This window comes from Mustela lutreola, chromosome 16, assembly GCF_030435805.1.
Source record: "Mustela lutreola isolate mMusLut2 chromosome 16, mMusLut2.pri, whole genome shotgun sequence".
Lineage (NCBI taxonomy): Eukaryota > Metazoa > Chordata > Mammalia > Carnivora > Mustelidae > Mustela > Mustela lutreola.
In genome coordinates, this window is record NC_081305.1 from 37,643,976 (window position 1) to 37,786,474 (window position 142,499).

Consider the following 142,499-nt stretch of genomic DNA (forward strand, 5'->3'; position numbering starts at 1 on the left):
GAAAATTGGAAAGCCACATGCAGAAAAATGAAAATGGACCATTTCCTTACACCACACACAAAAATAGACTCAAAATGGATGAAGGACCTCAATGTACGAAAGGAATCCATCAAAATCCTTGAGGAGAACACGGGCAGCAACCTCTTCGACCTCTGCCGCAGCAACATCTTCCTAGGAACAACGCAAAAGGCAAGGGAAGCAAGGGAAAAAATGAACTATTGGGATTTCATCAAGATCAAAAGCTTTTGCACAGCAAAGGAAACAGTGAACAAAACCAAAATACAACTGACATAATGGGAGAAGAAATTTGCAAATGACATATCAGATAAAGGGCTAGGATCCAAAATCTATAAAAAGCTTAGCAAACTCAACACCCAAAGAACACATAATCCAATCAAGAAATGGGCAGAAGACATGAACAGATATTTCTGCAAAGAAGACATCCAGATGGCCAACAGACACATGAAAAAATGCTCCATATCACTCGCCCTCAGGGAAATACAAATCAAAACAATGAGATACCACCTCACACCAGTCAGAATGGCTAAAATTAACAAGTAAGGAAATGACAGATGCTGGCGAGGATGCAGAGAAAGGGGAACCCTCCTACACTGTTGGTAGGAATGCAAGCTGGTGCAACCACTCTGGAAATCAGCATGGAGGTTCCTCAAAAAGCTGAAAATAGAACTACCCTATGACCTAGCAATTGCACTACTGGGTATTTACCCTAAGGATACAAACACAGTGACTCAAAGAGGCACATGCACCCAAATGTTTCTACCAGCAATGTCCACAATAGTCAAACTATGGAAAGAACCTAGATGTCCATCAACAGATGAATGGATAAAGAAGAGGTGGTATATATATACAATGGAATACTATGCAGCCATCCAAAGAAATGAAATCTTGCCATTTGCGATGACATGGATGGAACTAGAGGGTATTATGCTTAGTGAAATAAGTCAGTCAGAGAAAGACAACTATCATATGATCTCCCTGATATGAGGAAGTGGAGATGCAACGTGGGGGGTTGGGGTGGGAAAGGATAAATGAAACAAGATGGGATCAGGAGGGAGACAAACCGTAATAGACTTTTAATATCACAAAACAAACTGAGGGTTGCTGGGAGGAGGGGAGTCAGGAGAGGGTGGTGGGGTTATGGACATTGGGGAGAGTGTGTGCTATGGTGAGTGCTGTGAAGTGTGTAAACCTGGCGATTCACAGACCTGTAACACTGGGGATAAAAATACATGTTTATAAAAAAATAAAAAATTAAAAAAAAATTATCTAGCAAAAGCCCACATTGAATATCATTCTCAGTAGGGAAAATTGAGGGCTCTCGCCTTAAGATCAAGAACATGGCAGGGAGGCCAACTCTCACCACTGTTCTTCAACACAGTGCTAGAAGTCCTAAAATCAGCAGACAACAAAAAAATAAAAGACATTCAAATTGGCAAAGAAGTCAAACTCTGTCTCTTCACAGACAACATGATACTTTATATGGAAAACCCAAAAGACTCCACTCCAAAATTGCTATAACTCATACAACAATTCAGCAACATGACAGGATATGGAATCACTGCACAGAAACCAGCTGCATTTCTATACACTAACGATGTGACTGAAGAAAGGGAAATTAAGGAATCTATCCCATTTACAATAGCACCAAGAACCATAAGATACCTTGGAATAAACACAACCAAGGACGTAAAGGGTCTGTACTCTAGAAACTATAGAACACTTATGAAATAAATTGAGGAAGGCACAAAGAGGTGGAAAAACATTCCATGCTCATGGATTGGAAGAATAAACATTGTTAAAATATTCGTTCCACCACTGAATGGATATAGAAGATGTGGTGCACATATGTATAATGGAATATTATTCAGTCATCAGAAAGAATGAATACATGCCATTTATACCAACATGGTTGGAACTGGAGGGTATTATGCTAAGTGAAATAAATCATTCAGAGAAATATAATTATCATATGGTTTCACTTATATATAGAATATAAGGAATAGCAAAAAGGATCATAGGGGAAGGGAGGGAAAACTGAAGGGGAAAAAATCAGAGCTGGAGACAAACCATGACACACTCCTGACTCTGGGAAATAAACTGAGGGTTGTGGAAAGGGAGATTGGTGTGTGTGTGTGGGGGGGTGTAACTGGGTGATAGGCATTAAGGTGGGCAGCGATATGATGAGAACTGTGTGTTCAGGTGTTCTTATGCAACTAAGAAATCATTGAACACTACATCAAAAACTAATGATGTACTATATCTTGACTATTGAATTTAAATTTTAAAATAATGTTTAAAAAGTGTACTAGCCAATAGGATTCAACAGTACATTATAAAGATTATTCACCACGACCAAGTGGGATTTATTCCAGGGCTGCAAGGTTGGTTCAACATCCGCAAATCAGTCAATGTGATACAACACATCAATAAAAGAAAGAACAAGAACCATATGATACTCTCAGTAGATGCTGAAAAAGCATTTGACAAAGTACAGCATCCCTTCCTGATCAAAACTCTTCAAAGTGTAGGGATAGAGGGCACATACCTCAATATCATCAAAGCCATCTATGAAAAACCCACCGCAAATATCATTCTCAATGGAGAAAAACTGAAAGCTTTTCCGCTAAGGTCAGGAACACGGCAGGGATGTCCATTATCACCACTGCTATTCAACATAGTACTAGAGGTCCTAGCCTCAGCAATTAGACAACAAAAGGAAATTAAAGGCATCCAAATCGGCAAAGAAGAAGTCAAATTATCACTCTTCGCAGATGATATGATACTATATGTGGAAAACCCAAAAGACTCCACTCCAAAACTGCTAGAACTTATACAGGAATTCAGTAAAGTGTCAGGATATAAAATCAATGCACAGAAATCAGTTGCATTTCTCTACACCAACAGCAAGACAGAAGAAAGAGATATTAAGGAGTCAATCCCATTTACAATTGCATCCAAAACCATAAGATACCTAGGAATAAACCTAACCAAAGAGACACAGAATCTATACTCAGAAAACTATAAAGTACTCATGAAAGAAATTGAGGAAGACACAAAGAAATGGAAAAATGTTCCATGCTCCTGGATTGGAAGAATAAATATTGTGAAAATGTCTATGCTACCTAAAGCAATCTACACATTTAATGCAATTCCTATCAAAGTACCATCCATCTTTTTCAAAGAAATGGAACAAATAATGCTAAAATTTATATGGAACCATAAAAGACCTCGAATAGCCAAAGGGATATTGAAAAAGAAAGCCAACGTTGGTGGCATCACAATTCCGGACTTCAAGCTCTATTACAAAGCTGTCATCATCAAGACAGCATGGTACTGGCACAAAAACAGACACATAGATCAATGGAACAGAATAGAGAGCCCAGAAATAGACCCTCAAATCTATGATCAACTAATCTTCGACAAAGCAGGAAAGAATGTCCAATGGAAAAAAAGACAGCCTCTTCAATAAATGGTGCTGGGAAAATTGGACAGCCACATGCAGAAAAATGAAATTGGACCATTTCCTTACACCACACACAAAAATAGACTCAAAATGGATGAAGGACCTCAATGTACGAAAGGAATCCATCAAAATCCTTGAGGAGAACACGGGCAGCAACCTCTTCGACCTCTGCCGCAGCAACATCTTCCTAGGAACAACGCAAAAGGCAAGGGAAGCAAGGGAAAAAATGAACTATTGGGATTTCATCAAGATCAAAAGCTTTTGCACAGCAAAGGAAACAGTTAACAAAATCAAAAGACAACTGACAGAATGAGAGAAGATATTTGCAAACGACATATCAGATAAAGGACTAGTGTCCAGAATCTATAAAGAACTTAGCAAACTCAACACCCAAAGAACAAATAATCCAATCAAGAAATGGGCAGAGGACATGAACAGACATTTCTGCAAAGAAGACATCCAGATGGCCAACAGACACATGAAAAAGTGCTCCATATCACTCGGCATCAGGGAAATACAAATCAAAACCACAATGAGATACCACCTCACACCAGTCAGAATGGCTAAAATCAACAAGTCAGGAAATGACAGATGCTGGCGAGGATGCGGAGAAAGGGGAACCCTCCTACACTGTTGGTGGGAATGCAAGCTGGTGCAGCCACTCTGGAAAACAGCATGGAGGTTCCTCAAAATGTTGAAAATAGAACTGCCCTATGACCCAGCAATTGCACTATTGGGTATTTATCCTAAAGATACAAATGTAGTGATCCAAAGGGGCACATGCACCCGAATGTTTATAGCAGCAATGTCCACAATAGCCAAACTATGGAAAGAACCTAGATGTCCATCAACAGATGAATGGATCAAGAAGATGTGGTATATATACACAATGGAATACTATGCAGCCATCAAAAGAAATGAAATCTTGCCATTTGCAACAACATGGATGGAACTAGAGCGTATCATGCTTAGCGAAATAAGTCAAGCAGAGAAAGACAACTATCATATGATCTCCCTGATATGAGGAAGTGGTGATGCAACATGGAGGCTTAAGTGGGTAGAAGAAGAATAAATGAAACAAGATGGGATTGGGAGGGAGACAAACCATAAGTGACTCTTAATCTCACAAAACAAACTGAGGATTGCTGGGGGGAGGGGGTTTGGGAGAAGGGGGTGGGATTATGGACATTGGGGAGGGTATGTGATTTGGTGAGTGCTGTGAAGTGTGTAAACCTGGTGATTCACAGACCTGTACCCCTGGGGATAAAAATATATGTTTATAAAAAATTAAAAATTAAAAAAATAAAAATAAAAATAAAATAAAAAGTGTACTATATTTTGTCAAATGCTTTTTCTATGTCAATTGAGAGGATCATATGGTTCTAGTCTTTTTTAAAAATTTATTTATTTTCAGCATAACAGTATTCATTGTTTTTGCACCACACCCAGTGCTCCATGCAATCCGTGCCCTCTCAAATACCCACCCCCTGGATCCCCCAACCACTACCCCCCGCCGCTTCAAACCCCTCAGATTGTTTTACAGAGTCCATAGCTTCTCATGGTTCACTTCCCCTTCCAATTTCCCCCAACTCCCTTCTCCTCTCTAACTCCCCCTTGTCCTTTTGTTAATGTGATGTATCTTGTTGATTGACTTGTGAATGTTGAAGCACACTTACAGCCCAGGAGTAAATCCCACCCAAGGTCATGGTGAATAATCTTTTTAATGTACTGTTGGATCCTATTCAGTGGTATCTTGGCGAATACTTTGGCGTCTGTGTTCATCAAGGATATTGGTTTGTAATTCTCCTTTTTGAGTGAGTCTTTGTCTGGTTTGGGGATCAACATAATCCTGGCCTCATAGAATGAGTTTGGGAGTTTTATTTTATGTTTTGTCGGATCCAATTTGCTAAAATCTTGTTAAGAATATTCATATTTCTATGTTTATGAGAAATCTTAATTTGAAGTCCTCTTTTCTTATAATGTCCTTATCTGTTTGAAGTTAATGGCAATTCTGCCTTCATAGAATAAGTTAGGATGTCTTCCTTCATCTTCAATTTTCTAAAACACTTTGGATTGAAGTGGCACTATTCTTCCTTAAATGATTGGTAGAATTCTATACTAAAGCCACCAGAGCATGGAGGATTTTTTATGGAAAGTTTGTCATGGTTGTTGTGTTGGTTGTTTTTTTGTGTTTTGTTTTTAATAGGTTCCACACCCATCGTAGAGCTTGAAGTCATGACCCCAGGATCAAGAGTAGCACGCTCTACTGACTGAACCAGCCAGATCCCCCTGTGGGAAGGTTTTTGACTATATGTTTAATTTCTTTAATAGATATTGGACTATTTGAGTTATCTACTTTTTTCATGAGTAAGGTTTAGTAATTTGTGTCTTCCAATAAATTTTTACATTTTATCTAAAACTGTGGAGTAATTATTATTTTTCCTGATGTTCTGTGTATTGCAAGACTTTTCCACTTTTGGTGTTGGGAACAAAACTTATTCCAGCCCTGTATGAGTTCTGGACACATTGATCTACTTGCTTATTTCCAGTGGTTCCTTCAGTTTCCTCAAGTAGTTTCCTCACATTCATGCACTGACTGGCAATCAGCTGAAGACTTGAGTGGAAACTGAAGGAGTCCAGAGTGTTTTCTCTCTTTCTCTTCTCCCTCTTTTCCTATCTTTTCACTCCACCCCTCTCTCTCTCTCTCTCTCCTCCATCACTTCATACAGTTCTCTCTTCACCCTGTTCTGGTAGTCTACCTGGAAACGCTAGCTACTTTGCCCCCCCCCCCCCCCGAATCTTCCAGTCTCCTCATCATGGGAAAACCACTGGGCCCTGTTTGGACTTTCCTTTCCTGAAACTCACTCACCTTATGGGACAGGTTGGGGCCAGAGATAATTATTTGGGAGCAAGCGCATACAGCTAGTAAATAAGACCATAAGTGCAACTGGAGAGCACTTGTAGTGGAGGAAGGATAGTATCTTAAATACAAAACCCACAGGGGCGGGGTAGGCACAAAAGAGACTATGATGTAGGAGTAGAAGAAAGATATAAGTGGAAAGAAGTTCAGCAAAGAATGAAGTTTTGGAACTCAGGGCTTGAAGAGTTTCAAGAAACTGAAGGGGTCCAAGTGTCCTTGCTCCAGTGGCCCAGAGCATCAATGTCAGAAGGGCTTACACAGGCAAAATGCCACCCATGCAATGAACACGTCCTGTGCTGTGACTTTGTATATGCTTGTTTCATTGGTTTTGCCAATATGGAAAACTGATCCAGACTTCAGAGAAGACTGAAGTGCAGATGAGTGAATGAGGTAGGCAGAAGTGGTACAGGCCATGCTTTCAAGAAGATTGGCTGAAAAGGGAAGAATACTAGTTGCTAGTGGAAGGCAGGAACAAGGTGTTAAGAGGGGAGGGGACACTTTCTGTTCAGTATCTAAGTCTTCAATCTGTGCAGAGTCTGAGGAAGAAAATGAAGTGGACAGGTAGAGCCCGAGATATGGAAGGAGGAGGATAATTGATGGAGCAAGATCCCCAGAGATGGGAAGCAGGAAGGGTTTGGCTCTGTGCAAAGAGAATGAGTGCCAAAGCAGGAAAATAGCAGATTAGAGAGAGCAAGTCTGAAATCTAGGTACTGGTCTCCCTCTTCACCAAGAGAGGTTGACAACACATGGGCAGGTTACATGTCAGCCTATGATAGCCTGAAAAGAAACCTTAAATTTGTTTCTAGCAGCCCAAGATGGCAACTCTGAGACCTATCCTCTGCAGTAGTGGCAGTAAGTCCTATCAATGCAGAAATAGTGGACATCAGAACGTGGTGCTCAAGGCCACAGTTCAGGACTGCCTTGGATCACCCAAATGGTGTGACACAGACAATATACTAATGAAATCCACCTTCCATAGCATCTGCACTGAAGCATTAAGTTTCACATAGAAGAGGTACAACCACCTGATTTCTACATTTCAGAAGTGTATCATATTGATAGAATATTTGGCAATCTAAATTGGTTAAAACCAAAAGAGAATTTATAGGGCTGGCTTTGGCTGCATCTCATTCCAGAGTCCTCCCAGGTTACCTGGTGGACAGGTTACCTGTGGTAAGTTAATGGCAGCAAGTTCACAAGCTGAACAAAAGTTCTGGAGTTGACTCCTGGTTCTATGTGATCTGGCCTGAATCATAGGCTCATTTGGAACCAATCGCCAGGTCCAGGGGGACTCACTATGCTGACTGTGTGAGCCAGGATGGCCTCACCTTCACAGAATGCAAATGGGCTAGAAGTGAAGAACAGTCACCTTATTCCTGGGAGGGAGGGGGGAGATAAATGCATGCTGGGAGGGACCAACAATTAGTGTTCCCTACATAAATCTCTCAGGGCATCAGTTCTGGGAGGGTCTGCTCCAGAAATGGAACACAGACACAAAGAGCCATGGCCTGTGTGTGCATCTGTGTGTGATGGAAGGTAGTCCTACATAGTATGTGTGAGAAGGAGAGAGACAGTGAGCTGCAAGCTTGGAAAATGAAACTGTCATTCTAGAAGCTGCGTCTTTTAGATGGTGCAACATCTGCTTAGAAAACAGGGTTCATTTACTTCTGCTTGACCTTTGATCTTACTGCCTCTTCAGTTTTGCTTCAAATGAACCCATAATTCCATCTCAAGAACTTGACTGGAACTAACTCCTTTATTAAATAAACTTCATTTAAGGGCTGACTGTCTTGTGTCATGGAGGAAAACACATCTTACTTTTGCTGAGAACAATCCAGGTCAGCAGTGCAAAAGCTTCCTTTTGAGAGAGGTGAACCACCATCCCTTGGATGAAGGGCTGAGGAAGCTTTTGTACTGAAGGTGCAAAGTGGAGAAAAGAGAGCCATCACAAAAAAGCCAGTTCAGAGGGTGAACAGAGTGCACAGCCACCTGCTGCTTCTCTCATTGCCCAGCCAGGAAAATTCTTTGGAACAGAAGCATCTCTGTGATCACAAGCAGACATAAGCAATATCTCCAGAGCAGACTCCGAGCTCCCACTGCTGCCTGCAGCCTGAGGCAGAAGTTCCAGTAGTCTCCAAAGAAGTTGTCAGTTTGTTCAGGAGTGAGAACAGACACAGGGACATTTGTGACTCCTGGGTCCCTTTGCTAGCAGGAGATAACCCTGATAGCCAGCCTCCAAAATGGCCCCCAATGATCTCTGTCTTCTGGTGTTGTCTCTCCCACATTGAGGAGGACTGACCTGTGCGACCAAAAAGAGGGCACGGATTGCGTGGAGCACTGGGTGTGGTGAAAAAATAATGAATACTCTTATGCTGAAAATAAATAAAAAAATAAATTTAAAAAAAAGACCCAATCTATACATAATTATAAACTGCAACATTTCGACTTCCTTTTCTTATTACTGATATTTAATCTTATTACATGTACTGTTTTAGTTTTTTCTTCTTATGATGGGAAATCATGCCTTTTTAGAAAATTTGAAAAATTTTGAAAATGGAATAAAATAGCTTGGGTATATTTAAAAAATAGCATATTGCAGACATGATAATGTCTCTGGTGGGTATATCATAAAAGATACTGTAGCTTCTCATTTGCTTTCTCACTGACTCTGGGAGAATGCAGCTGATATTTTGTGAAAGATAGTGAAATAGTCCCATGGAAGGACACACACAGCAAGGAACCAAAATCCCCTGACCATATCCATGTGGACAAGCCATTCTTGGGAGCAGACCCTCCAGCCCAAGGCAATCCTTCAATTGACTAAAGCTGTGACTGGTGTCTGGGCTACAAGATGATGGACCCAGAGCCAGAATTCCTCAGTTAACCGACTCCCAAATTCCTGAGTCACAAAAACTGAGATAATAAATATTCTCTTAAAAGACAGTTTTGGAGTCATCTGTTATGCAGTAAAATAAATAATATAGCTCCACTTCCAGATGCAGGCAAACAAGACTTATTTCCTGGTTATCCAGTATTTGCAGGACTTGTTCTCAGTGCCATAATCCATCCTGTCGGATAGAAGCTTTCAGGTGTCAGGGACCAGATTGTCATTAACACCCACTTCCTACCTCCTAATTTCCCCACATACTATAAATGCTCAATAAACATTTGCCAGATGAACTTGAATTTCTGTCCTCCATAGAGCAGATGATCTATGAACACCTGTTGTTTCCTTCTCCCAAAAATTACCTTCCATAATTCAAAATGAGAAAATGCAGCTTTTTAATTAATAGAAAACATCTAAACCCAGATATCAACAAATTTGGTGTATTGTAGGGGCTGCTTATTGCAGAGATTATAGCTACTTGCAAGAGTCCACAGGCCAATACAATTTCAGAGAATTGTGTCCAACAGGCAACCTCAATGTCTGAGAAAGGACCTCACTGCAGCACAGATCAGCAGCATGTCTGCTCCACCAGCAGTGTCCCTGCCAAGTCACAGCATCGAACAGCCCACCCATCATGGAGAACTAACCTGTTCCCAGTACCTGCTGGCTATTCTGCCAAGGTGCCCAACACAGAGCTCCATCCTCAGGGAGCTTGCAGTTGGCTAGGGCAGGGTTCCTGCCCTAGGAAGGATGAGCCACACTTCCATCTGAATTTGCCTTCAATCCTTTAGAGTGGCAATGATGGTAAACCAAGGAAAGGCTCTAAACTCTGGAAAAGTGTGCCACACCCTATATTCCTCGTCAAGGAATTCATGGTCTTCCATAGAAAGCTTTCCAGGGAGGGTTTCTAACTCAGTGCATAGACAATGCACTCATGCTGAACCCTAAAGCATGAGCAAGAAGTATCTGGGGTGGAAGAGAGCATCTCAAACTAGCAGCCCCATGAGGCAGGGAGACAAGCAGCTTGTCATGACTGAGCGTGCAGTGTAAGATAAATTGGGACATGGGTTGTGGAGATGTTGGGAGACAGTTTTTCATTCATATGTTGCTTCAACATATGAATCTTGGGTGGGAGAGACAAAATTTAGTCTGGGGTCTTGACCTCCAAATTCCCAGTACACACAACACCTACTAATTTATCATACAACACTCATGGACAACTCAAGTCCTCAAGGCAAGAGAACCTTGAACACCAACTAGTTCAGCCTCTTGCCCCTGGGTGGGGAATACCAACATCATCTAGAGTAGGTAGCTGGCTACTTCATTTATAAAATCTCAAGGAAGCAGGTACCCTCCTTACTCCTCTTAAAAACCGAATGTACCCTGATGGTCAAATTGGTCAAATCATCTGACTATATTCCCTTTGAATTACTTTTAAACCTAATTTCTTGACCATTTGGTTCCATTAAATGACACTTGGTTATCATAACAATAATTTGTGCTGAAAACCACCTGAATTGTTTTAAAGTCAAATAGACAGTTGGAAAAAGGAAATGTTAAGGTGCCCCAAGCCCAATAATAAAACATTCTGCCATTACAATTCAATATCAGGCAAGTGCTATAAAGAGGTCACAGGTAAGGAATCTCTCCTGTTCAGTGCCTGAGAATCCAGACCAGACTTGAGTCTATGACCCAATTGGGCCTTCTACTTGTGTTGGTTCCTTCTCCTCTGCATCACTTCATCCATCACAGGTCAAGGCAGCAACTGCAGCCCCAGCTCTTACACTCCAGATTCCCAGAATCTAGGAGCCAAATCTTCTCTGATCCACGTCCTGGTCAGCTGTCCAAAAACTACACGCAAAAAAGTCACTAAAAAAGACCATATGTTATACTCTGACCCTGAAAGCCTTTGCTGGTAGATGATTTCTGGCTTTCTCTGCAATTGACACAGCTAATTGTCATTTCTCAACTTAAAGTTTTCCCCTGCAAGCTAAAGACCACCTTGCTTAAGAATGCTTGGATCAACCAGGAGATCAAAGAAGAACTTAAACAATTCATGGAAACCAATGAGAATGAAGACACTTCAGTCCAAAACCTATGATATATAGCAAAGGCAGTCCTAAGGGGGAAATACATAGCCATCCAAGCCCCCCTCAAAAAATTGAAAAATCCAGAACACACCAGCTGTCTCTACACCTGAAAGAACTGGAGAATCAGGGCACCTGGGTGGCTCAGTGGGCTAAGCCGCTGCCTTCAGCTCAGGTCATAATCTCGGGGTCCTAGGATTGAGTCCCACATTGGGCTCTCTACTCAGCAAGGGGCCTGCTTCCCTCTCTCTCTCTCTCTGCCTGCCTCTCTGCCTACTTGTGATCTCTGTCTGTCAAATGAACAAATAAAATCTTAAAAAAAAAAAAAGTTAAAAAAAAAAAGAACTGGAGAATCAACATCAAATCAAACCAACTCCACACATAAAAAGGGAAATAATCAAGATTAGAGCAGACATCAATGAGGTAGAAACCAGAGATACAGTAGAATGTATCAATGAAACTAGAAGCTGGTTTTTTGAAAGAATCAATAAGATCAATAAACCATTGGCCACACTAATCCAAAAGAAAAGAGAAAAAAGGCCAAATTCATAAAATTATGAATGAAAAGGGAGAGGTCACAACTAACACAAAGGAAGTAGAAACAATCTTCAGAAATTATTATCAACAGTTATATGCCAATAAGCTTAGCAACCTAGATGAAATGGATGCATTCCTGGAAAACTATAAACTCCCAAAATTGAACCAGGAAGAAATCAACAACCTGAATAGACCAAGATTTCTAGTAACAAGATTGAAGCAGTGATCAAAAACCTCCCAAAAAACAAGAGCCCAGGACCTGACGGATTCCCTGGGGAATTCTACCAAACTTTCAAAGAAGAAATAACATCTATTCTCCTGACTCTTTCAAAAAATTGAAGCCAAAGGAAAACTTCCAGACAGTTTCTATGAAGCCAGCATTACCCTGATCCCCAAACAAAACAAAGACCCTACCAAAAAGGAGAATTTCAGACCAATATCACTGATGAATATGGATGCTAAGATTCTCAACAAGATCCTAGCAAACAGGATCCAACAGCAAACTAAAAATATTATCCACCATGACCAGGTGGGATTCATCCCTGGGCTACAAGGATGGTTCAACATTCTCAAATCAATCAATGTGATAGAACAAATCAATTAGAGAAGAGAGAAGAATCACTTGGTCCTCTCAATTGATGCAGGAAAAGGATTTGACAAAATCCAGCATCCGTTCCTGATTAAAACGCTTCAAAGTATACGGATAGAAGGAACATTCTTGAACTTCATAAATCTATCTATGAAAGACCCACAGCAATTATCATCCTCAATGGGAAAAAGCTTGCATCCTTCCCGTTGAGATCAGGAACACGACAAGGATGCCCACTCTCACCACTTTTGTTCAACATAGTATTAGAAGTCCTAGCAACAGCAATCAGACAACAAGGAGAAATAAAAGGTATCCAAATTGGCAATGAAGAAGTCAAACTCTCTCTCTCTCTTCACAGATGACATGATTCTTTATATGGAAAACTCCATATAAGACTCCACCCCCAAACTACTAGAACTCATACAGCAATTCAGCAACATGGCAGGATACAAAGTCAATATACATAAATATGTGGCTTTCTTAAACACTAACAATGAAAATACAGAAAGGGAAATTAGAAAATCGATTCTGTTTACTATAACACCAAGAACCATAAGATACCTGGGAATAAACCTAACAAAAGAGGTAAAGGAACTGTACTTGAGGAACTACAGAACACTCATGAAAGAAATTGAAGAAGACACAAAAAGATGGAAGACTATTCTATGTTCTTGGATTGGAAGAATAAATATTGTTCAAATGTCTATACTGCCTAGAGTAATCTATACTTTTAATGCCATTCCGATCAAAATTCCACCTGTATTCTTCAAAGAGCTGGAGCAAATAATCCTAAAATTTGCATGGAATCAGAAGAGACCCTGAATCACTAAGGAAATGTTGAAAAACAAAAATAAAACTGGGGGCATCACATTACCTGATTTCAAGCTTTACTACAAAGCTGTGATCACCAAGACAGCATAGACTGGCATAAAAACAGACACATAGACCACTGGAACAGAGTAGAGAGCCCAGATATGGACCCTCAACTCTACGGGCAAATAATCCTCGACAAAACAGGAAAAAATATACAGTGGAAAAAAAGACAGTCTCTTCAATAAATGGTGCTGGGAAAACTGGACAGCTATATGTAGAAGAATGAAACTCGACCATTCTCTTATACCATACACAAAGATAAACTCAAAATGGATAAAAGACCTCAACGTGAGACAGGAATCCATCAGAATCCTAGAGGAGAACATAGGCAGTAATCTCTTCGATATCAGCCATAGTAACTTCTTTCAAGATATGTCTCCAAAGGCAAAGGAAACAAAAGTGAAAATAAACTTTTGGGACTTCATCATGATCAAAAGCTTCTGCACAGCAAAGGAAACAGTCGAAAAAACAAAAAGGCAAGACACGGATTGGGAGAAGATATTTGCAAATGAAAGTACAGACAAAAGGTTGATATCCAGAATCTATAAAGAACTCCTCAAGCTCAACACACACAAAACAGACAATCCTATAAAAAAAAAAAAATGGGCAGAAGATATGAACAGACACTTCTCCAATGAATACATACAAATGGCTATCAGACACATGAAAAAATGTTCATCATCAGTAGCTCTCAGGGAGATTCAAATTAAAACCACACTGAAATACCACCTTATACCAGTTAGAATGGCCAAAATTAGCAAGACAGGAAAAAACATGTGTTGGAGAGGATGTGGGAAAAGGGGAACCCTCTTCCACTGTTGCTGGGAATGCAAGTTGGTGCAGCCACTTCGGAGAACAGTGTGGAGATTCCTCAAGAAATTAAAAATAGAGCTTCCCTATGACCCTGCAATTGCACTATTATTTACCCCAAGGATACAGATGTAGTGACAGGAAGGGCCATCTGTACCACAATGTTTATAGCAGCAATGGCCATGGTCGCCAAACTGTGGAAAGAACCAAGATACCCTTCAACGGACAAATGGATAAGGAAAATGTGGTCCATATACACTATGGAGTATTATGCTTCCATCAGAAAGGATGAATACCCAACTTTTGTAGCAACATGGACGGGACTGGAAGAGATTATGCTGAGTAAAATAAGTCAAGCAGAGAGAGTCAATTATCATATGGTTTCACTTATTTGTGGAGCATAACAAATAGCATGGAGGACAAGGGGAGATGGGAGAGGAGAAGGGAGTTTAGGGAAATTGGAAGGGAAGGTGAACCATGAGAGACTATGGACTCTGAAAAAACAATCTGAGGGTTTTGAAGGGGTGGGGGTGGGAGGTTGGGGGAACTAGGTGGTGGGTATTAGAGAGGGCATGGATTGCATGGAGCACTGGGTGTGGTGCAAAAACAATGAATACTGTTACACTGAAAAGAAATAAAAATTTAAAAAAAATAAAGTTTTCCCCCAATGATGACAAGATATGGGGTTTAGAAAAGAAAATGTATGCTGGAGGGGATGGTAGGGGAGGCTCGTATCTACAACACAAGGAGAAGGGGTTGCCCCCAGCTCTGTCATTTTTCCTTCTCAGAAAGGATGCCTAGGGAACATCAATTAGAATTCATGTAAAGGACTGGAACAGTTTTAAACCTCGATCCACCAGGTACAATTTCCGTTTTATTATAAGTTGATAAAATCAAATTTCCTGGTAACTTTTTGAAGGTGTGGCTCTCCCAGGTCTCATCCAGTAACACATTGCACAGCTTTATCCCTTCCAATTAGTGCCTGATGCAGGTATTGATGTACTAAGAATAAGTGATCTTCATCTGAGAATATAACTAACAAGGCATAATTTTCCTGATCAATTCTATTGGTCAATTACCTAATGAAAGAAAAATAAAAGAAGGGCCTCAGCATTTGTATGAACTTATATACCTCCAATGCAGCACACCTATACCCCAGGACTGGTTCTCTGTTCAGGACTCTGCATAAGAACAGATAACTTTCATGCACAATGAGAAATTTGTGCTCTGTTCTTTCAAGGAAATCATGTGTGTCTCCAAGAGGGAGGGGAAATCACCTCCTAAAGCAGTCAGCCTTGGGGCACACAGAACTTAGTGCCTGGAATAGATAGGTGAAGCAAGGTGGCCCACTTTACAAGAAGAGGCAGGCATAGGAGGGCTACCCACACCTCCACCTGTAGTGGTTTTGCATACAGTTTTATCAAGATCCTCAGTGGAAGCAAGGCCAGGAAATAATAAAGAAGGAAAACATTTTATTTCTCCCCAGTTACAGTCAACCAAGATAAGTCAAGCTCTAAGGACTGTGCTCCATCAGATGAAAATTCTAAGTACGTTTTCACTGTGAAGGCAAAAGGGTGAAATGAGCCAACTCACTTTTTATCTCCTCCCTTGTCCCCACCCCCATCCCATTCTGACTCCTTAGACCAGACTCAGCTGCCAGGTGAGGGCTCACTTGTAACATGGCAGAGTTTCTTTACTACCCTCAATTAGTGTTTACATTTCAAAATAAAACTCTGGAGAAAGCAATGCTCCCCTGAAGGAATGACTCCCCACTGGAATTCCAAGCAGGAATATTCCTGTTACTATATGAGTGGGGGTACCCACAGGGACATTTTATGGTACCCCTGGATTCCCACTGCTCAGGAAGTAACCTCTTCTGTCTAAGCATGAAGCAGCCCCTCTCTGTGCCTCTCAGTGGATTGCAGACACACAGTCATTCATGCATCTCTTCAAAGACACTCTCTGCATGTCCTTGGGATTCCCACACTGTGGATCCCGCAATTCCCACAGGCAGCCTGCAATAACAAGGGGTAGCATCCCATTCCACTGCCCTCACCACCTTCTGCCTCCCCTCCATAAACACTTGATGTCCCTTGATGAGGAGAGAAAACTACAATCAAATTCTTCCTAACCCAGATGTCATGAACAAATGTCACCAGATAGTCCAACATCAAAAAAATTATAAAAATAATAAAACTTAATTGGTAGCAATTTTGCTAAGTAGCTTGAGCTCCCTTTGTCTTAATGAACACAGAAAAGGACAATTGTCGGGGCACCTGGGTGGCTCAGTGGATTAAGCCGCTGCCTTCGGCTCAGGTCATGATCTCAGGGTCCTGGGATCAAGCCCTGCATTGGGCTCTCTGCTCGGCAGGGAGCCTGCTTCCCCCCTCCGCCTCTCTCTGCCTGACTCTCTGCCTACTTGTGATCTCTCTCTCTGTCAAATAAATAAATAAAATCTTTAAAAAAAAATAAGAAAAGGACAATTATCACATGAAATTCATGAGCCCATATCTAAACATCACTACCCCATATTGTATCACTTACTCTGTGGGTAGGAGTGTTTCTCTCTATGGTAACAACAAGGACACTGGACAGAAAATCATTCCACAGTAAAAGAAAAAAAGGCACTTCCCCAAAAAAACAAACCCCACTGCACCTTCCTCTAAGCAGCCCCACCTAGAACTCGCTGCAATCTACCCGAAATCCAGCGAGCAGAGTTGCTCCTCACCTGCTGTGCCATCAATTTCTGAATGTCAGCCATAATCACGTCTCTTCCCCAGGATCTCATCATTCTTCTCTCCTTTTAATCTCTATCTTGTTTAAACCACTTAACTCGGTCACCATCCGTTCTGGCAGGGAAAGTGTTGATCAGAATCAAGCTACATTGTTTAGAGAGAAATAACGCCATCTCCTGGATGGTCGTGGTTTTTAGTACCCAGGCTGCAATTCTTTGAAGTGGATGGTAAACCGGGTTTTTGACAGGCTAGGAGGAAAAGGACTCCAAGACTCTGGAGGAGGCCGCCAGCCACTGACTCAATCCTTGCGTTAGGCTGCCATCTCGTGACACACTGGGGTATGCAGCTGAGGACCCAAGGTAGCATGTTATATTCGTGTTCTATCTAACATTCTAAAACCTTCCTCCTCCCCAAAATGCAAACCAATAAATAACAGATGCCAATATAACCTGTCTAAATGGTTGATTTAAAATCAGTTCTTCTTCAGGCATCAAAGAACCTCATTATATAGGAAAAGAGATTTCACAGCTGACTCAATGTTTGTCAAGAATCTGAAGTGAGTCCTGTCATTGGCACCTCAGACCACCCAACCCTGTGTCAAAAGGGCTGGGCTCTGCTCTTGGCCATGAGCCAGGTGTGGGGGTCTCCCTCACAGCCATCAGTGCACCAAAAGCAAAGACCAGCAGGCCTCCAGGAGTGCTAGAGATGAATCTACCATCAATACCCTCACAGCTCCCTGGTGTCTCCACTGGGTCCAGAGGACTGTGATAAATGGAGGAGCCCCTTCAAGCTCCCAAAGAAGGCTGCTGTCCCCTTTCAGGTCCTGACTGCTCTGCAGGCCAGCACCGGGGATAAAGTGGAGCTGGTCCTCCTATTACTTCATGGACAAACACGAACGACCCTCAGTAATGAGGTCAGACTTGGCTACTGAGAAGACAGAAAATGACTCAGAGTCCAGCCTGGCCCTGGAGCTCTTCTCCAGCTGGCAAGCTCCACATCCCAGCTCTGCAGATGCCTGAGGCTCTGGGACACAGTTCTCAGGACCCAGAGCTCACAGAGACCATTTCCTGGGAGATGACTTCTCTCCAGTACGGCAGTAGGGGCTTCAGGGGGGCTGGTAAGTGTCCCCAGGGCACCTTTCATTTAACAAGCAAGACACAGGGGCCCAGAGAGCACTCAACAGACAAATATCTATTTATCAAATGATTAAAAAGGAAAGTGTGTGTGGTCTAGGGATATAGCCTGAATAGTTATGAAAAGGTTAAGTTTGCACAAGTAGACCCTGCCATCACAGGAAATGCTGAAAATATTTTTCAGCTATGGAAATTTTCTGCTGAAACTCCTCCTCTTTTTACCCACTTTGTCCCTCTTTTCCTCTAAGTTATTCAATGTACTTACAATCGTATTTTTTATGAAGTATAGTTGACCTACAAGATACTAGTTTCAGGTGTACAACATGGTGATTCATCAATCACTACAAAATGCTCACCATGGGAAGTATAGCCATCATATGTAACCATACAAAATTGTTACATTATTGGCTATATTTCCTACTCTGTAGTTTCCATCCTGTAACTGGAAGTCTGTAACTCTTAATTCCTTCACCTATTTGGCCCATTTCTCCACATTCCCTCCCCTCTGAGAACCACTGTTTTGTTCTCTATATTTAATAGTCCAGGTTTTTTCTGTGCCTTTTTTTAGATTCCACATATAAATGAAATCATATGGTATTTGTCTTTTCCTGTTCGATTATTTCAGTTACCCTTGTACCCTCTAGATCCATCCATCTTGTTGAGAATCATGAGTTTTCATCCTTTTTTATAACTGAATAATATTCCATTGTATATCATGGTTGATTCTTGAACAACACAGATTTGAACTATATAGGTTTATTTATACATTGATTTTTTCAATAAATACAATGAAGTACTTTAAATGTATTTTGTACTCCTTAATTTTTAAGTAATTTGCTTTCCTCTGGCTTACTTTATTGTAAGAATACTGTATATAATATACATAACTTACAAAATATGTTTATTGACTTTATGTTATCAGTAAGGCTCCTGGGAAACAGGAGACTTCAGTAATTAAGTTCTGGGGTTGCAAAGAGTACAGGTGCACATTTTCTACAGTGCAGAGATTTAGCATCTCTAACCTCTGCATTGTTCAAAATTCAACTTGAACATACTCTTTATCCATTCATGGACTGATGGACATTTGAGTTGCTTCCATATCTTAGCTATTGTAAATAATGCTGCAATATTCAACACTAATTTTCAATTACTGTTTTTGTTTTCTTTAGGTAAACACCCAGAAATGGAAAACTGGGTCCTATGATATTTCTTTTTATTATTATTTGTTATTATTATGTTCAATTAGCCAATGTATTGTACATTAGTTTTTGATGTAGTGTTCAACAATTCATTAGCTGCGTATAACACCCAGTGCTCATTGCAGGATCTTCCCTCCTTAATAGCCATCACCCAATTAATCCATCCCTACCTTTCTCTCCCTTCTGTAACTTTCAGTTTGTATTCCAGAGTCGAGAGTCTCATGGTTCATCTCCCTCTCTGATTTCTTCCCATTCCGTTTTCCCTCCCTTCCCACATTATTCCTTATGTTCCACATATGAGTAAAACCACATGACAATTGTCTGCCTCTGCTTGACTTATTTCACTTGGCATAATCCCCTCCAGTTCCATCCATACAGATGCAATGTGGGTATTCATCCTTTCTGATGGACAAGTAACATTCCATTGTATATATGGACCACATCTTCTTTATCCTTTCATCTGTGGAAGGATAACTCAGCTCCTTCCACAGTTTGGCTATTGTGCACATTGCTGCTATTAACATTGAGGTGAACATATCCCTTCTTTCCACTACATCTGTATCTTTTATGTAAATACCTATCAGTGCAATTGCTGGGTCTTAGGGTACCTCTATTTTTAACACCTTGGAGAACCTCCATACTGTTTTCTAGAGTGCCTGTACCAGCCTGGATTCCCACCAACAGTGTAGGGGGATTCCCATGTTTCCACATCCTTGCCAATTTTTGTTGTTTCTTACATTGTTAATTTTTGCCTTTCTTTCTTTTTTATTTTTCTTTATTTTTTTAATTTAATTCAGGATAACAGTATTCATTATTTTTTCACCACACCCAGTGCTCCATGCAATCCGTGCCCTCTATAATACCTACCACCTGTTTCCCCAACCTCCCACCCCCCCGCCACTTCAAACCCCTCACATTGTTTTTCAGAGTCCATAGTCTCTCATGATTCACCTCCCCTTCCAATTTCCCCCAACTCCCTTCTCCTTTCTAACTCCCCACGTCCTCCATGCTATTTCTTATGCTCCACAAATAAGTGAAACCATATGATAATGGACTCTCTCTGCTTGACTTATTTCACTCAGTATAATCTCTTCCAGTCCCGTCCATGTTGCTACAAAAGTTGAGTATTCGTCTTTTCTGATGGAGGCATAATACTCCATAGTGTATATGGACCACATCTTCCTTATCCATTCGTCCGTTGAAGGGCATCTTGGTTCTTTCCACAGTTTGGCAACTGTGGCCATTGCTGCTATAAACATTGTGGTACAGATGGCCCTTCTTTTCACGACATCTGTATAATTGGGGTAAATACCCAGGAGTGCAATTGCAGGGTCATAGGGAAGTTCTACTTTTAATTTCTTGAGGAATCTCCACACTGTTCTCCAAAGAGGCTGCACCAGCTTTCATTACCACCAACAGTGGAAAAGGGTTCCCCCTTTCTCCACATCCCCTCCAACACATGTTGTTTCCTGTCTTGCTAATTTTGGCCATTTGAACTGGTGTAAGGTGATATCTCAATGTGATTTTAATTTGAATCTCCCTGAGAGCTACTGATGATGAACATTTTTTCATGTGTCTGATAGCCATTTGTATGTATTCATTGGAGAAGTGTCTGTTCATATATTCTGCCCATTTTTTGATATGATTGTCTGTTTTGTGTGTGTTGAGTTTGAGGAATTCATTATAGATCCTGGATATCAACCTTTTGTCTGTACTGTCATTTGCAAATATCTTCTCCCATTCCGTGGGTTGCCTCTTTGTTTTCTTGACTGTTTCCTTTGCTGTGCAGAAGCTTTTGATTTTGATGAAGACCCAAAAGTTCATTTTCACTTTTGTTTCCTTTGCCTTTGGAGACATATCTTGAAAGAAGTTGCTGTGGCTGATATCGAAGAGATTACTGCCTATGTTCTCCTCTAGGATTCTGATGGATTCCTGTCTCACGTTGAGGTCTTTTATCCATTTTGAGTTTATATTTGTGTATTGTGTAAGAGAATGGTCGAGTTTCATTCTTCTGCATATAGCTGTCCAGTTTTCCCAGCACCATTTATTGAAGAGACTGTCTTTTTTCCACTGTATATTTTTTCCTGTTTTGTTGAAGATTATTTGACCATAGAGTTGAGGGTCCATATCTGGGCTCTCTACTCAGTTCCACTGCTGGTCTATGTGTCCACCATAACCAGGTGGTAATCATCCCTGGGATACAAGGATGGTTCAAAATTCACAAATCAATCAATGTGATACAACAAATTAATATGAGAAGAGAGAAGAACCACATGGTCCTTTCATTTGATGCAGTAAAAGCATTTGACAAAATCCAGCATCCGTTCCTGATTAAAATGCTTCAAAGTATAGGGATAGAGGGAACATTCCTGAACTTCATCAAATCTATCTATGAAAGACCCACAGCAAATATCATCCTCAATAGGAAAAAGCTTGCATCCTTCCCATTGAGATCAGGAACAAGACAAGGATGCCCACTCTCACCACTCTTGTTCAATATAGTATTAGAAGTCCTAGCAACAGCAATCAGACAACAAAGAAAAATAAAAGGTATCCAAATTGCCAATGAAGAAGTCAAACTCTCTCTCTTCACAGATGACATGATTCTTTATATGGAAAACCCAAAATACTCCACCCCCAAACTACTAGAACTCATACAGCAATTCAGCAATGTGACAGGATACAAAGTCAATGTACAGAAATCAGTGGCTTTCTTATACACTAACAATGAAAATATAGAAAGGGAAATTAGAGAATCGATTCCATTTACTATAGCACCAAGAACCATAAGATACCTGGGAATAAACCTAACCAAAGAGGTAAAGGATCTGTACTCGAGGAACTACAGAACACTCATGAAAGAAATTGAAGAAGACACAAAAAGATGGAAGACCATTCCATGCTCTTGGATTGGAAGAATAAACATTGTTAAAATGTCTATACTGCCTAGAGCAATCTAGACTTTTAATGCCATTCCGATCAAAATTCCACCTGTATTCTTCAAAGAGCTGGAGCAAATAATCCTAAAATTTGTATGGAATCAGAAGAGACCCCGAATCACTAAGGGAATGTTGAAAAACAAAAATAAAACTGGGGGCATCACGTTACCTGATTTCAAGCTTTATTACAAAGCTGTGATCACCAAGACAGCATGATACTGGCATAATTTTTGCCTTTCTAACTGGTGTAAGCTGGTATCGCTGTGTGGTTTTGATTTGTATTTGCCTGAAGGCTAGTAATGTTGAACATTTTTTCACGTGTCTGTTGGACACTTGTATGTCTTCTTTGGAGAACTGTCTGTTCATGTCTTCTGCCCATTTCTTGACTGTGTTATGTGTTTTTTGGATGTTGGGTTTGTGAAGTTCTTTATCAATCTTGGATCCCAGCCCTTTATCTGCAATGTCATTTGCAAATATCTTCTCCTATTCTGTGGGTTGCCTCTTAGTTTTATACTGTTTCCTTTGCTGTGCAGAAGCTTCTCAAAATGGATAAGACAGAAATCCATCAAAATCCTTAGAGGAGAACTTAGGCAGTTTTTTGTTGTTGTTGTTGTTGTTACCTGTATATCTTGTTGGGAAGATGCCTATTCAGGAACTCTGTACATTTTTTTAATTGAATTATTTGTATTTTTGGTGTTGACTTGTATGAGTTCTTTGTATATTTTGGAAATCAAGCCCTTAGGAGATAGATCATTTGCAAACATCTTCCATTCAGTAGATTGCTTTTCCATTTTACTGATAGTTTACTTTTTTATGCAAAGGCTTTTTAGTTTGATGTAGTCCCAATAGTTTATTTTTGCTTTTGTTTCCCTTGGCTGAGGAGACAGACCCAGAAAAATACTGCTATGACTGATATATAAGAGATTACTGCCTATGTCTTCTTATAGGATTTTTAAGGTTTCAGGACTTACATTTCCATCTGGAATCCACTTTGAATCTATTTTTGTTTATGGTGTACATATGCAAATATGTATCATTTTCCCAGCACTGTTATTGAAAAGAGGCTCTTTCCCCATTGTATATTCTTATCCCTCTTCTTGTGGATTAATTGACCATATAAGTGTGGATTTATTTCTGGGCTCTCTATTCTGTTCCATTGATCTATGTGTTTATTTGTGCCACTATCATATTGTTTTGATTACTGTAAATTTATAATATAGTTTGAATCTGGGATTGTGATACCTCCAGCTTTGTCTTCATTCACAAGATTACTTTGGCTATTGTCTTTCATGGCTCCATACAAACTTTAGGATTATTTGTTTTCGTTCTGTGAAAAATAACTATTTTATTGTATAGGAATTGCATTGAATTTTTAGGTTGTTTTCAGTAGTATGGACATTTGGAGAATATTGATTCTTCCAATCCATGGCATAGATATCTTTCCATTTGTCTGTCACCTTCAGTTTCTTTCATGAAAGGCTAATAGTTTTCAGAGTAAATGTCTTACAATTTCTTAAATTTATTCTTAGGTATTTTATTCTTCTTTGTGTGATTATAAATAAGATTTTTTAAATTTCTTTTTGCTAGTTTCTTAGTGTGTCAAAGTGCAACAGATTTCTGTGTATTAATTTTGCATCCTGCAACTTTACTGAAAACATTATCTCTAATATTTTTGTGGAGTTTTTAGAGTTTCTTTTTTTTTATCTTTTTTTTTAAAGATTTTATTTATTTACTTGACAGAGAGAGATGACAAGCAGGCAGAGAGGCAGGCAGAGAGAGGAGGAAGCAGGCTCCCCGCTGAGCAGAGAGCCCAATGCGGGGCTCAATCCCAGGTCCCTGAGACCATGACCTGAGCCGAAGGCAGTGGCCTAACCCACTGAGCCACCCAGGCGCCCCTTTAGAGTTTCTTATACATAGTTTTATGTCATCTGTAAATAGTAACAGTTTTACTTCTTTCTTATCAAATTGGATTCCTTTTATTTTTGTCTTGTCTGATTGCTATGGCTAAGACTCCCAGTACTCTGTTGGATGAAAGTGGCAAGAGTGGACACTGTTGTCTTATTCCTGATCTTAAAGGAAAATCTTTCAGTTTTTCACCATTGAGTATGTTAGCTGTTGCTTTGTCATATATGGCTTTTATTATGTTGAGGTATGTTCCTTTTAAGTTATTTCTAATATTGTGTTCTTCGATTCTGATTGATGTTTATTTTAATACTATCTATCCCTTTCTTCTGTTGAAGTCCTCACTGAGTTCATCCACTCTTCTCTAAAGTCTGGTAAACATCATCATGACCATTATATTGAACTCTGTATCAGGTAGATTGCCTATCTCTATATCATTTAGTTCATTTTTTTTAAGTTTTGCCTTATTCTTTCATTTGAAGCATATTCCTATCTCCTCATTTTGTTTGTGTTTATTTCTGTGAATTAAGCAGAACAGCTAACTCTACCAGTGTTGAAGGAGTAGCCTTGTGTAGGAATGTCCTCTGTGTAGATTACATGTGCCTGGCAACATTGGCTGGCTGGCTAGAGCTGGAATAGGCAGAGGTTGGTGGTTTCTGGGCACTTTGTCCAGGGTCACCCTGCTGAGATGGTTGGAGCTGTAGTAGGTATGAGCCAAAAGGTTCCAGGGGTTCTAACTCAGAGCCACCCTGGCAGGACAGATGAAAACGGGAGTAAAGACAGGCCAGGTACTCCTGTGATGCTCCATAGGGCCATGGTGACAGAACATCTGGAGCTAGTATGGGGGCTAGTATGAGTTCCAAGGTACTCCATACTGGGGCCACTTTGGCAAAACAGCTGAAAGTGGAACAAGCATGGCCCAGGTGGTCCTGGAATGCTCCAGGTTGGTGCCACCCTGGCAGTATAGATAAAGCTGAGGTGGATACAGGCTGGGTCCCTCCATGTAGGGGGTGCACTTGTGGGACCACTGCAGCTGAAGTGGGCATGGGCCAGTGGGCCTCAGGGTGTTCTATGCCACAGGCATAGTGGGATGCTGGTGGGATGGCTGAAGCTGGGGAGAGCATGGGCAGGCAGGCCTCTTAGGGGAAATGGCTAGAGCCAGTGTGGGCTAGGAGCCAAGGTTCACTGAGGTGGTGGGCCAGCCAGAATGTCTGGGTGCTGCTCCCATCTGTGCTATCAACAGAGAGGAAACATAAGTGGTGCTCGCCAGTGCTGCCAAGCGCAGAGACAGTTCCAGAGGTTGCTCCCCAACATAGGTGGACCCTCTCGTACTAGTAAATGTGTTTCCTTACTTATAGTCTAATTGCCCTTGAAACCACTGGTTTTTGTTGTTGTTGTTGTTTGTTTTTTTGTTTTTTGTTTTTTGTTTTTTTGAGAGGAGGGGAGATGTTGCTTTGCCACAGATCTGGCAATCTGGGTCCCTCAGTGCTGTCCCTATCATAGTTCATGGCATCATGAGTGGGGTCCCCAACATTACTGTGTCTCCATTTCTCCTGCCATTATCTATGTGGTCCCTCTATCCTTCATTGTGCAGCAGCTGTTCCAGCTGCCCTTGGTTGCTTCTTCAGCAAGAATTCTTCTGCATGTAGGTATAGATTCAGGGTGTCCATGGGAACAGGTGAGTTCAGGATTGTCCTATGCTGACACCTAAGACTCCTCCTCCTGTAACAGCATTGTAAAGGTGACATTTCTGGCATATTCTGGTGACATTTCTTCTTTTGATTTTGGGGGACAGTTCCTGCCTCTTTGCAGATATACTGCTTTTCAAATTTTAAGCTATATGTTGTGTATTAAAGAACAGAGACTGAAGGAAATTAAAAGGTAGACCCATCTCTCATACCTTTTCCCATCAGGCAGCTATGCTGAGGGCCTGACCTCTTCACTAAATCAGATATTTAAACAATTTCAGGTCCCCTTCTTGCTTCAAATATCTTGAAAGGGAAGTCTGTCCCCTACCTCCAGCAGGTCTTTGGGACTCAAATAGCAGAAAACCCAGGTTTCTAGCCTTGTCCTAATTCCAGTTTGGGTGACTTTATATCAGCTCCTTTCTCCCACCCACTTTCCCATATTTTGGCCTAGAATGGACTCAGACATGTTAACACACAGCTCTTAGGCCTGGAGTCCATGGCTGCTTCCCCAACATTGAGCACAGGTCAGAACAAGGGAGGGGGAGTGTGAGCTGCATGGATACATGCTGTATGAAGCCTGCAGAGGTTTCCCTGCAAATCCTTCAAATGACTCAGCAACTACCCCTTGAGTCCAGTGAAGGAGATCTCTTAGGTCCCAAAAAGCCTCCTCTTCAGACACTCTACCATGAAAAGCAAAAACGAGCTTTCCTCAGTGGATTCAGCTGAGAAGGAAACTTCTTCAGGGAACTGGAAGAATCTATACTTTGCATTTTAGACATCTGGGATCAAAGTGGCCTTGAAGAGTGACTTTGGATTTTGAAAGACTGACAAACCTGGGTTTCAGAAACTGATATTTGGCCATACATGCTAAGCATTGTAGTCCCTGCTGTCTGGAATTGTAAATGGTTGGCTTTAAATCGACTTAGAGCTCAGTGCTGTCTCTTGACCAGAGGGGCTGGTATGTCATCTTCCTAGGAGCATCAGCTCTTTGATTCTTTTAGCCAAAACACCCAATCACCTAGCTGGAAAGGGCTTCTCTGGCAGGAATGTCCAGCGTTAGAACTGGAACCTTACTGCCTACTCTCCTCACTCTCTGTCACACAGAGAATCTCCTACAGCACTATGAAGCCTGAGGAATGACTGCTGGTGCCACTGTGTCCAGGTCCCCTCCCACCACCACCACCACCACTTGTCAATCAATATGCCACATCTGGACCAACAGACAGACCAAGGGGTGAGAGACATTCTTAATCTTGAGCCTCAGGGACTATGCCAGTTTTATGAGACTACAGATAATGATGGCTGTCCTGTCCAACTGTGTTGTCGCAGGCTCTCCTGTAACATAGGCATCATCTCACTCTATGCCATATTTGTGTTTTTATTTATAAGGCAGGTCCTAAATATTTTTTTCTTTAAAGATTTTATTCCTTTATTTGACAGAAAGAGACACAAAGAAAGAGGGAACACAGCAGGGGGGGATGGGAGAGGAAGAAGCAGGCTTTCCACAAAGCAGGGAGCCGGATGCAGGGATCATCTCCAGGACCGCAGGATCATGACCTGAGCCCAAGGCAGAAACCTAATGACTGAGCCACCCAAGTGCCCCAGACCCCAACTTTCCTAGATATGCACTTATTTAATAGTAGTTGAGGGTTAATCTTTTGAGCTTAAATATGAAAATTTTTGAGTATTCAATCTAACAGCCTGACTGTCTTAAAGCAGCAATCAAAAGAAACCTGTCAAATGAGAGCAAAATATAAAACTATAGAACTTAAAAGCATATGGGTGCTCACTGTAGAATTCTTGCCATTTTTTCTGCACTTTTGAAATCTTTCACAAGTTGTTCGAGGGGAAGGCGATGATCATTTCAATACTGCTCTTGAACTTTGACTTCCTATGGAAGTTTCACAGAGCCACTAGTGGGAAAACACATGTGTAACCATGTATGAAAGTTTAGCATTCATAGATATAAAAAGAAAAAAATAACAAAGCCTTATTTTCTCTGAATAAAATTTAGAAAATAGATAAAAGAAAAATCTCTTATAAGCTCACTAAAGCAGCCATTAAAAACTTCCTCTATATTGTCTTTTCAATCCTGTTTGTGTATATTTAGTTTTGTGTTAATATGTTGTAAACCTTTTAAAACTTGTAACTTGTTTAATGGCTATGTGGTGTTCTACCATATTAAGTTTTATAAATGTACCATACAATAGTTCCCAAAACTAAATCACCTGGGAAAATTTTTTTTTTTTAAATACAGATTCTTAGAACCCACATACTAAATAAGAATTTCCAGGGATGTTAAGGAATCTGAATTTTTGAGGCTTACCCTGTGATTGCAATGCATTTAATTAACCTTCTTAATTAATTAGCACATACTTCATTTATTTAATTCACTCTTGTTGCATATGGAGTGATTTCCAAGCTTTTTACTATTGTAAACAATAATCACAATAATACCAATATCTGTAAGGACAGGTACCAATCTTCATACACAGACATTTATTTCCCCAGGATACTAGAGTGGTTTGTTTGTTTTTTTAAAAAAACCATTTAGTGATCATGGAATCGTAAATTAACTGCAGTTTTCAGTGCTCACCCCACCACAAGCAGGGAACTCCATGGAAGACTGGCAGTCCTCCCAGCTGACTTGACTACTTCAGAAGGGGTCCACTGGGAGATAAAAAGTCCTAATAACCCTTAAAAAAGCAGCTCTCAAGAAGGGAGAGGTCTGCCTCCCTCTGCTCACAATAATTACAAAGTTTCTCTCAAAAGGGCCCCCTTGAGACTACAGCACTGAAGTTGGCTCTTACTATCTTCTGCTGTCTCATGCTGCTCTTTTAAAGTTCATATTTGGTAGTTCACATGGTATGGGTCCCCAAGAGCAGTTTTTCAAGCTTACTCCCATAGACTCCTAACTATTCTCATGCATCTACAAGCGCAATACATTTAAATGTAATTCTATTTTGACGTTAATATACATACAAGGTTCACGTTCACCACGACAAGGCACATGATAGCCACTGAATTCCAGAGCCTGCAGTCCTATGTTGATGATCAAAATGGCTCAAGGTCACCACCCAAAAACAATTAAATCAATGTTTCCCAAACTAGGATCTGTGGACATAAAACCTCAGGGTTCCTAGACAATTCCTGCTCCCTTAAAAGGAGTTTATACCTTACTGGAAGTTTGACCCACTGTCTTAAAGTGGAGGGGCTATACTGCTCTCCTGACCCGCACTCCGCAGAAATGAAGGCTGCACCGTGCTGCACACCAGGTCACTTCGGAGACGTCTGCACTGGCCTCCCAGCCGCAATTCTTAACCTTTCCCCAGAACAATGGGCATCAGATCCTTGCCTTTTGACTTCCTGACAGAAACTAACATTCTGGGTCTCAAGAAAACGTTCAGACTATCAGACCCAACTCACAGTGATGGGAAAAGGGACGCTGGATATGGGAAGTGCCTTAAGCGAGGTCACACAGCTAGTTTAGCAGAAGGACAAAACTAGAGCCTAAGCCGTCCATGCCAACTTCAGGGCCTCGGCTACTCTGCAGACACGGCTGATGAGTGACCCCATGGACCTCATTCCCACCATCTTTGTCCCACTTCCGTAGTCCCCCCGATACCCAAAGTCCCCGGAGTCCTCTTCGGGTCAACTGGCCCCGCTCTGCTCCAGCTCTTCACAAGCAGTCCACACGCCCGAACCACAACCCCGAGGTTTCTGGCCTTCCCGCGCCTACAGTACACGGGAGCTGAGAACGTCCCACGAAGCATAGACACCTCCCAGTCTAGCCGTGCCCAAGGTGCAGCGGAGCCGCCACCCGGCGCATGCGCCACCTAGATCGGCGCGCGTCAGTGACGTCACAGAAGACGCCACCGCGCGCATGCGACTCCAGGTGAGAGTTGCAGCGTGTCAGTCTGGCGACTTAGCGTGGCGCGCGAGCTCGGGCACAATACCTCCCTCCAGCCCAAACTTTAACGAGAGTTTTGATGGCCGAGGGCTGCTGAGAAAAGTGAAGAGAGGTAAAGAGAGGGGCGCCTGCAGGAAACGTCATCAGAACGCACCGGAAGCGGCTGGAGGATGAAGAGTAAGCGAGGTTGATGGCCTGTGAGCCGGGGAGGGGTGGGATGTAAAGGGTCGGGAACTTGGTGCTGGTAGGTGGACCGGTTCGCAGCGGAGACCGACTGAAACTGCTAGGGGAATTGTCCCGCCTTGCATAAGGGAAACCGAGGCCCGGAGTCCCGTTGGCCTGGCGCAGTCTCTGCGCTGAAGATTGATGTCAGAGCTGGCGGCAGGTCCCCTGGGGCCCGCTCAGTGTGCTAAAGGAGGGCCGAGGGCCTTGGGCCGACTTGGCCGCTGCCTGCCACCTGCTGACGGTGGTTAAGGCTCCGATCCTCTCTGCGACCTGGTTTCCCCTTTTGTGAGGTGCTGATGGTGGTTCCTGCCCCGCCGGCTGTTCTGTGAACGTCCCTTGTCTGGTGGAAAGCGCTGGGAGCCTGCGGAGGAATGGTATTCCTCCCCGGACTTTGGGAGTTGAGAGGAGAAGAGTCGTGCCTAGGGAGGGAGCAAGCGCCCAGGGCAGTTATAAGCAGGGGAGTGTAGACACCGTTAAAATTGGTCTTTGGACCAGTATGTTCCTTTCCACCACTGCCACTTCCTATCTCTGTAATCAAGTTATGGGTCTCAGCAAATCTGAGCTTCAGTTTTCTCATGTGCATTATAGGAATAAAGATTGTTCAGAGAATATAATGAGATAAAATGTGTAGCCAGGTGCATGTCAAGTAATGAGTGCTCAGTAACTGTTAGATGTGGATTGTTCCAGAAAAGACTTCCAAGTCTAATTGGAGCACCCGTGACAGGTGAAGCAAAGTCATTCCTGGGGTTGCTCTTTAGAAACAGATTTTAATGCCACTCTTGCATTTGAAGGAGAATCAGACTCTGTATATAATATAATATGATATGTATATAATATAATATACTGTGTATATTATATAATATAAACACTTTGGTTTGCTTGTTCAGATGTACTCAAGGAAGCACAAGGGAGCTGGGATGGAATTTACAGAGTGTCATGTGAACCAAATTTCTAGTCTTTGACCCTTAAACTAGGCCTTTGTCTTAAACTTACTACATTTACACCTGTACTCTATCCCCAGAACCATGTTTTTCTTAACACACATGAAGTAAGAAACAGACATGTGGAGTTTTTAGAGGTCGAAAGCACATTGATCTATATATATTTTGAGCTTGAAGAAAGACCTACTGTGTTTTATCAGTGTAGGACACCATCTATTGTATGATACACCCCAATTTCATAGATATTGCAATGTGAAACGTCTTTTTTTTTTTTTTTTAAACATTTACAGCCAACAAAATGTAATATTTGCAACCATCTGCGTCCTGGGAAGCTCTGTGATACAACGTTATTATGAGTTACTCAGACTTACAGAGCGACTGTTCAAGGCCCTAACCTGCGGTAGATTAAACCAGTCGGCTCCTCGTGTGGTCTGTTGACCTGCAGGAGCATCTGAAACTTGTTAGAGATGCAGGGTCTGAGGGCGCCTGGGTAGCTCAGCAGGTTAACCCTATGCCTTCAGCTTAGGTCATGGTCCCAGGTTCCTGGGACGGAGCCCTGCATCAGATGCCCTGCTCAGTGGGGAGTTTCTCAGAAGCCCTACTCTGTGTGTATGTTGGGGGGGGGGGGGTCTGCTTCTCTTTCTCTCTCTGACTCTCACCTTTGCTTGTGTAGGCTTTCTCTTCTCTTTCTCTCAAGTGAATGAAATTTTTAAAAAGTCTTAAGAAAAAGAAAGAGGTGCCGGATCTGGGAGTAGAACCCAAGTATCTACATATAATAAGAACCAGAGTTTCCTACATAAATTAATATTTGAGAAGCATTGTTTTATATTTCTTTCTAAAGATTTATTTATTTAATTGAGAGAGAGAGTGAGAGTACTCACAGGGGTGGGGAAGAAGGAGAGAGAGATTCTCAAGCAGACTCGCCTGGAATGCAGAACCAGGCACAGGGCTCAATCCCAGGACCCTGAGATCATGACTTGAGTTGAAATAAAGGGTTGGACACTCAACTAACTAAGCCACACAGGCATCCTGAGAAACACTGTTTGAAAGCACATTCTTGAAACTTAGGGTGGGTGACAAGAGGGTAGAATAAGAGGCATCCAGGAAAGCTTAGAAGTCTGTGCTCTCTGTAGCATTCCTGTCTTCTCCTACCTCTAAATAACCATAGTTAGTTTCATAGTTAGAAAAGTCATGAGTCTTCTAGTCCTGCCAAACCTGAATTGGTCATATCTTGTTTATTTGAATCCCCCAGGTGTGATCTACCATGCCTTTTCTCAGAAAGAGGCCAAAGAGCTCGACGTTCAGGTACAATACATGGCAGGAAGTCTGGGAGCAGCAGAGGTGATGACAAGGATGGCTCGATCCCCTCACACTGCTTTAGATGTCCTTCCCATGTCTTACTCCTCATCCTTCCAGTAGATGTGTTGGGCTCCATTGAGATCTGCTGTTCTGATGGCCTGTTTCCAGATGCTGGCCTCTTTTTCCCTTATTTGGTTAACTGGGACCTCTTGATCCTGTGTCCTCTCCCACTGTGTAGGGGATACTGGCTATGCCCACCTAATGAGCACTGTTATTTGGCTTTGTCACTGTGCCCCCTTCACTCTTGAAGAGGGCAGGCGATCACATTTCCTAAGTGGCATTTCTGTTATATCTGGATGCTGCCAACATGCTTTGTCAGTTTGGCAGAAGCTCCACTGGGGACTGAAAGACTGATACACTTTCATTTGGTTTCTTCATGAAGAAGGCCACTTAGGTACTTAAAAAAAGTAAGTAATTGCCATGTCATGGTAATAATAATGGCGATAATGAATCTTTAGTTAGTATCTAAGGTGCAAAGTCGAAGCTGACTGCCCTCCTGACTGTGAGCTGCCTTGAAGGTCGAGTGTATCACATCATCCCTTCACTGCCCGCTTCTCCATAAGGGAGAGCGTGATTATTGACACATTAGCTTCCCAGGATATACAGCCTGCTTAGCATAGCAGGGGGTCAGGAAATCCCCAGCCAAGAGGCAGGACCTGCATAGACAGTGCTGCCTGGGCTGTGGCCGACCTAGGACATGGGCAGCTGAATGAGGAGTAGACCAGTGGAACTCCCCACATGAGAGGCAGTGACATTTGGAGTTCTCTCAGGAATTTCACACTATTAGGGCAGTTCTTTTGCCCACATGTGCTAGGAGTCTGTGCTGAGTCACGGTCAAGTGCTGTTGTGCTCTTGGGAGAAAGTGAACCCAGGAGGCTGAGATGCACTGGTACTTCTTCCCCAAGTGCTGCGGGAACAGACTTAGCGAGTAGCCATGACACATCCATGAGGTCAAACCCAAGTAAAGGGGATTGCCACTTGGGCACCATGTCATTCCTGCTCCCCAAGGTGTGGCCCACCCTGGGGCATTAGGTGGTACTGTTTCACCAAGTGTTAGGATAATCCCTTCGAGGCCATACGTTGCCTTCATCTGGTCGTGACTGAATAAGTATTGTTAGCATACATTTCTCAAGCTTTCCACCCTGCCAAAGATCAGAGAAGCCTGTTCTTCCTAATGTGAAGGGTTTGGGGCTTTTTTCTTTGTAATCCCTTCACAATAACCTCAGAGATGTATAGTAGGAAGTTGAATTTTGATGTGGCTGTTTTGTGCAAATTGGTGTCCGAACTGGTATTTGAGGGTGCCTTTCACATCTGGACAGCTGCGGGGAGCTCATCTTCAACAGATGAGAAGCTGTGTGGGGCTCAGTCAGGAGACAGATGGGTCAGGGAAGGCATCTCATCTGCGGTGTTTAGGAGGACCTGGGGTCTGGGGCTGCCCCCACCAGAACAGTGGGCGCTGTGCCGCCCTGTCCCCATGCAGCTTCTGGGAGCCCAGCAGGCCGAGGCCTTCGTGAGGGCCTTCCTGAAGCGCAGCACACCCCACATGAGCCAGCAAGCCCGAGAGGACCAGCTGCAACGCAAGGCTGTGGTCCTGGAGTACGCCACTCGCCGGAAGCGCAAGGAGAAGAGGAAGAAATCCAAGGGCCTCTCTGCTAGGCAGAGGAGGGAGCTGCACCTCTTCGACATTAAGCCAGAGCAGCAGAGGTATGCCAGGGCCTTTCTCCCAAAGGCAGCTTCCTTCTCCTGGAGTGGGTGTAGCTTTGGGAGACCCAGTTCCCCTGAAGCTAAGAGAGCTTCTCCCACTGCCGCCACAAGGGGGCAGCCTCCCTTTACCAACTCAAGCTGGGTTTGCACTTGGCTTTCACAGCAAGGCACGGCCAGGCTCTTGCTCTTTGACTGTCTGGCTCCTGTCCTAGCCTTAACTAATGAGCCCCCACCGGAAGTGAGTCTGTTACCCATGGCAACAGGCTGTTTGTCTTTCGGCTTTCCCAGAGAGAGAGGAACTGATGGATCTTAGTATATACTCTTTATAGCTTTTACTAGCACTAGGCAGAATCATCCCCTGGCTTTATTGCCAAAGAACGTGCTGCCCGCATGCCCGCATGCCCGCATGCCCTCTACTCTGGGAGGACGTGCTCTTCCCTCCAGCTGACACTGCATCCCTCCTTGGTCACACTTCTGCACATGCTCGTCATCGGCCGGTTTGTAGATCTCGCTCCAAGAACTGCAGCCAAATAGCCTCCCACAAACACGGTCAGTCACTGTGTCTGGGACCCCGCTTGCAAAGAGAGCTGTGCTGCAGGTGGAGGAAGGGGCCACTGCCTGCCCAGGTTTCCCTCGCTGGTGTCTACACAGGTAGAACCCACTTTGAGTTTGAGCCTGAGGTTTCCCAACAGTTTCCTATAACAGGTTCCCCATGAGGCACCAGGACCCATAATAATGACCCCAGAGGAAAGCCTCTGAGATCCTCTCACCTGGTCCCTCCCTGGCATCCCACCACTGGCCTACCTTTCAGACACACCTGGTCCCTTACGTGGGGATGTGTATGGCAGCCTGCAGCTCCTGTCTGCTCCCCTCAGGGTTGGCTCCTGTAGCAGATGATCTCAGAGAGCAATGGTGAAGCAAGATATAAGTTTAGTTCGTGAAAAGCTGTCCAGATGAGCACATCCTGCCCCCTGGGCTGGTGTGGCAGAGACTTGGGCAGTGCTGCCCTGGGAGCACCCGGCTGCTCCCATCTGTGCAGGGTGCCTTGTGGTGTGAGGGGTCTGCTGGAGTGCTGGCCATCCAGGCTGCATGTAGCCAGCAGGAAGGATGTAGGGGCACCAGGAGGGTTCTAGCAGCGGAAACAGGTTCAGGAGAGGGACGAAGTTGTCTGTCAGGCTATCTGCTGTGGAACTAGGATCTGCACTAGTTCCCCATGACCCAGGCAGGGGTCCTTGGCATCAGGCTGAGCTCTGTGCCCTATTGAGCCCACAATCCCAAGCTCAGGTCGCCTAACTCTTTACTTCTTTCTACCTTTGCCACAGATACAGTCTTTTTCTCCCTCTACATGAACTCTGGAAGCAGTATATCCGGGACCTGTGCGGTGGTCTCAAGCCAGACACGTGAGTTGCATGTCTGCAGCCCTGCCCTTTGGGGCAGAACCCAAGGCTTACGATGACTGTGAATGCAACCTTCAGAGCCAGCTGGCTGCAGAAGTTTGTAGACCTGTGTGCCCCTTCAGAACTCTCGCTCATGGTCAACTCTGAGGCCTTCTGCTTACCTTCTAGGCAGCCGCACATGATTCAGACCAAGCTGTTGAAGGCAGATCTTCACGGGGCTCTCGTTTCAGGTACCTCGCCTATGAGCCCATGGTCCCCCAAACACCCACAGCATCACTCAGCAGCGTGGCTCTGTGCCACAGGGCTAGACACACTGCTTGTCACGTGGACGTTTCCAGATCACCAGCGTTGAGGGTGGGAGAGGACTAGCTACCTGAGCCAGTTCTGGCCACTTTCTGGATACATTCTAAATGGCTTGTGTGCCTTTCCACACGGGGACCCCTGCTGCTCTCCCACGGGGCACAGCAGCTACTGACACCTGTCCCCAGCCCTGAGCAGAGAGTCCCTTTCACCCATTCCCCCCGCTTTCAGTCTCAGCTATGGACTCCCAGCTCCCATTGTCATGTCCAGAGCAGACCTTCTCCTGAGCATCGTCATTCATCCAACCGCCCTGCACACAGCTGGCCCCCTGTCCAGCAGGCATCACGACCTGTCCATACCCAGAACAACTCCGGCCTCCTCACATCAGCCCCTGCCCTGGTGTTCCCAGCTCCGTTCATGGTACCAGTGTTTACCCTGGTTGTTCACCCAAAACCTGGGCGGTAACACCTTTCTTCTTCCCTGATTCCTCAGCACCATCCATCAGCACATCCTAGCTCCCAAATCCAAGCCACCACCACCGCCCCTGAATTCCGGTAGAATGGCACAATGCTTCTTCCCAACCAGGCAGCCCGAGGGAAGGTTTTAGACCAAAACTCGGGCCATGTTTGTCTTCTGATTCCTTACCTAGGTCTAAAAGGACCCTCTGGCTCTACTGAGCACCAGGTCTAACCACATCGGCCTGCTTTCTGCTTCTCACACACTAGGCTTGGCCCCTCATTGGGCCTTTGTTGTTGTTCCTTCCCTCTGCCCAGAGCTCTGTGTGTCACAGACTGACTGCTTCTCAGTATTCAGGCCCCTACTCACACGTCACTTCCCCCCAGGGCCTACCATCACGAACAGTGAACCTTCTCTCCATGACCTTGTGTATTTCTTCATAACAGTTATCATGATCAGAAAATGCAGTTGTCTGGTGTGGCACATATTCCCTCCAACCTTTAGAACATCAGCTTCTTGAGAACAGAGCCGAGAAGAGTCTTAATCACTCTCACACCCAGCACTGATCTCGGACGGTGCCAGGCACATGGCAGGTGCTTGGTGACTTGTCTAGAGGCTACATGGGGACATGGGTCAAGAGAGCCAAGGGGCCGGCTGCCTGTGGTGGCAGTTTGCCTCAGTCACTGCTTCACCGCCTGTAGCAAGATCCCATTCTGGCCAGAGTTTGGTGGGTCATGGGAAGGATGTGATGCGCTGGTGTTCCTTCAGATCCCATCACTGAGACGTGACCCCATTCCAGCAACCTGTGGATCTTGGTAGTGCTGGACACACATGTGACTTCTTAGCTCCAGAGTCCTTCCCAAGACCCCTGTGGCTGCAGACCCCCCAAAGGACATCTTATCAGAACAGCCCAGAGGCTCCAGAGCCATAGGCAAGGGATTGGGACCCCAGACTCATTCAGCTTGGTCCCTGTCCAGCTGAGGAGCCCCCCACTCCCCACCACCCCCACCTAGCTGATTGTGGCTGCCCAGCACCCCCGAGGCTGAGGCCTTGAATGTGCTTTTCCTTTGCAGTCACAAAGTCCAAATGCCCGTCCTATGTGGGTGTTACAGGAATTCTCCTACAGGAAACAAAGCACGTTTTCAAAATCCTCACCAAAGAAGACCACCTGAAAGGTACGGAACTGTCTCAGGGTGTGTGGCCTGTGGCCTCCCCGGCTTCATCGGCCCTTTCCTCGTGGCTTCAGTGGGTCCATTTGGCCTCTCTGGTCAGCACAGGTTGCAGATCCCTGCTGACCCTGCATCCCATGCCTGCTGAGAGCGCCCCTGCCCTCACGGCTCTCCCCAGGGCATCTGGAGCCCAGCCAGCAGCCGCAGCCAGATGGGACTGGAGAGAGGGCTGCTGGGCTGCACTTCCAGATATGAGGGTCTGTTTCCATGACTGAGACCCTCCCCTGCCCCAACCTGCTGCCCTGCGCCAAGGAGTGGAGCTATGCAGACCCTGAGGGAAGCTAGCTTAGTGCTTGTCCCTGGGGTTCCAGGATCTGGCCCTTTCTGGTAACTCTGGGTTCCAGGAAAGCAAGTGCAGCCTCCTTTGCTGGGTGTGCCAGAGCTCCTTGTTCTGGCAAAGAAGAGCATAAGCACCTGGGCTCTTGAGATTCTGAGATTGCAAAACCACAATGGGAGTTTTTTGTTCCTTTATTTTGGAGGTATTTTTGTGGTTTTTTTGTTGTTGTTTTCTCTCTCTCTGCTTCAGTTTCCTTGTATGTTCTTGTCTCATTTTAAACCTCAGAAAGTGGTGTCTGGGTGCCCTCACGCACGGCATAAAGCCATGAGTTAGTCTGAAAACCATGCTGGGAGACCTGTTTCTTGCACTTTTTCTGGGAGTTTGGCTTAGAGCCTTTGACCCTAAAAATTAGTGTTGAGTTTTATTTAAAATCTGAATAAATCGGTCTTATGGCAGAAAAATGCCCTTTCGTCCTGTGCTGCTGAGCTTTGCAGACTCTCCGTTCCTTACTAGCTTATGTTCTAATGCAGAGATTTTAGGAAGGTCTTGTGCTTTAGTGTGAGCTTAACCGTCAGGATTTTTTTTTTGCTTTGTCCTTTTTCTCCTGTTTTATTTTTCAGTTATCCCCAAGCTAAACTGTGTGTTTGCAGTGGAAATCGATGGCTTCATCTCCTACATTTATGGAAGCAAATTCCAGCTTCGGTCAAGTGAGCGATCTGCCAAGAAATTCAAAGCAAAGGGAACAGCTGACCTGTAGCTCTCTGCTGCGGAGACGGCTGTTTGGGACCCCAAAGACCGGGAAGACCTGTGTGCCCGCCTTTCAGCAGAGACACAGCTGAGCTGGTTTTGGTTCTAGATCACCCCCAGCCCGTTAACACCGGAGTTAATAATAGTTCATCATCCAGGAAGAAATGCGCCTAACTGAGCAAAGTCAGGGAACGGAGGAGTGTCTGTTTCTAGGTGATGACGGGTATGCATTGCTCCCACTGAGGAAGTCGCTGCCTTCCCCGTGAAGTGGCTCATTCTTCCGCCCATCCGAATGTGCCACGCCAGGCACAGCCTGATGCTACGGTTCCCTAATCCACCTGCTCCTGCCCACCCCCCTTTAGGGAAATGGTGGCCAACGTGTAAATATACAACTGCTTCCAGAACCATTGGTGCCACTTGGCTTGTGAAATGTTTTTCATGGCTTAGACTCAAGTTTCTCTGTAAATGGCAGTTTCATTAGTAGCCTTCTCTCCCCACTTACCCGAGGACACTTGACAAGAACACTCACCTGTCATGAAGCTGCCACTGCCCGCCTGTTTCCAGGATGCCCTGTTGTCCCCACAGCCCACCTGGGGTCACTGGGTCCTGTGCCCTGAGGACTGTGCCCCTGAGGGCCCAGGCCAGATGGGATACTGGCTCTTGGTGAACGTCCTAATAAGGCCACACCAGCTGCTCCCCAGAACAAGGCTGAGGCCTCCGGCGGTGGACCAGGGCTGGCCACGTCCCCACAGCTGTGGCACAGGGCTGGTTGTGGAGGGTGCTTGGTAGCCTGCAGTCCGGGCTCCTACCTCCACTGCCCCAGTAGAGCTGTAGCCTTGGAGGTGTAGGCCTGTGGGAGACAGCTACGTCAGCCTCACTTGTTGGTCTCACGCACTGGAGGAACCAGAGAGGCCCACGGAGCAGCAGAATGGTGACCACCTGGGGATGGGACTCAGGAGCCGCAAGGCCAGGACACATCAGCCCAGGCATCCACTGTTCTCCAAAAAGTGAGTGGGCCCGTGGGCCCTTTACGTTCCCCGGTACCGATTCCGTGTGGGGGACCGGGCCTTCCTGCAGGGACAGGACAGGCCAGAACCCCTCCAGGGGAAGAAAAGGACGAAGCACTTGGAGGGGGAAGCGTTAGCTACATTAGCTGGGGCTGCCCTAACCACACTGCAGACGGGCAGTGTAAACAGAACATCCTTCCCCACCGCTGCAGAGGCTGCAAGTCCGAGTTTAAGGTGCCCTCCTGGCTGGGGTCTGGTGAGAGCCTTCTCCTTGGCCCCTTCTTGCTGTGTCCTCATGTGGCCTTCCTCAGTGCACACCTGCAGGGAAGGATAGCCATCTGGTGTCTCTTCCTCCTCTGATTGGGACACCCGTCCTGTAGGTTAGGGTTCCACTGTATGACTCATTTCACTGTAATTGTCCCCTTAAAGGTTCTGTTTCTCAGTGCAGTTACACTGGGGATGAGGGCTTTGACAGAATTTGTGGGGACATGATTCAGTCCAGAACAGTGGTGGAGCTGCCCACCCAGAACAGGAGCCCCTAGCAGAGCCCCTGAGAAAGGCTGCAGTAGCCAGCCTGGCTCCCGTCCTCAGACACTGGCCTGGCCGGCCTGCAGCCCTGACTAGATTGCTGGCACCACTAGCCGGTTCAGCTGGTCCAGGGGCTGGGCCCTGAGCCCTCAACACTGGGTCCCATGACTGGCTCAGCCAGGAGCTTAGGTCCAGCGGCCTCTCCACTGCCGGCTTCCCTCGCTTCTGCAAACCACTGAGCTCCTCCGTCTCCCTCCCTTCAGGCACAGGGACAGTGGTGGGGGAGGAGACGCACACACGGGGCAGGGTGGACAGGGAGGCTCCCTGGAGGAGGGGGCTCGATCCAGGCTGCCGTGGGATGTGAAGAGGTCCTGAGGCTCAGGACCAGGCTGGCAGAGCAGTCATGGAGGCCCCAGGACAGCGCCTGCCCATGAGAGTCAGGGCCAGCAGGAAGGAAGGTGGGAGCGGGTGGCAGAGCTCTGGCTACCGATCCCAAACCCACAGGAGGTGCTTCAGGTCCTGCCTGGCTCCGTGGGAGGGGAGAGGTGCTAGAGAAGTTGTAAGCCCCTGGGACGGGGCAAGGTGGGGAATCCTGCTGACCCGTTCGCCCAGTCCTGACATGCTTGGGGGCCTCCGTGTCACCAATTGGCAAGTGGGGCCATGAGACCAGATGAGGGTTTCCTGAAGGGGGATCCTGGGACTTCCAGCACATGCATCAGTGTCACCAGGACACCCGTTCGAAGCAGCCAGCTCCTGGGCTGCTGTCAGACTCCAGGGGCCTAGACGACTTCGTGGGTCTGTCAGACCCCAGCTGGCTCCTCCGGTCACTGAAGTGTGAGGATCGTGGATCCCAGATGGTGGCGCAAGTGTCTTCCAGCTCTGACACCTGGACTGTGACTTGAGATTTGGGACTCTCGGGATGGGGTTTTCCGGATGCTGGAAAAGATTTTCAGTGACAGATCTCTCAGGTTCTGAAGAGTAAACATGAACATTCCCCCAAAAACCCATAAATTATGGTAAAAAGCTGTCTTTCTGGACAATGGCTTTCATTTTAATTTAGTTTGCATTTCTTAGCTATAATGTCTAATTAAGACATCTGTTAAATGTCTATAATATTAATTTGATGGGGGGTTCTAATAGAACTGTATTGGAATTGTCCATTTAATTAACCTCGTGGGCCTTTAATGGATGTCTTAAATAGACATCATTAACAAGAGTGCTAGACAAATTAAAATTAGAGTCAATAACATTCTTGGTAATTTTTCTTGAGCTGTGAAGGACGAGTGTTGCTAAGTAGACAGACGCAAAGATGGGCTGCACAGAGGAGTGTGGGGGCTGGTGTCCCCAGCAGGGCTGCAGCACGGACAAGGCCCCAGGTCGGGCTCAGCCGTTCTGTGTCCTGGCCTCCCCTTCGTGCACCTCCCACACACGGCGCTTGCTGAGCTGTCAGATCGAGCTCTGATGAGGAGAAGGTAGCGAGGGAGGAAGAGGGACCCAAACCCCGGGTCTCCGCATGGCTCGCATTGAGATGGAACAGACATGAGACAGGACAGACCAGGATGGGGCAGGCAGGGCTGGGCTGGGGGGTGGAGTGCGGTAAGAGGGGAGGAAGTGGCCCATTTTCCCCACCACTCTGCGGAGCAGTCTCCCTCGGGTGAACTACACTCCCAAACCCAGGGCTGGGTTCCCCATCTCCACATCCCAGGTGGCCTCTCAGGGCGGCTGACCGTTAACCACTGCCTCCCTCCTGAGGCACCTGTGTCCCCACACTCCCTGACAGTCCCCCCCTCCTGGCCACTCCCTCTCTGTCCTTTATGGAACCTCCTCCTCCTCCTCCGAGCTTCTAAATGTTGGAACGCCCTGATCTCCGTCCTTGGACTCCTCACCTTTCCCCTCAGCTGGTCCCACCCACAACCCCCACACACCTGACTCAGAAGATCGTGTTGGCAGCCCTGCTTCTCCCCCACCCCACTGCCGAATCTGGAGCTTTGTCGTCGGCCTCCCCTAATTCCAGTGGGAGCTCCTTTGAGCTCACGGTGGCTCTGTTTTGATGGCTGATGTGTCCCCAGTGATCTAGAAGCACTCGCTGACCTGGAATGGGTGCTCAGTGAACATTCACCGGGGAGTGGAAACCTCGGCTGGTTGACCAAACCCCTGGGAGTGTAACGGGCTCCTGACCTGAAGAGGCTGGGCGAGAATCGAGGACGCTCCCCCACGAGGACGCTCCGCTTCGACCCCATCTCCGTGAACAGCCTCTGTCTCTCCATTTAGGTCAGAAACGCAGGAGGCCTCCTACCCCTGCCTGGTGTTGGCGCCTGCCCCCAGCCGGTCTCTCACGAAGTGCTGGTGGCTCTCCCTTGTCTCCCCTGCGCCGGCTCTCACCCACCCTCCCACCACCCCTCGTGCCTCCCTGCCTCCACATGTGGCCCCACCACAGCTCAGGTGACCGTTGTGAAGCAGGACTCAGATCGTGTCACTCTTCTCCTCAAAACCTACAAGTGACTTCCCAGTACACTTAGAACTAAACCCAGTGTCTGACCAGGGTCATCAAGGGCCCCCCAGGACCTAAGCCCAGCCTGCCTCTCCCAGCTCCCCAGTGTCCTGCCCCCGTGCCTTCTCCACAGCACTGTCCCTCTCAGACCACTCCCACCTTCCCGGGACCTGTGAGCACAAGGCAAGAGGGTGCGGTATTAATGGATGGTATTTAATGGATGTCTGCACTCAGACATCTGCTCTGCACTCAGCTCTGCACCGCTGGCCGGCCTCCCTCTCAGCGGTCCCCCAGCGGTCCCTTAGCATGTGACCTCACTTCACACTGGACACAGCGCCTGTCAGTAACCTTCCCTGCTGGGTCATTGTTTTCTTCCAGCAGAACATACGCATCATGAACTCCAAGACTTGGCCTGGCTCGTCCACCCCTGCAACCCTTGTCCCTCAGTGCCCTTTAGAGCACTGCCCTCCATGTACTAAGTGTTCCGTTAAATACTTCTAGTCTGACAGCGAGCCGAGGGTGTGGCCCTAATGGTAGCTAAGGGTGGCCACACCCAGCCATGGTGACCCCCATCTGGCCCCTACAGAAGCCTTCCCCCACTGTGGCTTTCCACAGCAGAACAGCACCGTGTCCTGTGACCCCCAGGCCACCCCAGCCTTTCAGGCAGGCAGGTGCCCCAGACAGCAGCAGTGCCTGGACACCGTGTGGGTTCTTCTCGCATCCCAGCCAGGTGAGAGCTTACACACTGCGGGCAGCTGTGACCTGCAGCAGGCGTGGCAAAGCCCCTCTGTCATCTCCAACTTTACCCACTGGACCCAAGGTGCAGGGGGAGGCAGGCGGGGCTGGTGCTGGGCAACCCAGCCTGGAGTCTCTGAGTTCAATCAGGAACCTGGCACTCAGGAAACCCAAGTTCAAAGTCAAATTACTCTTGACTTTCATTTTCAACCACAAGGGACAAGGCTGAGTGTGGTGTTTACGGTAGATTTATTGAATCTGCAGGAATTAAACTGCAGCCCCTGTCAGGAGAGAGGGAGGGAGCTACAGGTGCCTGCCCCTCTGTTCCGGGGACATCCGCCTTGTGGTGGCTGTCCCCACAAGAGAAGGAGGAGGAGAAGCACTCCTGGTTGCTCTTCATCTCCCTGGAAGGGGTGTGAGCAGAACGCAGTTCCTAGTTATACCGCCGCTAACCAGTGGTGTGCTGGTCCGGGGCTGGGGGCTGGGAGCACAAGCACCTCACTGGTGGATACCTCATCGGGCTGTAGTTTAGGGTTCGTGACCTTGCTGTGTGTGTTACACTTGGATTAAAACTGTGCTTGTCAATGACCCGCTGAGTCCGCGGTGTGGCTGCTTCCTCGCATCCGAAAGGGAAGCGTCTCTCTGTGCTGGTGTCTTGCTTCCGATGGCCATGCCCGTTACCCTCATGGCTCTTGCCTGAGAATCAGGGGTTTCTAGCAAGGAAACCCAAAGTGCTCACGGGGGCGTTATGCCCTGAAATTCACCCTCTTAACATCTCCCACCTCTCTGCCCTGGACCTCCAGGGACTATGACGTCAGCAATCCCGTCACAAAGGAGTGGTTGCCACAGACCTGGTCTGCATGAGGCTCTCAATGAGTGCTGGTAACGGCGGCCATGAGGGGTGTGGGCTGGGCTGGGGAGGGACACAGTGCCCATGCCAAGGGAACCTGATGGGTCTGGAGGTAGAGTAGGCTTCCCTTGGGAAGTGACTTTAAGATGAGGCCAGAGAGCTGAATGGGCTTCAGGCAGGAAAGGGACCCCCTGCAGAGGAACCTGAGGTGGGAAGTAGGGCCTGGAGTGGACAGCAGGGACTGGCAGCTAGTGCCTGGGGCACTGGGCAGGGTGACAGAAGCCAGGGAAGGGAGGGGCCAGAGTGAGGGCTGGAGACCAGTAAAGAGGCTGAGGGTTGTGAGGACCATCTGTGGCCTGACCCACGGTGTCGGCTTCAGGGATACACAGAAACAGGTTTAAGGGGTGCATATACCACCCCACGAATAAGATCTTAGGTTCACATGCCTCCCCCTAGGTCTGCACCTGACCATCCACTCACAGCCACGTGGCCTGTGAGGTTGGAGTCCAGCTGGGTGAGCAGAGGTCGACCCCAGCCTGCCAGGCTGATACACAGAGGGGGTGAGAGCAAGACCAGCAGGGCCTAGGAGGTAGGGGAAGCCACTGAGGTCTTCTCCGAGAAAAGAAGAGGGGACAGGTGGGCGGATCGGCAGGTAAGGAAGGAAGAAGGAGTCCAGGGTCAGAAATGAGGAAGATGGCAGAGCTGGGCCAGGGATGGGGAGTGGTGTGGGCACATCCCCGGGATGTCCTTAACTGGCTTGGCTCTGTGACCTTAGGCAAGCACCTCCCAGTGCCTCAGTGTCCTCATCTGTTAAGTTTAAGTCTCCTGAATAAAGCAAAAGGAACAAGGTTTACCACGTGGTCTCATCTGAAGACTCGGAGTTCAACAGTGTCCCGTCTCCTCTTCCAAACACATGGGACCTGTCGCTTGTCAAAGCTGTCCCCTCCAAGCCCACACTCTTGGTGGAGCCTTGGAATATCCCCCAAGAAGTCAGCCTTACTGGCCTATGTGCTGACCAAGATCCCCCGTTCCAGGATCACCCAGCCAAGGTGTGGCTAGGCCCCCTCCCCAAATCAGAACCCATAGGGCTCCCTTTCCCTCTGAATTTCAAGCCCCACTATCTTCCAGGGTGAGGACAGGTCTCTGGTTTGCAAGACAGGACCCCTGCCAGCTGCTGGCTCCTAGCGGTGCTTGCTGCGGAATTTAAAGACCGCAATAACTATTGAACATTCTATTACGTGGCTGCCTAATTAATGCAAATGAGAGTTACTGTCCGCTCACAGAGGCTGATGCTTCTCTGAGGAGGCCCTGCCAGCCTCCCAGGCCCCATTCCAGGGCCATTTATGGGGGCAGCCCCATTCTGGCTTGGTTGAGTTACAGGTAAGTTCCGGCCCTAAATAATGAAGACAGAGTGCTCATGGGCCCCGGGAGTTAGGCGGCTCGGGCTCCAGTCCCCGAACCAGAGACACTCCCTCCCAGCTGCTTTCCTCAGACCCAAAAGTTCAGCTGAGCCCTGAAGCCCAAGGGGCAAGAGACACTCGGGCTTCTGGCAGGGAGGCCCAGGAGCCTGTGCCCTAGTCTCTGCACTTAATACAGTCCTCTGAGGCCTGTAGGGCCAGACCTCCTTCCTTCAGACTGCCCCCCGCCCCCATCCTGGAGCTGCAGGCCAGGTTTGCTAGGACCAGTCAGGTTTAGCACAGTCCCAGGCAAATTGGGACCATTGGCCATCCTACTCCAGCCCTGCTAGGATGCTCTCTCTGGATCAATATCCAGCTCCTTTTAGCCCCTGGGGGGACAAGGATCACACTGAAGGCCACCTTCTCTGAGAGGCCTTTCCAGGCAGTCTGTCTTAGTCAGTCCCCTCCCTGCTACTCACCCCTGGCCACATAGTAGAACCCTGTAGCGAGTTTTTCAAATAGTACCAAAGCTCAGAGCTCATCCCCTAAAATTACACCAGAATCCCTGGGTGCGGGACCCAGGTATCTGTAGGTTTTTACTCAGTGGTAGAAATATCTGTGTTCAATTCCCAGCTCAAACACCGCATGGGCCTGGGCAAGTCACTTGGCCTCTGGGAGTCCGGGGTTCCTTGTTGAAAAAAGGAATATCTATCCCATGTAGAAAGAAGCCAAGAGGGCCAGGCACAGAGTAAGTCTCATTAGGTTATGCTCTGTCCTGGCTCTTTCTGTTGCTGAATGGTTGGTTCCTGAGCTCCGAGAGCCAGCCTGAGAGCTTGAGCTTTGCCATCTGTGGTGCCTTGTCATGGCAGAAATGTGGCCCCAATATTCAAGGCCTCTCCGCCCAGAGCCCAGATACCAGGTACCCACATTTGCCATACCCCTTTGCACTATGCAGTAAACACATGGCTGTCTCCCCACCAGGAGTCTGAGAAATCCACCCTGGAGTCCTGGGCTCAGCACGAAGGCGGGCTCAATGTCAGCATTTAGAGAATGAGCAAGTGAATCAGCGAGCGTGCCCACGGCTGGTGTGGTCATTTCAGGGCCACTTCTGTGGCAGGACTGTGCTTCTGAGAGGTGTCTCTTGACACCCTTACCAATTGGCCCATCCACAGGCTGGAGCCCTTCCCAGAATGCCTTGTACAGGGTGCATGGGGCTGTTTCCTAAAAGTCATTTCCAAACAACCCGAATGAGTCTTGTAATCAATATAGCCCATGATGATCAGGGCTCTCTCTCTCTCTTCACGAAGTAGAAGAGCCTGTAGGATAAAGTACCAAAGCGAATCACACATACATCTGGTCATTTTATTGCCTTACGTTTTCCTTCAGCTCTCTGTAGAAATGAGCGTCTCTGGACACAAGGAGTACCAGATTGGGTCTAAGCTAGGGAGCTCTGCACCAGCCACTGGCATAAAGATGATGACAGGTGTGTGCATAAGGAAACGGTGCTGGGAGGAGGGAAGGGGCCATCCAAGGTGTCATGGATCGTCAGGCGCAGAGCAGGACGCCAGCCTGGGCTTCTTCCTCCATTACCCGCTCCTGATTTGTCCCCCCTCTCTGCAGAAGCCCATGATCTTCTCTAGCTCAGGAGCACTGTGGTGCATATTTCTTCTCCAGTATGGTCCCATGAAATCAGAGCTGTCCCAGAGCTGTCACACCAAGAGACACTGATTTTGTCTATGGCCATTAAGTGCATCCATTGGAACTACTTTGGTTGCAAGTAACATAAATCCCAGTGTAAATTAGTGAAGGGGAGCACTTATTGGTCCCCCATAATTGAAAAGTCAGAGTAGAACTGCCTTCAGGAATGGCTTGATCTAGAGGATGAATGTCTTTAGGACCTCTTCTCTCTGGCTGTATCTTTGCTCTGTGCTGCCTCCTTGGTCAGACAGGCTCTCCCTTCACAGCAGCAAGGTGCGTGTTCAACGCTCACACTCTCTCAGTCTAGCTGAAATCTTGTTGGAAGGAAGGACATGTTTCTTCCTGGTACCCTTCCTCCCCTCCTAGAATTCCTTCACCCTCATTTGACCATCTGATCAGACTCTGGCTCAGACATCCGAGGGGCAGATTGGCCAGGCCTGGATCACATGCTCCCGCCCTGACAACATGTGGATTAACTGGGGGAAAGAGATTGCTCCTCCAAAGGCACCAAGGTGCTGTCTTTAAAAGAAGGGAGGATGGATAATGCTGGCGGTAATAATAGTAATACACGTCCACTGCACTGAGCTCTCAAAGGAGGGAACAGGTGCCATGTAGCAGAGGGTTCATGGGACGGACTGATGTCATGGCAACTCACCCCAGCTGGACCCATACTTCCCAGCACTCTCTCCCAAGCCCTGTTCCCAGTTAGCCTGGGTGGGCCCTTAGGGAACCTTGCCCTGATTTGGGAGGCGGAAGTGTGCCGGCAGCGGGTCCTTCTCAGGGTCCTAGAGGTCGGTGCAGGGTTCCAGGTGCTGATGCTGCTCACATTCAGCAGATCTGCTGGGTCATGGGACGGATGCGGGCAGCAGCCTGGCCCACAACACCTCCAGCTGAGGCTGTGACCTCCTTCAGCTTCTCTGGCCCTGGGCCATGAAGAAGAGCGCCAGCACCTCCTGGAGGACACCCTCATGGGTGAAATGGGAGGCTGGGAGCCCAGGAGGGGCTGATGCGGAGCCAGCCTCTCAGGTCCCCGCTGTCCTTGTGTCCTCCACTTCCCCTCCCTCCTTCCTTCCCTCCCTATCTCCTGCCCCTCAGGCTGTGGGTTCCAGGCCCTGGCAGAGAAGCAGAGTCTGCATGTATGCTCTTTAACCAGCTCCCACATGTGGTAAGGTCAAATCTCTATAACGAATCCTTAAGGACACAAAATCTCCTAGTGGCTCTGCTCGTCTGACGGAATCCTGACGGAAACAGTCGCTGAGCTGCCTGCTCTGAAACGTCCTGGTGAGCACAGGCAGGACACACAGACCAATGGCAGGAGCAGCCTTGCTCCCCCTGCTGTGGGGACTCCCATGGTCACCCCGGGTGCCGTCAGGGGGTCGACGTCAGCCAAGCTCCCATGTGCATTTTGAAACTAGCTTTCACCCTCTTCAGGACACAGATGATGTGGGCTAAGACCATCTTCCCCACAGCTCCCTCTCTGGCTTCTTCTGACAATACCCTCACCATGTGTATCTCACTAGTGACAGGTGCACTCACAGGCCGCCGGGGCCTCCGGGTTGCCTGGCCAGCCTCCGTGCCCCATCCCAACAACTGCTCTGGGCCCAGCACAGTCATCCTGCTCGCCTGGCCGGACACTGGTGTAGAGAGGGGCATGGGGCTCCATGCCAGACCATGAGAGCTGTTGTTCTGATTGTCTGTGCTATCTGTCCAGTGTTTCCAGTTCTCCCCCACTTTGGGCAGTGAAATATTTATTTCCTGGTCTCCTTGTAGTCAGGTGAGGCCATAAAACTAACCCAAGTCAATGAGTCATAAGCGGAAGCCATGTGTGTCATTCTAAGCCAGAGTGTTTGACTGTGAGTACGAGACCCTCCAACCTTCTTCCCTTGGGCACAATCACCAACAGCGTTCAAGACAGCAGCCGATGCCTCAGCCTGGGTTCCTGAGAGGGTTTGGAAACAGAGCCCCTTACTGACCTGCTATGGCCTGTAGCGTCAGTGAAAAGTAAAGCTTTGATGTTTAAAGTCCCTGAGATGTTGGGATTTTCTTGTTACAGCTGTATAACCTCATTTATCCGGTTACAAAGTTTTACTGGTGGTAAGGGAGCAGTTTGTTCGTAGGAATGAAGCATAGAAAGACAGCCAGTCAGTCCCTTTTCCTCCTCTAGATGGTGCTGCACAGGGGAGGGGAGCCTGGAAATCAGCTGCAACCTTGAAACCAGGCCAGTCTGAGGGAAAGCTCGCACCCTGGGGACCCCAGGCAGAGGAACGGGGAGAAACAGGATGCTGGGCAACAAGGCCAAACCCCTGAGTCAACAACCCAGAAGACTCTTCTACTTCTTAGCTTGCTGGGATGTGAAATAAAACTCCTTCTTGTCTAAGCCGACGTAGGTTCGAGTTTCTGCTACTTGTAGCTGAAAACATCTTAACCGATCAATGTAATGGACACATTTCTTCCTCAGGCAACTCCTGGAGGGTTTTAAAGCAACTTTGCCCATGAGGAACCTACACCCCAGAGACACAGAGACAGATTCTGTCCTCCCAGTCAGAAAGTGAAGCAGGATTGAATTATGCATGATTCACCCTTGATCAACATGGGTTTAACTGCACAGGTCCACTTACATGTGTTTTATCCCCATAAATATGGAATGGTACTGTAGATGTATTTTCTCTTCCTTACATCTTCATAATAACAATTTCTCTTCCCCTGCTTCCTTTATTATGGGGCTATGGTATACTATACATATAACATACAAAATATGTGCTACTCAACTGTTTATGTTATATAAGAATTCCGGTCAGCAAGAGATTATCAGTAGCTAAGTCTGGAGGAATCAAAATTATACACAAATTTTCAGCGGCACAGGTAGCTGGCACCCCTAGTCCCCACATTGCTCAAGGGTCAACTGCATTTGCCAGTTGAAGTACAGAAACCAAACTCAAAATTGGCTTATGAAGAAATGGTGGTGGGGGAGGGGTGGATAATGGTTCCTGCAACTGGAAAGGGTGGGGCAATTGTAACTTCAGACAGGGCTGGTCTCAGGGACCCAACGGTGTTGTCCAGAGTCTCCCTTTCTCCTCCTCAGTTATATTTTCTTCCACGTCTACTTACTCTCACTCAGCATCCTGCCAACGGATGGCGGGAAGTATCTGGTTCCTGTGTGAGCAGCCTGAACTTCCCAGTGCAAGGATATGTATTTCCACTTGCAAGCCAAGGGCCTGTGTTGGGTTCTCGTTGGCCTAGACTGGATCATGTGTATGTCCCCAAACCACCATTAATTGAAGTGTCAGAAGAGAACGGCCTTCAGGAATGGCTTGATCCAGAGGATGAACCATCTATAGGACTGCTTCTCTCTTGCTGTGTCTTTGCTCTATGCTGCTAGAGAATGTGGGGCTCTGGTCGTCCAGACTCATGTCTATCTCTGGGCTGACACTTCGGTCCGTCTTCCTTGAATCAAAGGACCGGAGAGAGAGAAAGGTGGAGTTCCCCAAAGATAATAGGAATTTCTTCCAGAAAGGAGAAAGGTTACCAGGCTTACAAAAGTAGTAGATAAAGCTGTGTAAGCATAGGCAGGCCTGCGGCCTGCGGTGCCTGGTTTCAATGAGGAGGCTGGGCATGAGGATGGCAATATCACTGTTGTGTCAAGTCCTCACCAACCCCACAGCCAGGAGGGGAGGGATACATCCAGGGGGAAGAAGAGTGGGGCAGGGATTTGGACCCCAGAAGCCTGGCTCGGACTCCTTGCTTTCTCCACCAACCCCCACAAATCCCACAGGGTATTGTAGTCCACCTGAGGCTTCCCAGAGAAGGAAACTAAGCAATCACTTCAGTGACCCTCCAGCGGCCCGCCTTTGCTGATGGTCACTCTGTGGGGTCTCCCCCGTCTTGGGTCCCTGGGGTGCCCCCTGTGATCAGCAGGCAGGCCTTCCCTTCTGAGACCTCAGATTCATGCAGACTTTCTTCTCAGGCATGTTTTTCTGCAGATGCTAATGAACGAACCTGACGTTTCCCAGAAAGGCTCCCCCTTTCTGAAGTGGCTTAAGATCTCCGCTCCTGATTGCAATCTTCCCAGAACTGATTTTGGCCACTTGGCTCTTATTTCTGAAGTGTTGATGGACGTGGGAGGAGAGGAGAGTGAGAAGGGGCACACTCGGGGCTCCGCTCTCCTGTAGAAGACGCGATTCCAGGGGTTCGGCTCTCAGAATTGCAGTAGGCAAAAGAACTCTGTTTTCTTTTCAGTTCTAAGCACAATTGATCCCTGGTTTGAACCTGATATGAGGCACTCATTCTGCGTAAATACTGACTTGTTTTGTGAAGATCAGCCCCTATTTCTTGGCAATTTTGGTTTATCATAGGGACAAAATTCTTCTAGAAGTCTCGTCCCTAATTTTTGAAATGAAGGTCTATGGGAAAATGTGAATTGAGTTGGAGAGGTTTCTCTATACGTAATTTTTAAGAAGTCACCTGCACATGCTCACAGGTGTACGAACACTTAGGAAGCACTTGCCAGGCACTATTTTGAGTGTTGTGCACATATTAACTCCTTTCATCCTTGCAGCAACCTGGTAAGGTCAATGCTATCATTATTCCCATTTAACAGATAAGAAAATTGAGGCCCAGAGAGGTTGTCACTTGCCCAAGTGGAGCTGAGATTTGAACCCCTGAAGCTTGGCCCCAGATTATGTGGCACAGGGACATCTGGGCCTGTGCAAACACACACTGACACCCACCCACACACATGCACACCTGCCCCAGCACTCCTACAGGCATGAGTGCACACAGCCCTGTTTGCTGGCTCTCCCCAAGGCTGTGCACCCTGGTGCGTCCTGGTACAAAGAAGTAAGAGAATACCTCCCTTCTCGCAGCCCCTCTGGGGAAGCTGGGACTCTCGTCTTCTGTTTAAAACCAAAACTCCTCTGAAACGGTCTTCCTCATCTTCTCTGAGTAGGAGGGAACCCCAGCTTCTCTGGCACCTCTGTCCATCTGGATCCCCCTATGACCTTGGAACACAAGTGGAATCTGTCCCTCCTGTCCCAGGGAGGGACTCGAGACCAGAGCCACCTCACGTGTGGTGGGCAGGTCTGCCTGGGGTGCAGATTACACCTCTGGAGGGCCCAAAGCAGGGGCCAGGCCCCACTACTGGCTTCTCCAACAGCCCAAGACAGGCAGATTAAAGCCCAATTAGCTGGTGGCATTTTGGAGGGTCTGGCACAGCCCAGAGCAATAATACCAACACCCCGAGGTCAGGGGCTGAGGGATGGTATCAGGTAGTCACCGCAGGTGTCCCGCCCACAGGCCTGCCTCCTTGCTCTTTGCTCCCTAAGACCCTAGAGGCCCAGCCTCCCAGGAAGGCTTTTCATTTAATGGTTTAATGTCAAGCCCGAGTGAGAGCCAAGGTGGCTAACTCAGCAGCCAGAGCTGTAAATCTCAGCTTCCTTTCCCAACTCCCGGGCTTCTCCCTCATCCTTTGTGTGGCTGGCGGCTTTATGGGAAGACAAAAAATAAAAAAATAATAAAAAACAGAAAAATAAATTACTCAGGAATTTGTTTTTAATTAAGCAATAAGGCTCGATGGGGCCTGGCTGCTGCCTCATAAAGCCGCTCCCGGGGTGTTGGGGAGGCATTTGGTCCAGATGAGTGCCTCAAATCAGCCCAGAACGTGATTAGATGATGACTCCCCGGAGTTCCCACAAGATGATCTTCCCCAGAGTTGTCTTATTGCGATTATAAAAAGTCTGCAGGCGGGAGGGGAGCTTGGCTGCTTTGAGAAGATGTAAACGCTGTCAGGGCAGCCATGGGGCCTGAGCGCCCCACCCCCGCCACACCTGCTCCCGGCGGAACCCAGGGGTGGCCTGCCAGGCTGGGTGGGTGCTGGCAGCTTTCCAAATAAGTGGGTCCTGTGCACAGGGAATAGGACATCTCAACAGAGAAGCAAAGGGGACGGATGCAAGGAAATCTGACTTGGAGACATTTTCTCCTCTCCTGCAAGGAGCGACAAGCCATCAGCCTCATTCTCAGGCCAGCTCAGAACTCACTGGTGCCCCAGAGATGAAAAGTATTCCACCTTCCTCAATCAATCTCTCTCTCTCTCCCAGGGCAAGGAGTCTCACTTTCTGAGTCAGACAATGACCTACCGTTTGACATGCTGGATCTGGGCAGTAGACAAAGGAAAAGAGAAAACTGAAGACACCTGAGAGGGGAGGTTGGTCGCAGGATAAAGAGCTGCGATGGGAAAAGATGAGGAAGAAAAGGAACAGCAGCGTCTGGCTGAGTGTCAGGGAGAATCTGGAGGGCCAGGAGACGGGAGTGGGGGAGAAAGGGAGTCTTGGGGAGCTGTCACTGTGTTAGGAGGCACAAGGAGTGGTGATGGAGAGGAGGAGTGTTGAACCTTTGCTGGACTGTGAGATCGTGCTTTCTCCTGTAACATTTCCTCCAGCATCTGAGCCTGGATTTGGAAGTTCTCTGAAGTACTTTGTGACTGTGGTTCCATGTTTCTGTGACTGCCACATGCACACACAAACGGAGCCACGTGGGACCCCACTTACCTTTGAGCTACACTAACGAGATGAAGGCAATATTGGAAGACCTAGAGATGGCAGGGTCAGACAGCAATCCCTAGGACAAGCGTTAGGACCATCCATACAATATACGAGTGGGAAATCAGAAGCAGCCGGAAAGAAGCCGAGGCCAACCCAGGGAAGGTAAGGGCTCCTTCGTACATGTAAACAGCCAGGAGCAAGAGCTTTGGGTCAGACAGCCCTGGATGAGAGCCCCCGTTCTGCCACTCTCTAGAGGATGGCTTTGCAAAGTCCTGTAAACTCTCTGAGCCTCCCTTTTCCCAGTGCAAAATGAGATGAAATACAGGGCTGATCATGGGTCTGTCCTTGTTGGGATGTTGCCAGGCTCGAGTGAACTATCAGCCAGAGCACTTGGCACATGGCCTAGAGCACAGAAAGGCCCAGCAGGTGCTCCATGGTGTTATTATTGTTAATGTAGAGCTGCCTGAACCTTAAGATGATTCTGCTCAAACACATGTTTAAGGGGCCCCAATTCCGACCTGCAAGTCGGAGGTCATGCTTGTGGGGCTTGTGGGACCATAAGGTCTGTTTGGGACTCCCCTGAGGATGGATGGACTAGGAAGAGCCTTGGTGCTGTGCCCTGTGGTACCGAGGTAGAGAATGGGGATGAAGAAGGTGGTTTTTAGATGAGAAATTCACTATCTTTTCATGCTAGAAAAAAAATGTAAGTTAAAACAACAGAAAAGATTGTTTGGGCAATATTTGTGTGCCTAAAAGCTGTTTAGCAAACACTAAGAATGGGAAGGGTAGAGTATAATGTTATTAGCTTTAAAAAATAGAATTCAAGGTAAAATCCTTTTTAAAAGACTGTCTCACTTTGATAAAATGAACAATTCATTAAAAAAAAAAAATAGACCAGATAACAGTTGAAGAACATCATTTAGGTTAATAATATGACAAGTGCTTCAAAAGAGAATGATCTCAATTTCAATGGGTTCAGAAAATTGATAAAATAAGGACACCTGGGTGGCTCAGTCAGTTGGGCCTCTATCTTTGGCTCAGGTCATGATCTCTGGGGTCGCGGGGTCGAGCCCCACACCTCTCCCCCTCTTCCCCACCTATGTTCTCTCTATATAACTCTCTCAGATAAATAAAATCTTTTTTTAAAAAAAGAAAATTGATAAAATAATTAAATGTGTTTGCAAAACTTGACTCTTATGACGAAGAAAGAAGAGTCACACATTAAGCGAAGGATATCACATTGAGCAATCACAGATTGTGTCCAGAAACGTATGCCTTCACCAAAGCAACGTGACTCAAGCTTTGATCATTCTAAGAACATTGGGCAGTTGCAAGCGTGACCTATGTTTTGTTAAATGGAAGATAAACACTTTGAGAATTTTATCTCATTTTTGAAGTTGCAGTTAATTTTTCCTTTTCTTATTTTTCTGTGATTGTGAGTTGACCCTCATTAAGGGATTGTTCTCTGAGAACTTTTGTCCTCAGATAAGCAGGAAACTCTGCATGTACCATGAGCTGAGGTGTGGACATGAGGTTTCTTTCTCCAGTAGAAGACCTCAGAGGGAAACAAGTCCCATAAATAGCAGACAGACGCCAGTGCTTTTAAAGAAGGTTTGAACTCTAGATAGTCAAGAGTCAAAAGGATACTTCTTAGAGAAAACAGCTTCTATATTTATGGAGTGTGGTTGAGGGAGGCAGTTGGCCTCAGAACATTTCTATTGTGTTCTCTGACTCTAGCTGTGCTTCTAAGGGGAAATTCAAATCAACGGAAACAATTACTGTGGGTGTGCATATGGGGACTGGGCCCCAGGCCCTTGTCCTCAGGGCCTATGTCTCCAGTGAGGCCAAGTCACAGAAAGACTCAGGACTCTGAGCCACAAAGCAGGACCGGGGACCACCAGGGATGCTGTGGGTGGAAAAGGAGAGTGTGACTAACGACAAAGAACCACTCCAAAATCCAGTATTGGGCTTTTGGGCTTCCAAGCCTCTGAGGGCTCAGGAAGGAGCAGCTTGAGGGGCTACAGGTGTGCGTGGAAACCGCAGCTCTCCCCAATGGTCCAACTCTGGAGATGCAAGGTGGGTGCAGGGTGAGGAGACCAGCATGGTGGAGGCAGCTGAGCCTTCCTGCCCCTGTCCCCCCACTCACCTTCCCCTGGGGGGCTTCACTGTCTCCTGCAGCCCTTTCTGAAGGCAATGGAAATAAGGAAGGGCTCTGGTCACTCCCTGCACTCTGACCCGAGATAGGACACAGGCCAAGGCTCCAACACGGAGGTGAGACCTTCCTAAGAGCTGGGCAGCAGCAGCAGCAGAAGGGGAAATAAGCGTAGACATAGGCATGGGGACAGCTGCCATCGTGGTTGCAGTTGGCAATGAGCCAGGAACCTAGAATGGCAACAGGACAATCTGCTTTAGTTGATGATTCTGTTATGTTCATTTTGGATGGAGTTCCTCAACAGCAGCACTGTTGACATTGGGGCTGTACAATTTGTTGTTATGGGGCCGTCCTGTGAATTGTAGGATATTTAGCAGCATCCCTGGCCTCTATCCACTGAAGACAGGAATACCCCAACTTGTGATCACCAAAAATGTCTCCAGACATTGGGTAATGTCCCTGGGGACAGAAATTGTCCCCAGTCAAGATCCATTGATTCTAAGGATGAATTTCATGAAGACCATCTCCAGGCTGCTCTCCAAGAGACCCAGGAGAATGACCTGCCCACAAAAGCATCAAGGGTTGCTTTATCTAACGTCAAAGCCTACAATAATTGGAAGGGGGTTTTATTGTGGGTAGTGGATAGAAAAAGAATCTCCATCCTCTGCAAATTCCCTTTCTAGACTAACAACTTAAAAAGGGCACCCCCTCTGGGCCGGTGCAGCCTATAGGACACAGCTTATAAAGTGCAGTGAAGGTTGGATGTTGGCTCTCTCTCATCGCTGCTGAGCCTCTTTGTGCAGTGAACAACCTACCCAACTGTATGCTATGACCTTGAAAAGGAAACTGCCTTCTGGGCTCAGAACTGGGAAATAGTCCAAACCTAAAGGCAAATAAATAAATTCCAGGTTTTAGTTAGATGCAGCACTACCCATTGGGAAAATCTGTTCTATGCTTTAAAGGATGAATTCAGGACAGAATGTAAAACTAGCAAGGAGGTTTGAACTCTAGATAGTCAAACCCCCTTTGGCCAGGTGAAACCCTGTGTCTAATCCACCACAACTGCAGCCAGAGCCCCATGTGGCCAGTGCTCCTGTCACGAAGGGTGGGGACAAGGGGACAAGGAGTTGAGGGCAGTTTAGCACAAGAGAATGAAAACCAAAAGGGACCCATGTTCTTAAACAGGACATAGATATTCCAAAATCACTCCTGGTCACAATGCAGGACAGAAACAACGCTTCTGGTTCACTAGTCCACATGCTCTGAGGGGTTGCTGATCTCTTCTTCGAAAACACTGCAAATTCAGTCTTTAACTTCATGCCCAGTCCCGTGGGATTGAGGGACTCAGAACATGCAGGTCTGGCTGAGACTGACGGCAAGGCTTTAACAAGCCTGCATGGTGCTTACAAACCAGCCAAAAAAAAGCCAAGTGGCTGGCTGGGGGAGGACAGGAGATGAGGGAGGGACTGCAAGGTAAGCCTCTGCGTGCTGCACTGTTTGGTTTTTTAAACCTTGCAATTTTTTTTAATTTTTAATTTTTTATAAACATATAATATATTTTTATCCCCAGGGGTACAGGTCTGTGCATCGCCAGGTTTACACACTTCACAGCACTCACCATAGCACATACCCTCCCCAATGTCCATAATCCCACCCCCTTCTTCCAACCCCCCCCCAGCAATCCTCAGTTTGTTTTGTGAGATTAAGAGTCACTTATGGTTTGTCTCCCTCCCAATCCCATCTTGTTTCATTGATTCTTCTCTTGCCCCCTTAAGCCCCCATGTTGCATCACCACTTCCTCATATCAGGGAGATCATATGACAGTTATCTTTCTCCACTTGACTTATTTTGCTAAGCATGATACGCTCTAGTTCCATACACGTTGTCGCAAATGGCAAGATTTCATTTCTTTTGATGGCTGCATAGTATTCCATTGTGTATATATACCACATCTTCTTTATCCACTCATCTGTTGATGGACATTTAGGTTCTTTCCATACTTTTAAACCTTGCAATTTAAATTTATGAGGCATTTGGGGGATTTTGTTGTTGTTGTTGCCTTTTTTTTTTTTTTGGTCTATTTTACAGTATTTTAAAGTTTTGTTAACACACACCCACAAATACACACACACACACACACACACACACACACTCACAGACACTTTGTAAAGGGCCCTTATGTAGTGCAAAGGTGTTTTAAGTTCTCTGTACTTTCTTCTCTTAATACCATAACGTCAGGCAACCCTGTGAGCTGGCAGGGGGGCTTCAGCGATGGGTTAATGTCTCTCCCTTTGGTGGACTTTTGGATCCCCTATAGTTCCTGCAGGGACCTGGCCAGAGTCTCTAAGCAAAGCCCCTGGATACCAAATAGGCAATGCCTGCTCTGGATGGCAAAGCAGCTGGGATGGTGAGTTCCCACCATCAACAGGTGGACAAGGGCAAGTAGGTCCTGGGTACAGCTCAGGGCTGACTTTGGTGGGAAATAGGAGCAGTTTTGCCTCTGGGGTCTAGAATTCTTTTTTTTTTTTCATTATCATCAAAGGAAATCAAAGTACAGGGCAGCTCTAGGTGGGAAGACATTCTGAGGTTTGGTCAGACCCAGAGGCAGCCATCCGTTTCTGAGTCCCTGAGGAATGTGTGGCTGGAGAAAATTAAAGTGATATGACATGATTGTTCTGTCTTCCATCTCTAGCTGTGCTTCCCAGCCAGGAAAAATCAACGCAAGGCCAGGTGGTCCGATCTGCCTCCATAAGTCCCTGGAGACTGTGGGGGCGTGGAGGCCGCTAATAATTGCTGCATCTCTTCCCTGAGCCACTCAGGGCCTCAGTCTTTCTGTCTTTGATTGGATGGTATCACTGTCCCAGCAGGCTCCTACTCTCCCTTTCTTCCCCATTACAGCTTTGGGGGTTGGGGAGAGAGGTCAGGGCAGTGTTAAGAACGAGGCTCATTTCTGAATCTTGTTTCTCATAACTCCAGTTCCCCCTTTAGGAGGATTTTGGCGTGCTACTTTGCCCAGGCCTTCGTAAGGCTGTTTCTATGCCTGGGTTGGTTTTTGTATTGTTTGGTCTTGTTGTTTCTTCCTAGTTGTATTTTATTTCATTTGGTGTGTGAGGTTTTGCTTGTTGTCGTTGTAGTTGTCTTTGATTTTACGGACTGATTTTGATTTATTCTGCCTTCTGCTTCTCAGGGTTTGGAGGAGGGAGACTGTGAGGCTCTACTTGGGAAATTCCCTCTGGGGGCTTAAGGAAGGGGAGTGAAGTTCCTATCCTGGCCTCCCAGTCAGGAAATAGCTGAAGAATTCCCCCTGAATGTAAGAAGCTCCTGAAAACAGAAGACTGAGCTGGACTTTTTTTTCATCCTCTCTAACAATAGGCAACTTGGAAGTTTTCCAGCATGATTTCCTTTAATACCTAGATGGCTGCCAAACCCCAACTCCCAGACTTTGCCTTTTTTAAAAAAAAAAATGTAATACATTAAACTTTTGAAACACACGCACACACAAATTCCAGTGTAATTGGCAACCATCTGAAGAACCAATGTGGGAAATGTTCTACGTGCTAGGAGAATCGAAATTACAGATTACACAACTGTGTATTTTACTAATACTTGTTTTTATTTTTTAAATTACACTAAATGTCATTCTGCTAGTTTACAGTGTCATGTGTTCTGGTAAAGGTAGACATTGCAACCACTACCACAATGAGAATCTGAAAGCACATCCAAAATTCCCAAAGTTACCCTCATATTGGTCCTTTGCAGTCAGTCCACACCTAACTAGAAACAACGCTGTCAGGTCTTTGTCTTATAGTTTTGCCTTTCAGGATGTCCTATCCATGGAAACATGCAGGATGGAACTTCTGAGTCTTGGATTCTTCTTCTAGCACAACCCCCTTGTGATGCAGCCTTATTGCTGGGTCCGTGAAAGTTTGTGCCTTAGGAGGACTGAGCTCCCTTTCATTCCACTGTATGGATATACCATAGTTTGTTCATCTACTCACCACCTGAAGGCCATTGGGCCATTTCCAATTGGCCCAATGAATAAAGCTGTTACATGCTTTTGTTAAGGGGTTTGGTGTGAATGAAAGTCTTTATTTCTCCTGAGTAAGCATGATTGAGATTGCTGGGCCATACGGTGAGAGTATGTTTAAGTTCTCCAGATATTGTCATACTGTCTCTCAAATGGTTGTACCATTTTGCAATCCTAGTAGCAAAGTATGAAAGTGTCAGCTGATCCACATCCTCATCGGTACCTGGTATTGTCATTGTTTGTTTTGGGTGTTTTTTTTTTTAAGATTTTATTTATTTATTTCGTTCGTTAGTTAGCTAGTTATTATTTTTTAAGATTTTAATTTTTTTTAAGTTTTTATTTGTTTAACAGAGAGAGACACAGCGAGAGAGGGAACACAAGCAGGGGAAGTGGGAGAGGGAGAAGGAGTCTTCCTGCCAAACAGGGAGTCTGATGCGGGGCTCAATCCCAGGACGCTAGGATCACAACCTGAGCTGAAAGCAGATGCTTAATGACTGAGCCACCCAAGCACCCCTTAAGATTTTATATATTTGTTTGGCAGAGAGAGAGAGAGCACATGAGCAGAGGGAACAGCAGAGGGAAAGGGAGAAGCAGGCTGTCCACTGAGCAGGGAGCCCGATGCGGGGCTCAATTTGGGGACTCTGGGATCATGACCTGAACTGAAGCCAGATGCCCAACTGATGGAGCCTCCGAGGTACCCCTTGCTTTGGTTTTTATAGCCATTCAAATAGGTGTGTAGTGACATCTTGTTATGGTTTTAATTTGCATTTCCCTAATGTCTAAAGATGTTGAAAATTTCTTACATGCTTATTTGCCATCTTTATATCTTCCTTGATAAAGCATCTATGGAAATATTTTGACCATTTTTGTATTGGACAGTTTTTTCCCTCTTTGTTCAGTTTTTGGAGTTCTTTATATATTCTGAATATATATCCCTTTGTCAGATATGTGATTTGCAAATACACACCCGTAGCCTGAGGCTTTTCTTTTGAATTGAAAAGTATATCTCACAGAACAAAAGTTGAATTTTGACAAAGTCCAATTCTTCATTTTTTGTCTTTCTGGATCATGTTTTTAATATCTATCTGAGGACTCTTTGCTTAGCCCAAGCTCAAAAATTTTCCCAATTTTTTCTTCTACATGATTTACAGTTCAATGCCTTACATTTAGATCACCAATCCATCATTAGTACATTTTTGTATAAGATATGAGATAGAGCTAGAAGTTGGTTTTTTTGCATTTGGACATGTAGTTATTTCCAGCACCATTAAACACTGTCCCTCCTCATCCTTTTTTGTGGAGCCTAAGCACAGAAATTTGATGAGCCATTTTTTGGAGAAATGCCCCCTGGAGTTTTTCTCAAGAAACAGGAATAGAATGCATCATGAGAGAGGTGATGATTTTTCTGTTTCAAGAAAACTCCCAATAGCCAAAGCAATCTTGAGAAGGAAAATAAAGTTGGGGCATCAAACTCCCTGATTTCAAACTATATTACAAAATCATAGTCATCAAAAGAGTATGGTACTGGCATAAAAACAGACACATAGATCGGTGGAACAGAATCATGAGTGCAAATATAAATTAACACCTAAATGATCACTTATTTTACAACAAAGGAGCCAAGAACATTCAATGCAGGAAAAACAATCTCTTTAATAAATGGTGTAGGAAAGCTTGGCAGACACATGCAAAAGAATGAAACTAGACCTCTGTGTTATACTATAAATGAAAATTAACTCGAAATGGATTAAGGACTTGACTGTAAGACCTGAAGCCATGGAAGTCCTAGAAGGAAACACGGGTGCTAAGCTCCTTGATATCAGTCTTGGTGATGATTTCTTGTATCTGACACCAAAACCAAAGTAAACAAAAATAAAAGTAAAGAGGTGGGACTCAGTATATTGATCACAATATATACAAATATTGAATCATTATGTTGTACACCTGAAAATAACAATATTATATGTCAATTATATCTCATTTAAAAAATAAAATTAAAAACTAATTTTTAAAAAATTCTAATTAAAAAAAAGAGAAAAAAGTTTCCCTGAGATGTGAAGAGAAATTAATGCTTTTCCATTACCTCAAGTGTAAAGGAGAAGAGAGGTGAGGGTTTGAAAACAGGAAGCAAAAGGAGGGCAGAGCAGAGACAGAGAGTCTGGAGATGTTGAAGAGTCTGGAGGCTGGGGTCTTGGGTGGTGGGGGGACCACTGGTACATCTGTGTCTAGTTGGGGTCTTCCAATAAGCAGACACTAAGATGGGAGCAGACATGCAGCCCATGAATTGGAAGGAAGACCATGAAGGATAAAGAAGAGGTTTCCAGGAAAGTTAGGGAGAGCCTGCAGACTACTCTGCTAGTGGGACATCCAGAAAGAGAGGAAGAAAGAAGAGCTGGGTAGAAAAAGTCTCAAACTTCAGAACAGTGCCAGGGAAGCTTCACCAGGCTAATGGGGGAATCCCCAAGCCAACATAGCCTGACATGAACTAAGTGTGTCGCCTCTAAAATTCATACGTTGAGACCTAATCTCAATGTGATAAGATCTGGTCTTCTCAGAGGTACACAGGTCATGAGGGTGGAGCCCTCATGAATGGGATTAGTGCCCCCATGAGAAGAGGGCAGAGAGCTAACTAGCCCTCTCCCCCATGTGAGGGTACAAGGAAGAGACGACAGTCTACAGCCCAGACGAAGGCTCTTCCAGAACTAAACCATGATGGCACCCGATCTCAGACTTCCAGCCTCCAGGAGGGTCAGATATATTTTTTTTACTTCTTAAGCTCCCCTGTCTATAACTTGTGACAGCAGCCCAAACTAATACATCGCCCAAGGTCCCATATCTCACGGGAACAGACCAGTATTGGCACCCTGCATGCTCAGACATCGGCTGGGAGCAGCCTGGATGAAGTAGGGTCTTGGCATGGAAAAGCAGCTTCTGAAACATCCATCCACCATGATCCCTGCAGCAGGATGAACAGGGCATTAACATCCTGCACCCAGTTCCAAGGTATGGGTTCCCCACCCCCTCCCAGACAAGCAATTCTCAGACACTAGCTGGGTGTCCCACGATTCTGCTCAATTCAGGCACCATCTACCTGGAGACAGCATCAGATTCTATAGGTTAAGGACCCAGTCCCAGAAGACTGACCCTGTCCCACCTCAGACACCAGTCACTAATTCAGGCTGTCACCTGTGCTGGCTGATTGGTTATGGATCAGAGGTTTCAATGAGCCCCTCCTTGGCTTTGATTAATCTACTATTATGAATAACATTCTTGCACATTGACTTTGGGGGACTCATGGCCTCTCTCCTCTCCGATACACACTTGGGAGTAAACTTGAGCTCAAACTTGAGCTCAGTAGACTCTCCCAAACGGTTTTCCAAAGTACTTGTGTCCATTTATACTCCCTCCAGCAACCTATAAAAATCCACTTGCTTTATGTCTTTGCCAACACTTGACATCGTCAACATTAACAATTTTAGCAAATCTGGTGGATGTCAAGTTCAGGTTTTAAAATCCATGATGCCAGCCAAACTGAAAGGGTCTGTGGACTTGCAGGCAGCTGATATGAAGCTTCTGCTTGTGTGCTGCACATGCACGCATGCACACACACACACACAAACACACACATGGAAGTCAGCCTCCTCTCCCCTCTCACTGAGCACTTACAGGGAGTCCTACTTAGGAAGGGTTCCTTGCTCTACACTGGTTCCCACCTCTGCACCCCACAACTACCCAGTGCTGATCACCCTGTAGTATCACACACACAGTCGATGTGGTGTAGATAGTTAGGATTATGACCAGCATGATGGTCTGTCCACTGTCTGGACACACACAGATGCACAAGGTACAACATCTAGAAGGAATAAAAGCACGTAGAACAAACTGATGCACAGCAATCTGTCTCAAAATTTGGTGACTTGAGACAATAAGCATTTGGTATGTCACATGGTTACTGTGGGTGAGGAGTTGGGGAGGGGCTTAGCTGGATGGTTCTGCCTCAAGGTCGCTCAGAAGGTTGCCATTGAGATGTCATTCTAGGCTGCAGTCTCCTCAGAGCTTCCCAGGGGCCAGACAATACCTCACAGGGTTGGCCAGCTGCTGCAAAGGTTTCTCACTAGGCGGCCATCTCCCCAGGGCTGCTCGACCAAGCTCAGGTCCAAGGAGCTGCCTTCCCCTGAAGCCAGTGATCCAAGACAGCAAGACTGAAGGGTGGACTGTCACAGGCGGTCATCTCCACAATCTCTGCTGGTTACACAGGGTCACCTGTACAGTGTGGAAAGGAATCAGCAAGGGTAAAAGATGTGAGTCCCTCTACCACAGGTCCACACCGCCCGTTTGCCCCCCCAGAGGAAACTGCTGGGACCAGTTTCTCACCAACTGTGCCGGCAATAATTTTCACACATACTCATGCAGGAAGTCACACGTATACACACACTTTGCACCTTACCTTTTCGCTCAATAGGTCCTGGAAATCCTTCCACATCGGGTCATAGGTTCCTGCCTTCCTCCCTTTCACTGCACTGAGCCCTGCCACGTTGTGGAGGTCCATGATTTAACTAGCTCTCTGTCCATGGATATTTAGGCTGTCCCATTATTTCCTATGGTAAGTGAAGCTGCAATGAATACATATGAGCATATATCCTTTTGCACAAATACAATAATGTCTAAGAATAAGTTTCTAGGAGAACACTAGCGGGACAGAAAGGCCTGTGCCTTTCTCAAAGTGACAGATGTTGCCACATTGGCCGCCGTGGAAGTTGTATATAATCATTCGCATCTGCCAGCAAAGGTGTGGATTTCGTGAAGCTTTGAGGGGTGACGGCCCGAAACGTGGGGCATCTCGGGCAGTCCAGCAAGTAATTCAAATGGAATATCACCCACCCCTGTCCTTGGAAGCCTTTCTCAGCTGCCCCAGGCCCACTCCTCAGCCAGAAAGCCTCCGCTGACCTCTCCCACACCACGAGCTGGGCCTCCTTTTCTCTCTCTAGCTTCCATCCTCCCGGTCCCTAAAATTCCTGTCTTGCCTTAAATGCAGCACATGAAGAGTTCTTTGCCAGTCAGGCCACAAGGACTGACTTTTTGGTGCCAAAATTGTGCTCCAAGATGTGGTATCCAACCCAGAAGTTCTCCCCTGAGATGCCCTCTGCTCGGGGTGAGCAGTTCTGGCTCCTCATGGATGAACATATTCTCACAATTCTGTACCCTGATCCACTGCGAGCCTCCCAAGGGCAGAGGCCCTGCCCCACTGATCTCTGCCTCCACCGCTTGGCCATGCACAATGTCCAGGAACTGTGGAATGAATGCATGACCCAGATGGAACCTCACAATCCCCTGCTATCAGAGGCCTCTCGGCTTTACCCTCTTCAAGAAAGTAGGTGTGAATAAATCATTCTGAAGATTATCTTTAATGCAACATTTATTTCATCCATCTGAAGTGTTTTTCAAAGGGCAGTGTTTCTCTTCTCGTGTTTCTGGTTTTTCCCTTTGGCCTGGTCAGAGCCTCACAGGGACACCCACGATGGGAAACGGGTCTACAATGCCCGCAAACGTGACAAGGAGGTGCAGACTTGGAGCGACACGCATGGGCACACACACGCACAGGAAGGAGTAAATATCGACACAGCAGAGGCAGGTGGGGGGAGGGGAAGCCACGGCTATTCAGTGGTTGCACAGAGTGCAGGTTTCCTCTGTTTCAAATCTGATACTTCAGCAATCCAAAACCCAACATCCTTTAAAAAAAAATCCAGCAGTTACAAACCTCCCAGGGGCTCCTCCTTTAAAATTAATCCTCCTAACCATTGCATGAGAAATCTTTCCTAATGTCCACATCTCCGCGGCTTGCAGACTCAGCCTCAGGTGTGTCACTGATAAAGCAAGCAGCGTGCAGAATCGCCGGAAGTGAACCAACTTGAAGTCAAGTTCATGACCTGGCCATGAGAAGTAGGACAACCACTGTTTCTTTCTTTTCTTTTCTTTTCTTTTCTTTTTTATTTACTTGTTTGCCCAACTTTCTGTTTGAATATTTTCAAAGGAGAAGTGTTGTAAGGAATAATGACGGACATCTGTAAGTCAGGGGGCAGCATACTCCTGCCTCCAGCCTGTTTTTGCATGACCCGTGAGCTAACAATGGCTTTTATATTTTTAAGTGGCTGGGGAAAAAGTGAAAATGAGAATGAAGTTTCATAACACATGAACCTGATCAGACAGTCGGACGTCAGCGTCGCTGAGTGAAGCTCGCTCACGGGCAGGCGCCCATCTAGGTCTGCTCTCGGTGCAACAGCGGAGCTGCATTGTTGCCAGAGGTCTGGGCACACAGACACTGAACTGTTGATTATTTGACCCTTTATAGAAATTCTGCTGACCCCTGACCTGGCGTCAGCACCTGTTTCTACTTTGCCCCATGTGTTTTCCCTTCCTCTTTCTGCAACATTTGTGCTGGTCCAGATCCTTCGCCCTAAATACTTTGTGTCTGCCTCACTTTCTCAAGTCCAATGCAGAGGATGACAGGTCTAGGCTGAGGAGACATAAGATAATATGAAGTATTTAGCTCACAGTACTAGGCACTTAGACAAAACTTAAGAAAAAGAGCCAATATAAATTTCTGGCATTGTCCACCGAGCTGATTGCCAGAACTCCTAACCTGAAAATTGTGAGCCTTGGCAGTTTCCTGAAAGCCTGGTTCCAGAACTCTGGAATCCAGCTTTCCCTCAGAAAGGGTTTCTTACCCCAGGAGGAAAACAAAACAAAACAAAACAAAACAAACACACACACACACACAAAAGCCTCGGGGAGCGCTCATTTTTTCCACAGCTTGTGGCTTGGCTGAGTCAACTTCTGCCTTTCCCTGAGTCACGAGTTTTTCCTCTTATTTGGAGGAGCAGGCCCTCCGCCCAGGTCTTCTCCACCCACAGCTGGTCCCGGCTGGGAAGGGGCGGATGGCAAGAGGAGTAGATTCTCTGCTGCCTCCAAGGGATTTCCCAGGGCTCCACCCGGAGACACAAAATGTCAGGCCTGGAACCAGGGACAGAGGAGGAGACTGAGGCCCCAGTGGGTCCTGGACCAGCAGTGAGATAAGGCTAGCTGAGGTCTCCCACCTCCAGACCAATAGGTGTGCCTACTCCCTCCAGTTTCCCAGAACTGTGGAGAGGCCTCCCTTTATGACACCTGCTGCATGCCAGGTGCTCTGATAGGTGGCAGGGTGCTGTCTCTAACTGGATAGCCCTGCCTTCAAAGATTTTCTGGTTCCCTTCCATGCCCAGGCAGGGCCTACCTTCCCCACGAAGCCCCTCTTGCTAGGGAGGTGGGGGGCCTGGTCCTGAAGCAGTCATGGAACATGGCCTTGAAGGCTCAGCGCAGTGTCCCCCTCCAGCCCAGCAACAAGCAGGATGTACACTAGGGGTGGCATTTCCCGGTGTCTCAGTGTCCCAACTGACCTTCCTGGTTCTACGTCAGCCTATGAGATGGTTGGGCCTGCCTTCTCCTCGGATGGTGCAGAGGCCCAGCTGTCCCCTCAGGACTGCTCAGTGCACCTGCTTAGTCGACTGGAAGCACATAAACGGGTAACGTGGGGCAAGAGGGAAGCCACAGAGTGAGGTGGGACTGTGGTGAATGGGGTCATGTGCCCAATCTGACGGGGATAGTTCCACGAGCAGATGGGGGACCATGATTTCAAATCTTCTGATTTACGAGAAGGTGAAAATCCTGAATTTTATGTGAAACTCGCAATATGAAGGTTGACAATGCATTTCATACGTGTTTACTTCTCTGAGGCCATAAGCTCAGTAAGCACTGTCTGTGCTGCCGTGGAGCTAACAGCTGAAGGTGGTGGAGGGGGGCTCTCCAAGGCCACAACTGGTGACCCTCTCACTGGTCCACCACCTCCCCCCCTCTTCTTTCTGCGGGCCTCTCCCTCCCTTCTCCTCCCTTTTCTCATCCCCTTTCCTTCTTAGCCCATGTCCTGGGCAGGGAGAGGCCAGTGCCCAACTCACAGGTCCTGCCTGCACCACCCAGGAGGGCAGGTCACGCCTGCTCAGCTCAGACCTCCTTGCTGCAGCCTCCAGGTGGGATCAGCTCTTGCTCCTGCTGCTGTCTCTGGTCGCGGTCCTGGCCAGCAGACACTGCGCCGGCCAGAGCTGGCTCCTCTCCAAAGTGCCCAGCGACTGCCCAATTTGGCAAGACAAACTGCATCTGGGGGACAGACAGTGACCGCATTTCTACTAAGTGCTCAACTCGGTTCTGGGCACTGGAGATAAAGGAACAAGATCAATATAGTCCAGTCCGTGGGGCTCACTGCCTAGGTGAGGGAGACAAGCCAAGAACACGTAAACAAGTCACTGAATAAGATGACTTCAGGCTGTAGAAATACTTTACAAAATAATACAACTGGGTGAGGTAGTTGAGGGTGGTGGGGTGGAGGCGGGGAGCTGCTTTGGGTGGTCAGGGAAGACTGAGGAGATGGCAGTTTGAGCTGAGGCTTGAATGCCAAAAATGCAGCCATGGGAAGAGCTGCAGGCAAGGGACGTGCAAAGGCCCAGAGGTGGGAACAACCTTGGGGGTTTGAGGAACAGGAAGAAGCCAGTGTGAGATGAGGTGCTGGGAGTGGACCAGAGGGAGGCTGGGACAGGCCTCCTGGAGCGGTGAGGCCTGGAATTTCATTCCAGTGTCCCAAGAGAGGCAGGGGAGGGTCCGGGTGGGGCAGCAGCGTCAGGTGCTGGGAATGCTGGAGGGCGTGAGGAGTGCATGCAGTCCACTGAACTGGGCTCTCCAATGTAGGTTTGCAAGTTTCCTCTATAAGAAGTTTAAAATATAAAAAGCATTAAGTTTTGCTGATTTTTAACTTTATGATTGTTAGTTTCTCGATGGCGGAGAGGAGATGACTGTGTCAGGGAGCAACAATGAGGCTCGCCAGAGGCAGCACAAAGCACAGTAATTCCAAGGCCTCCCTTAGAAGTCCAGCAAGGATGGTTTCCAGGGAGGTTCGAGCAGGAAAGGTGCGGAGCTGTGGCGGGCCCCACAAGAAACTGGGCAGTGGCTGGGGGAGTCCGACTGGAGAACCAGCCCCGGGAGATCCCGAAAGGTACCTTGGCCTAGGTTCGGCCGGCGGCGGCCACTTACTGCCAGCCCATTCTAACCGCGGGTGCTCTGCTCTCTTCCCGGGAACTCCTGCCCGGAGTGTGGGGAGCCCAGGCTCCGCCCCGGCCCGCGCTCCGGGGCTCTGACTGGTGGAGCCTACGCGAGGGGCGTGTCCGGAGAGAGTGGGACAGCGGCGGAGTCCCCGGCGCCGCGGCGCCGGGACCCGGAGCAGAACGCAACGACGAAAGTGGACTAGCGGAGCGGGTGCCGGCGGGGTGCAGACGCGCAGGGACCCGGCGGAGGAGGTAAGGTCCTCGGACCCGGCAGGGACACGCGGGGAGGGCGGGTTGCCTGCCCACCGCTTCCAAAGTCTCCTGGCCGCCCTGTCGAGGTGGCTCCGGGCTCGGCAGGGACAGGCTCGCAGCAGCAGGAGCCACCTCGGACTCTGACCCAGAGCAGAGGCGCGGGGAAGGGCGCTTACTGCTGGTTGGGAGTGCAGGAGGCAAGGTGGAGGCTGCAGGGGCTCCAGAGAGAGCGGGTGAGCACAGATAAAGAAGCTCTGGGGTCTAAGCCATGTCCCGGGGGGATGCGAGACGTGGGAGCAGAAGAGGTTCGGAGGCGCCCGAGGGTGCTGCCCCCTGGGGCGGCAGGGATCTCCGCACACCCTTGGTCCCTTGGCAGAGAGTCCTGCCCTGAGGCCGCCATCAGGACCTCACATCTTGGTCCCAGTTTTTGAGGGTCTGCACAAGTGAGCAGAGTCAGCTGCCCCAGTGGACCTGGGTGGTGGTGGGGAGGGTGACAGTGCTTTCTGGGCGGCCCTGGTCCTCTCTGTCCTCTCTCACTGTGGAACAGCCTGGCCCCCGAAGCATTGGAGTCTGTGATTTTGGTTAAAGTTGCCTAAGGAAATGGCACTAAGGCAGGCCCATAGAGATGGCTGTTCTTTCCCAGCCTGGAATCAGCTGGACCCTCCTTTCCTTTCTCTCTCCCTGAACACTGAGGGGTTAAGGAGGAGTGTCTTCAGTTTAGGAATTGAGGAGTTAAGGAGTGGTGTCTTCAGCCTCCTTTACATGGGGAGAACAGGAAGGTTCCGAAGGTTCCAGAAATTTCCAAAGTTCAGAGGCACTCTGAGCCTCCATCTTCACAGTTCAAGGAAAATACTGGTTTGCAATTTGAACAAAGTTCTTATCTCACCCCAGAGGGTCAGAAGTCTGCAAGGAGGGTAGGATCATTGCTGGGGTCATTCTGCACACAGTTTCCACTTAGTACTGGGCTGTTCCTGGGCACATAATTTCCACTGGGGTCTGTGCAGGCTGAGAGATGACTCTGACATTGGCCTGTGTCCCTGCACACGACAGCCCTCAGGGCTGCCAAAACAGGAGGGGAGGCAGCCCAGCCCAGCTAAGGGACCTGCCCTGGCCACCCCCAAGGGATCCTTGAGTTGGATGGGGTTGGGGGTGGGGCAGGGCATCAGGCATTTAGAGAGGGACCCTGCCCTTTGAACTTGAGGATTTCTGATTCTGTCTTTGGTCAAGAACAGCCTTCTTGGAGCTGGGCTCCTGCATCACTCTGCTGGGCCCTTGGTAGTAATTTTGATGATGGGGGTAGTACTTTCCCGCATGGGGCTTTCTTGAGGATTAAGTGAGAGAATACTTATAATGTGGTTACTGCTGTAACTGGTGAGCTATAAGCTCCTAGTTAATAGCACCTTTGGTTTATTTTCCTTATTACTATTTTTTTTTTTTTTTTCATGGAGAAGGGCCTCCAGGAAGCACAGGTTTAGACACGGCTGAGGGGCAGCCCCTCTGGAAGGAAGGGACCTGGATCATGTCACTCTGCTCAGTGTACTTCGAGAAAAATCTCGGCCTGTGGACCTTGAAGACTGGCCTCTGCTGGCCCCTTTGACCTTAACTCTTACCCTTACTCCTTTCTCCATGGCCTCCATGGATCAGATTCTTGAGCTGTTCCCAAGGCCCAGAACATTCTTTCCTCCAGCCTTTGAATGACTGGCTCTTTCACACAGCCTAAGGTTGGTGCAAGGTTACTTCCTCACCAGGTCTTGCCTGACCCCCACCCCCACCCCAGCTCTGCCGGTCAGATCAGCTTTTTGCTTCATGGCAGTTAATCACGCTAACGAGCAGACATTACCTTGTTGACTTACGTACTAGTCTGACTGTCCCACTCGGGAGTCTGTTACTCAAGGGCCTGGTCCCTACTTCTTTGCTGTTACCTGGTGCCAAGCACAGTAGGACTTACAGTACACATTTGGAAGGTGAAATCCAGAAGGCCTGGGAGCACAGTGGACCTGGTTGGGGCTAGAGGGAAGGAGGGGCAGCGATGAATCAGCCTGGCCCCAGTCAGTAGAAGCCAGAGGGACCAGCGTCCTGACTCCCCACCTCTGTGATCTTGGCCAGATACCTCCCTTTCTGATATCCCCAACTATAGCTCTCACAGGAGAGCTGGGTCCCACCTGCTTTCCAGGGTTCCCAAGGTGGGATCCCAGACATCTCTCTTAAATCACACAAACTGTTTCTGAGTGGAGGAGACGAGAGAACAAGTTCACTCAGGACACAGCCCTATGTCAGGTGTGTCCCTGGAGTAGGTGTGTTACACATCTGACTGCATGGGGTGGTACAGATCAGGCATAGATGAGGGTCTGCACATTTTTCCTATAAGGGGCCAAATGGTAAATGTTTTCAGCTTTGTAAGCCAGTCTCTGTCATGGCATTCCAATGAATTGGATTTAGAAAAGTGGTCACTGGATCAGACTGACATGGGCTTGCCAGCCCTGGTGTAGATCACATGTGACACTTGACGTGGGCTGGCCAGCCCTGGTGTAGATCACATGTGACACCTCGGCCGTCATGCACAGAACCCTGGCCATCAAGCAACTGTCGCATCCTGGCTCCCCAGATCCCCGTGCTCACCACATACCTTTAGCCCACTCAGGTGATGGGATCACTTGTGTTCAGGAGGGCCAGCCCAGGAGCCTAGCAGCCTCCCAAACCCTCCTCCCGAAAGCAGCTCTGTTCATTGCCTCACTGCCAGACACTCACCCTTCAGAAGTGTCCACTCTCTGCCAGCACCCTGGTGCTGGGTACCCTGCCCAGAGGCAACACATGCAGTATCCCAAAGCCAGAGGCTGTCCTGAGGCAGGTCGGCCTCAGGAGGCATGGGTTAGCTCTCTCCTCCCCTGTCCTAAGGAGACAGTGTTGTAGGCTCTCTCTTGCCTAAACCTCTCCCCTCCCTGGGTGCTGCTCTTCACTTCTTGCAGGCTGCCCCCTTGGGTGGCATCAGGTCAGAGGGGGACCTGGGCAAGCTGGCCTCCCAAGCTCACCAAACCCCCAGGACCAGATGGGGGCCGTCTGCTGGCTGCTGTCTCAGCACATAGTCTGTCTGTCTGTCCCAGCTGCCAAATGTGTTAAGTAAGCCTTGGTCTGTGGCCACAAGACTGGGTGACACATAGGTGAGCTTGAAGGGAACGAGTGGCATCCTTTCTCAGGGCTCCCTCCCCCCGGCGTCGCCTCTGTCCCTGGATGGTCAGGGGAGGCCCCACCAGATGACCCGTCGTGAGCCCCGCAGCATGGAGCAGGAGAGCTCATGGCTCTGGGTGCAGACTCTGTCCTGTGGCTTGTCTTTTTGAGGACCTTACATTTAGACAGAGAGAAAGAAAAAGACGCCGATGTTCCCACTTCCTGGAATTGTGTTTTATCACTTTGTTGCTGCTTTTTTTTTTTTTTTTAAAGAAATAAAGAATATTATAAAGGGGAAGTCCTGCTTGATACCCCCTCCCCGCCATTGCTGGTTACATCCAGGTGCCCCTTCTCCAGGCCACTTTCTTTGGTTTGGGTCCATCATTTGATTTTAACCTGTCTTAACCATTTTTAAGTGTACAGTTCAGTGGTATTAAGTATATTTCCATTGCTGTGAAACATCTCCAGAACTCTTTTCGTCTTGCAGAACTGAAACTGTCTACCCATTAAATAACAGCTCTTCTTCCTCCCGCCGCCCCCCAACCTGGGCCACCACCTTTCTACTTTCTGTCTCCATGCATTTGACTACTTGCAATGCCGCATGGGAACGGAACCGGACGAGTACTTGTCGTTTGGTGACCGACTTATTTCACAGAGCATAAATGTCCTCGGGATTCATCCACGTGGTAGCAGGGGTCAGAATTTCCTTCCTTTTATGGCTGAATTACCTTCTGTTGCACATTTTGTCCAGTCTCTCAGCCATCGATGGACATGCAGGTTCCTTCCACCTCTCGGCTGCTGTGAATAACGCCGCCGTGAACGTGGGTGTACTGTACTACTTTGAGACCCTGCTTCCCGTCTTGTGGGGAGACACCCAGGAATGGAATTACTGGGTCAGATGGTATTTCTGTGTTTGATCTCTCAAGGAGCTTCCCTATTCTTTTCCATAGCACAACACCAGTTTACATCCCTCTCCCGCAATAAGCGCACCAAGGTTTCAACTTCTCCATGTCCTTCCCAACCCTTGTTATTACCTGGGGGTTTTAGGGTTTTATTTATTTACTTACTTATTTATTTTGACAGTTAGGCACCCTCGTGAGTGTGAAGCTCCATCCTCTCCATCTTCGTTCGTAGATCTAATGTCTTGAACACTTCTGCAACGTTGTGGAATGTCTGCACATGAGCTGTCACATACCGTTTGGCAGGCTGCTTTCTCCACTCAGTGTTTGATGTCTGTGGTCACTCCACATTGACCCGCGTGGATTGGGTGTCATCATAGCTGCTGGCACTCTTCCCGCGTGTGAGTGGCCCAGCTGTGGGACCTGTTCCCCCACTGCTAGACTTGTCTCTTGTCTCCGCAGCAGGTCATGAACTCACGGCCCTTCGGGATCTCCCTCGGCTGCACTCTGAGCTCCTCCGGTGGAGCCCTCAGCCAGCCCATCCCAGCCCTCAGCCCAGCCTGGGGGCCGGGGGTGGCCTCTGGAATTTTGCCAGATTGTCCACAACAGGGACCCACTGATCCATCCTAGCAGGACAGCCCAGGGCTGTCACCAACAATCAGCGAGGTTTGCAACACAAAACCAAGATTAGCAACCTAAAAATAGTGGTTCTTACATAAGGTGGTGTGGGCAGCACTTCTCAGGATGCCCTGTGGTCTGAAGGGGGCAAGCGGTATGTGACTCAGGGGGCCGAGCACCCCTCTTGTGCAATGCATTCAGCCTCTGCACTGGGCCCCACTCTTGTTTCCCATACGTGGTCTGACTTCTAGAACTGCAATGTGGTGACCCAGAAATACCACATGCGTGATCAGCTCAGCCAGGGTCATGCTGTGTGTGCCTGGGCACACTTATGCACATGGTGGTGGCGGTGAGGTCAGCTCTCACCAGCTTTTTCCTCAGAAGTAAGGCTGACTTATGCATGGCAGACCCTCGGGGAGCTTTGGAAAGGCTCCTTCATTCACCAGCAACTTACAAAACACCTATTGTGTGCTCGGCACTGTTTCAAGCACCGGGGATACTGTAGTGAACAAGAAAAGGCTCCTGTTCTCATGCTTACAACCCAGGGAGGGAAATAGAAAACATGTAAGCAAATGATAAACAAGAAAATATTAGGTCCTGGTAAGTCCTGGAAGAAAAAACAAAATAGGGTAATGTCTTAGAGAAACTGGCAGTAAACTTTATCTGTAAAGGGCCAGGTAGTAAAGATTTCAGGCTTTATAGCCTACGGTGTCTGTCACCATGAGTCATCTCTGCCATTGCAGCATGAAAACAGCCACAGACAATTTTAAATGAACGAGTGTGGCTGTGTTCCATTAAAACTTTATTTACAAAAACTGGCTATGGGCCAGATTTGACCCTCAGGCCATAGTTTGCCAACCCTGTACTTGAGATGGGGTTGTCAGAGACCCTTTCTGAAGGGAGATGAGAGCCAAGAGCCCAGGGACAGCCTATTTCAGGCAAGACCTCATGGCGCCTTGCTGTTGATTCAGTCATGTAGCTGTGTGATGAGAAGTAGGCAAACTCTGGCCAGTTGTGAGAGAGAAAAATGGTGGAGTTTATTCATGAGGTGACTCTTTGGGGTACAGGAAAGAGGAGGATGAGTCCTTGATTTGGGGCTTGAACAGATGGATGAACAGTGGTTCTGCTTATGGAAAAGAGGAATTGGAGGGAAAAGCTGGGTTTATGTTGGGCATGTTGAATTTGAGAACCTTCTCAGATGAGCAGGTGGGAAATCATGTGGGCAGGTTGATATCCAGGCTTAACAGTGCAGCAGAGAAGCCACAGCTGGAGGCTTGATCCGGGGATGTGGGTGGTCTTCAAAGCTGCGAGTCCCGAGGGTCAAAGGGAGGGTGTGCGACCAGAACAAGGGGGCTCCTGGATGACATCTGGGCCACTGACATTTCATGCTTGGCAGAGGAGGACAGAGAGGACCCCACACTCCACGGAGGAAGGCACTGTCCCCCCCCTGGGGAATAAGCTCTGGGCCCCCTACTTACTCACAGAGCCTCAGTTTCCCCCCCTCCGTCAGTGGGGGATTCTGCCTCCTCGGGTTGGTGTGGGGACTAAATAAGAGAATCATGCTTGACATAGAGGAGGCAACCAGCACATGGTACCTGTGACAGGGGAAGTGGTGCCCACTGAGCCAGAGGCTGAGGGAGTGGGTGCAGGTCTGTGATGGTTTGGCTTGGGTGGCAGAGGCCATGGTGGGTTAGGGGCACAGGTGCCTGGCACTTGCTGTCCTGGTACACGCCCCTGCACCCTTCCACCTGGGACAGGCCCAATTGCCAGGTCTCTGGTGTTGGACAGAGGTTGGGGTTCAGTATCCTTGCCCCTTGGGTAGACGCCAGTAGGAACTGTTCTCCTCTGGCTCCCAAGGAGTTGACCCCTCCCCCCCACCAGGCCACAGCCGTGGCCTGGATTAGTCACCGCTCCTCTCTTCGCTGCTGTCCCCCCATCCCTGGCTGACTTCCACCTGCCCGCCCCCGACTGGGCACTCCTCCTCCACCTCTCAGCAGCTCCTTGTGGAAGAGCTGGCTCTGGCTACTGGGGCAGCAGGTCTGTGGTTGGCTGGCCGTCTGGGCCCTGTGGGTTCCAGTGGGGGTAATGGCTGGGGCGTGGGGATGATCAGTGAGCTGGGGAGAGCCGTGTGGTTCCCACCCCCGCCAGCTGCCGCCTCCCTCACCCGCCGCCCCTCCCGCAGCCCGGCGGCCAGAGAAGATGGTGGATTCCCTGGCCAACACGGAGATCAACAGCCAGCGCATCGCGGCGGTGGAGAGCTGCTTCGGGGCGTCGGGGCAGCCGCTGGCCCTGCCGGGCCGGGTGCTGCTGGGCGAGGGCGTGCTCACCAAGGAGTGCCGCAAGAAGGCCAAGCCGCGCATCTTCTTCCTGTTCAACGACATCCTGGTGTACGGCAGCGTGGTGCTCCCCAAGCGCAAGTACCGCAGCCAGCACGTCATCCCGCTGGAGGAGGTGACCCTCGAGCCGCTGCCTGAGACGCCGCGGGCCAAGAACCGCTGGATGATCAAGACGGCCAGGAAGTCCTTCGTGGTATCGGCCGCCTCCGCCACGGAGCGCCAGGAGTGGATCAGCCACATCGAGGAGTGCGTGCGGCGGCAGCTGCGGGCCACGGGCCGCCCGCCCAGCACGGAGCACGCGGCGCCCTGGATCCCCGACAAGGCCACGGACATCTGCATGCGCTGCACGCAGACGCGCTTCTCCGCCCTCACGCGGCGCCACCACTGCCGCAAGTGCGGCTTCGTGGTGTGTGCAGAGTGCTCGCGCGAGCGCTTCCTCCTGCCGCGCCTGTCGCCCAAGCCCCTGCGCGTCTGCAGCCTGTGCTACCGCGAGCTGGCCGCCTGCAAGCGGAGGGAGGAGGAGGAGGAGGAGGAGGAGCCGGGCGTGGGGTCCCCCGGGCAGCCGTCCTACCTCTCCGGGGCTGGCACCGGGGCGTCCAGCGGGGACGAGGAGGACTCTGACGAGGACAAGGAGGGCAGTGGGGACAGCAACTGGCCCAGCGGCGTGGAGTTCTACGCCTCGGGTGTCTCCTGGTCAGCCTTCCACAGCTGACCGTGTCTGCGGCCATGACAGAGGGGCTTCCAGGCCCTTCAGCATCCAGGCAGACTCCATGGTCCAGGCCCAGGTGAGGGCAGAAGTCTCAGGCTGCGCCCCCCGGCCCCCAGGACCCTTCCCCACAGGTGGCAGGTGCAGTGGGAATGGCTCTTTCTCTCTGGATCCTAGTGCCTTTGTGCTGGACGTTGGCATCCTTCTTTTCCACTTCAGGTAATTCTCTGTCCACCTAGCAAACCCAAAACACTTTGGCCTCTTAGGAACGAATAGTGCCTTTTCTCAGCCCTAGGAGCTGTAGTCCCAGATGATCCCTTGAGCTAGACAAGTCGAGGCACCTTTCAGAGGACCAGAAGGAAGATAGGACTGGAATGAGGTCCCCTGAGGCCGTGCACCCCAGCACCTGCCCCACAGAAAAGCACACCCCCAGGGAAGACTGAGAGGGCTGGAAACAAGATCTGCCCTCGCACCTTGCCTGGCTAGCTGGGCCTTCTCAGGCCAGGCATGTGGGCTCACCTTGAGCCAGACAGACTGCCATGCTGTGGGTGCCCACCAGGCGTGGGACTGCCCCCTGGCTCCCCGGGGGTCCTAGGCATGTGCCCAGGCCTCTGGCCCCATCTCCCTTCTCTCCAGGTGTCTAGGTGTCTGATGCCCCTTACTCCAGCCCTCGTCTCTCTATGGCTGAGGAAAGCGGTGTTTTCTGTTAGAACCCTTCACTGCCAGTGACAGAAACCCCACCCAGACTGACTTAACAATAAAAAGAACGTTTATTCACTCGTGTGGTCAAAAAGTTCAGGAGTGTCTTGCTTCAGACACGGCTCATCAGGGGTTGAAACCATGCGAGGTGGCAGATGTCCACAACTGTCCCCCATGGTGTCCTGGGAACACTGGCAGCACACAACACTGGGACATTCAGGCCACACCTGGGCTGCTTCCTGAGAACATGGCCCTATCACCCTGGAGGCTCTGCCCATGGCCCAGTGCCTGGAGCCCTGTCCCCTAGGTGTGAATCATCTGAACAGAGGCACAGAGCACAAACCCAGAGCCACTCATCCAGCTCTGCCTGGGCCTTCCTGGCATAAAGCTGTCCCAGGCAACCTCCTGCCTGGCCTGCTCCTGGGAAGGGTGCCGCTGACTGGGGAAGCCCCCCGTGCAGTGACTGGCCTTGCTCAGAGTGGTCGAGGCTGGAGCTTCAATGCCAGCCTCCTGAGGCCTGGCCCGCAGCTGGCGACACGGTCTCCTGATTAGCCCCTGCTCTCATCTCCTTGTTGCCTGGCTGAACTTGGCCAGAGCCCGCTGCGGAGGGGGACGTCACTGTCAGCTAGAAGTAGTGACTCTAGGACCAGGAAAGCCTCTCCCAGTCCACATGGCCCCGTGCCTAAAACCCCTTCGTCAGGGCCCGGGGGAAGAATCCCACGCTGGCTAGTTCTCAAGTCCTCCTGTGCGGACAGAACCGGAGGGTCTGGCTAGAGCACCACGTCTGACTCAGCGGGTCGCTGGCTCCCAGCCCGTTGTGGACGGAGAGCCACCCCTGTGAGGGAGGGTAGAAGCGGTAAAGTGCCAGCACCCGGGCCTGCCTGTGGCCTTCTTGCATGGGCAGGAGCGGGTGGGGGAGAGTCAGAGGTGTGTCCAAGAACAACATGCTGGTTTTCAAGCCCTTGGCCTCCCTGAGCTGCACAAACAGGTCCAGGCCGGTTCCGCCCAGCCACTGGGCTCAGGGCAGGACAGGTGACGGGTGACGGGATAAGGGGCAACTTCCTGAAGACAGATCACATACCCTCTCACAGCTAGGCCTGGCAGCCGCATCCCTTCACCCCAGGGTAGGTGCCCGGCTCCAACCACTGGCCTCCTGGTCACAGCCCCACTCTCCTCGAGCCGCTCTTGCCAGGTAAAAGGGGAGTCGAAGCACCAGGCAGCATCCCTGTGAAGAGGAAGGAGGACTGTCTACAGCTGGGTGCCGCCAGCCTTCTCTACAGGGACCCGCCACAGGGGCACAGACAAGACCCTAGGCGTGCAGGACAGGTGGCCAAGAGACATGCCCTCCTCACCAGGGCTGGGCAGCTGCTGGCTCGGCCCTCAGCCCAGGGCCCTGACCCCTGCTTCCCTTCTAGCCCTCACCTATTGGAGCCTGCAAGGACTCAAGGGCTTGAATGGCCAACAAGCTGTGAGGGGGCCTCTGGGCCCTGCCAGGTGCTGGGAACAAGCCATGGGTGAGACACACAAGATCCCCACTCTTACGGTATCTCCTCTGGCCAAGGAGACAAGTAACAGGAGCAGGTGGTGTCAGTCCCCATGTATGCTGTGATGGGGACAGGGACTGAGGCATGATGTGGTGGGCAGGTGGACAGAAGCACCCCACAGAGGTAAGCTCCCCCCAAATGGTGAGAAGGAGTGAGCAGTGCCACCTGGGGAGGTGGCATTCCAGAAGGAGGGAATGGCAAGTACAAAGGCCCTGAGGAGAGGAGCTGTTCCAGAGCAGTATGGCTGCACTGAGGCCACACAGGTGGTGGGTGGGGCCAGCTCTGAAAAGCCGGGAGCCACTGGAACCTGCCATAAGGCAGCAAATCTGCTCTTTGCTTTCCAGAGCTTGCCTGACAGCTGTGTGCAGGTGGCTGAGGCATAGAGAGCATCTGGTCAGCCACCCCAGACTCCTAGGATCCCTGAGAGGGGAACCAGGCTCCGCTGAGGCCACATCTGCCTGCGGTGGTAGGTGGTAGACGGCAAGCCCGGGCTGTCACCATCTCCTCCTAAAGGCCTGGTCCCTCCCCTGTTCTGGATTACAGCAGAGGGTGCACCAGGAAGCAAGATAAATCAGGCTGAACATTTGCCCTGGACCAGTGTGAGAGGTCGATGCTCGCCACTGAAGCCCAGAGGGGAATATGATAGGAGGAAGCAGGACCTCTCAGAAAAGAAGCCCAAGAAGGGAAGGTGTTGCCTCAGGAGACCCCAACTCTGACTCCTTTAGGTCTGGTACCCCTTCAGAGACAGGCTCGCCATCCTGGCTTGGGTCACAGGTCAGGCCAGGCCCTGCCTGCACCTGCCCCCCAGGCTGTTCCGAGAAGGGGCTGGCTGCCCTCCAGGCTGCTGGGGGATTCTGCTTTCTCTCACTGACTTCCCCAGCAGGTGTGGTCTTGCGAGGCACCGGAGCTGCCCCTAGTCGAGGCCACGCAGCTGACCCCTGCCCTTGGCCACGAGGCCACCCCTGCGCGTGGAGAAGTTCAGGAGTTCTCAGGCTGAATCAGTGCCTCTGCTTTTTGTGATGTTCCCTCTTCCCGGAATGAAGCTTGAGGTCTGGCCGCAGGGCTGGATCTGCTGGGCCGACATCCCAGCCCTCGCTTCTCCTGGGGCTTTGCTTACTAGGCCTGGCGAGGACCGGGAACCCACTGTCCTGCCAGCCAAGTGCTCCCTTCCACAGCCCAGGATTCCTTCCTCCCAGCTGTGCAGGGACTCCGAGTTCCTGCCAGAGGTGGATCCTTAAGCCCTGGGAGAGGCCCGCCCTGCCCCTCCTCCTGGGAAGTGGACACAGGCCAGGGGAGGGTCCGAGGACCAGGCCCATGCATTTGTGGGGCACCGAGGCCCCCACCACCTCCGCCTTGCCTGAGGCGCCCCTGAAGCGCACCAGTCCTGACCAAAGTCGCTCCAGGTGGAAAGTGAAGTCTCAGCGGTGACCTCAGGGCATTGGGGAACGAATTGACAGGCAGGCTTCCCTTTAGAGTTTGACGTTCCCCTGGGCAGGGCTGCAGCGGTCCTGTGGGACTCGGATACTGAGGGAGGCCTCTGCGGGCAGCAAGCCAGGGACCCCTGCCTGGGAGTTGTGACTTGGGATTTTCCAATGTCGAGTTTTCTTAAATAGGGCTCGCCTGCACGGGAGCTGCTTACAACTGCGCACTGTGTGCCAGAGGCAGGGAGCCAGGCAAGGGGTTGGCAGGACTGGAGGAAACTTATCCCTCCTTGGTGATGATGGAGGGTGGGCAGCATGGATGCTGATGGTGACAGTGGCTGCCTGTTACTGAGACCCATCTGGCCACTGGTCTCAGGAGGGCAGAGCCAGGTTACACAAGGCCATTCTGAGGGGCATGCAGCCTGAGTCCTGAGAGACAGATAGATAAAGCCAGTGGCCAGAGGGATAGTTGTATGATCAGGGAGGGCTTGCTGGAGAAGGTGATGTTTGGCTGAACCCCGGGAAGGCACAACTTTATCAGAGAGGACAGTGGTCTCCCCCGGGGCTGGGACGCTGGGTCTTTTGTTCACTGTCCCCTCCTGTCCTTGGCACTGAACCTTTGTGGATTGAAGAAATGAATCAAGTAAGAAATGAGGTTGGGGGCCTTCGGGCGGAAGGGATGGTAATGAAATGGCCAATGAGCCTCATATTTGGAGCCTCCGGTCAAGGTGCTAGATGAGAACTGGTGGGCCTGCCTGGCCTCTTTTTGGAGGGTAAGGAAGCCTCCCCTTCCCCCAGACACTGACTGCTGCCCTGTCAGCAGGGACAGGAAACGCCTATCCACCCCCTCCCAGGCAGAACTTCCTGGAGACGTGAGGTCAGACCTGTTTGCAGGGGGACAGCCTCCTGGTTGGCCTCAGGGGATGTCAGCTGGCCCAGCTTCTGCCCAGCCCCAGCCTCTTCTTGGAGACTCAGTCAGAAAGGGGCTGCTTCTGGCTGGCCCCAGCCTGTTCTTTTTTTTTTTTTTTTAAGATTTTATTTATTTATTTGATTGAGGCAGGCAGAGAGAGGGGGAAGCAGGCTCCCTGCTGAGCAGAGAGCCTGATGCGGGGCTCGATCCCAGTACCCTGGGATCATGACCTGAGCCAAAGGCAGAGACTTTAACCCACTGAGCCACCCAGGCACCCCTGGCCGCAGCCTGTTCTTGGGGACTCAGCCAGAAAGGGGCTAGAGAGGAAGTCAGGGCCCCTGCCGGGTGCAGCTACCAGGCAGGTGGGGAGTGATTGCAGGGCTGACCCAGTTCTCAGGCAGGATCCTGGGGCTCTCAGGCCACTGACAAACCAAGGCAGCCACTTCCGCTGGCCTGCCTCTGACCCAGGCCTTCAGGAAGTAACCCTCCCGAGGCCTGTGGGCAGGGGAGAGGCTGCCTCCAAGTCAGAGGCGTTGCACACGTGGCGCCAGCAGGCTCTGGGCTGCCCGAAGCTTCCCTCCTCAATGCTTGCCAGCTGTCTCCCTGCCTCTCTGCATCTGGGCTCCATCTGTGAAGGGGCCCACACACTCTCCATGTGCTTGCTCAGCCTTAGCCCTGAGCAGACTCTGTGAGATACCTGTGCCCAGAGAACAGAGCTTGGGGCGAGGGCTGTGGGCCGGAGGAAGGATTCTGCCTCACCAAGCTCAACAGGGCTACACCCTGGTCTTCTCTGGGCTACTTGCTGACTCTGGAGGTTCATCTGCTTTTGTGCATGAACTTTGTGCCCCCCTGTAAGCCCCAGTGCTGCAGCCACCTCCCTTCTGCAGCCTTCCTGGTTGCCCCAGGGCAGCATGGCTCTCCCATCTGTGCTCCCAGAGCACCTGCAGCCCCAGCTGTGGCTCCCACCTCGCATCTTGCGTGAGGTGCCCGAGTGCACCTTCCAGTCTGGGCTGCTTGAGGGCAGGGGGCCCCTCATTCGTCGTTCACCTGCAGCCCCCACAACTCTCAGCTGGGTTCCACTGATGCCATTTTTAGAAGGTGACTTTGGGACTTCCCCTAGGTTCTGGGGGAGGGGGAGTCCGCAAGATGCTGGGGTCACAGGGACCTCACAACTCCTGTGTCCAAACTGACCCCGTCACCTTCCCCTAACCAGCTAGTGCTGCCTCCATCAGTGCCTGCACCCAGGTCCTTGAGCCTGATATTGGGGGGGTCTCCAACCCTTCCTTGCCTGTCCCCGGCCCTCCTGTGCCTTTCTAGATAATCCACGCTGAACTGGGGGAGCCTGTGGAGCACGGGGGGAGCCAGAAGGAGCTTCCGTAGAGCCCTGGAGGACGTGGTTTAGGCAAGACCGCAAAGGTGGGCCTGAGTCAGGACCTGTGAGGTAGAGTCCTTATCCCAATGGACACCGAGCCCTGTACACCCGCGCGCACACACCCCTCCCGCCCCTCCCAGACTCCCCATGTTACAGCCTCAGGCTAGCTTTTGGAGCAGTCTAGAAGGGAGGAATCAAGAGTGAGGACAGGGGCTCCCACTTGGGAAGGGAGAGTGAACACACGGGGGCTCTCCCGGGTCTCTCTGGGGGCTCTTCCCCATTTCGTTCCCTCTTTGGGCTGGGAAGCTGAGGCCCCCAGGGCAAGGGCGCCCTTGACACTCATGAATCAGTGCCGCTGGAGAGGCTGTGGCCAGTCTTGTCCCGTGTCCTCCCAGAGTCCTTCTCCTGCTGGCTCCCCTCACCACCACAGAGCCCAGCTCTGACTGGAATGTTCCAATGTTGAAAACAGAAAGTCAGGCGGGCGGGCAGGGAGGGAGAGAAACGGGTTGTGGGGGAGACCAAGCCAGACATTTCTGGGCAAAAACAAGGGGAAATTTCAATCCCTGGAGTGTCACTTTAGGGGGTCCTGCCAGATGTTCTGACCCCAAAGAACAGGCTTTCTGAAGAACAGTTCTGCTCACAGTAGCTCCCAAGCTGGAGCGGGGTAGGAGGGGGTGGGTAGAGTTGGGTTCCTGGAGCCAGTCATCCGTGCCGCTGTTTCTCTGCACAGTGGGGCTTCACGTGACCCCTAGCTGCCCACAGCAACACCCCGGGCTGGGAACCCAGGCTCCCAGGATTCTGGAACTGCACACACACACACACACACACACACACACACACACACGTTTTCCTTTGTGCATACAAAAGGAAACTTCATACAGTTGCACATAGCCAGCATTCTTTAAATGCCAAAATGCCTTCCTTTGTATACCAATGAAGCCTCCTGGAGTCCCCACTCCCACCCAGAACGTAGAGGAACCCTCTCAGCCTTGGGCCACCCTAGCCCCTGGCTCATTGCTTTCCCCCAGCCTTGACCTAGAGCTGGCTTAAGAGAGTAGAGTCAAGGCAGAGGCTCCCAAAGAGAGGGAGTCTGGCTGAGGGCTGAGATATAGTCATCACAGCCAGGACAGGCAGAGGCTCCCCACGCCCTTCTGTTCTGTGCTCATGTCCTCACCTTGAAACACAGGCCAGCCCCCAACTCCTTGCCCTTTGCTGCTGGAGGGGGTTCCTGGAGTGGTGGACACCTGTGGCTCACCTGTGTATGTTTGTTCTTCGGGTGCCCTCACCCTAGAATTCCCTGGTGCAAAATAATACAAAAAAAAAAAAAAAAAGGGAGGATTGGTTTCTATTCCCAAATCCTGGCACAGAGCTTCCAAATACCTTGGAATTTCCCGGATGGCAGGAGAGCCTGGTGTCCTAATGAGGCAGAACTTGTGGGCACCAGAAAGACCAAGCTGTGATTAAAAGCTTAGAACTTTTGGTTCTAACTTTTCATTCTCCCAGAAGGGGAGGGGGACCAGAAACTGCGCTAATGATCAGTCATGATGAAGGTTCCAAATCATCAAACCCACGGGGATCACAGTCAGTGAGAAGGACAGGTGACATCCCATGACTTGTGATTGCCATCCAAAGAGGGGACAGTCTGGTCTGTGGCATCTGTGCTGACATCAGGGAGCGAGCGTCAGAACCAAATGAACTGTAGGACACCGAGCTGGCATTGTAGAGAACCGCTTGGTGTGGGGAGCCCCCAACATGTGGTGTCAGAGCATTGTGACTGGGAATAAAGGCAAGCACAGAACTGTTCCTCCCACACCCCTGGGGGAATCTCTTCCTTGCTTTGGCCACTGGCTTCAGTGCCACTGAGCCGTCCATATCCCGGCTCTGGAAATGAGCCAGGATCCGGGTCAGAACAACCTGAACAGCCAGTAGGACTGAACGGAGGTACCGAGAACTGTGAGGTTGCGCGTCCACTTCTCTCACCTGTGCAGAGACAGCGGTCCTGAATCACGTGGCAGGGGGCCACAGGGGCTCTCCCGAGGGTCTCAGGAAAGGGTTCAGGGGCCCTACATTCATCCCAGAATGAGGCTGTCACAAAGACACTGTGCAGAATTCAATTCAATTAGGGAGAAACCCACCCAATGATGAACAGCTCCAAGATATGAAAACAGAGCATTCAAAAGCACAATGGACACAGTGATTGTTTCTTTTATTCAAGTCAGGAACAATGCGACATCTCACTCAGGCACAAGCTGATTATCACATGAGTCAAAACTCTGAGGAACAAACATAATTCAGATGCAAACCTGATTTGGGGAAACAAAGCCGTCCAGTCCTTGTCAAGTTAGGACAACAATGACGCAGAAACGCTGAGCTCTGCAAGGAGGGGCTTCCTGGGAGTACCCAGGTCCTCTACAGTTCTGTCCAAGGCCTTTGCACATTGATCTGCTCTCCAAAAGTCAAGGAGTAAGCAATTAGGAGAATCAGTAAGTCCTCAGAGCAGTATGAAGAGGAAATTAGCATGGGGGACACATAGTTCATAAGAGGGGGCAGTCAGCCATCGGGAGCACCCCCTGGGACTTTGAGGTTTTTTTTTTTATTGAGTTCTAACCTACATCTGGTAAAGTGCGCAAATCTCAAGTTAGTGAAACTTCAGCTCAGTGAGACTTCACACACACACACACACACACACACACACACACACACACACAAACACGGGCACTCACGGAAGTGTGCGTGTGTATGAGCACCGCCTCCAGAGAGATGGCTCCCTCAGGCGCTCCCCAGGGCTCCTGCCTCCAAGGGTAACTATTGTTCACTGAAGTTTTCCCTTGTTGTTGTTGTTGTTGTTGTTGTTTAATTCTTATAAATAGAATATGACATATGCAATTTTTTGGTTCAGAATTCTTCATTCAAATCCATGTGTATGACACCCCCCCCCCCATGTTGGCGTGAGCATCCTGTACTTGGTGTTTTTCCAGTGGTGGAATATACTGTTGAGTGAGCCCTGCACAACTGTGTGTCTGCTCTCCCGGGGACATGCATTTGCATTGTTTCCAGCTGGGGTTTGGCATGAATAAAGCTGCTGTGACCATTCCCAGGGATGGTTTTGGTGGACGATGCTCTCCCTTCTGTCAGGTGCATGACAGGGCCGGTACTGCTGGGTCCACAGGACACAGGTACATGTGGCTTTAGCAGATGCTGCCCGAGAGCTCCCTGCAAGAGTTAAACCAGGTTGCACCCCCTCAGCAGAGGAGGCTGTAGGTACTCCCCGTCCTCACCAACACCGGGCACTGTGGGTCGCTCTCATTGCAGTGACTCTGGAGGGTCACTTGAAATAAGGGCACAGACACCAGCCTGACTTCGGAGCTCCCCTCACCAAGCTGGTGGGAGGCAGCCTTTCCTCCAGCACCAGGAGAGGCAGGGACTGAGGTGGTGCGGGTATTCGGCCCACCCCATATGTAGGTGAGGTGGAAAATGAAATCCGAAAAAACCTGCCTGCCACCTTATTTTCTTCCCTCCTTCCACGAGAGTTTACTGAGCACCTACAGCACTGGGGCCACGGCTGTGAAGCAAACAGACAAAAATCCCTCCCCTCATGGAGCTCGCACGAGTGAAGAGAGACAGACCACAAACACAGCTGAATGGGTGGTATACGCTCTCACGTCTGTGGGGTCTTTGCCAGCACCAGGAAGCTGTCCAATCCAGAGGGGCGCACTGTGGAAAGGCTCTCACCTGCCCCGCATTAGCTCTGCTCCCTCGATGTGCCTTTATCCATTTGCTTTCTGGAAAGGTGATCTCAATACTCTTCTTGATGTAGGTCCTCTCCGTGGGGGTAGGTGGGAATAAGTATATAATGGAGGACGTTACAAGGACTGAGTCTACAGATAACAACAATGCAGAGACGGGGACATTGGGGGCTGGGTGGCTACAATCTCAGATCGAGTGGCCAGGCAAGGTGTCACTGAAAATGTGAACTTGAGTCAAGACTTGAAGGAAATGACTCAGATATCTGGGAGGAGAACGTCCAAGACAGAGAAAGCAACAAGTGCAAATGCCCTGGGGTGGGAATGTCCCCCGCCTGGTGATGGAGCTGGGAGAGGTCAGTGAGAAAAGGAGAGCAGCCAGAGATGACTGAGAGGACACGGAGATGAAGCAGGGCCTGGTTTGTTGTGGGGGCTGTGGGTAGCAGGAGCTGTTTCCAAGTGTAAAGTTGGAGACCGAGTGGGTGATTGTGCAGGAGGGACCAGAGCCAGGGGGAACATGGGCTGAGGCACTAGAGCCCCACAGCAGAGAATGGACATGGGGGCAGCAGAGGTGAAGGAGGAGCAGCCGGCGAGGGGGAGGAGGTCTGGGACAGTGTAACAGAGGTGGGCAGAAGGGAGCAGCCCGCCAGATGCTGCCTAGAAGGCGCTCAGGGGGCAGGAGGACTGAGAACCACCTGTGTTCAGTAACACGGATGTCATTACAGTGTCGCCTACAGGGTGGCCACTATGATCAGAGACCATTTGTGGGGTGGTGGAAGCAGGGGGCTGCTGGAAAGCACCCAGAGAACAGGAGCCAAACTGGCGAAGTCATTTGAGGAATTTCACTGCAAAGGACGAGAGAGAAATGGAGCAGTGGCTAGAGATGGAAAAGTTGCTTTTTAAACAACTTTACTGGGATATAATTCACATCCCATAAAATCCACCCACCATTTAAAGTTTGCAGTTCTGTGATTGCTAGTGTATTTGCACAATTGTGCACCCATCCCACTCTCTAATTCCAGGGGATTTTCACCACCCCAGAGAGAAACCCCACATCCATGAGAGTTCACTGCCCATTCTCCCCTCCCCTAGCCCCTGACCACCACCCATCTGCCTTCAGTCTCTATGGATTTGCCTACTCTGACATTTCATACAAGTGCAGTCCTTTACTGTGTGGTCTTTTGTGACTGGCTTCTTCCACTTAGCATCTCTCCAAGTTTGTCCATGTTATACCATGTATCTGTATATAATTCCTCTTTATTTCTGAATAATATCCAGTTGCATATTATATACAGTGTATAAACCACATCCTTTTTATCCATTCTTCGGGCGATGGGCACCTAGATTGTGAACACCTTTTAGCTGTTACAAAAAATGATGCTAATGGATGTTCATATACAAGGTTTTGTGCAGACATGTTTTCAGTTCTCTGGAGCATACACTTAGGACTGGACTTGCTGGGGCATATGGTAACTCTATGTCTAATATTTTGAGGAACTGCTGAATTGTTTTCCAAAGTGACTGCCCCATTTTATGTACCCACCAACAACATATAAAAGTTCCAATTTCTTCCCAACCTCACCAACATTTATCACTTTCTTTTGTATTTAGCCATCAGTGTGGGGGAGAAGCAGCACCACACTGTGGTTTTGATGACTATGATGCTGAGCACCTTTTCATGTGCTTATTGGCCATCTTAATATCATTTTTGGAGAAATATCTATACAAATCCTTTGACTGTTTTAAAATTGGATTGTGTGTCTCTTTACTGTGAGAGTTCTTTATATATTCTAGATACTAGTCCCTTATCAGATACATGACTCTTTTCTCCCATCCTGTGTGTGTGTTTGTGTGTGTGTGTGTGTGTTTCACTTTCTCAGTTGTGAAGCACAAGTTTTTAATCTTGATGTAGTCCCATTTGTCAAATTTTTTGGTCGTTTGTGTTTTTGTGTTATATCTAGGAAACCATTGTTTCATACAAGGTCATAAAGAGTTATCCCATGTTTTCATCTAAGAAACAATCTATTTTGAGTTAATTTTTTATATGGTATAACGTAGGGGGTTGTCCAACTTCACTTTTTTCCATGTGGTTATACATCTGTCCCAGAGCCATCTGTTGAAAAGACAATTACTCCCTGTGGAATTATTCTGATAACTTGTTAACATATTTCTCGCTTTTTCTTTTAAAGACTTTATTTATTTATTTGACAGAGAGATAGAGAGAACACAAGTAGACAGAGCCACAGGCAGAGGTAGAGGGACAAGCAGGCTTTCTGCTGAGCAGGGAGCCTGATGTGGGGCTCGATCCCAGAACCCTGGGATCATGACCTGAGCTGAAGGCAGCCACCCAGGCACCCCTCTTGTTTTTCACTATGGGAGAAATAACCCAGGTGTGTGTTGCTGGGCCACACCGTGCACAGATCTGGGAATGGTGATGAAGGGGAAGGAGGAGAATGACTGGAGCAGCAGCCTCCAGAGGGAGAGGGGTGCCCAGTGGAGGGGCTGGCATCGTCAAGATCAAGGTCAATGTGTAGTAGCAGGAGAAGGGATGGGCACTGATGTCAGCAGTGAACTTTCTCTCCTTTCTGCAGTGACACAGGCACCAAGTCAGCACTGCAGAGAAGCAGAGGACGAGGGTTGGGAGCTGGAGGAAGAGGTTCGTGGGAGTGGAAGTAGACTGGGAAAATGCAGGATACTTGCCAGCAACATTGCCGCCCCCTCTGAGCTTAGCGATGATGAACTGAAACAGGTGCAGAGGGAGAGAGTGGAGGGATCCAAGGCCTCTGAGGGCTCTCTGTGCTGGGATGTAAGGGGAAAGCTGGTTCTTAGTGGCTGCAGGTAGCAGCTCTCTCCTGACGATGGTCAGGGTCATTCCAAGGAGGAGATCTTTAGTCATGCAGAGGCCAGCTTGTCCTCTCAACACAGGAAGATGATGCCATCACCCCCAAATCTAATTAAAGAGGGTGGGGAGGGGGTCACCAGTAGTCCTCAACTCCCCCAATGCCCCATCTGTCTCAGTGGGCTTGGGCTGCCACAACAAATACCAAAGACTGGGTACTTAACTAACAATGGACTTGTACTTAACAATGGACATTTATTGTTCCCAGTCTGGAGGCTAGGAGCCCCAGAAGAGGTTGCCAGCATGGTTGGATTCTGATGGGAGCCCTTGCTTGCAGACAGCTGTCCTCCTGCTGTGTCCTCACAAGGCAGAGAGATAGTGAGTGAGGGCTCTGGTGTCTCTTCTCATAAGGGCACTCACTAATCCCTTCTTGAAGGTCCCCACCATGACCTCATCAACCCTCATCACCTCCCAAAGATCCCACATTCAGCACATTAATTTAGGGCACACACAGTTCAGTCCACACCACCATCCAAGCTGCTCTTGGCCTCCAAGAAGCCCAGATGCTGAACTTCAAAACAGAGAAGGGACAAAAAGAGGTTCCCAGCCCTTACAGTGATGTCCACATCACTGGCAACCCACGTGGAAAATCTTTCATCTTTACACTTCCTATCATGTATCTTACAGAGTTGTGAGGCCTAACATGCTAGCCACAGGCCACACGTGGATTGACACGTCGGTAGTCAGAATGGAGATGTGCTGCAAGTGCAAAACATATGCACCAGGTTCCAAAGACTTAATATTTTTAAAAAAGGAAAATATCTCAATAATCATTTATAGCAATTACATGTTGAAATGATAATATGATAATATGTTGGGATATTGGGTTAAATTATTAAATGAATTTCATCTGTTTCTTCTTAGTTTTAAAAATGTGGTTACTAGAAAATCTAAAATTATAAATGTGGTTCACATTTGTGGATTGTATGAGATTCTGTTGGAGAGACACTGGAGAAAGGACCCCACATTGAAAATGGCACCAGCATGGCAGGCCCTCCTGCCTCAGTCCATGGGCACCTGTGCTGTCGCCCGGAGATGAACCTTACAAGTGTGTCTTACAGCGGGGCCATGTCTCTGAGGAGGTAGGACCCCCCCAGGGTAGGCTCATGAGGACACAGCCTTGTGGGAACACAGCTGGAGCCCAGTGCAGGTGGCTTTGCACAGTCCCTGGGAGGCAGCCCCGGGGAGCTGGGGACCGGGTCGGTTCTTGTTTGGTTTAGGGACAGGAAAGTAACACCCATTTTCCAACACCGGAGTCTCCCCAGGCACAAGATGCCGAACCTGGAGATTCTTGGCTGCCTCTGCTTCCTCTGAGCCATGGTCTCATTGCCTGGGAAGCCGGTAGGTCCCCAGCACCTGTTGCAATTGGTCTTTCTCTTTTTTCTCCTCCCACATGCACGCTCGTGTGAGATTGCTGTAAGGTAAATAATGTGTGCGGAGCAGTGGAGCAGTGTTACTGAACTTCGTAGACCCAACCGGCCATGGTACTGCACAAAGATAGCTTGACTGTGTCCCAGTTGCTCAGCCCTGGGCTGGTTCCCTTCTCTCCTGCTGCCGTAAACCTCAGTGCTATGACTATCTCTATCTTCTTTCCACTTGAATTATTTTATTGGAATGTTTCCCCTGAAGTGAAATGTGTTGGCTGGAAAATATATACAGTTTTATGGTTCCTGTGACTTCTTTTCTTCAAGTCACCCTCCCAGCGGAAGGCATCACCAGGTACGTTCTCCGGCCCCGTGCGGTGTGCACCTGCGCCCCGTGGTGCGTGCCTGTGCTCTGTGTGGTGACTTCCTCCAGCCCTGCCAGTTCTGGGATTGAGCATTTGTTTTTATTTGTACCAACTGATTGTTACATAACAGACACTGCCTTGATATTATCCTGGCATTTTCTTAATTGCAGATGAGAATGAGTAATGTCCTTCCATTAAAATTTACACAAATTTAAGGAACAGCCACCATCTCGATAGTCGAGAGAAACCCTTTTCTGCTCCTTCTGCTTGCTGGCATGTGGGGAACCCACAGCTGCCCCGAGGCTGCAAGTCAGCCGGCCAGACCCCAGCTTCACCTTCTGACCCACCGCTATCACAGTCGTCCAAGAAGCCTCCTCCAGCTAATAGTCATTTATCCCCTCCAACAAACTGAGAATGCATCAGACAGTCCCCTATCCCTGTGTGATATAGACGAATTCTTGGTATTTCTTAGTTGCCATATGTTGATTGTTCAGAATTACACACATTCAGGTTTATCTGCAAGAAAGCTTGCAGGAGATGTGGTTGATGTTCCGTTCATGGCTTATTAAAACCTTAGGAAGACCCCAGCCCTCTCCCCAGGGAAACTCATAAAAGGTCTCCTTGCGGAGCCACATGCTGGTCTGGCAGGTGACCCAGGAAGGCAGGGAGGGAAAAGAGAGAGGATGCCCTACTTGCCCACTAGATGGCACCTCGCAATAATTAATGAGGAGAGGACCACTTCCTTCCAAACCTGGAGCCCCACCTCCACCCCCGTCCCGCATTGCAACACACCCCAGTCATGTTTACTTCCAAGCTAGACATCTCAAAAAACAGAAAAATAAAAAAGTTCATTCTAGATAAAAATACACCATCTGCCTGTGAAAAATCTTGCTCATCGCTGTCATGTCAACACCCAAAGCAGGTTAATAACCGGCCCAGAACAGATGGTTTCTTTTTATAATTACTGGGTCCCCCCACCAAGGCTTCCTCCTCAGCTGCCTCCTTGCCCTGCTGGCAGCCCTCTGCTGTTTCCTGCCTACCTTGTGGCCACTGCCCAGCCAGACACCGCCCTGCCAGCCACAGGGGCCAGCCCTCTGCTCAAGCCAGGGCCCCCTCACCCTCTGCTGGGAATCAGGCACGGGGGCCCAGAGGGCTTCAACCCCATCTGGGAAGATGGCCACCAGCAGGCGACCCCAGCCTCGTCACCCCCACTAGCAAAGAAAAACTAATCAAACCAAGATGGTGGGAGTTACCCACCAAATCAATAAAGGTTCAAGACTCTATCATCCTATTTCTTGGTGAGGACATAGTGAGATGCATACCCCCAAACCCTGTGTCAGGAGAGCAAGTTATCGACACTCACTGTCCAGAATGAATTTTGACTAAATGTAACAACCTTCACAATATCGCATACTTTTTAATCCAGCACTCTCACTTGGAGGAATCTCTCCAAAAGACTGTCAGGGTAGTAGTGAGTAAGACTTCACTCAGCAAGGCCTGCTCCGTCTGACCCGGAACTCCTGAGGAGTTAGGTCAGGGTTTTTCCCAAGAATAAAGGCAGGCTGGCCAGGGGAAGGACTTCAAGTGGACATCAGGGCAGGACCTCCCAAGTAGGATCCTGTGTCTGTGATTCTCAAGAAAGGTGAATGGGGAGTTGGGGGAAGCCTCACCCATTCATTGCTCATGTGTTGGGCCCAACGCTCCCAGACCCAGGGGACAGGCCGTCCTGGTTCAGAGGTCCTGCCCTGACGTCTGCCGAAGTCCATCCCTGGCCTTAGTCAGGTGCGTTCTCATTCATCCTCAAGTTTTCTCTACACAGACAGAGGTGTCAGAACACCAACTCTCCTCAGCGGGTTGCCTGCTTCCATACTCCAGGGAGGCCTGCGCTGTTTCCCATCAGAGGGAGCCCTAAGTCGCTGTCCTGCCCTGGGGCCTGGGGACCTGGGGGCGGCTCAAGCCTGTGCGCACACTGACAGCACAGAGGGGCCAAAGCAGGAAAGCTCGTCTCAGGCACTGGTCTTGGGGGGCTTCTGTCATTCTTTAAAGCCACAAATCCCGAACCTTCCCTTGTATGCTGCGTGTATGACCCTGGGTATGAGAGATGCTTTGACACAAAATGTGTGAGAAAAGTCCTGTTCAGAAAACATTTATTGCAATTTGATGATACCTAGTCAAGTTAGGGTTCTGAAAGCCAAGGGAATACAGTATTAGGGGAAATTCAGGGTGGACGCATTGCTTAGATCCCACCACATCAGAAAGAGTCATTTTCTTTGCTGTAAGTACTTCATTTTAAAAGCAAAATTCAAGAACTACCACGACTTGTCCGATGATGAGACGAAGCCCCTGGGAAGAGGAGGGCCCAGGTGTGCTGCGTAGAGAAGGGCTGGGTGCCTGGATGTTTTTGGCTTCGCTCCCCAGGCAACTGCCCCTCCATGGGGCCACTCAGCCACTGGTCAGGGAGGCGACACATGAGGTAAACATGATTCCGGCACGGGGCAGCTCTTGGCCCTAAGCCCCTGAGCCCCAGGGGAGGAACCAGTCCTGTAATAGGTGCTTCAGACAGGGCTCATCGTCACAGGTGAGGAGACGGAACACAGAGGCCTCCTGCTGTGCCCCCATATGAATGACTGTGGATTCAAGAAGCTGTCATCCACGTCTGCAGCAGGCACGGCTTCACTTTTCACCAGCCTCCAAGCAAAAGGGGTGTCACTATGCATTATTAGTGCACACGACTCAAAATCCAGTGTCTTCATAAATAATTTCCAGAACATGATACAGCACAATAGGAGCTTCTCCAGCAGGTTTCACTCCGTTTAGGTAATACATGATGGTGTGGGGCTTCCCCAACTCCCCGTCCCCGCCTGGGAGGCCCAGGAATCATCTAAATGAGATCCCCACTTCCAGGAGGAACGACCTAGTCATCATACTGAATTTCAGCCCGGAGCTCCTTGGTGACGTAGTTGACCAGCATGGCCAGCAGCTGCTGCTTCAGGGCCTCGCTGCCCATGACCAGTGTGGTCAGCTGCACAGCGTCCGTCCAGTCCAGGTGCCTGAGGATGGTGGAGGCTTCATTAAAGAGCTTTTGCTGCTCACTGGGTGGCAGCTCCATTATGATCTGAGGAATTGGCTTGAACCGTCCACTTGTCATCCATGCACCTAAGAGGCCCCCGACAGCCCCTCCTTGAAAACAAGGAAGGTTCAGTTAGTTGGTCCTTATTCATAAATGGTGGCCTCAGACCATTGCTGGGAGCACGTCCACTGCCGTGACGAGTGAGCACATTGACACATGGGTGGGAACAGGCTCGGCTTCATGTCTGCTCCACCCCATAGTGCGGCGGGCAATGGTTTCTGGGGTCCTGAGTCCATTTGGCTCAGATAATTGACACCCAATGTGCCCTTCCCTAAGCTGCACTCACAGACGCAGCACAAAGCATCTCCCACCGCACAGCTCTGAGAACTGAAATCTTCTCCAGGGCCCACAGGTTTCCTGCTTCCCATGAAACTCTCATCTTAAAAGACAGAGCTGAGAAGCCAGTGCATTTGCAAGGAGAATCATCTCAGTGGTGAGGCTGAGCTTTCTCCATACTATGCTCTTTGCCCCTGAACTCTGGAAATTTCCAGTGAAATCCTGTGGCTAACAGACCCTGGGGACACAGAAGGAGACCTTTACCCGGGTAGCAACTATTTTTCATGCCAGCCCTCGAGAGCTGTATGATGATAACTATCAAATATAACTCACTCAACTATTTTTCTTCCTGTGACCCCAAAAGGGCATAACCATTATTTTTAAAGGTAAATTTATGATCAAATTTCAGGTGTACAACGTTGGGACTTATAGGACTTATGGGAATAAGATGCACAAGGCTGAAGCCCTTATGTCCACAGAAACTTCTATATGATTGGGGGTGGGGGGCAGGTCTGCTAAGGAAGGCGCCCTGGGGCAGGGGTCTCAAACTCAGGCGCCCTCTGGGGACAGGCAGGTAGCTGAAAGGAGTGAAGAGGACTGAGTGAGCCTGTGGGTGATGAAGAACAGGGTCGTGTCTAAGGGGTGGGGGCTACCCCTCGCCAGCCCACTGCTACCACATGGAATCCCACATGTGTATCCTGGAAAAAGTTTCATGATTATTAAAAATCAGTCATCAGATATTAATAGATGCAGTCCAGCTGGACTTAGTGACTCTCTCTCTGAAAGAGCAGAGTGTGGAAAGGGGAGACACTGACTCCACAGTGGATAAACCGGCAAACACCACCTTAACCGATGGATCAAGGTGGACATAGGGAGGCTGTGGGTGTCACATGTCCCTGAAATGGCACTATGAGACAGGCACTCCACCGCTGTCTGCAGTATGCTTTCCCAAGGTCCACAACCCTGGGCTAAGCATGAGCAACCATCAGGCCGACCCAAACAGAGAGGCATTCTACAAGTACATGCCCAGGACTCCTCACCAGTACCCAGGCCATGAACACAGCTAAGTCCGAGCAACTGTCACAGAACTGGGGAGACGGAGTAAGGAGACATGAGGATTAAATGCTCTGTGATCCCTTGAGCTGGATTCTGGGACAGGAAAAGATTGTAATGCAAAAACGGGCAAAGTACAAAGAAAGTCTGGAGACCAGTTAGTAGGGACACGTCAGTGTTGGTTTCTTACTTTTCACAAATGCACCGTGGTGGTAATGTTACGGGAACTAGGTGAGGGATATGTGGGCGTTCTCTGCACAGTCTCACCAACGTGTCTATAATTCTACTACTGCTGCAGAATTAGAGGTTTATCTGAGAGAATATAGCCCAGGCCGGAGAGAACCCGGTTGTGGGCTAGACCCCGCCAGCAGGCAGTAAAAGCTGCACCCTCTCAGGAAGCCAAGTGTGGAGGCATCTGGAGGCACACAGCTCCCCTGGAGCTAAGCCAGCAGCAGGCCCAGGAGACTGAGTGCTGCCCCTGGTCACCCTTCCCCTCTGCTCCAAAAGAAGGGAGGATTTGGGGAGGGGAAACCGGTCATTTACAGGTTTTACTGAACTTTAGCCCACGACACCCATGAAGAGCTCAGAGCTGACAAACATTTCAATCAACTGCACTAAACCTTTATGAGAATGTCAATATTTGATTTAAAGCAGCACTTCATGCAAACAATCACCAGGAATATCGACCAGCAAATTACTAACTCTTTGGACAAGAGAAAATTCCTTGGTTTTCTGGGTAAAATGATGCTCCGCCCACGACTAGTGGCTTCAAGGAGCAAATCCCCGGGTTCCCCTGGCAGACGTCCTGTTCTCTACCAGCTCTGACAGAATCTGAATAAGATATGTGCTCCCACTATGGCATCTGGGAACAGCTCTAGGGTAAATGAGCCCATCAAGCCCTCCCCTGAACACATTAGGTGGGGCTGGGGGACAAAGATGTAGAATGTCACTGAGGAAGGAGGCCGTGGCCACGTCTCCTCCCCGACTGGCTGCTCCTTAGATGGCGAGAGGCTGAGGTTACGACTCCCTAATTCACAGATGGGAAAGGGAAATGTATAGTGGAAGGTCTGGGGCCGCCCACACACTGATTTACTCCCCAGTGTGAGCTCTGCATCATGAAACGTCCTTGAACGCCAGTCCTGCCACAGAAAGGCAGAACAGGGCAGGAAGTCATGCCGGGAGCTGGAAACAGAAGCAGACAGGCAGTCACCTCTCCAGCCTGTGCTCATGGGAGGACTGCGGCAGTGCTGTGAGCTCTCCCACGTCCCCAGCACAGGCTGCCCAGCACAGAGCAGGCATTCAGTGAGGTATCTGCTGAGCCCAATGCAGCAGACCATGCCTTTGTCACTCCCCTGTGCTACGGGGTCCATCAGAGGCACCTCACAGGAGGCGTAATCCAGCCCCTCCTCACGTCAGACCCACACAGCAGCCTGCTCTCTGGTGCCACCCTGGCCGAAGGGGAGACCACACCAGAATCCCTCCTACTCTAAGATGTAGGAAGCAACCTTTTCTGGCTCCAAGAAATGGTGGGAAAATCAGCCAAACCTTCATTCATAGCCAAAAACTGGCTCTCAAGTAGAAGGTGGCAAAAACGGGGGACCGGGATGACCATCCTAGGATTGTTTGCTGCTTTTGCTGCATTAGACTGTTGGTTTCAGAATGGGATGGTCTCCATGAATGAGCTCATAAAATGGCCAGACAGCATCTGCTCCTAGGAGGTGCTCAGCACCTCCCAGCTTCCTCCCTGCTTCCCTTCTGCAGTGACATGTAATGGTGACAGGGGAAGGAAACCATCCAAGGGACCCAGGACACCCTGATATCTTCAGAGGTCCAGACACATCCCTGAGGGGAGAGGCGCCCTCCAGGTCTGCATGAGTCATATGTCATTTGCAAGAATGCCCTGCATGTCTGAGACCTTCACACTCAGAAGCCTGTGTTTTCAATGGGATGAATTCGGGCCACAAAGACCATGTCACAGAAGCAACCTCAACTCGACAAACATCTCCCACAGGACAGGGACTTCTGTAAGGTCTCTGTGGTAACAAAGGCCTTTTTTACAACACCGCTGAGCTGGCTGCCCCTGCAGGAAGCTTACACTTACCAACAGCTAGTCCAGGTGGACCTCCGACCAGACCACCAACGAAGGCCACAGCCCCTGTGACCAGGGCACCTGTACCAGAGTGCTTGACGGCCGCCTTCATTTTCCTCTCCCCAGAGATGGAGCATAGCAGCTTCATGACATCTTCCATCACGATGGGCATCTTGGCGAGCCCTGAAGGAAGCATTTCAAAGGGAAACTCTTAATGAGTGTCAGAGTATTTGCACCCAAATGTCACTCTTGCTAGAGTTTGGAGGACAGCCTCATGCAGAGAACAGGAGCTCTGCTGTATGCGGAACCAACACACCCAGTGATGCGATGGGTTCCTTGTCATAGAAGAAGTTGGGGAGCCGCTAGTTAATAAGCACACAGAACCCGCAGAATGCACGAGAGGTCTTCCTTGCATAACTTCTCATTCATGACAGATTACGGAACAGGCCCAGCCACAAGCTGCATCTGTTCATCACAAGTAAGGCAAGCGTGCCCTCTCTCCTGTCTGTGGCCTTCCTGCTGGCTCAGGCAGCCCCAGTGCACAGAGCCTGGCAGAGGGCAGAACATCCCAGCCTCGAGTCCTCTGTCGTGTGACAGGACAACGGAGCTCATGCCAAGCCTGAGAAGGGGAAAGTACTGGGCTCCGTGACCATCCTGGCCTGTGCGCACACCTGCCTGCCCCGTGACCCTGAGCTGAGCATCGGACTCCTCACCTGTAAAGGGAGATAAGCCACCTACAAGCTGGATTCTGGAAAGGTCTGAGGGGAATGGATGCAAAGTACCTGTTGTGAGTCTGGAACACGCGACCCTGAGACCTGATGGCTCTAAATGACTGTTCTGTTACTGACACACACCACTGGCATTTCTGTAAGCAACTGCTCCTAACCCTCATCCAGTTCTGCACGGGGGACAATAAAGGCAGGGACAGGATGGCCCTAAGGATGACCAGTAAGATGGAACAACCGGAGGAGAAAATAAACCAAAGAATTCCAGAGGTTTGCATGTGTTTGCATAGACAGACAGATGGACCTTTGGAACAATGACCTTAGAATAATTCTTGTGGTCAGGAAAGTGTTGGCCACACTGGTGGGAAACTGGCAGGCACACGGGGCAAAGGCAGGGTGGGCTCTGCCCCAGGGTCAGGGGGAATAGAGAGCCACAACACTGACGGGACACCTGACAGGACCCGGAAGTAAAATCAAAGAGACCATGGGCTGGTGCTTCTCCTCGTGGCTTCAGCTGGACCCAAGGCTGGAAGGGCACTTCCTTTCCTTCACTCCCCTTTTCATGCAAGCAGTGCCTAAAGGAACTTGGCAAAGTTTGGGGCAGACCCTTTGCTCAAGAACTCTTGGTTACGTCTCCTTTTGACCCAACAAAAATCCAGAACTCGACACTCATGTAGAATCATCCTCTCGATCCTGGAAGAGAATTTTGAGCCCCTAGAACAAGCCTGTGGGTCTGCTGGGTCACCACAGTGGGGGTTCAAAATTTCTCTGTAGTCCTAGGGGAGGTAAGAAGTGTCCTGGGCTCTCGCCCCTGCCATGTTCTGAATCAGTGACTCTCCACACGCGCACCCCACTTCAGACAGTAAGGCTCTAAGAGACCATGACCCAGACATCTGACAATGGCTGCTTAGTCCTAGAGTTCAGAAAGTGCAAACAAGCACCCCCCAAAGTGTCTGTTTGACCAAGTGGGGTGGAGAGGCAATGGAGGGTCAGACCCTGCAGGGGTGCTCGAGGGACTAGAGGAGAAGTCAGAAATACCTGCCCCCGCTCTGGCACCATGTGTCCTGGACCTGCCAGCACACCTCCGGGCTTCCTGCCCCTTTGCTCACTACTGCAACCCCTTGTAGACAGAGTCCATGCCGCCTTCTCCACCCTGGAAGACAGCCCACGTGAGGGTCATGACGTTCCACACACGAAGGTCACAATAATAAAATAGCCTTATAACAGCAAAGGGAGCTGTTATAAATGGAAGCTGTGACTTGATTTACCAGCCAGCACATGGCAGAAGTCACTGAGAAATGAGGGAATGGAAGCTGTGACTTGATTTACCCAGTAGCCATGGTGCTGTAAAGCTATGCAAATGAGCTTTATTTCAAATACTAATTTAATTCACATATTGATAATCAAAGGAATTAATTCCATGGTAAAACTTTGAAGAAGCTAACAATTCTCCTGTAAAACACCTAATCGTCAGATAGTTTATATCTGGTTTCTATCCAGCTTTCTATCTGTCCATTATGCTGGGAAAAAGGGAGATGAAATTCGGACCCAGGAAGGCCCCTCTGGGGGTGGCAGTGAGCTTCCCGTTTCCAGGCACATGAAGACCCCAAGCATGGCCGCCAAGTTGGCTTCTTGGCCAGGGCACTCTGCCCAGACACTGCTCTTAAAGCAGGGTTTCTGCACGATTATAGACCTACACTCTGGAAACACATTCTGCACAGCAAGAAAATGCACAGATAGGAGGCAGGAAACAGCCACTTCACACTCTGCGGTCTATCTAAAAACCTAGCTTCCCACCTACTCTGAATGACTTCATACAAACCCACAGGGGCTAATAAAACATCATCATGCAAAGACTACTTACTCCCAACCTCCACTCAGCCCAGGCAGACCAGCCCAAGGCAGGAGCCCAGGGCTCTGTAGACCTGGAGGGCCAGCAGGTGTCCTGGTGTGTGGGAGGGCACGAGAGGATGTGGCCCACCTCTGGCTGGGTTCAACAGCTTCACACCACAGCAAGACGTGGCACTGTGGCTGCCTCAATGCAAGACAGAGCTGGTTTAATTTCCATGTGAAAATCATTTTAGACTTCAGAGCATCAAGAGACTCTTGTAGAAGAAAGGTTTGTCACCCCAACTCCTGAGTCCTTGCTGGAAAGCCCACCCTCCTGACCTCTCAGGGACTGCCAGATTGAGGACAGAAGCCAGACCTGCTTCCCCTCCCACTCCAAGCTTGCCTTTGTCCGTGAGCAGCAAGGAAGCCAGTAAGGAGGGAGGAAGAGTACTCTGATGGGGACAGACCTCAGAGGGTGGGAATGGGGTCTCCACTCCCCATATCACACCTATTTCAGAATCAGATTTGTCCACAACACGGGCTCTGGTCACAGAAAGCCCATCTGCCAGCCACAGGGAAAGCAAATGCCAACTTGAAGCTCTGGTTTCTTGCAAGCACCAGGCTGGTCTGCTGGTGACAGCAAGGTTCTGGGGAAGAGGGAGATGAGCCCATCCCTGAGACTGCAACCTGGCTTTTTGAGATGGACCAGATTGTGAGAGAGCAGGGAGAGGAAGGCTTCAGAGCTAATAGAGACTCACATGCACTGTGTTTAAAAAAAAAAAAAAAAAAAAAAATGGAAAAGCAGAGCCTCTTAAGGAGTCAGAGTGATCTTGCTCACCTGTCATCCTCAGTACTTTCTACTTCTCTGTTGGAATTTATGAAACTCCTCTGTGTGGCCTGACTCTTGCAAGTCTTGTGTCCTCACCTCTGCAGGCCCTGGTGCAAAAGTCCCATGTGGACCCCACCAGCACTGTCAGATTAGCCCCCAGACTTTTCAATGACCAGTGTTGCCAGTATTTAAAAATAATATTTCACATCCATCTGATTCCTGATTTCTCTCGAAAAATCAAAAGAGCAAGTCCCCTGGACCATCTTCATAGCCACAGAGGCCAAAGCTGAGCAGGTCTTGCCTTCTGTCTTCCATAGGCCTTGGCAGGGCGACCTTACCTGACCAGGGACCCATAAGTAGGTCATCTGCAACCTCTCAAAGTCCCCCGCTTCCTCTTTTAAAGGCTAAAGAAGCCACCAGTCCCCACCGTAGGAATTGTCCCCTCTGAGATCCCTGACATCCACTCCTGATCATCTCTGAACTTTCCCCGCAGGGCGAGGCCAGGGGTGCTGACTCACCGAGTATCCTTCTAAGGACTCTGTCCCGCAGTTCTAACACGTGCCGCCCCACCCACGCACCTGGGACGCAGAGGAGGGTGACGCGCACCCCGGGTTACTGAGGAGGGCAGGGACAGGCGGGTAGCTGGGGAGCTCATCACACATCCGGGTCACTACGTGGCGCCCCGCTGGGAGCCACAGCCCTACCAGGCCGCTGGGGTTGTGACCCCAGCTACCGCGGCCGCTTACTTCTGGCGTGACGTCAGCCTCTCCGTGCCCCGGGGTCTTCATGAGAAAAATGAATACCCTAGCGGCGTGGACCCGGCTCCGCAGCCCCCCGGACCCCGCGCCCCAGCGCTCCGCCTCCCCCGCGCCGCGCCCGCGCACCGAGCCCTTCACCTGCTGGGATCGGTCCGTCCCCCGCGCCCTCCGGCCCCCGCCCGCCCAGGGTCTCCGCGCCCCCGCGGCCGCCCCGGCGCGCAGACCCCACCCCCCACCGCCTTCCGGCTCGCCAGCGCGGGGTCTTCCGGTCTCCGCTCACCGGGCGCCGCGCCGCGCCTGCGTAGCCGCCGGCCGGGCCCAGCCGAGGAGCCCGAGGGCTCAGGCGGCGCCTCTCCTCCTCCGGCCCCGGCTGGGCCCGGGTGTGGCGGGCGGACTGCAGTCCCGGTGCGCTAAGGCTGCGCTGTGTCGCGCCGGCGCCAGGCCCCCACCGCAGCCAGCGCACGTGTTACGGGGGCTCCCCTTGCACCTTCCCGCAGCCGGAGGAGGCCTTCAGCCCGGGATTCAGTATCCCTGCTCCTGCGGCCCACAGGCCCTCCTCCTTGCCCTCCGCCCGCGCGGAAGACAGCCCCGTGACCCGTGGAAGTCCCAGGGGCTAAACTCCTGTTTGCTGAATGTATGGGCCGAAGTCCAGCATGTGGTGCCACCCCCTCCAGGTGCGGTCACTGGTGGGGGGGCCTGGGTCAGCAGTCTCAGCTCTGGCACAAAGGGGGAGTCCAGCTTCCAGGGCAAAGCTGAGGTCGGGGAACCTCTTGGGAGGGGGCAGAGGTGTGTGTGGTGGGCTTGCAGGCAGTCCTTCAGAGGGAGCACGGAGAAGGTTCCCTCCCCACCGCACACCCTGAAACACACACACACACACACACAGAGGCTGGCCTTGAACCATCAGAAATCTGAAAAAGGCTCTGGGGGCTTTCCATGGATGAGCCCTGACACTTAATCCTGCCACCTAGGCATGGTCGCCCCTGCCACTTGACGGATAGAAGTGAGGCAGGGGGGTTAGTCTGCCCAGGCCACCCAGGTAGGGAGTGTCAGGGTCCAGACTCTAACCTGGGTCCAGCTGGTTCAAAGCCCTCGCGGTAACCAGCGCTCGGCCTGGCTTTCCTGGATGCCCAGCGCACCCGGCGGATGGGCCTCTTTCAACGGCCAGAGTCATCGTTTTGTTTTCTTCTTTTTTCCTCTTTTAAATGGGAAGGTACTTTGGGAGTATGTGTGTATACACACACACACACACACACACACACTTATATACACACACACACATACTGCAGTGTATATGTGCCCCAATAAGATATTTCTTTAAAAAAAAAAAGTTACATTTTTGCTGACTTACAGAAAGCTGTACGTATTTAATGTATATAACTCAATGAGTTTGTGGTTAAGTGTACACCTGTGAGACCATCATCCCAGTCTATACCATAAAATTATCCATCACTCTGGAAGTTTCTTCCTGCCCTTTTTATTATTATCACTTCTGTGTGTATGTGTGTGCCTGCAGTAAGAACACTTTTTATAAGTTACCCTCCTTAGTACACATTCAGTATACAACAATATTAATAGCTATAGGCTATTATTTTATATTTATTATTTATATTTATTTATAGCTATAGGCTATTATAATAGGTAGTATGCTGTGTAGATAAGCACTTACTTATCTTCCAGAACTGAAACTTTGTACCCTTTAACTATCGTTTTGTTACTTCCCTATCCCTCCTGTCCTCATGGTGAGAAAGGGGCTCAAGCATTAACCAGGGTTCCTGGCCACAGTGAAATAGCCCCACCCATTTCTGAACAGCAGCTTACACTTGAGTTTGGGTGACTTTCAACAGTGAAGTTCACTGAGGCAAGAATAGCTCAAGCATCTCCAGCTCAGGCCTGGGGGAGATTCTCCCATTTCTCTGTGGGGAGCTCCCTCTAGCGGCTTCTTAAAGAATTGGGCTGCTGACTCCCCCAGAGGTGGGAAGGGGAGCACTGGTAGACAGGAAAGATGCTGGAAGGGAAAAAAAACTGCAAAGTCAGGGCCCTCCAGAGAAGATGAGCTGTGAGAAGTCCAGTAAACGTTGCACCTGTCGACAACCTGGGACCTTCATTCTGACATGAATGAAGTCATAAAATGGAAGCCAACTCCAAAGCCCATGGATGTAACACATGATACCACAGTCTCCTAGTGACAGCCAGGCCTCCTGCAGTGTGGTCCTGTGAATGACAGGTACACAGTGGTGTCCCCATAATGGTGACTGCACACTGACCCAGCATCCAGACAGTGCTCTCATCATGCTTACCATGCTGAGGTCTGGCTGAGTGATCTCAGGAGGGTCATTCAGCTTCTCTAGGCCTCAGTTTGCTCATTTGGGAAATGACGACAACAATCGTGCCTTCCCTCAGGTTTATTCTGAAGATTAAAGGAGGTAACATGTAGGGATCTAGATTATTTTTGTTTATACCATAGTGTGTGAAAATGAAAAACATCTCCAGAGTCCCAAAAGTGAGCCTCGTGTCCAGAGAGGCAGGAAATCAGATCCTACCCGCACTGTCACAACCCACCATCCACAATCCACCATTCTGGGGGCCCAAGAATCCCCCAGCATGCGAGGCTGCGTTCACAGAGCTGGCAGGGACTTGGGCCCGTACATTCTCCAAACATTAACGTAGCACCTTGAGCTTCCCAAGGTCCCTGGGCTCTCTCCTGGGCCTGCTGAGTGAGGGGAGGGAGGAGCAGCCCTAGGCCTAAGGGTCAGAGATCCTGAATCAAAGGCCAAAGGGAGACAGGGTCCCCAGGAAGCATCTGCAGGCTTGAGGAATACGCAAGGTGAAGTGTCCATCTAGCATGTGTGTGGGTTGGGGTGGAGGGCAGAGGCTAGATGCGAAGAGTGTAGTGTGGGGGCCACGGGGCCCTCTGAGGCCAGAGCCTGGTTCCCCCCACCTTTTCCAGAGTTCCAGTCAGCAGCTCCTAACTTATGTGGCTTTTTCAGGATAATCCCACTCAGCCCCAGGGCTGGATAATGCCACACATGGGCCACACACACAGAAAAAACCCCTGTGACTTCTTAATTAAGCATGAGTAAGCTTGATGTCACTTTGAAAACTAAAGTCTTATGATCTATGTTCTTTTTACTTTAAATTACCTCTAAGAAGGCTTAGGGGCCCCAGGACTCTGGATCCAGACTAGTAGACAGTCATTTTTCCCAAGGCAGCCAGAGAGCCAGGGTTTGGGGTCCGGAGAAGTTCCAGCCCCATATGGTGGGCCTAGGACCCACTTCCTTCCTTGGTCCCAGGGTGGAAGAGATCTCCGCAGCCCCCAGTCTTTTCCCCAGGATTCATGCCATCTTTTTGTTATGTGAAGTGTTCAGTGCAGTGGGAGGCACCTATCAGGAGGATTGATTCATTAGTTTGCTAGGGCCCTATAACTAAGAACCACAATGTGGGGAGCCTAAAACTGGACTTTATTGTCTCTGTTTTGGAGATGAGTCCACGAGTCTGCAGGCCCCAGTTCCCTCTGAAATCTGTGGGGGAGAATCATTCCTTGCCTCTTCCTAGCTTCTGGGAGTTGCTGGCATTCCTTGGCAATCCCTTGGCTTGAATCTGTGTCTCTGCATCTGTCATCTGATGCCATCCCCCTGTGTGTCTATGTCTGCGCCCCAGGTTCCCTCTGCTTATAGGGACACCAGTCATACCCACCCTGGATTGAACGCCCACCCTGGAGACCTCATCATAACTCGATTACACCTGCTGACTCTATTGTCAAATAAGGTCACATTTACTAGTATCAGGGGTTGGGACTACAAATATCCGTTTGGGGTGACACAATTCAACGCCAAACACCAGGAAGTCAACAAATGCCAGCCGTGATGATAAGCACGTGAGTGTGCACATGGTCCGTGCTGGCACAAGGAAACTACAGGCTCAGCCCAGCCTTGTGTCAAAGTCGCCGTGCGCAGAGGGACCCTCGGGACGGCTGCCTTTGGTCTTGGAGGAGCTGCGTTCTGCAAGGACTGTTGCCAGACAAGCTGGCTTTGGGGGTGGTAATGAGCCTGTCCCGGCTTCATCGTTGTTCTTCTGAATGTTTAAGCTATTCTCTTCCTTGGTGTTTACGTCCTTCAGATATTTGCAGACCGCTGTCCTGCCTCTTGGTCATTAGCGCCTGTCTGCATATTTGCCATGGTGTGTTGTTATTATCATTGTTGTTGTTCCTATGTCTTCCCTGCACGCTCACTCGGTCCCTCAGCCACCATCACTGCTGCCTGAATTTCCTGCAGGTTCCCAGCCTTGCAAGCACCGAGTTACCGGGATGGAGCATCAGCAGTCAGTAGTCATGTGACAGGGGACAGCTCACAGGCCCTCTGGCTCCCTTCTCCTCTGTTGTTTTTGTCTGTTTCCTTTAGGAGCTAAGTGAAAAACAGCGTGCTTACAGTGTGCCTGCAGTTTCCAGACAAATCCCCTGCCCCTGCTTCCATCCAGACAGTCCCCAGTTTCCTCAGCTATGAAATGAGGATAAGAACCCTTGCCCTCAACACCCTGGGATTGCTGTGAGGACTGATGGGAGCAGAGCGGAAAGTGCCTTGTACACTACAAAGTGGGGAGAGATTGATGGTACCAGCAATGCCTTCAAAGCACGAGTGGATCTCTGCAGAATGTTCCAGGGGTCTGCTGCTCTAAAAGCTAGAGATTCCAAATTAGAATTTACAAAATGAACTCGATAGAACTGAGACTCACCCTAAAATCTGTTTGTTGAAAGAATAGAGAGGTGCCCTACTTGAAAATCTACCGTCAGATTTTAGTATTCCAAATCAGTGTGGAACTCAGAGCCGGATGGGCTCTTGGAGATGAGCTGGAGATGCCCTGAGGGGGCTCTGGAAGATTTATGCTGCTATAAAAGACTTGGGAACAAAACCCCACCTTGTCTTCCATCTGAGATCTCACTGAAGAGTTCTCTGTATGGGGAAGACTTATTTCCAGTCTGACAAGAATGATTTTCAATGGTTCGGTTGAACACGCAATTCTCACGCAGGTATTTCTATAATTATCCTGTTTCAGTTAGAAAACAATTTCTGGAACAATGGGACTCTTATTGTATTGTCATATCTGTTATAATGTTTTATTACAGAAAATGATGGTAGGGTCACTATTATGATTCTGGAGTTTTTATTTCAAACTGCTCATAGGATGGAAATTCTCTTTCCCCAGTAGTTTTCACTTTAATGCTGCTTTGGTTGTTTTTTGTTTTCTGTATTAAACTTTGGTGTGTCCGGGTATTTGTTCCGTGGCAGAATATGGGGTGTTTGTTTGTTTTTCTGTTTGTTTGCTCCGTACAGACTGTGACCGAGTCCCCCTAGTGTGTGTTTGTTTCCGTGTTGTTGGCATGTGGTGCACACGGTTTCCTTAACCTGCCAGCTGCGTTGTTGTACACGTGTGTGTGCTTCAGTCTGCTCAAGTTGCCATAGACTGGGGGCCTTAATCAACACTGATTCCCCATGGTTCGGGAGCCTGGAAGCCCAAGATCGAGGTGCTGGCAAGGCAGGATTCATTCAGAGACGTTCTGGCTTGCAGGCCTGTCATCCTGTGGTGGGCTTGTAGGACTCTTCTTTGTGTCTGTGTCAGGGAAGGAGGATCCATGTCCTTGGTGTCTCTTCTGAGAACAGGAATCCTATCACATTGGGCCCTACCTTAGGACCTTTTCGAACCTTAATTACCCCCTTATCAGCTCCATCCCCAAAGACAGTCAAACTGGGTCTAGGGCCTCAACATGAATTTGGGGACACACAATTTAGTGGATAGCACTGAATTTGTTTATTTATTGTTGAAGAAATACCCAGAGATCTTGTATTGAATGAGCCTGATAAACAGTATTTCAAGAAGGAGTAAATAGTGTTAGTGAATATAGGATAGAGACCTTGGAACTTGGGGCATAGTTCAATTAAGCAATATCCTATTTCGGATGTTAGTCCACTGTGAGAGTGGAAAAGTGGAAGGGGGAGGGGGCAGGAGTCCCCGCCTTAATTCACTGGTCTCAGACCCCCAGCTGTTGGAAGCCAAGCCTGGATCTGGAAGCACGTTCCTTGACTGCAGCACGATGGTCTTAGCTGCCAGGAACTCACCACCTCCAGGAAGGCTCACAAACCTTGGACATCAAATCTAACTAAAGTTAGGCCCAGGGGACCTCTCCACAATGAAAAGATTTAAGGACCATGAAAATCTCCAAATACCTGCCCACACACTCCCACACTATCAGACCACCTCTGAGACCAGCCACCATTTCCACACGTCCCTGGTGAAACACACTCTCTGCTTACAGCCCAGAACTGCTAGTAGGGGCACAGGTCCTGAGCCCTTGGGAGAGCCGTGGCTCCCCGATCACAGTCTTTAACTAGACAGAGCTCAAATCTTCTAGGGGCCCTGGTTCCCAGATGATTTCTTGGACTCCCCAAGAAAGGAGAGGACTCTCCATGGTTAGTTACACTGTTAGTAACAGAAACAGAACAAAACCCCAAATCTCTTATCTTCCCGGCCTCTGTTCCCCCCATAGCACACTCTCTAGTAGGGAGGATGGAGGCCACTGTCTTGGGGGTGCTGGGAGGGACGGAGCAGGGAAGCTGAGGTGGGTAAAACACAGGCACACATCATGAATATGGGCACAAGCAGACAGGAGAATGTTCTGGGAATTCTCCATCATGAAAACAATCCCATATTTGGAGCTTCTAGAAGAGAGGCACCCTGGAATTCACAGAGCATTCCTTTGAGGCTCAGCGGTGTTAGGAGGTACCTGGGGTCTCACCTTCTCTTCCATATCCTTTCCCATCTCACAGATGGCTGTCCACCCCAAAATTTCAACTGTGTTTGGGGAGAACATGCCTGATGTCAGGATGGAAACCAGAGGGGACAGGCGTCCTCTGGGCACACATCCCTTTCCAGCTGTGAGAACACAGACTCACCCTATTACCATGGGTGTTTATTGGCTGGGGTATATGATGCCCCATTCTCCTCAGTGCTCAGGCCCTGATGACGGGAGTTTGGGGTGAAGGTCTGGGAAGATAAACAGCTACCATCTCTGGCAGTTTCCGTGGGTCAGGAATTCCGTGATGCAGAGAGGACGTCCAGCACCCCCAGCAGTCATTTCTACCAGGACCCCCTCCTCTGACCATGACCAAGCTTCCAGCCCAGACCGGGCCTCAAGTACTTGTTTCCCCTTCCTTGGTTGAAATTCCCACCCCCAGGATTTTCTTTTTCAGTTGCCATCAAGCTTTGCTATAGTGGAGTCCGAGGTAAGAGCCTGCCCCTGTTGGTGGACAGCGGGGCCCGCAGAGTCCCACCCTGATAATCAGAGGCCTTTGCCTTCATGGCCTTGGTGGTGGCCCTGTCAGAGCCTGGGATGCATGGAGAGTGATCTGAGGAGCCAAGGCATTTCTCTCAGGTGAGCTCCTCAAAGCATCCCCAGGAACCTCAACGACCACAGGGCCCACACAATGGGAACAAAGTAGCTTCCAATAAGGAAACAGACAATCTGTGGAAGGCACAGGAAGGGACCTCAGCTCCTGCACGACCATGGTCTGGGGTTGGGGGACCCCGCTTTGCTTCATACTAAAAACAAAGGCCCTGGAGGAGCTGCACTGGTTCCTACCTCAGCAAAGCAAGCAAGACAAAGGGTCCAGCCCGGCCAGTGTGCACCTGACAAGCAATAAAGCCCCAGTGGAAAGTCGTGTGTGGGGATTGTTCAAGGAATGTGACCTCACTCCCAAGGCCCCTCCTTTTCACTTTGCTGCTTTATGCTAAGGTCCAGCAAGTAATTTGCATGTCGTTTCAGTAAAAATGAATTGTGGCTGAATTTTTGTTTTATTTAGATAACATACAGCCTTCCTTCCCTTTATCATTGAAATAATTCAGCCTGGATCAGGATGCACAGTGGGCAAAGGGATGGTCTCTTCCCAGCCAGATCCCAGCTTCGGTTCTTTGAGCCAGACAGCGAACTCCTGCTGTCCACCTCGGCTGTGGGAATAAGCTAGACCACCAATGCTCTCACTTTGTTCAGCCTACTTTTCTTGCAGGGAAAGCTCCAGAATCTGTGTAGGAGCCTCAGGGGCAGCCATGTCTTGGGAAGGAGCTGGAGGCTGAGGAGCTTCTCTGAAGCGTATTTGCAAAGTGAGCACACTGCCAAGGTTTAATGTTACAACTTAAAAAATGTAACACTTTCTAAAGTTCCTTTTCTAAATTATACACCAGACCAAGGAAATGTCAATAGTTGGATCAAGAATCAGGGCTCCTGGGTGGCTCAGTTGGTTAAGCTGCTGCCTTCGGCTCAGGTCATGATCTCAGAGTCCTGGGATTGAGTCCCGCATCGGGCTCTCTGCTCAGTGGAGAGCCTGCTTCCCTTTCTCTCTCTCTGCCTGCCTCTCCATCTACTTGTGATTTCTCTCTGTCAAATAAATAAATAAAATCTTTAAAAAAAAAAAAAAACCAACACCACCTTATCTGTGATTATTGCTACATGATGGGTTAATGCAAAACTTAGTGGCTTAAGACAACAATAAAGGGCTCATTCATCTCACGGTTTCTATGGCTCAATTATTTGGAAGTGCCTTTCCTGGGCCGTTCTAGCTGGCATTCTGTCATGAGACTGCCATCATCTGAAGGCTCGATTGGGGCTGGAGGATGGGCTTCCCCCATGGCACACTTACACAGCTGTTGCAGGCATCTGCTTCTCCATCCATGGGCCACTCCAGAGGGCTGCCTGAGCATCCTCATGACGAAGCAGTGGGCTTCCTCCAGAGCAGATGATCCAAGACGCAGAGTAGAAGCCACATCTCTTTATGATCTAGCATTGAAAGTTTTACACCGTCACTTCCTCAACATCATGGTCATGCAGCCCAACATTTGTCAATGTGGCAGTGACTACACAAAGGTATGAATCCAGTATGTGAGGATCACTGAGAGCTCTCTTGGACACTGGTCACCACAAGTGATTATCGTTAATATGATTTGGCAGGGGTGTTTGGAGGCTCTGGAGGAAAGTACTACATGGCTAAATCCACCATTTCTTATTTTGTAACCAATGCAAACCAAGTGGTCAGTTGTTGCTAATGGTATCCCATGTCATGGCCAAGGCAGCCATCTGTCCAACCAACATGGATCAGCACCTCCTTCCAGATTGGGGAATAGAACAGTAGTGAAGAGAGGGAAGAGTCCTCAGTGTGGGTCCCTCAGGTTGTGGAGAGGAAAGACAGAAGGAGACAAATGGATGGCAATAGTGCGATAGAGAAGACTATAGCTGGTGCTGTCAATTAGGGATTCAGAAAGGACACCAAGCCCTGAGGGCCATAGCTGAGGATTTGCATGCCTTCATAGGAAATCGGAAATCTGCAAGGAGCTATGCATTGCAATGAGGGGGATGCAAGCCACACCTTTTAGTAGACAAACAGCCTGGATAAGAATGACTTTGAAAGCATCACACTCTTCATGGGGCACCCCCCATCTACACAACTCCCCCTCCCGAATGTGAGATCCACGGGTTGGAGAGGAATTTTCTGTCTTCTTTACCCCATATCTTTGGCACGTAAAGAATGACTAGTACAAATATGGTGTTCACTACTGACTATCATTTATAATAGTTACTTAATACTTATCAGCCTTTTTGGTGTCTGCAAGCCTTTCCGGTTTAACAGAAGTCACTCTTCATGTTAATAGATAAACGTGGCTGAATCTCTCAGTCCACTTACAGTAGAATGTCAGCACAGTTTCCTAAAGACTGCCAGACAGGGGTGGGGGGACAAAGCAGGAGCCCCAGGAACCTGTGTCCTCCTGGTTCATCTCTCAGGCTCCTCTCTCAAGCTCTTGTCTCAGCTCCTGCATCAGAAGTCCTCTCTGCTCAGCTTGCCTGGCCCGAATGAATGGGGAGTCCAGATCTTCCCAGGACATCCCCAAAGCCTCTCTAATACAAAGTGCTTGGTGCCCCAGACTTTGAGGGTTTGTAGCAACCAGAGAGGGTGAGAGGTGAGAGCATGAGCCATCAAGTGGCCTGAGAGAGACTACTGAGACTTCCTGGTTCTTGAAAGGCTCTCCCCACCTTGCTTCTCTCTTCCTGATGGGCTGACCTCGGTGCAATCCCACAGTCTTGCTGGGTTCCCCCCATCTGTAGCTGGTGTCAGTTGGACGCTCATCCATGCCAGTTGTCAGCATTTGGGGGTCCAAAGCTCCAAACAAACACCTCATTTTTAGCGTGGTTGCATGTTAAGGCTTGGTGCCGGCCTTTCTTCTAAATGGAGGGCCGCCATGGGTATAACGGTTTAGTGTATTCCATGAATTATGCAACACCCCCTTCCTCTTAGAAGACACAAGGATCCTAGTCAATTATTATGGGTTTGTTTACTAGCGATTTTTAATTCTAGCCACTCATAGATATACATGCATGCCCACAGACTGCTGATTAACACAAAGAAAGAATCATCTTGAGAAAACTGACAAGTCTTGAGTACTTATATATTTATTAAGATTTTATTTCTTTATTTTAGGGGGAAAGGGGCAGAGGGGAGGCAGAGAGCATTTCAAGCAGACTCCCCCCTGAGTGTGGAGCCTGACATGGGGCTCGATCTCAGGATTGAGATCATGAGATCGTAACCTAAATGGAAACCAAGGGTTGGATGCTTAACTGACTGCACCATCCAGGAGTCCCAAAACTTGAGTGCTTCTTCCTCTTCTTTTTTTTTTTTTTTAAACTGGTCTTTATCTTTTTTTTTTTTTTTTTAATTTCTTTTCAGTGTAACAGTATTCACTGTTTCTGCACCACACCCAGTGCTCCATGCAATCCGTGCCCTCTCTGATACTCACCACCTGGTTCCCCCAACCTCCCACTCCCCCCTTCAACAATCTGAGGGTTTTGAAGTTTTGAACTTGAGTACTTCTTAAGAAAGATCTCTTGGTGTATTCACTTTGCAGAGCAGTTTATTGTCCCTGCGGTGTTTTGAGGAGTTTTCTAAGATTGTGTGTTCTCCAAAGACTATTTTTTGAAGAGGTGGCCCAGCAGTGTGAGTCCCAGCCATTTTGTGGACAGGTGGACTGAGGGAGAAGATCAGAGGGCATTCTGCAGTGATTTGCAACGTCTCAAACAGAAATATAACATCTTCTTTCATCCTCTGCAGAGTCTGGAGCTAAATTCACACCTTTTTTTTTTCCTTCCCATCACTTAAAATCAAATTCTCGCCCTTAATACTTCCTTTCAAAATGGAACCAAAAATGATAACGTCTTCTCATGCATATGAATTACCCAAAGTGTATGAGAATGGGCCCCACTGGAGTATGCTAAAGCCTTAACCCAACTAAATTTAAAGCTGCTAAGCCCCAGTTAAGGCAAAGTTGTCTTTTCGTTTTATAAGACATTTAGGACAGTTCACATCACCTTGTACTGAAATGCACTGAAACCGATCCTGGGCAAACTAGGAGGGGAGCATATGCTTCCTGTATCTGTCCCTGAGCTGGGGAGGGTGATGAATTCCGATCTGGGATTGAAGCAAACAGTGGCATCTGTCTCCCCTGCACACACCTGCTTGGATACTACATTAACTCCCTCCTTTGCTGTTCATCTGTGGAAAGGTGGTTACATTTTCCTTGGAAATCTCCTGCTCTGCAGGACCCTCGGACACTCAACGGTTATTTGTTGGGGGGAACCAACAAAGCCTAAGACATGATAATTTATTCTAAACACCTGATGATTTCTCTCCAGAGAAAAGGCTCTAAAAGGAGCTTCTGCCACCCATTTCCACTAATCCTAGTTTTTGTGGAGGCCAGGTTTTTGAGCTTCGCGGCTAAGCTCAGAGCGTGAATCGAAGACACCACGAGGGGGAGGTAGAGATCAGGAAATCCGGGAGCATCGGCGCTGCAGGGAGCTCCGGGTGCCGCTCTGGACTTGAACCCAACAGAGGAAGCCTGTCACTTGGGTAGGAACTGTCCAGCCACAATGACTCCTCTCTTCACCGTTTTTGCTGTGATGGGATTATTCTCTATATGCCCAATTTTATAAATATGCACATCCTGGGATTCCCCAGAACTTCCAGACTGACTACAAGTTCTAGAACCCAGGTCTGTATAACAAACATGGATCTTAAATACTTTGTGTTCTTATCCTTTTTAACTAGACAGAAATCCCGCTCATCTATCTCAGTGCTTTTCCAGGGGAAGCTGGAATTTGGAGACACTGTATCAACCTAGGTCCTTCCTCAAAAGCAGAGCCCGAGAAAAGTCCTTGAACAAGGATGGCTTCTTGGAGAGGCTACCCCAGGAACAGGGATGAGGAACGGGAGGAAGGGGCATGGGAGGGAAGGAGAGAAAGCCGGGACAAGGATGAGTTATCAAGGCTGCGGGGTCCACTGCTGTAGGCAGCCAGGGCTCAGCCCCGTGCAGACTTCCCAGCAGCGTGCAAAAGGCCTCCCAGAATTCTCTGCCTCTCCCACCCTCCACCCCACCCCCACCAATGCTGCCACAGCCTCCCAATCTAGACCCCCACCGCACCCCCACCCCAAGTCCCCCACCCTCCACCTCCCCCCAACCCCAGACTCCCCATTCTCCACTCCACACCCCCGCTCTCCACGTAAACCCCACCCCACCCCAATCCCCCACCCTCTACCTCCACCACACCCCACCACACCCCGGATCCCCCTCAAATTCCCCCAAAGTTCCCATGATTGATAATCTCCTGCTCTTCTAGACTGCACCTGTGCCGTGCATGCTGAACGGGCTCTTTCTGGATCCCCTGCCATGGCATTAGGGAAACCCTGGGGCCCAAAGCAAAAAGCACCCTTGAGACAAGGAGCTATCAGCACAGGGTAAGCTGAGGCTCACACCCCAGCTGCAGCTGGCGTCAGATTTGAGGCCAGGGGTACGTGGGGCAGTGCATAAGACATGTCTGAGACAGTCCACCTCCTACCCCTCAGACACACTCGTGCCCCGCAGTATCTCCAATCTGCCACCGAGTCTTGAAGGCGGAGACCAGCCACAATCTCTACTGCAGATGGCCCTAGAGACACAAGTGATACTCACCACCTCCCTCCCGTTCCAGCCATTCTAGATTTCCTCCCTCTTGGCCAGCACTGCAGCTGGTCTCAACCGCGTGCCTAGTAAGGGGACCACACATCCACCCGCAGCTTTCTCACTCCTTACTTGCCCATTTTAGCCCAGGGTTGCTGTAATCACCCAGTTACCTTGCCAGGAGATGCCCCAGTGACTCCCCTCTGTTGGGACACGCCTGGCCCGCCCTCACTGTGGAGCCACATCGCTATCCTTCATGAGAACCAGGGTTGATTTCCCCTCTACTGTAATCGTCACTTTTCACTATTGTGGTACACACGGCACAAAATTCACTATTTTTAAGTATACAGTTCAATGGTATTAATTACATTCACAATATGGTAGAAGCATCACCACTGCTTCCAAAACATTTTTTTAAATCACCCAACCAGAAACCCTATATGCATTAAGTAATAACTCCTCATTCCCCCTTCCCCCAGCCCCTGGTAACCTAATGTACCTGCTGCCTCAGTGAATTTGCCTATTCTAGGTATTCTGTATGAGCAGAATCATACGATCTCTGTCCTTCTGTGTGGCTGGTTGATTTTACTCAGCATAGTATTTCCAGGGTTCATCTGTGTCACAGCATGTCTTAGAATCGCGTTCTTTTTTCATGGCTGACTAATATGCCATTGTGTGTCAACACAAACTTTTGTTTGTTCCTTTATCTGTTGACGGACACTTGTGTTGTTCCCACATTTTGGGCAGCTGTGAGTAGTGCTGCAGAGAACATTGGCATACAAGTATTTGCTGAAGTCCCTGCTTCCAATTCTTTTGGATATATACCTGCAAAAGAAATTGCTGGCAATTCTATTTTTAATTTTTTGATGACCCGCCATATTGCTGTTTTACATAGCAGGTGTGTCATTGTACCTTCCCACTGACAGTGCTCAAGGGCTCCAATGTGTCTACATTGTCACTAACACTTGTTCTGTGTTTTCTTCTATACTAGCCTTTCTACTGGGCATGAAGTGTTATCTTGTTAATGGTTTGATTTTCATTCCCCTCAGGACTAGTGTTGAATATCTTTTCACATCTTTCAGACCTGCTTATTATAAGGTCAGGTCTATTAAGTCTTTTGCCCATTTTTTTCATTGAGTTGTTTGTCTTTCTGTTGTTGGGTTGCAGAAGCTCTTTATATATGACTGACCCTTAAAAACACACTTTGAACTGTGTGGGTCCACCTCCATGTGGATTTAAAAAAAAAAAAGACTTTTATTTATTTGAGAGGAGGGGGGGAGAGCGCAGAGGGAGAAGCAGACTCCCTGCTGAGCAGAGAGTACAGTGCGGGACTCAATTCCAGGACCTTGAGATCATGACCTGAGCTAAAGGCAGATGCTTAACTAACTGAGCCATCCAGGCACTCACATGTGGATTGTTTTGATAAATATATTACAGACTATGAATGTAGTTTTTCTTCCTTGTGATTTTCTTTCTTTTTTTTTAAAAATTTTATTTATTTATTTGACAGACAGAGATCACAAGTAGGCAGAGAGGCAGGCAGAGAGAGGGGGAGGAAGCAGGCTCCCTGCTGAGCAGAGAACCTGATGCGGGGCTTGATCCCAGGACCCTGAGATAATGACCTGAGCCAAATGCAAAGGCTTTAACCCACTGAGCCACCCAGGTGCCCCATTCCTTGTGATTTTCTTAATAACATTTTTATTCTCCAGCTGACCCTGTTGTTATGAATACAGTATATAATGCATAGTATGTGTTAATCGACTGTTTATGTCATTGATAAGGTCAATAGTAGGATACTAAAAATTGAGTTTTGAAAGTCAAAAGTTATACATGGATTTTAGGGGGCATCCGGGTGGCTCAGTCAGCTGAGTGCCAATCTTTGGTCTCAGCTTGGGTCCTGATTTCAAGGTCATGGGATAGAGGCCCAGAGGGGGTTCCAAGCTCAGCATGGGGTCTACTTGTCCCTCTACTCCACTTCTCCCCCAGCTCTCTCTCTCTCACATATACATAAATAAAATCTTTTTTATAAAAAGGCTTTCAAAAAAAAGGTATACGTAGATTTTCAACTATGTTGGGGTCAGTGTCCCAACCCCTACCTTGTTCAAAAGTCAACTGTATTCTGGATATTAAACTCTTATGAGATGTATATTTACAAATATTTTTCCATTCCATAGATTACCTTTTCTCTTTCTTGCTAATGTCCTTTCATGCACACATTTAAGTTTTGATGAAGCCCAATTTATTTTTTTTTCTTGTGTTGCTCCTGTTTTTGGTGTCAAAATCTAAGAACCCATTTCCAAATCCGAGGTCATGAAGATTTAGTCCTATGTTTTCTTTTTAGAGTTTTATAGTTTTAGCTCTTCTATGCATTGGTCATTGATCCATTTTGAGTTAATTTTTGTGTATAATGTGAGGTAGAGGGTCCCTCTTCATTCTTTTGCATGTAGAAATCTAGTTATGCTAGCCAGTCCCTCCCCCCCACACACTCTCCCCACTTACCTGTGAAACCCAAGGTGACAAGGCAGTAGTTATGTGTTTAAATTCAATGACATTTATGATGCCCCCTAGTGGGAGAGTGCGTCCTCCACTCCCTCCACCCTCATCAAGAATCAAGACCACTAATTTGCCAGAGAGCACGGACCCAAGGAGTGGGGTCAAGAAGCAGATTTCTTAAGTCAGTCACCGAGAGTGATGGTGACAGAAGTCACTCTAACCCCCACCCCTTGGTTCTCAGACCCATATATTTCAGCGTAGGACCAACATGTGGTTTTGCACATATACTGTAGTCTAAAGGATAGCTCCCCAACTACACAGAGTGTTGTCCCCAGGATCTCCCCTTCATGGTCTTCTAATAAGCCATTTTGATTTTCCGTCAGGCCAGCTGCTTCTGGACAAATCCTGTGGTCGTGAGCCCTCTGCCCACATCCTTTGTTGTAAAACAGATCTTAAGCTTGAGGCAATGTTTGAACCTCATGCCAATAAACCATGCATCTGTACGGCCTTGGGTGGTTATGCTGGTGAAGGCGCCATGGCAGTGAAGGAAATCCATATCTAGAAGAGGTGTGAGTTCCAGCAGAAAGACTGATCACTGCCCCCTCTAGGGCAGAAGGAATCTGATGTAATTAATTTCTCATCAGTGGCCTGGTCTCCTTAAGAAATGGTATTGTATAGAGGAGTGGTTTAAATTCTTGGCAGATAAGGTATTCAGCACTGACAGTAGCCAGATCACTTTTTTTTTTTAAAGATTTTATTTGTTTATTTGACAGAGAGAGAGAGAGGGAACACAAGCTGGGGAAGTGGGAGAGGGAGAAGCCGGTTTCCCTCCGAGCAGGGAGCCCAACACAGACCTCGATTACAGGACCACAGGACTATGACCCAAGCCAAAGGCAGACACCGAACAACTGAGCCACCCAGATGCCCCCAGATCATCCTTAATAAGAGGGAAGTCGTAAGTTGGGCCCCATGTAGAGCCTGATCTTTGTCACCTTGGCCATGCCATTCATGAAACTATGGTGGATCCACAGGATGAATCATCTTATCTATCCAGATGCCAGTGCTTCCTCCGCAGAAGATGCTTTCTGGGGTCGAGGGGCCTTAACATAAATCCAAAGATTGGTGTACTGGTGCCCATTGCCATAGGTTAGTATCACTGATTTTTCCTTTTGCATCAAGGTCCAAAATAGCCCAACACAGTTCTGTTATTGATCCTGTGTTTATTGCAAATTTTGGTATTTTACTTATCATGGATTTTTTTGCATTAATTTTGACTTTTTAAATATTACAGTAAGATTTATATTCACTACTGAAAATTTTTTCACCCAAGGTGAGTGCCACTGTTGTCCCAGCCTGGGGGCAATCGTTTATTTTTACTTAACGCCCACATATTAAACCAGGTCCAAGTTTTCTCCTCCTCCATCAGTGGGACACAGGCACACTCATTCCCCCACCCCACCATGTGCCCACAAGACCGTATCTTAGTCCTTTGGGATTGCTATAACAAAACATCAGAGCCAGTCTTTATTTCTCATAGTTCTGAAGGCTGCGAAGTCCAGGCTCATGGTGCCAGAAGTTCCGGTGTCTTGTGACAGTCTTGTCCAGGTGGCAGACCGTCAACTTCTCCTTGTGTCCCTACATGGTGGAAAGGGCTATGGAGCTCTCTGGGGGTTCTTTTACAAGAGGACTAATCCCATTTATGAGAGCCCATCCTCATGGCCTCCCAAAGCCCCCACCTACTAATACCATCCTCTTTAGAGGTTAGGAATTCAATATATGAACTGGGGGGGGGGGGCACAAGCATTCCGACCATAGCACGCTACAAGTGTGAGCTGAGGGAGAAATGTCATTGCATCAGAGATAGATGATCTAAGTGTCTAGGCCACCTGTTCACATAAGTTATATGTTCCTACTAGACTTCCTTGGGCCTGATCCCAAATATGCCATTTTCATCGCATGATAGATTGCTACTATGCCCTCCCAATCAATGGCTTGATGACTCTGACCATTGCCAGCTCATTACGGTTAGCCCAATAGCACTGTCACTGCTCTCCCATGAATGGGTACTAAGTCTCTACCAGACCCAGTTGCACAACAGGACCTCGTTTTCAAACTGAATAGTTATCGGCAGCAGAAGGAATGGTCGGTCCTTCTCCAGAATGCTGAAGGTCAATATGGTGACTCTTCCACTGGGGCTTTCCAGAGACTCAATACGGCGGAACCCTTCTCCATCATAGTGGATACTGAGTCTATCACCATTGGTTCATCCAGGGCACATAACCTTAGTAGAAGGGCAGATTTCTGGATAGCCCTCCCTTGCTCTGGAATCCCACAAAAATGGCAAACTTCCAAGTCATCTGAGTAATGGATTAGGAGAAATATTACCAAGTATGTTGCTCCTAGAATCCCAGGAATGCACCCAGCACTATGCTTCTTTCTCAGTAGGAGATGATACAACATTGTCACTGTTCGTGTTTTACCTTAGAAGGGAAGCCTGCCATGTCCCAGGCCACTGGAACCTCTAAAAAACTTGCCAATATGGCAGTCCCCTGAATATTTCTAGGGTATACCTTCTACCATTGGCACGCAAGCATCTTCTTATTATAACGTCCAGTGCTTGTCACTTACTGCTTACCAGATCCACTTGGCCTAATGTCATAATGGGGCACCATTGTGCTCTTCAGACCATATTGTGATAGATAGTACTGAGGTGTTATTTTATTTGTGACATTTTGGTTCTTAGTTTAATAAAATCATTTTTAAAGATTTTAATTTAATTTTTTTTTATTTATTTGACACACAGAGAAAGAGAGAGAGATCACAACTAGGCAGAGAGGCAGGCAGAGAGAGAGGGGAAAGCAGACTCCCCATTGAGCAGAGAGCCTGATGTGGGGCTCAATCCCAGGACCCTGAGATTATGACCTGAGCTGAAGGCAGAGGCTTAACCCACTGAGCCACCCAGGCACCCCTAATAAAATTTTGAGGACAGGGTCTATGTAGAATCCCTTTCTAGTTTCCAACCCCTGCATGTTCCCTGGCACATGGCAAGGGGTCAGTAAAGTTAGTTAGTTAGTTGCTTAGTTAGTTGGTTGGTTGGTTGGTTGGTTGGTTGGATGAATACATGAGTGGATTTCTATCTCTTTGGAACTTCTCCCAAGATATCAGTAGGTCGCACAGGGTCAAAAAGAGCAACTTACAGTATAATTTGAACAAGATCTATAGATTAGATGACACTATTATATCAGCAGTTATTCCTGATTTTGATAATTGAACTGTGGTTGTATAAGAGAATGTCTCTGTTTTTAGAAAATATACACAAAAATATGTAAAAAGAAAGGGGAAGATCTGCAACTTATTCTCAAATGTTTTAGGAAAGAAATTATACATCTATTTCTATCTATCTATCAGTTAAGAGAGAATGATAAGACAGATGTGGTAACATGAAAACATTTGGATAATCTGAGTGAGGGACAGATACACAGGAGTTCATTCTATTTGCAACTTTTATATAGGTTTAAGATAATTTCAAAATAAAATTTAGAAATAAATATATTAATAATTTTGTTACCAATATGATGAGTTATAAATGATAATTTTCATTAAAATCCAAAACAGGCAGCACCTGGGTGGCTCAGTCAGTTAAGTATCTGCCTTCAGCTCAAGTCATGATCCCAGGGTCCTGGGATCAAGCCCCGCATTAGGCTCCTTGCTCAGTGGGGAGCCTGCTTCTCCTTCTGCCTGCTACGCCCGCTCGCTTTCTCTGACAAATAAATAAATAAAATCTTTTTAAAAAATCAAAAGAAAAAGAAACAACAGATCTGACTCTCTGGGACATCTTTGTTCACTCAGAACTAGACAAAAAGCCCCAAACAGAAGCCACTTAAAATGGATACAAAATACAATTTGGTTATTGTCTTCAAAATTGAACCTGTCAACTATTGAAAATAAGGTTTTTCTCAATGTTTTACTAAATTTAACTAAAATATAGATTATTATGGGCACTTTGTTCTAAATCTTAGGACAAAGAGTGAATCAACTATTTTCTATTTATAAGTTACTTATTTTATTTCATCATATTTTATTTATAACTTTCGTATTGTTATTCATAACTTTTATTTTTAGGGGGGAACGCTTTTCTGGCAAAAGGGCATGATGACAGGTTACTTATGACTTCCACAGGGTAATCACAAAACTATCATTCTTCTAAAAACATGTGAGGCTTCAACTATTTGATATTCGAATCATTCTCCTTTGAACTCCTACAAGTCAACATTTTTGTCGATTTTCTTTCTTTTGATCCTTATCTGATCTAACTTGGCCAGAGGCTCAGGGCTTTCCACATGATCCCAGAAACTTTCCAACACTATTTTCATCAACTTCATGAAGTCCTTGGTCTTCGTCAGGATTTTCAGCCTCACTTCATCAACAATTTGCTTCCCATCTCCTCTTTACTGGTGGACGTGCTATCGTCAGAACAAGGTGCTGACATGCTGGGCGGGGAGAAATTCTGTTGTCAAAAAGAAAATGAAGTTTGGGTCATCAGTGTACACAGAGGGGGTCTCTGTTTCCCCTTCCTCTGTGCCTGTCATAGCAGTGGGGGGCAGAAGTTTGGGGGGAGGGGAAGGTCCCTGCCCGCTCTCGTGCTGTCTAAGCAGAGGAAGCCATGGGACTGTGTGGGACGGTGGAGACTTTTCTTCTGCAGAATTGGCAGGAAGCTTGGCATTCACCAGGTTTCCTAGTTCTATGGATTCAGGGACCCCATGAGGTCTGCTGGAGGAGAGAGAGAGAGAAATTTGTCAAAGACCAGCAGCTTCTCTGGTAAATGGTTCTACCCCTGGAGTCAAAATCCTCCTGCCTGCTTCCTGGGAGTTCCTCAATTCCTAACACTCAAGACAGTGAGTGTTAGGTGAAGGTTGGGGTCTTTGAAAAAGTGGTTTTTAAAAAGGGAGGTCGGGGAGGGATGACTAGGTAGGGCACAGAGGACAGATACCTTGTACGAGACCATAATAATGGATGCAGTCATTACACATTTTCAAAACCCATCGAACACACAGCTCCGAGAGCGAACCGGAGACGGTGATGCTGGGGAGGACGCTGCGCCAGCCTCATTCAGAGTGACAAACGCACCACTGCGGTGGGGGCCGGCTGGCAGCGGTGGGCGTGGGAGCGGGAGGTGGTGCACCAGGCAGGGGCAGGGCGTAACCAGCAAATTTCTAGCCATCAGTCACTTTTGTTGTAAACCTAAAACTGCTCTAAAAAAATAAGTCTTAAACAAGGGGAGGATTTGGAGGATTTGTTTTAGGTCGATTCAGCACTTGAACTTGGAGCCCAGGAGGATCATTGACTGTGGTTTTGCCAGCTCGGGGCTGTGAGCTTTATGTCTCCCAGCACTTCTGGGCAGCATCGCCTCTCACTGATGGAAAATGTAAACTCGGTGCATTTTACCAAGTACCACCTCCAGCCCCCATTCCTCCCGGTTCTCTATGGAGAATAATATGTTCACATCACCTTGGCCCCTTCTGGACCCACAGGCCCCTTCCACGAGGCAATCCGGGATCCCTTCGGCCCCGCCACGGGCTGCCTTCTGATCTACACATCCATCCCAGGCTTCCTGCCCCTTCTGTCCTCCATGTTCCTTTTCCTGGAGCCTGGGGACCTGCTGAGGTTCTCATTCTCAGGGGACTGCAGGGACCGGGGATAGGCAGAGGCCCCCATCTTTCTTCCCAGACTTACGCCACAGTGGTCCCTTCCAGCTTCCCTGCTCAGAAAGGACACCTCAATGTCCTCCATCCTTTGACCTGGGATTGTCCCCATCACTGCGTCCTTTTAGCCTCCTGGCTCCCAGGAACACACTCTCCAGTTGGCTTCTTCTGCTGAGCCTGCCGGTTCTGAGCTCAGCCAAGCACCTAGGTGAGATTCCTATGGGCACCCCAGTGTCTACATGTGGCTGACTCCCTCAAGCTCAGCACCCCGCACATGAGCCCAGGGTGTGTTGCACAGGGTCAAGTTCCCCTTGGGTAGCAAGAGAAAAACCGTCTCACAGACCAGGATCCTCTTGTTTGTGTGGCCAGTATCCTTTCTCTGGGACACAGACCTGCCCAAGAAGCCAGACCTCCAGGTAACAGGAAGTTTACCTGCTCTGGGTGCATCCCCACGGACCCCAGTGTCCCTGGAAATAGTCCTGGGCACGACAGCTAACACGACTGCAGACTAGGCTCCAAGGCTGCCCTCCTATGTGCCCCAGGCTGGCCAGGCCCCCTCCCAACTGGCCTCCTCTTTCTTTTTTATGCATGCTGCCAAGCAGGTGGCCAGAGAGGCCTCTCACCCAGAGCCCCGAGGCTCCTGTTGCACCGGGCACCTGTCACAGATGTACTCTCAAGGGCGGTCTTGCTCAGCTGGGAAGTAAACTGTGGGGGTCCTGGAGACTGGGCAGCAGTGTCCTCTTGCTGCCATCTCTCACTCTTGTTCAGATGGGGTGAAAATGAAGCTCAGACTGGGAGTCACACAGTCACACAGCTGGTTGCCTTGTTGAGCTGAGTCATTGACGAGGTCGGTTTCACTCCACCTGCCCTGTTCCCCCCGACCCACAGGCTCCGCCTCTGTGCCAGTCTGCACACATCCGGTGCCCTTTAGGTCCAGGCTTCCAGGGGTCCAGCCAACGGGGCTGCTCTGACGCCCAGCCCCGCCTCCCAGAGTCCCACTGGGGACGTGGGCATATTGAGGCCAAGGCCAGTCCTGTCACTGGATCCTCTTTCCTAATACGTACTTTGATTGAGGGGTAAAGAAGGCCCCTTTCATTATTATTTTATTATTTTTTTTTTTATTTGACAGAGAGAGATCACAGGGAGGCAGAGAGGCAGAGAGGCAGAGGAGGAAGCAGGCTCCCTGCTGAGCAGAGAGCCCGATGCGGGACTCGATCCCAGGACCCTGAGATCATGACCTGAGCCGAAGGCAGCGGCTTAACCCACTGAGCCACCCAGGTGCCCCTCCCCTTTCATTATTTTGCTTTGAGTAACCAAGATCAACTTTAGACTACAAGGAGTTCCTAGTAAAATACCTTTTGCTCACAGACCACCACCATTTAGTTGGGTCTGATGTGTTACCCCGAACCCCACCATTGCGCTGGTCCTCCATTGAGACCCACTAGCCGCCCCCCTACCCCCAGTGCCAGTTAAAGACAAGAGTGTGACCTGCTCAGGCAGTCCCGTCCCCCATTAGCTCACAGGGTTTATTTGATTAGGTGCCTGTCTCATAGGGTCCTAAAGGGACTGCACACAGGAGAGAGCTTTGAAGGTATGGGAAGAGGTAGGGAAATTGTCCACGAGAGGTGGAAGACGGCTGGGGGAGGGGCAGGGCAGCAGCCTGCAGAACGGGGTGAAGGGCTGCCTCTCGGGGTTGTAGAGTCAGGGCCTGGGGAACGGGGGAAGGGAGGAAAAATCAGGGCCTCATTACATTCTGTTACTGTGGCTGTGTGGCTATCTCAAGTCCCTTAAACACTTTGTGCCTCCGTGTCCTGGGGGTGAGGGGGAGACAGGAGCAGCTGGGGCAGGAGAGAGCAGGCCGGGCCTGCAGGGCCTTCTGGACCCACTAGGTCATGGGGCTTCGTCCTTGATACTACAGGAGGCCACTAGGCGGGGGGTGGGGGGGGACAGGTCAGGGCCTGCAGGAAAGCGGATCAGACTGACTTTTAAACCGGGGCCTCGAGTGAGGAGCAGGGACTGCAGAGTAAAGGAGTCTGGGAGGAGGTGTCGTGGACGGAACGAACGTCTGTACCCACCCCGTTTCATATATTGAGGCTTTAATGCCCAAAATGATGTATTAGGAGGGGGGGGCCCTTGGAGGTGACTGGGGTTGGATGAGGTCACAAGGGTGGGCCCCTCGTGAGGGGATTCGTGTTCTTATCAGAGCGGACACCAGAGTGCTCCCCTCCCTCGGAGGTGTGAGGACAGGGAGAAGGCAGATTCTGCGGGCCAGAAAGAGAGCTCCCACCAGAACCTGACCGCGCCAGCACCCTCAGCTCAGACTGCCAGCCTCCAGAACTGGGAGAAAATAAATTTTCGTTGCATACACCACCCACTCTGTGGCATATCTGTGCAGCATCCGGAGCTAAGACCGGAGGCTAGGAGCGGAGGCTTGGAGCAGAGTGGCAGCCAGGAGCCGGCTGTGAGACACACGCGATGGCAGGACCCCACTGATCACACTTTGCATGTGGGCACAGCAGAAAAGGGGTGTCGGGAATGACTCCCAGGGCTCAGCCGGAGCCCCAGGGCAGATGAAGCTGCAGTGCTCTGGGAAGGGAGGCTGGAGGGCAGCAGGTGGGGGCGGAGGGTCCCCTGCATGGAGTACACACCATCCGATCAGGTCAGGGAGGGACCCAGGGGATGGGAGGCAGCCAGGATGGCTGGGCTGCACACAGGGAGCCCCCCCAAAGAAAGCAGCAGTGGATTACCATGGTAAGAGGAGGCCTGGCCTTCACGACCTGCTTGTTGAACATAGAGGGCCCCAAACTTCCTCCCCCCAGCCTGTGTGGCCACTCAAGCATGCTCCACCCTGGACAAAAGGATGCTTCTGCGGGTGCATGTCTGTGCGGAGGGCCCAGCAACCGCAAAGCAGCCCCCCATCACCCCGACCCTGCAGATTCATGTTGTGTCCGACCTCCGCAGCCGCCCCCAGTGGCCCCACTTCCTCCCTCTGAGCTCCCCCAGCACCCCAGTGCCCCTCTTCTGTCTGACACAAGAGCTGTGTGTGCTCTCGCCTACTTCCCAGGAACGGAGATGAGCTCCCCCGAGCAGGGGTCACCTTTCCTTCCTTCTCTTCTGAGTCCTGGCAAAGGGGCCAGGCACCCGGTAAACACACACGGAGGGCTGTCAGCACAGTGAAACACGGCACTGGTAGAGTGGGTTACGTAACCCAGAGCATCTTCTGGGACTCAGAACAGGCCTGCCTGGAATGCGCTGTGCCTTTGAAGGGATGAACGGCCCATCCCCAGAGACGTCCCTGAGCACACAGACCCTGTCTGGGCTGGGAAGTGGGACAGAGACGCCTGCTGTGGGGGAAGGTCAGACCTCGCGGCCCCGAGGGACAGTGGCTACCTGCTCTGAGGGGCTCCCGGCCTAAGAACAAGGCAAGAAGAATGAGCACGGAAAGCTGAAGGATTCACTGTCATAATTCCAGAGTTTGGCACTTAGCTTAATCTGAAAATATTTGCCAACCTATTATGAATAACAATATTTGCAGCTTAAAATGCTTACCCTCCACAGCTTCCGAGTGCGAAGATGAGCTTCTACCCTGACAAAGACGTGCTCGCTGCTTTCAGAGCAAATTGACACAGGGAGCTTACAAACCTAATTGTTGGCATCTCTGTCACATTTGTCTCTCCCGGGGCCACCCTGATAACCCGGCTGACTAGTGTAGTAGGGGGCAGCAGGGCAAGCGTCCCGGGCCAGAGGGCTCAGAGGGCCCCCAACTCCACCTCCCGCCAGCCCCCACACACCCTTATTTTGTCATGGGTCCCCCCCCATCTCTCCTTGGCCCCCTATGTGGTTCTCAGGGACATCCATACCGCTATGTACGTGGTCTGGCAAGGTCCCGCCATCGGCCAAAGTGGGTGACTAAGGCCACTGGAGTTCTCAGGTGCTGAATGCCTTTGCACACATGCGGGGAGGGCCCTCTCTTTCGTAGGGAATGGCCAAGACCACCTCGAGCTCTGCGGACACAGGGAAAGATGTCTGCATAGAACACGGGCTGAGGGCAGGCACGTATCCATCAGGGGCCTCCCGAGAGCGTGGGGGCAGAAGGGGCAAGTCACACTGGCCTCAGCATGGAAGGAAATTCACGTTCATAACTGAAAAGCCCATGGCTGAGGCTCGCTTCAGGGCCGGCCCGATCCAGGGCCTCTCTCCTCCGGCCTAGAAGCCACAGCTGTGGCTCAAATCCCAGGGTCCTCCCCTTGCTGGGTGGAACCAGGCCACTTGCAAGCCTCCTCCGTGGCAGAAGGTTGGGACGTGATCACAGGCCGTCCCCACAGGGCAGCGTCTGAGAGAGGAGAGAGATGGTTCCTCAAAGGAAAGCTGGGGGGCTCCGAGCAATGCTGGGCAGGGAAGGAGAAGAGACCAGAGGCGGCCAGACAGCAAAGCAGGGGCTGGCAGGCACCACAAAGACTTGGAGCAGGAGAGGAGTCCTTATGGCTCTGGCCGGTCCTCCGTGACCTAACTGGAGAATTAAGGCAAACAGAGTGAGATCAATAATTTTAAAACTCACCCTCCAGCCAACACGTACACCCCAGGAACTAGATCAGCATCTCTCAGGGGGAGAGGCCTAGGGATGGGGAGGATCCCACAGCCCAGAGTCCCGCTTTTCTGTCCCAGCCACGTGCACATCAAGGCCGATCTCTGCAGCAAGCCTCTCCTTCGCTCCACAGACATCTACCAAGGCTCCTGCCGTGGCCATGGGGCCCTGTTCCCACCATGGGTCTGAGCCATTGGCGCACAGAGAGGTTGCTGCTGTCACAGAGCCTACACTCTGCCTGGGGGAGGTGGCCAACAGATGGAACAATTCAGACAACAGTACAGGCACAGAAAAAGTAAAGTGAGGTGAGAGGCTGGGAAGCAGGGCACTTTGAAGCGGTGGTCCAAGGAAGATCTCCCTGAGGAGGTGACATCTGTACTCAGCAGCACGTGACAGGAGACCCCGGAGGGTCTGGGGAAGAGGAAAGAGCCGAGGGAACAGCCAGGGCAAAGGTACAGAGGATGGGAGTGATTCTGGGGTTCCTGGGGGGCCCCCGCTGGGTCTCTCCCACAGGGCTCTCTGGCCCTCTGCTGAGCCCCCCAACAAGGGCTCTCAGAGCAGAGAGGATACCCACACCTGCCACCAGGGGAACCAGAGGCCGAGGCTGGGCCAGCGCCTCGAGGCGGTCCCAAAAACAAGACCCACGCATTTTCAGCACTGTTGTTCAGACAAGAAAGCAGATATTTATTTTTTTAAATTTTTTTTTTTATAAACGTATACTATATTTTTATCCCCAGGGGTACAGGTCTGTGAATCGCCAGGTTTACACACTTCACAGCACTCACCATAGCACATACCCTCCCCAATGTCCATGTCCCCCATTCTCCCAACCCCCCTCCCCCCAGCAACCCTCAGTTTGTTTTGTGAGATTAAGAGTCACTTATGGTTTGTCTCCCTCCCAATCCCATAAGAAAGCAGATATTTAAAGGAAACAAACAATAAGGCACTGCAGAATCGTCGAGTTAGGCGTTTGTTATTTCTTACCCAGAACATCCCCTTACATCCTCAGAAGGACAGGGCAAGACCCTGGGAGTCTTGTCAATTCTCCGACTTTACATGATAATCTAACCATCCCAGGCCTGAAAGCAGCTCCTGCTCAGGCCCTGGGAGGAACAGGGACCAAGACACGTCTTCTTTTCCATTACTGGTCATTGTAGCCCGTCTGGTGTTTGGATGCACACCTTTACAGAACAGAACCTGCTGAAAGCTTTAAAGCCCAGCACACTTTTACATAAATATCTGCCTCACAGCATGGACAGGAAGCCAGCTGCTCTGTGGCCTAAGCAGTCATCAGGCACAGGACTCCAAGGCTCCAGTATGCTGGGCAGTGACGGCTATGGGAAGGTAGAAGCAGCGCAGGAAGGCACAGCAGCAGGTCACCAAGCCTTGTTCTGGGCCAACTGGAAGCAGAATGGGGGCTGGCCCCACCTGTAGTGGCTGGGGTCCTCGAGCCGAGGCTGGGCCCGCTCTGCAGGTGGTTTTATGTGGCTCTTAGCATGTCCCTTTTGGCACATTTGTGTCACAGGGATGCCCCCCCCCCCCCCTGCCTGCCTCGCTGACTCTGCCTGCCGCTCAACTTTCAACAAAACATTGGAAACACCTACTGTGCGCCCAGCTTCAGGGTCCAAGGAGAAGAGTTTGGATGAAGGTTTCGAAGAAGTGCTCTGGTTTCCCCAGCACTTGACAGCAGCTGACTTGTGTCATGGATAATCCCACCTTGTCACCATCAGTCTGTTCATCTGCCCCAGACATGGAGCCTACTTAGGGGGCAGGGACTGAGCACGGTTTGATCAACGTGTGTCACTGCAAAGCCAGCACAGGCTTACAGAGATCTTTCTCTTGAACAGGATGGTCAGTGTCACCAGATACAAAGGTGTTTGAGGATCAGGTCTGCTTGTTTTGCTCAGTGTCTGGCGAAGGGCTGCATTCCTAGGGCAGACCTGGGAGTTTGGGGAGAGAATGGAGGCTCTGATATGCCTCCTGGTTCTGCATGACCAGATGGTCTGAATCATTATGTGGGCCCAGCAAATGGGACACCTCTGATCACCAGCCTCAGGGCCTCTGCTGGCAGGATTTAGGACCTCAGATTCTTTTCAGATTCCAAAGATTCTCTGAGACTCACCCCCGTTCCCTGTCCAGAGAGACTCATTCCTGATGGTGTAGCCTTCTCTGCTTCCTCCCAGGCAAGCTCTAGATCACGGGCCCTCATGGAGCTCTCAGTCCTGTCCCCCACGGCCCAGGCTCCCAGGTCCTAGACAGTCCCTGTTCCTGGCCTCCAGTCCCGGCTCCTTGGCCCTTGACCAAGGACAGAGAAGGAGCAGGCAGTAGAGGACAGTGAGCTGCCTGCCTGGGGCCCTGCCGTCCCCACTGTGGGCCAGATTGGGTGGCCCGGCGAGGGGGTAGGGAGCTGGCCCGTCCCGGTCTGTGCTAGGCCTCAGAGGTCCTGCCATGCACACCGGGTTAGGGGGCCCTCGGATTTCTGCTCCGTACTTTTACATTCTGATTTATATCATATACGGTCTTCTGATGGACTCATTTACTGGGAAGCTAAAGATACTCTTAAAGGCCTAAAAATAACCCTGATCTGCTAAAAATTCAGCATTTCTCTCCCTCGCCTCCACCAGCTGGGCCTGTCTGCTTTCACTCCAACACCATCAGGAGCTACAAACAAGATTTACAAAAGCGAGCAAGTTTACACGGGCCTGATTAGCAGATTCTCTTTTCTCTTCAATTTGCCAAAACATTTTGGGGATGTTATTATTGAGACACTTTCTTTTCTCTCTCTCTCTCTCTCTCCTTCCTTCCTCCCCCCCAACCCCCAGTCATCTCAGGTTTTGTAACTTGTGCTCTTTTATTTAGCAGTTAGGAGAACTTTTGTCAGAAAGCAGGCTTCCAAAATTCTCGCCCACTGGCCTGTAGCATCTCCCTCTTCAATTATTTTAAGAAACTCTCCCGGGTTCTGTGAACACCACGCGGGTTGCCTGAAGGCCAGTTAAGAATAAACGTGCTAAAGCCAATAAATTACATTCACCCTCATTTCCAGAGGAACCCTTTTACATAAATATCTGCCACGGAAATAAATCAGATAAATTAATATGAACTCTCTCCTCCCCCCAAACCAAACAGTGAACAGTAATGGTTATCAGACCAGTTAAAAGAATAAACCTATTAAATAAATAAATTTGCTCTACACCAATTTATGTCACCGATGTACTTAAGGGGAAACCTTTTAAAGGAGTAGATTTACAGTGCACACATACAGATCTCCACTGGGTATGTGTAATTACGCATAAGAAAGGCATTACTTTTAAAGTGGATGAATGGGCGATACTTTTTTGATTTACTGTTAGAAACAGAAAAATGGTAATGGCATGAAATAAGCGTTTGCAAACCCATTTCGGAAGACAGGAAATGCTTGATTTACCTCGGGCACCCATCATGTTCTGTATCTCAGATCGAAGTAGATAAATGGCAAGGCAAATGGATATTTGGGGGGAAATCTATAGCTTTTCTGTCAAGTCTGCAAGTTAAATGTTTGGAATGGAATCGCAGAGAGTGTCTATGAGTGAGGAAGAACTCACGATTTATCAGCGACCTGGCAGTCGAGAGTGGGCAGGACCTACCTGAGAAGGTGAGGCTTCCCCCATGCAAGGAGCCTCGCGTCCTTCTGATGGGTCCCGATGGGTCCTGGTCTATGACACCCAGTGTCCAGCTAGCACTGCCCTCCCCCCAGACTCCCTAAACGCTGCTCTTGCTTGGGTTCCCTTTCTTGCACTTAAACACCCTGCTTGCCCTCTCAGGGATGGACGCCCAATTATTTTCACAAGGGCCACGTGGAGCTGTGGACCTCAGTGTCACTCACTGGCCAATACCGGCCACAAGCCAACTGTGTCCATTCCCCTGTGCCATTGGTGCTTACAGACGCTTGCAAGATTTCTGCATTTCGCACAACGCAGTATCTCCCAAGGCAGAAATCAATATCCAGAAACTGGCCACGATGTCTGGAGCTGTGTCTACACTCAACGAGAGGACTGAAGCTGGCACCCAAACCCCGTTTTCCTAAACAGCCACCCCTCCTTTCCTGAATCACCCAAGTCACTTCAGGAACTGTTCCCTCTGCTTGTGCTCCCCTTTCGCACACAGCCCTAGAGGGATGTGCCAAGCAGGGTGGGACGGTGGCCCAGATTTCAGTCCCAGCCACGTTGTGTCTCCAAGCCTGAGTGTCTGCCTCTCCAAAGTGAGTATAAGCCACCCGTAGCCAGCAAAGTTTAAATGAGATCATGAGGAAAGGGACTTACCAAGTCAGGCAGGCAGAAAATAGTGACAGTCACTGTTGTGGCAATTGTCACCACCAGGGACACGCTGACAGGCTGTGTGCCGGCTCTGTCCTAGGTGCTCTGAGGGCCAAGAGATCTCCAGCACAGGCTCTGCCTCAAGGAGATTACATTTTCTTTCTGGGACAAGAAAGAAGAAATGCCCAGTGCTCTCAGTGCTAGAGCCGCTCAGAGAGAAGGGTGTGGGTTGAACCCGACCGTATAGATGGGGAGAACAGGGTCTTCCGTGTTGGCAGCGTCTGGGAGACAAAATGAGTGTCTCTGGAGGAGTCACGGTCGGAACACTAGGGCTGCTTCTCAGCAGGTGGTCCTCGAAGGGTTCACATGGGCTCATTCTCAGTCACCAGGGGAAGTCTGGCTCCTTCCCGCAGGTGCGCCCCCCTCAAGCAGTCAGACCCAGCGGGCCTCTCTCACGACTCTCCCAGCCCCAGGGACCGTTCCGTGGGAAGGTCTGCCCCGACCCGGCCACAGCCTGCCCTGGTCCCGCCTGTATGCCCCAGGCACCCGGCAGGTGCCCCCATCTCAGCCCAGCGTCCTCAGCCCCAGCTGGGACGTCCTGACGACTCATGCCCTGCTCGGAGTGCATTCCGGGGGCCACGGAGGAATCCAGGGGCTGGCCGACTTACACAGGCAAATGCGCTAATATCTGCTGACCAGCTTAAGAATAAATATGGCCCAACACCATGTCATTTTTATGGCTATTGACAACCAAGACACTTTGTAAACCTAAGAACCAATATTTCCCAGAGGAACTCTGCCTCTTGATTCTTGATAAATTATTGGAAATTTAAACCAGCCCTAGTTCTGAGGTTTCTCTGTATTTTGGAGCCAGAGGTGTGGCTGGCGACAGATGTGGCTGCCCTGGGGCTGAGTCACAGGCACGCATGAGCAGCCTCGTGGTGCTTCAGTGATCGACCAGCAGCAATAACCGCAGGCACTTACATAACAGCTCCTGGGCCCCAAGCACTCTTCCGAGGCCCTTCCCGAGCAGTGGCTCTTGAAATTACTATAAGCAGCCTATGACGTAGGGGCTGCTATTGTCCCCATTTCACAGATGAGCACACTGAGGCAGAACATTACAGTAAAATTCAGGAAGAGCATCTGGAGGGTATAAGAGATGCCAACTCCAGAATCCTTGGGGGCTTGCTTTCTGTTATAAGGCAGGGAGGCCAAGTGAAACTGACGTGGATGCAATAAAGGAAATGTATTAGCTCAGAGCAGGGCCACAGGCTGCCTCAACTACCCTCTGACTTCTCCTCTGCTTGCCCCGCCATCCTCACATCCGCTCACCATTCTGCTAAAGCCACCCCCCACCCCACCCCCCGACTTTTAAAAATTCCCTCCCATTCAAATGGAGCAGGAGCAGGAGCAGGAGGTGAGGACCTCATTGAGCCTCGGGCTACCACACCTCACAGGGGTTGAAGGACCCAGGGTGGGGGTGCTGTCCCAGAAGGCCTGCTGTCCTCCTAGCAACTCAGTCAACCTCCAGCATGGGGACAGGGTCTGGGTGCTGTGTCCCCCCAGGTCTGGCCCCTTCCCCAGTTTTGGGGCCGGTTGTCTGCCTGATCCTCTAAAGGCCAGGAGGACCACACCTGCCTCCCATCCCCACTCCTCTGCCCCCCGGCTTCTGGGGGAAGGGGAGGCAGATGGTCCTGAGGCCGCGCCACCCCCAGCAGCCAGAGAGCCTTGAGCAAAGAGACTGTTACCAGATTTCTCTCTCCCACCCTCTAATACCCTGGAATCACAGTGCATCTTAGGATCAACGTGCACCTGGTTTTATTTCTTTTATTTTCCCCAGTCTGGTACCGCCAATAATCCGTTTGACAATTGATGACACAAAGTGTCACTTAGGCGCAGCTGCCACACAGAGTGGGGGGAGTTGGTGCAAGCGGAACAGCCAGAGAGCAAGCTCTCCATCGCCAAGATCAGGCTCTGCCTGCGGGAGGCTGGGTGGGCTGTAAGGAGGAACAGCGCCAGGCTCCACGCCGCCGCGTATTACACCCGTGCCATGAGGCCCGGACAGAAGGGCAGGCTGCTGGCCGGGGGCCGTGCTGTGGGCTCCCGAATCGGTCAAGCCCAGGTGCTGGCCTCCAGGAACACAGCCAGGCCAGCCAACCCTGGAAGCTCCAGCCGCGCCCCCCTCCCCCTCGCTGCCCACCCTCCTGGTTGTGCAGAACAGGCATTTCCACCCCCTCCAGTATTGTTCTAGGGAACAACAATCCAAAACAAATATGCAGACTCGGCAAACATACTTTTTTGACAGCTTGAACACTAAAAAAAAAAAAAAAAAAAAAAATTCAAAAGCCCACAAACGTCGCACAAATGAAACATAGCCCTCCTTCTACAGTGCTCAATGTGGGGACTCCCTGGGTCACTGCTGAGGGATGTGGGGACCTCCGTTCTGGGGATCTGACACCGGGTCCCCACTCACCCCACTCACTCACAACAAGGGGTTCTCGTTCCCAGGGGTCCTGGAGGAGGGGCATCTTCACGCAGATTCTGCCCAGAGCTCTGGGCTGGCAGGAAGTGGAGGAGATAGGGAAGCAAGGGGATGGCACTGCTGTGACAGACTGGGACAGCAACCTCTGCTGGGCTGAGCCACAGTCACACAGCGCCCAGGAGGAGCCAGAGCTGGGCATGCCCAATGCTGGACTGAGAGGCGGGAGGCTGGGCTGGGAGCTGGACTCCTCAGGGTCCTGGGACAGATCCTGATGGGGTGGAGAAGACAAATGACCCAGAGACAGAGACCGATTGGGTGGGGGAGGAGCATGCACTCGAGGATGCTGCCGGTACTCTGGGGACATAAACATGACAGCTGAAAATTCACGAGGACAGGCTCAGTCCCTCTAACCAACTGGGACCCATTGAGAGACCAGCGGTGTGTTTCCAGCGACGTGGTTGAGGGTGGGCTGGGGTTGTATAAGAACACGAAGGGCACAGGCTGGGCAGTCCCAGGGGACACGGTCTCCCTTTTTGAGCAAGTGGAAGGACAACTGCCCTTGAGCTCTGTACCTGGGCTGGGTTGGGGTGGGTGGGTGGGCTATGGTCTAGTTGCATCCCTTCTAGGATCCATATGCCCCCAGAACCTCAGAATGGGACTGTATTTGGGAGCAGTCTTTGAAGAGGTAATTGTATTTAAATGAGGTCATTGCAGGGCCAGAAGGCAATATGACCGGAGTCCTCACCAGAAGAGATCGGGACTCTGACACACATGAGGAAGGCTGTTTGAAGACAGGACATCTCCATGCCAAGGAAAAACCTCAGTAGAACCAAGCCTGCCGACACCCACTCTTGGACTTCTAGGCTGCAGAAATGTGGGGAAATACATTTCTGTTGTTTAAGCCACTGTGTGTGTCATTATGTCAGCCCTACAAAATGAACCCAGGAGATTCAGAAGCTCCCCCAAGGAGGACTGGAGGAATGAGGTGCCTCCCTACCTGCTTCCCTTCTCTTGCCTCCCCCACCCCCTGGCAGCAAGGCCAGAGCACCCAGGTGAGGGGTCTCAGGCTGTTTCAGTGACCAGCAAAGGAGCTCCTCCTGTCCCACTCACTCGGCTCCCCACTGGGCAGGGGTAGGCGGTGGGCAAGGCTGGCTTCCAGCTTCCTCGGTCCTTGTCCATGACGTCATTTGAACAGTGTCAGGACCTTGATACACTTTGTGCATCCTTCCATAGACAGGGCCAGAGCTTCAGCTGTGCTTTGGACAGCCTAGCAGGAAGAAAGCTTTCACCTCCCTTACCTCAGAGGTTGTGCTTCTGTTAATGCAACCAAATCAAGCACTGGCTCTCTTAATCAGTCCTTCCTCTGTAGCCCCACATCAGCTGCTCTGGCTGAACACCTAGCACTCCATTTTACACATAGCTCTGTTATTGAGCCTGTTCCCCTTCTGCATCATACACTTCATGGGCCCAGATGTTGGGCTTACTTTACATTCAAGAGTGGACACAGCTGTGAACTTCAGCATGGGGAGCTGGGGCGGTGGGGGAGGCAGATACTAGAAGGCCCTGAACTCCTGTCTCCTACAAAGCAGCATCTGCCATGTCTGCGAGTATCCCTTTATACAACCCCAGCAACCCCCACGTGGGGCCAGCCCCCTTGTTCTGGTCCTTGCCAGTAGGAGGGACTGGGCCTTCTCCGCCTGAGTTCATTTGCTCTGTGAAGCTAGGTGTGCTCCCTTTAGGCCAAGAATTATTTGGTTCCCCTGACATCTAGCTTGGAGAAGAAAGGTAGGATAATGTTCATACATTTGCTTTATCTACCAGTTTTCAAAAACTGCATCCCGCATAGTTAGCTGCATCCTGCAGAGCTGCAGGTGACCATATAACTCATTATGAACAAGTCACGCAAAGTGGGACAGTTCTTTGAGTGAAGGAGCAACAGGCAAAAACTGGGACACTAGGGGTCAACATCTCTGAGAGTGACCAACGAGGTTTCCTTTGTTTTGTTTTGTTTTTAATTTTTAAATTTGTTTTCAGGATTTATTTACTTTAGAGAGGGTAGGGGAGGACCAGAGGGAGAGGGAGAGAATCTCAAGCAGACTCCATGCTGAGCACGGAGCCCGACGTGGGGCTCGATCCTACAACCCTGAGATCATGACCTGAGCCAAAACCAAGAGTCAGAAGGTAAACTGAGCACCCCAGGTGCCCACAGGTTTCCTTTTAAGTGTCATTATAAAGTAACAGACCTCAGCACTGCTCATTTGTTTCTATTCACTGGAGCCATTATTCCTGATATTCAGATCGTGCTATCTTTGGCCACTAGGAAGTCAACACTTCTAAACTCCCATCCTTTCTTAAGACACCACTGACATCATAGGCCTGATTTGCTATTTTTCTCTAAGTACATATGCAAAGCACTTGGAACTATTAAAATAAGCATCGTTCACCCATGTGTTGCCAAGACTTATTCTGGGTGCCCGGAGAGGCCCCGCACCCCCCTGGGGGCAAACTGTAGGAATCAGGGACTTCGGGGAGGAAGGAGCCCTTATGCTCTAGGATCAGGGCTCGCCGCTGGGGTGTGGGACACAGGGGAGGGGTTCAGTTTCATTCTGAAAACACATTGAACTGGTCAGAGTCAACCATGAGAGAAGCCGCTGGCTCCGTGGGCTCCCTGTCTCTAGGGGGATGCAAGCAGACAGTGTGGGCTGAAGACAGCCTTCACTGGGCCTGTTCCTCCCCACGGGGTGAGAATCCGACCTGGCCAAGGGGATGTGCCCACACAAAGACTGGGTCCCTTCCTGACCACGCTCTGGGTGCCTAGCAACCTGGAATGCCAGGCCCAAACAGCCCGAGGCCTGTTTCTGGGGCCCAAGCAGAACCCAGGACTGTGAACCTCTAGGTCAGTGCTTCTTAAGGGGTTGGGGGAGTGACTCTGCCTCCTCCAGGGAACATTTGGCAATGTCCAGGGACATTTTTGGTTTTCGCAACTGGAGGAGGGGTGTTCCTGGCCTCTAGTGGGTAGAGGTAGGGTGTTCGCATTCTGCAATACACCAGTGGGCCCCACAACAAAGAATTACTAGACCTACAGTGTCAATAGTGTTCAGATTGAAAAGCTCTGCCCTAGGCCCCGGGGACAGCTGAGGCGCAGAGTTTGTGGGAAAGAGACTCAGCACTGGGGTGCAGGCTGAGGTGTCCCTGTGCACAAGTGGGACAAGACGGCGCAGAGTAGAGGGTGGGGAGACAAGGAGTGTGGGTGGGAGGAAGGGGCAGGGGTGGAGTCCCCCAGCTGCCATGATACAGCGTGGGGCTCTGAAGAGTAAGGGATTTCTAAAGCAGAACGTGGCTTCCCAGTCTTTTCAATGACATGTTCATCAAGGCAGGTGGAACACATTTTGTTTAGGCCTTTGAAAGCTTGGTTGAAAACAAATACTGAGATACGTGGTCTACAGCCTCTGCTTCTGTCCTTGCTCCCGGTGAGGACCTGTGACATGTGTGTTCACAAACTCCGCTCGGTCAGAGACCTGGGGAGGGGTGAGGTGTGGAGGTGTGGACTCCACAAGGGGTCCCAGGGGGTCCTGTACACAGGGGCTCAGGTTGGGATGAGTCTTGGGGTTCATGGCTCATTCAGCAAGTACATGTTGAACCCCAGCTGTGTGCAGACAACTTGATGGGTGCAGGGGATGGTCAGAGTCTCAGACAAGAGGCCAATGTTGGATAAAAAGCCCCCAGTGATGAGCATCACGGGGAGGTGGGGGGATGCTTTGCGATCCCAGGCTTTGGGGCGAGCTCATGTGGGGTTCCAGGTTCCTCCTGCAGAGTCCTTACCTCACATGACCCTCTTGTGTCCACAGCTGGAGACTCCTTTTTAGACCATCCTTGGGTGCTGCCAGGACCTCCCTAAGGAGCAGTGTTCATTGGAATCTGAGTCCAGACACATAACACAGTAATCTCGGAGATCACCAGTGTGCCCATTACAGAGATAAGGAAACCAAGGCTCCAACTTGTACAAGACCATGCACAGAGGGAGTGGCAAGGGCCTGGCTTAGCCAGATCAGCCAGTTTCCATAGCATTCTTGCTGCCTGCCAGAAACCTTCCCACCTGGGCTGCCCCCAGGGGTTGGGTGGGGTGAACTTTCACAAATATCAGAGTGCTTGAATCTTTGGGAGCTGGTCCTGGTTCTGTTTCTCTAGATTAAAGGGCAGCTAGGGTTCCCCCTGTCCTGGCCTGGCCTGTGTTAGAAGCCACCACTGACCCTAATGATGGAGGCCCTAACTTGCGGAGGGCACAAGGATGAGCTTGTTAGGGGCCTTCCTCCTCAGTGGGCATCCCGGGGTGACCATGAGTCAGGGGTAGTACCCACCTCTCCACCCCACCTTCCTCTCCCCCACTGGAAGGGCCTTCTTTAACTGGTGCACACCCCAGGCCCCAGCTTTCCAGGGACCTCTCTGCCCCAGGGAGAGATCGGCTGAATTACCACCACTGATCATCAGAAGGCGCCAGGCCGGGACGCTCCTAAGGAGGGCCGCAGTCAGTAGATGGCTCAGGACGGTCCTTATTCCGGGGAGCCAACCTGAAGCATCTTCAAAAGGAGAGCAGCTGGGACTGGACCCCAGGCCTCCGGACAGCCTCCGCACACACCCACACACTGGCCCAATGGAAGCTTCCAGTTCTGTTTATCAGGCTTTCTGCCATTGTCTCCTATTATGCGTTAACCCCGCCTCTCCCCCTCCAGGTCCCGAGGTCATGCCCCATTTTGCAAAAATTAAAATGAAATCCCTCGCAGAGAGCCCTATGTCAACTTACGAAGACCCACAGAACCTTGGCTCTGTCCCTAGGGCCAGGCTGGAAGTCATGGGAGAGATGAGAGTTACACCCCCCACCCTTGGGATAAGAATGTGAGCTGGCCATGAAGCTCCAGGAAGAGGGGATCTTGTTGGCCATGGGTGAGAGGCTGGGGGTAGAAGGGAGCATCTGAGCTTTGCTGTAAGAGTTAGAGACTGACTCTGGACGCCCTCTGCCTGGACTCAGACCCCACTTTTCAGCTGTGTGGCCTCGGACAAGTCACGACCCTCTCTGTGCCTTAATTTCCCCTTGTATCAAATGAGGCTAATTGGATGCTTCTCAGGGGGATTCAGCAGGACATCACAGGGAAGGGCTGAGCATAGATGTCCACACATAAGAAATCTTAGTTCTCGTCCTGACACTTGGGCTGTGCCTTAATGAAAGGGGACTGGAATCTGCTAGCCAGAAGGAAGGAGGCATAGCCTCTATAAAGACACGAAGTGGGCTGAATATCTCTGAGCAAAAGGGCAAGAGCAAGCACGCTGGAGATGGGGGCTGGGTTTCAGAACGCTGGGCTCTCTCAGGCAGTGGGGACGAGAGGAGGTGGGGGGGCTGCCCAGTGCACGCCACCCCCCCAGCATTGGTTCCAAACAGGCTGCTCTTCCCTCGTCGCCTTCTTCTTATTCCTTCTTTTTCTTTTCCTTCTCTTGCTTTTTTAAAAAGACAACTCATCTTGCTCTAGTATGTGGCAGCCAGTAAAAACACGTTAATCTTTAACGTGTTAGCAAAACAGCCTCCAATTTGAATACCGGCTCTTCCTCCCATCTGTAGCAGTTTGCACAGACTTTTTTTAGAGTGGCAGAATGCCTCATCTACCCGCCAGCCGGCTGCAGGCTCCCTCCATCGCAACAGAGCCTCCCCCTGGAAGGTGCAGACCCCTCTCCCAGACCTCCCACTCCAGCCCAAACCCCCACCCAGCTCTGCACACATGGGCCCCAGAGTTGTGGAGTTTGCAGACCACTGAAGCTAAGCCCCCAAACCAACTGGACCATTCATGATTTTGCCAAGGAAAGCTATCGGAGAGAAAACAAAAAAACCGAAAAGCTAGCATCCCAAACCTTCTTCAGCTCACCTAAGAAAGGAAATTTTGACATGAGGAAGGGAAAGAAGACAGAATTTAAGAATAAAAGTTCTTTAAATTGAGCAAATCCAGCTTCGTGAAGACCCCCCCACCATGTTGTTTTTATTTTTCTCCTTTGGAGTTAAAAATAACCCTACAGACTCCATGGCTCCTCCACAGGGGCATTGATGACCTCGGACGCTGCAGGTCCAGTGGTGACCCCTAGACCTGGGTTCCCGCGGGCCCACCTGCCTCCTGCCCCCTGCCCCCTCCAACACAACCACCACGGAAAACTCAGTCCTCGGGAACCATACACGGCTCCAGAGCTTGTCGAGTGGCAAAGAATCAAGGCAGGAATAAATAGCAATATTTTATAAGTCTTAAAATGCTATTTTAACACAAATACCAAAGCAACTATAGCATAAATCAACAGAGACACCCAAAAGTATGTTTGTACAAGAAATGTAATAAGCTGGTATGAAAAACAGTGTCGACTGGTGCAGATGGCAGAAAAAGCCAATATTCAAATGTATGCTGTTTTACTAACACATTAAAGATCAACATTTTGCTACCTGCTGCTCACGATAGCAGGATTAAAAAAACACACAACACACACATATACTCACGCGTGATATTCTAACCCAGAGAATGAGAGAGTCTTAAAGACATTGTCAAGCACTTTCTATACTTCATCTGGTGGTTTTAAAGCTTCTGCGGTTCAGAGCAGAAATTTACATCTGAAAATGCAGCTTTTCCCCTACTGTGCCTGATGTTTGCGAAAATTAGCCAAGGAGGATGAGAAAGTGTCGGTGCGGCCCTTCGAGGTCTCCTGGATTAGTAACAGGAACAGCAGGAACAGAGCTATCCCACATGCATGCTGATGCTGCCTCTCTCTGTGCACAGCCCAGGGGTGGGGGGTGGTGTTCTAGGTGCCTTCTTGGCATGGTAGCCCTGGGCGCCCCCAAAGAACCCTCCCCATGAGGTGAGCGGGCTGGGGAGCATCAGCCCCACACTGCCGGTGGTGAACTCAGCCATGGTGAACAGATGGCCAAGGCTCAAAATGCCTAAGGGAAGTGGTTCAGGGTTACAGATGGAGCCCATAATCCAGCTAGGAAGTTCCAAGGAATTCTCAACGGCCTTGCGGTGTTTGCTCTTAAACCCATCAGCTTTGGAATCAAGCAGCCCGAGCTCAAATTCCAGCTCCACCCGACCTGACCTTGGACAGGTGACCTCCCCTCTAAGCATTTGTGGCTTAGTCTGAGATGAGAACAACAGACCCTTCCCACAGGCGTGACCGAAGTCCGATGGGGATGTGGAGAAAGTGCTCACCAGGGTCTGGGGAGGGCTGAGCGGGACCAGAGGGAGAGAGCAGGGCTGGCTGTGCAATGCTCCGCCTAGAATGGAGACGGCAAACTGGCCATGGAGACACAGCTGGTCAATGATCATTTATTTATCTGAGCCCTGTATACGAGCCAGAGATCTCACTTAAAGATCCTGAGCGCTTCTTGTCTTAATCACATTCAGAAACTCTGGCAACAAGCAGCCAAAGCTTCTGGGGGGTGGCTGCTCCTCTGGAAGGTGGACAGGACAGGGGCCACCCACCAGGCTTTCCTGGGGGATGCTGATCCGGGAGAGTAGGGGGCTGAGGACAAGGACTGGGCCACAGCAGGGCCAGATGGGCACTGTCGTGGGATGAATGGTGGGTCCCCAGAAAGACAGGCCACGTCCTAGAAGCCGTGCATGTAACCTGGCTTGTTGAAAGGGTCTTGGAGATGAGTTCAGCCTCAAACAGTGTTGAGCGTTATTTCTGGGACCATAGGGAAGACATGGAGAAGGGCCCAGGAACACGGACCAGACCAGAGACTGGAGCTATGCAGCCACCAGCTGTGAGCCCCATGGGAGCCGGACAAGGCAAGGAAGGAATACAGGCCCGCTGATACCATGCTTTTGGACTTCCAGCCTCCACAACTGACAAAGGACACATTTCTACCATTTTGAGCCCCCAGTTTTCCGTACTTTGTTGGAAGAGCCCCAGAAAACTCACCTGGGCATGGTGGGCAGTTCAGACGCTCAATGACGAGTGGCTCCAACACATGCCCCCTCTGGTTCTGTGAGTGCCTGATGTCCTTGGCAAAGACCCTTTGGAGGCTCCCGTGGCCAGGTCC

The 142,499-nt window shown here is 49.5% G+C and overlaps 3 protein-coding genes and 1 long non-coding RNA gene across 15 annotated transcripts; 2 read left to right on the forward strand and 2 right to left on the reverse strand.

Moving 5' to 3' along the window:
• The first annotated feature begins 29,653 nt into the window (after positions 1 to 29,653).
• On the forward strand, positions 29,654 to 38,732 carry LOC131818780 (ribonuclease P protein subunit p29). 2 transcript variants are annotated; one of them, XM_059153435.1, is made up of 7 exons: positions 29,654 to 29,870; positions 32,112 to 32,164; positions 33,699 to 33,922; positions 35,245 to 35,322; positions 35,488 to 35,549; positions 37,149 to 37,250; positions 38,202 to 38,732. In XM_059153435.1, exons 1-7 carry the CDS (start codon positions 29,864 to 29,866, stop codon positions 38,336 to 38,338), a joined length of 663 nt encoding a protein of 220 aa, XP_059009418.1. In that variant the 5' UTR covers positions 29,654 to 29,863; the 3' UTR covers positions 38,339 to 38,732. The 2 variants fall into 2 exon arrangements, with proteins under 2 accessions (XP_059009418.1, XP_059009419.1); XM_059153436.1 differs by having other exon boundaries at positions 38,232 to 38,732.
• A 22,650-nt stretch (positions 38,733 to 61,382) lies between these two features.
• LOC131818226 (uncharacterized) lies at positions 61,383 to 68,914 on the reverse strand. 2 transcript variants are annotated; one of them, XR_009348739.1, is made up of 3 exons: positions 68,830 to 68,914; positions 63,828 to 64,012; positions 61,383 to 62,705 (listed from the first exon to the last, which is right to left on the reverse strand). It is a non-coding gene; the product is annotated as an uncharacterized LOC131818226 (long non-coding RNA). The 2 variants fall into 2 exon arrangements; XR_009348738.1 differs by lacking the exon at positions 68,830 to 68,914 and adding an exon at positions 64,197 to 67,451.
• A 65-nt stretch (positions 68,915 to 68,979) lies between these two features.
• On the forward strand, positions 68,980 to 77,627 carry PLEKHF1 (pleckstrin homology and FYVE domain containing 1). The gene is made up of 2 exons (XM_059152476.1): positions 68,980 to 69,126; positions 75,991 to 77,627. Exon 2 carries the CDS (start codon positions 76,008 to 76,010, stop codon positions 76,854 to 76,856), a length of 849 nt encoding a protein of 282 aa, XP_059008459.1. The 5' UTR covers positions 68,980 to 69,126; positions 75,991 to 76,007; the 3' UTR covers positions 76,857 to 77,627.
• Positions 77,628 to 93,297: 15,670 nt separating this feature from the next.
• Positions 93,298 to 102,459, reverse strand: C16H19orf12 (chromosome 16 C19orf12 homolog). Of its 10 annotated transcripts, XM_059152672.1 has the most exons (5): positions 101,109 to 101,431; positions 100,305 to 100,471; positions 99,479 to 99,593; positions 97,728 to 97,898; positions 93,298 to 94,347 (listed from the first exon to the last, which is right to left on the reverse strand). In XM_059152672.1, the coding sequence occupies exons 4-5, from the start codon at positions 97,885 to 97,887 to the stop codon at positions 94,082 to 94,084; spliced, it is 426 nt and encodes a 141-aa protein (XP_059008655.1). In that variant the 5' UTR covers positions 97,888 to 97,898; positions 99,479 to 99,593; positions 100,305 to 100,471; positions 101,109 to 101,431; the 3' UTR covers positions 93,298 to 94,081. The 10 variants fall into 10 exon arrangements, with proteins under 10 accessions (XP_059008655.1, XP_059008660.1, XP_059008658.1 ...); XM_059152677.1 differs by lacking the exons at positions 100,305 to 100,471; positions 101,109 to 101,431 and adding an exon at positions 102,138 to 102,459; XM_059152675.1 differs by lacking the exons at positions 100,305 to 100,471; positions 101,109 to 101,431 and adding an exon at positions 101,996 to 102,081.
• Between the last annotated feature and the right edge of the window lie 40,040 nt (positions 102,460 to 142,499).

What these genes read in the sequence shown, in the direction of transcription:
- C16H19orf12 (XM_059152671.1), bottom strand. An exon ending in TCCACCTGGACTAGCTGTTG is followed by an intron (nt 94,348 to 97,727) that starts GTAAGTGTAAGC and finishes CTTGTTTTCAAG; the next exon opens with GAGGGGCTGTCGGGGGCCTC.
- PLEKHF1 (XM_059152476.1), top strand. Translation starts at nt 76,008, where the DNA reads ATGGTGGATTCCCTGGCCAACACGGAGATCAACAGCCAGCGCATCGCG.
- LOC131818780 (XM_059153435.1), top strand. An exon ending in CCAAAGAGCTCGACGTTCAG is followed by an intron (nt 32,165 to 33,698) that starts GTACAATACATG and finishes GTCCCCATGCAG; the next exon opens with CTTCTGGGAGCCCAGCAGGC. An exon ending in TCACGGGGCTCTCGTTTCAG is followed by an intron (nt 35,550 to 37,148) that starts GTACCTCGCCTA and finishes TTTCCTTTGCAG; the next exon opens with TCACAAAGTCCAAATGCCCG.